General features: G+C 40.8%; 1 protein-coding gene and 1 non-coding gene across 2 annotated transcripts; one reads left to right on the top strand and one right to left on the bottom strand.

Annotated features, from left to right (window-relative positions):
• Nucleotides 1–12,939: 12,939 nt before the first annotated feature.
• LOC103187128 lies at nucleotides 12,940–115,918 on the bottom strand. The gene is made up of 4 exons (XM_007906496.2): nucleotides 115,883–115,918; nucleotides 113,682–113,819; nucleotides 62,801–62,887; nucleotides 12,940–14,720 (listed from the first exon to the last, which is right to left on the bottom strand). Exons 1-4 carry the CDS (start codon nucleotides 115,916–115,918, stop codon nucleotides 14,658–14,660), a joined length of 324 nt encoding a protein of 107 aa, XP_007904687.2. The 3' UTR covers nucleotides 12,940–14,657.
• A 749-nt stretch (nucleotides 115,919–116,667) lies between these two features.
• Nucleotides 116,668–116,739, top strand: trnag-ucc. Its single transcript has one exon. It is a non-coding gene; the product is annotated as a tRNA-Gly (tRNA).
• The last annotated feature ends 27,440 nt before the right edge of the window (nucleotides 116,740–144,179 follow it).

Genomic DNA, 144,179 nt, shown 5'->3' on the forward strand with positions numbered 1-144,179 from the left:
GGCACTGCCAGGCGACTGACTGTGCGGTGGCTGCTCCACATCCAGTGATTTTAGTCGATGAAGAGGGGATGAGTTGTGCAAGAGCTGCTAAGGAAGTTTCTGAACAATTCTCAGAACTAACCAGAGTGCTCAGGACACTACACAAAAAGCCATACTTATACAGTCAGGAATAATTGACTGAAAATGTATCCAGATGTGAATTGAAATGCACTACAACTCTGAAGATAGCATTTTATACCAGGCCTTCAAGTAGGAATTCCTTCCAGTACCTGGAGTTCTGTAGCATATTAGTTAGAGCACTTGCTTCACAAGAGTACCCAGGTTCAATCCCAGCAGGATGAAACATTGGGCAAGCTTCCTTACTTCAAAAGCCTCTGTTTACCTCGCAGTAAGTAGAAACCTGGTTGTTAGTCGATTGATGGATTGTTTTCCAGGAGTAATAAATCCTTCATAAAAAATTATTAATAAGAATTTGGTAACTCAATCCACAAGTGTTCGTGGGGCCCTGATGTGAACAATTGGCTGCCGCTTATCGTTCACAAAATATACAGTCAATTCAATATGGAGTCCTGTAGCTCAGTGGTTAGAGCACTCACTTTGCAAGCAAGAGACCTGAGTTCGATTCCGGGCAGGGTGAAACCTTGGGCAAGTTTCCTTACTCCACAAGCCTGATAATAATCCCTCAAAAAAAGCCAATAATAAATTGGTCATTTCAATCCACGACTGTTTGTGGGGCACTGCTGTACGCAATTGGCTGCCGTATTTCACCCACAAATATACAATCAATTCACTTTACAGTCCATTCTGTGAAGCGCTTTGAGACGTCTAGAAGATGTGAAAAGCGCTATATCAAATGCAAGGATTATTATTCTTATTATTACTTTATAGTATATTCTATGAAGTGATTTGAGACGTCTCAACAATGTGATGAGGTGGTATATCAAATGAAAAGATTATCATTATTATCTGGAAGGAATATCAGGCACATCCCATCAGCTAGTTGGAACTTTCCTTTGAAAGTAGGTTGATGCCCAATTGGAATTCCTTGCTTAAGAAATCCTGTTTGAATTTGTTGTATTTTAGACCCCAATATATTTTCTTCTTTAGTTTTTTTTGTTGAAAATCGTCAATGCAGAATTGGGTAAAAATTTCATTCAGAGTTACATACAATGCCTTTGGCATTCTCAGCCACTAATAGGAATTCCCTTTATAGTCCTTCATTGCCAAAGTCATCAGGCATAGCATTAAACAGAACCTTTACCCCAATGGCTTCACTAAGTGTTGGTACATCCTCTTAAATGCATGCTCGTTGTTTTGGGGGAAACAATTGCTGCTCACCACTCAAGTACCTTGTTTGTGCCAGTATTTAGGTGAAGAATGTGAATTGTGGTACTGTGACTCTCAGATTCCACACATTGCACTTCAGATGGCTATGCAGTGTGGAAACATTACTGAAAATTCATTAAAACTCCTTTAATGTGGAATTTTGTTACATTACTTTGTTCCATCATGAGTAAACCATGTGTAAACCATATGTAACTTGTGACATGGCTCCTGAATATGAAGCCACTTTAATGATATTAACAGCATTGACGCAATGTGACCTTATTATAGTCAATTCATTTTACAGTATATTCTGTGAAGCGCTTTGAGACATCTCAAAGTCGTGATAAGGCGCTATATCAAATGCAAGGATTATTGCTCTGTAGTGATGGATAGTCAACATGCAGGATCCATTGTAGATAGGATTTTAAATGGGATTGAAAAAGTAAACTCAGAACAATAGTTTTGGATGCACTGAATCAGCAGAACAAGAAGACTAAGTTTAGGGTTTCAAAAGGCAATTTTGGGGACAGACCAGGAAGTATTTCTTTACCCAGAGCACAACTAACAAATTGGACAGGTTACCAGGAAGGGTGATTGAAGCCAAGACACTGGACTGTTTAAAAAAAGGGTGGGAGGATAAGATAAGATGGGTCGAAGAAGGGCTTTCTTCATCGAAACCTCTCTTGTAATCTTGTGAGATCTTCTCTTTTAAAACGGTTCAGTAGTAAAGGGTGCTTTACTTAGATCCCAGCTAAATGGGCCGGTCACCTTTTTTGTGGCTGTTGATAATGAGTCTGAAATGCTAAGAAACAAATGGTATAAAATATACTATATCTTTAGCAGGAACTTCAGGAACCTTCCAAGGCAGGTGTTGAGCAGTCAACTCAGCCAGATTTAGGCTCAGCTTATGGTCACTGTTACGCGCTCTCTGATGCTGCCCCACGTGAAAGGCATTATATAAATGTAAATTGTTGTGGTTGTTGTTCTTATAGTTCTGTTCGAAGAGGCATCATCTGTGCTGATTTGGTCACCCACTTAACCCCTCACAGTCACAACCTAATACAGTACTATGTGGCTCTGGAGAAATATCAAAGGACTAGAAAGAAAATGTAAGGATTAAAACCATCCCTGCTGACACTTCCCTTTAAATTGTTCTGTGTTGGATTGTGCAGGAGTGAAGCTGGATCCAAACCTAGAATTACAGCATATTCCCATTCAGTCCCTGGATATAGAGATGGTAAATCAAACACAACATTCTCTGTTAAAATATATATATTTAACTTAGCCTTTGTGGTGCTTGAGACATCCTTCTGATATTAAAGACACTATATAAATATATATTGCATTGTAGTCTTTAGCAGTATCACAAAACACACTCTATGTTTCCCAAGACTTGACTCTTGTCAACCTGTGCCTAATACTCTCTGGAATTAGATAAGTGTATAGATTTTTGCATGGAGACATTTGGAGTTTGGTGCATAGAGGTGACAACATTAAATAATAAATTAATACGATAACAGAATTTGTCTAGCCTTTCCATTTTCTTTTGCTAGTTCGTTCCTATCCACAAGTGAGCATAAAGATTTTGATTCCCTAAAAACATAATTGTCCAAAAAAGGTCTGGTCTGGTAAATATTATATGGGCTTTCATTTCTCTTCCCTTAAAATTAATCCAAAATGTCTTTCTTTTACATCTTCCCCAAGCCATTCTGTAATTCAAGCAAAAATTTAAAAATCCCCACTTGCCCTGAACAATGAAACAGTAAAGCGAGATATATATGTACGACTCCTGTGGGAGGTGTGAAGTTGTCCTATCGGTACGAAAAGCTTTGCTCTGCACATGGCACGGTTTATTTGTGTAACATTATGGCAGTTAACTTTAAGTGCTAAGTGTGTCCATGTGTTAGAAAAGTGTGCATGAACTTGAAAGTCACGTTGCATTAACGGGATTGATCTTCACTAGAGATGTGTGATAAATGCTGAATGGGGTTAATGTAGTATGACAGACAGAAGCCAAATTCTCTTTAATGTAGTCTCATTAGGAAGCTCTGTTGCAGGCATCTCTCCTTACTTTGAGAATGTGTGTGCCAGAACTAGTGGGAGACCACATCACCAGCTGCCGAACATGACATTTCTGACTATGCTGCTGAACCCCAGCAGTGACATCTGTGCAGCAGCCTTTCATCCTTGCATATTTGGATGGCTGGATATCTGCATGGTATAAGAACCCTGGGAGGCTCAATGAATGCAGCCAGTCTGTTTTCCCAGCTGGGCTTTCATATCTACAGGCCATGGATCCCCACAACGCAGCTTTCAGTGTCAACACTTGCACTCAGTACTTCTTTGTCTGTCCCGTAGATATCTAGCGCCGACGGGCAGAACCCAGCCATTTAGAAACCATCTGATAACTCTGAAACAATAGCTATTACAGAGACTTTGTACAGTCAGTGAAGGTCATCAAATGTACAATTGTACTCAGTATAATTGTATAGCTTGTTTTCTATTCGTATAGATTCTATTATAAAATACCAAGCCCATGAAAATAGTCTTGGGCTCATTTTACCTGGACTATACTTTATGCAATTCAGTTAAGGAATGCAATAATAGAATTCATTACTCTCAGCAAAATACAGGAAAATGTTTAAATAACCTGATATTTGATGGCATCAAATTTGATCATGTTTGTCACAAACTGAAATCTGTTTTCGTTTGTTTTTCATTTATAATTTAACATTTTACTGGGTAAATTAAATTTCCGAATAATCTACAATACCCACACAGCATTCTACCACACATAAAAACAGTTGATGTTGGTTAAAAAATGCAATGAAGAAAATTACCCCCTTATTGTAGCCAAAGAGTTGCTTCATCTGCTGTTTCTCTGCCCTGGCTCAGTACAAATACAAAGAATGAACATGCATTTTTATAGTGTCTTACCACTTTAACATTATCACTCAGATAATGAGCAGAATGCTCTCCCTCGTGAAGTTATATAAATGCAAGTTGCTGTTGTTGAAATAACCTAAAAAATCACTCGCAAGTAATTACTGTCAAGTGTAGTTACTGTTTTAATATAATTACTGTATTAAATGCAATTTAATACAATTAGTTTAATACAATTACACAGCAGTCATTTGCCCTGGTCAGGTGAAACTGATATACAAAATACACAGTCAATTCACTTTACAGGACATTCTGTGAAGCCCTTTGAGATGACTCAAAGAAGTGATAAAGCATTATATAAAATGCAAGGATTATTATTATTAGTAGTAGCAGTAGTAGTATTATATATAAAACAATGGCAGAAAAAGAGCTGGATGAGCCTCCCCTACCCCCTCCACCTTCCTCTGGTAAGACTTTTTCACATTTCTTACTGTACCAGAAGAAATCCCTCTTTGTTAAGAACCTTGAGGAGGTGGGAGGGGGAGTCAGTGGAGGGGATGGACTCCAACAGTGAGTTCAGAACCTTTGGACAAATGTTGATTGACATTTGCTTACAAACAAATACCATACACAGTGCCTGGACCTTACAGGAAATCCTGTGACGTGCTTTGAGACACCCTAAAATTACAATGTCCAAACAATGGGTAGTGAGAAGACACTGGTGGGACAAGGCCAGAAACAGCCACAACAACTTGCATTTATATAGCGCCCTCCACGCCGGACGATGTCTCAGAGTGCTTTACAATGGCGGAGCCCGAGGCCGACGCATGGGGAAGGGGAAGGTGACCGTAGGTGCGGTCGAAGTGGAAGGTCTTCAGGCGTGACCTGAAGATGGGGAAGGAGGGAGCGAGGCGAAGGGTTTGAGGGAGGGAGCTCCAAAGTTTTGGGGAATAGTGGCTGAAGCCACAGCCGCCGATGGTGGAGCGGAGGATTCGGGGACACAGAGGATGCTGGACCCAGTAGAATGGAGGCAACGGGTACTGCTGTGGGGAGAAAGGAAGTTAGAGAGATAGGGGGGGTGCCAAGGAATGGAGGGATTTAAACATTACAGTGAGGATCTTGAAGTCGATCCGCTCTGTTACAGGGAGTCAGTGGAGTTTGGCAAGTACTGGAGTAATTGGGGTACAAAGTTTGGTCCGGGTGAGAATGCGGGAGGCGGAGTTTTGAATGAGCTGAATTTTGTGAATAGTGGAGGAGGGTAGACTGGCGAGGAGAGCATCAGAGTGGTCCAGCCGAGAGGTGACAAAGGCATGGACAAGGGTTTCGGCAGTTTTCGGAGTGAGGTATTGTAAGAGACGGGCAATGTGGCGGAGGTGGAAGAAAGGGTGGAGGAAGGATAACTGGGGATCGAACCTGATGCCCAAGTTGCGCACGGGTTCAGAGAGTTTTAAGGACAGGTCGGGTTGAAAGGTCAGAACCGTGGGACAGAAGAGATCGGCGGGAGCCAAAAAGTATGGCTTCCGTCTTGTTGACTTTTAACTGCAGGAAATTTGTTTCATCCAGCTCTTGATGTCCGACAGATCAGCTGTAAATATTTCAACACAAATTTCAATTCACAAATTGAAAGTCACAATTAATTTAAGTATCAGCCTGGATTAAGCAGCTCGTGCGGAGAAATCTAGTACCTGTCATTGGACTTGGACCTCGAGAACATCAAGGTGGCATTAGAAAACAAGTTGTCCTGTAAAGGTCCTCACATCACACTGAAGACAAGCTCTCCATTAGATAGGTGATGAGGAAACTCTGAAGCTTGGGGTGGCAATTACTGGAAGGTGTTAATTGAAGTTTGTCAACACACATTCGTACATCCAAGGCTTGGAATGCATCTTGATTGGCTTGCAGAGAGGCGAGCTACTTGAATGGTTTGCAGAGAGGTTGGCAACTGCTATTCAAGCTCTGTACCTCCAACTGGTGGAACCATTGCTCAATGGGCAGAGATGTGCGTCCAAGTTGTGGACAGGAAGATGGTGGCAATGCTCTCATCCATTTCATGCTGAGCTGGGTTGCCCACCAGGAAGCTCACTTGGTGTCTGCCATCCACCTCCTCAGGGCTCAAACCCTCGATGCACGATGTCAAATGACCAACTAATACTATCTTCCTTGTGAGAGAGGTACGCAGGTCTCTGGTGCTGAACTGGCTCCAAGGTGATATGTTTGGTATCGCATGTCAGAATTAAGTCAAGCCTCTGGGGCAGTCGGTAGTTCAGTTCCTGAGCCGGGCAGATCCCCAGTACACCAGCCACTGCTGATAACAGCCTAACCAGCCTGGCTCATCGGCAGGACTTGGAAGGATAGACGAGTCACTGCGGACAGGAAATCATAACACTCAGTTCCTGTTAACCCTGCAAGCCAAAGCCTTAATGGATAGGGTGGTCCTAGCTGGACAAGCAAATTCTGGGGTCTTCAAGCCTAATACTCTCCAGAATTAAGTAAGCAGAATGCATCCCTCCAGGGAGAGAGTGTGCATTCCATTCCAATAAATATCTCGGAAATTTCCATGTACAAGTGGGATGCCTGGAACTTTGTCTGGTTTGGATATTGTTAAGCATGGTGATGGATTTCCACATGTGTCAGACACATGGTTGACCAAAACAACAGTCTGGCACTTACTTCACTTTGTTTATGGCACATTGCTGTGCACAAATTCGCTGCGGTTACAAAATAAGCAGTCACTACACTTTACAGTATATAATGTGAAAGGCTTTGAGACATCCTCCCAATGTAAATATGCTACATAAAACGCAAGGATAATTATTATTTATAATCTAACCATTGTGGTTTGCGAACATTACATTTTAGACCCCATTGTAGGAAAACTGGTACTAGTTTTGTATGCATCTCTGCCTTTGTATTCTTCGGATTCTAATATAATACAAGTATAGCAACAGCTCACACTGACACCAGAGAAGAAAAGCACACTCATTCCGTAAACATCCCTGCACCTCCTGTCCTTAGCAGAGCAACACTGCAAGCACCAGCTCAGAGGTAGAACTGGGTCAAGCTCTGGGTGAGGCAGAAGGATTAAACACTAATCCTTGCATTTGACATAGCGCTTTTACGTTGGGAGGAGATCTCAGAGTTTGGTAGAGTGTGTGGCCCACTGACAGACATCAGAAGGATTGATAGTTTCTCTACCAGTGATATCCCGGAGAACAACATGTCCCGGACCTGTATAGGGAGCAAACTATAAATGCAATGAAAAGGAAACCTGTGCAACACTTTGCTTTGTGGAGCAAAGACGTTGGTGGTCAAGAGGTTGATGGACAGTACTGACTCATATATTTATTCCTCCAAATACACTTATCAATATTATCAGTCAGCTTCTTCACTTGTGCTTGAGAAAGCAAAAGTCCAGATCCAATATCTTCATTTCCTTCAGAGCTACATGGAAACACAGTTTTGTGAGCAGAGCAGTGTCGTCCCAATGAAGGCAGAACACAGTTGCATACAGGACTTTAAATAAGTTGAGAATTTAAATAAATAAATAATCCTTATATTTGGTGTAACACCTTACATATTGGGAGAACGTCTCAAAGTGCTTTGCAGAATACACTGTAAAGTGGAGTAGCGCTCTGGGACCCTGCCCTGCGGAGGGGCACTATATAAACACAAGTTGTTGTTGTTGTTGTCGGAGTGATTGTGTGTTTTGTGGGGAAAAATAGAGCTGTTTGTGGGTAAAGATATTTGTGGAACATTGCTGCTGCACATTAGCTGCCTAGTTTACCTACATAGCACATTCACAACACTTCAGAGTAAATCGTTATGTGACATGCATTGAGATATTGGGGCAAGTATTTTTTATTCATGGTTTAGTTTGTAATATGGGGGAAAACAATGGGCTTTGATGCTCTGAATAGTCCTCCCTCATCCTTCTATATGTGATGTACACGTCAGGCTCTAGCACCAACATTTTTTAAAAAAGAAATAGAATTATTGCATATTTATCAATAAAGTCAAGTTGTAATTTGAAGACATCATTCATTATATTATGATGTATAGAAGAGTTACAGGAACTGACATGGAAATTCTGGGATAAGATGGAGACCCCTTGATCCAATTAGCCCATTTTCATTTTGGTTCTATCATTGTAAAACAGAGTGCATTATTTATTTCCCTGTCAGCTGGCCACATTATCTCCCTGGTCATTGCACCCATATTCTATCACTCTCGAGAGCTCCTAACAATAAAGAGGATGGTTGTAGAGCAGAATTCAACAGCAATTTACACAGTGCTGGCTTGAAAGTCACTCTTGACTTGAACCGTGCGGAGGAGTTGATATGCCTCTAACAGATGATTCTGTAGTACAAAAAAAAACTCATGCAATTTATACAATGAAAGAAAAGGCACATTCGTTCTTTCCAGTAGATTTTCAGGAACTTTAAACGTGGCTAATTTCTCCCATGTTGTAAATGGGGTCAGTTGAGTGATGCCCGTTATGCTTTTGAAAGATTACAAAGTTCCAGCATTTCATTGTGAAGATCTTTATTTAGTGATAATTTTAAAGCCATTCTTTTAAATGGGAACTGGGAACTATTACTGTGAAGCATACGAGAACAGCAACAATTTAATAATTAAAAACACACCATGCATCTAAATTCATTGCTGCTGCTGTTTGTTATTTTATAGTACAGTACTGAGCTCTGCAACGTTTTACACCATATTATAAACCACCACCAAGTGAGTTCAAGGCAAGTATAAATTGGTTTATTAGTTGCTGAATTGTGGCCGCTGCTGTTTTCTTCACTTGTTTGTTTCGAAGCCGTTTGTATTTATCTGAGTGAATTCTATTCACGAACCATTGCGTTTTCAAATCAGCAGCTCGCCAGTTGATTGATTGAAAATTCAGTAAATTGAAAAATAAGCCTGTTTGAAAAATAGGTCTGTGTATGAAATAATAAATAATCGAAGAACAAAATAGGAATTCGGAGGTCTACAAGATAGTCTCGGGGGAAGGGGAGGAGGAGGGGAAAGCAAGCTTAGTAATTTATTTCAGCAACTGCTGGCTTGGTTCATTACTCAAAGAAAAAAATGCTAAGCCTCATAATTTTGAATAAAATGTACTTCGCTCGTCCTTCGCTCGTCACTAAATTCAGGCCTCTCCTCTTTTACAATACAAAATGTTTTGCTTGGAAACTTTTTGCCTGAAGAGGCTTCTAGTTTATTTGGCTATTTCTAAAAGGAAGCCCTACATTACTGTTTTATTTAATCTTTTCCTTCTGTTGTGCTGGACTGAAATAAATTGTTCTGTTAATCATGGCCTAGCCTCAACCCCCAGTAGCCAGCGACATCATGTTGACTGGAATATCAGCTCTTTCTTGATTTCATTAATGTTTAGTCATGCGGCATAGAAATGTGTTAAAGCTATGAGTGACTGCACTGAGGATCCCTGGCGTACTTCTTTTCATGGAATTAATGGAGCAAAGACTCACGGAAAGCCACAACATGAGAGCTGTGGTATGCCTCATGGTCAAAAGGTTCCATCTGGGCTTGAACCACAGCAGTAAGCATTTGTCAGTATTTTAAACCCTCCTAAAACTGTTTACTTAATTGAGAACATTCTGGCTGAACACTGTTTCTCTGCTGTTAAATTCAGATGGAATCCATTGGAGATGAATGTTGTCGACATGCAAACGCCCTTATATTTTATTCATTTAAAATCTGCAATAATGTCACCCACATACTCAAAAGTTTGAATGTCAATGACCAAGGAATGCATTTTGCATTAAGGTAGCTCAAGACAGAAATTAAAGTCGCTGCTAATGTATCAGTTTTTCATGCCAAAATGTTCAAATCTTTGGAGACATAGGTTAATGGAATTTGATGGCAGCGGCGTTCCAAGAATTCAAGTACACAGTGATTCAGATACACAGAAGGCATTACTGGTTATTGCATTGCGCTGAATTGGTTGGGAACAGTGGTGGCTGGTGACCTTATTGACAGGTGAGGCACACCTCCTTAGGCAATCTATGAGTTTGCCTACCCAAGATATATTGTTACCGTGGCGACATACCATCCTTTCGTGAATGCAGAATGGTTTGGCCTCTCTCCCAATGGCTTGTACTCTCATGCCATTCCCATTCGCTTGCTGGCTTTGCTCCCTCAGGGTTTCACCCATTTCACTCAGTTCCCATTCACTGGTCTCCCAAGTGCTCTGCTGGGATGCTACCCTGCATCAGGGGCGCTATATAAATGCAAGTTGTTGTTGTTGCTCACCTCAAGACATGGAAATTCCAGATGAAGCACCTGACAAGTCGCCACTAGTTGGGAGACTATTAGTATTAACATTTCATATCTTGTGTGGGTTCAGTGATAGCCCCTTACTAGGAAATCAGCCTTGATACATAGGTTCTTCCTGGGCTGAATTGGTTCCAAAGAGATATGCCACACAGGTCAATGCTAAATCCAAGGCACTCTTTGCGGTTGACTAATCTATTTGGTTCACAAAAAAGACACAGTCAATCCACTTATAGTATATTCTGTGAAGCACTTTGTAATGTCTCAAAGACATGAGAAGATGTTATAACAAATGCAAGGATTATGATTATTATTATTATCATTCTGAGCCTTGGAGCTGTAGACATTAAAGGTATTAAGGAGTATGGTGAAAAGACAAGGCATTGGTACAATACAATACAATACATAATGCAATACAATACAAAATTACATTTGTCAAGCACCTTTCACATCGGCAGGACGTCCCAAGGCGCTGAACAGTCAGGGATTAGGACTGGTATTAAAAGATCTATCAAGATCTAATAAACTGGTTGAAAAGACAATTCTGTAGCAGTTTTCCTATGAAACGCTGCAGGCCAAAGTCCTAATGTGTACAGTGGTTCATATGCACACACTAATACCCCACAAAAGGCCAAGAGGTGCATGACGAATTTTATGGGGCTATTGCTGACTAGGAACAAGCAGAAACTCCCTTCTCTTTCTGAAAAGTGCCATGGAATGTTTAACATCTCTCCTGAACAGGCAGATGGGATCTCGGTTAATGTCTCATCCAAAAAACAGATAATTGTTCCCAGCTACAAACAGGAAGGGATGTTTAAATTATAGCATCTCCATCTGTCCCACGAGAATTAATTGTAACTTTCACATCGGGAGAACATCTCAAAGCACTTCAAATCAGGAATTGTAATAAACCAACAACAACTACTTGCATTAATATAGCGCACTTCACATGGGGGTAGCATTTCTGAGCGCTTCACAGTGGCGAAGTCTGACAACGAGCCAGGGGACAAACTAGGGTGAGAGGGGGGGGGGATAATAATAATAATCCTGACATTTGATATAACCCCTTACAACAACAACAAATTACACTTGTTTAGCGCCCTTCAAGTCAGAAAAACATCCCAGGCCGCAAGACAATCAGGGGTTTTGGACCCAAACTGGGAGTTGGGGTCAGAAGGGGAGGAGGGCAGGGGGTGTGGGGGTGGTAGGGTGGCTGAAGGCATGGTCAAAGAGGAAGGTCTTTAGATGGGAGTTGAAGGAGGAAAGAGATGGGATGAGGTGGACTGATTGCGGGATAGAGTTCCAGAGTGTGGGGGCAGAGATGCTGAATGCCGAACCACCAATCTTGGGGCGGGTAGTGCGGGGTGTCTGAAGCAGATCCGCCAAGCAGATGGATCGGACAGGCTGATATGGGGTTAGAAGTTCGGAGAGGTAGGGGGGAGCCTTGAAGGTAAGAACGAGGGTTTTGTACTCGAATTGATGACACATCTCAAAGCATTTCACAGAATATATTGCAAAGTGGATTAAATGTGTATTTTGTAGGTGAAATGTGGCAGCATTATAGATTTTTTTCATTCTCAAAAATAATTTATCATATGTCAAGGAGAATACTGCACCTTAATTAATTACCACTCTTTGCAGCTTTCCTCCCTGGTCCGGGCACTGCAAAGTGACACTGTCATAGATTTGGCATTTAATACAAATAGAGTTCTGTGTTACAATACAATAGACAAATTCTATAGCCATTTCCAATAATTGTAACCCCTGCCTAGTCAGAGATTCTCTGAAATGCAAATATGAACATTATATTGGAATGTGTGGGTTCAAATCCGACCTTGACTGATGCAGTACAATTTGCTTCCTTAGCTGTTAGTGTCCTATGTGAAATTATGATCCTAGGGTGGGTATTAAAGGATGAAATCAAATTGGCCTAAACCTTGTGATCTTTTGAATTTGGGAAATATAGCAATCTCATTTGGAGTTGTACAGGCTCCTTCTTCCCTCTCACCCCCGACAAACTTTACATTTGGTGAAAACTATTATTATATTCATTGGTTTCATGCACTCACCAATCAGTCTGGCTCAGTCTGTAGCACTCTCACCTCTGAGTTAGAATATTATGGGTTCAACCGCCACATCAAGACTTTGAGCTCTCAGCCTCATCTAACACGCCAATACATTTCTGTGGGTGTACTGCACAGTCACAGGTGGCATCCTTCATTAAACCAAGGTTCTGGATGCCTGTTCAGGTGAATGTTAAAAATTCTATAGCATTATTTGAAAAGTAAAGGGAGTTCCTCCTGGTATCCTGGTCAACAATCCCCAAGATGAAATCAAGCAGTCACTTCATGGCTGTTTGTGGGACATTGCTATGCATAAATTGAATGCAACCTTATCTACAAATTCACACTTCATGGTAAAATGAAGTGCCTTGAAATATTTGGACAATGTCATAAGGTCCTGTATCGAATACAAGTTTTTTTTTATTATTCACAGAGTGCTCCTGAGACAGTTTAAATGTCGTATAACTAGTGCATTAGAAATAGTCTCCAACATTATGTATGATATTTGATATTATAATTATGCTACCATCCCCCTATTAGTTCTTCTGAACCTATCGCATTTATGAGGATGATGGTATCAATAGAACATCTGATTTCGACTCAACCGTATCACAGAGATAATTTCTAATTTAGGGCAATTTTTTAATGTATTCATGCACAGGCAAATTAATTTTAATGCCGATTAAAATGCAAACTCATTTCAGTGCACGCTGCGATAATTTGCAGCAATTTACATTATGTAAACAGTTGTCATCAGAACCTTCCTAATTGCAGCAGTGTAAAAACATGAATTTACACCACAGCTCCAGTAAAACGATCAATGAGAGAGAGAGAGAGAGAGAGAGAAATGCAGTGTTAAAGTGAGAGGAATCAGCCTGTTGAGTCATGCCAGTACTGGAGTCTGGACCAATTTATAGACTGGAGTGTCATTAACAACACTGGCAATACAATCTTATACAGTTACAACAAATGCTGGAGAAGGAGGCGATATCTGAAGAGGGAATGCAAACCGCTCGAATGTGGACAGATCGAGGTTTATTCAGACTTTTTGTCCACTTCACACTGCTTTGCATTTGAATGAGCCTATTTCCATTTGTTAAAATGGACAAAATATGGCATTGAATGCACACAACCTCATTTCTGTCTCTCGCCTGTGTAGGTGGCTGGCAGACAGCCAATAGAGTTCTTTTTTTATTCTGAAACCCATTGAGAGGCTAAAGGCCATAGCTCAAGACACCACCAACATTGAAAAGGCTTGTTTTTATTGTATCTTTTTGTGTGTGACTGTTTTTGAAAGGGGATTATTGAGTACACACACTAGTGTTCACTGGTAGTTTGATGCTGGTACTTGAGTTAGTGATATGTGTCTGGCCCCAGCCATTCCAGCCAATGCTGACTGTTTAATCCGAGGAAGGGGAGGTTAGCTCCCAGACTGGCAGACTGCCACTCTCTCCAGATCGCACAGACCTTACCCAGAGAGACAGTCAGTGTTTTATGCATTGAGTCTCCTCTCTTACATACTTGCCGTGTCCAACCACCAGAGAAAACATTGATGTGATATGGTCAACTCAAGACCAGATGTGTTATTGTTGCCAACATACTCATAAATACATTGAATATAATAAATCCTCATGCATCAACCCACTATTGTGATAAAGTCCGAGAGGGCAAGTTATCACACCAATCTTTACTTATCAAATAAACATTAGTTATTATTATTGTTAATTATCAATTGGCCTTGAGCGCATTTATAACTAATGTAAAGGTTATCACCGATGATGGTGATAATTAAGACATTAACAGATGAGAAATATAATGTGTGACAACATTGAATCTGTTGTAAAATGTTGCACTTTCTAAAACTGGCAATGGAACTGAACCATAGAAACACAGAAATGCACAAAACAATAGTCGGCTGTTCAGACCATTTTTTCATGTTGGTGTTATATCAAATGCTCCACTGAGAAGCCATCATCTGAAACCCAATTCCCTGCTCTTCCATGTACCCTCTAATACCCTTCCTTGGCAGGTGTTTGTCTGATTATCTTTCAAATGTTCCAAGTGATGGCTCCAATAAGCACCTCCAGCAAATCATTCCAAACCCTGACAAACTTCTGGGAGAACATGTTCTTCTGAACTTCTCCTTTTCCTCTCCTAGAAAATAAGAAAGTCTATAACAATTAAGTGGTAATATGCTTCATGTGTTTTCATTAACAAAGGGAACCAATGATGTGGTTATGGAGTGAGTAAGTGACTAATGCATAGGTCAGTTGGTAGCACTCTTGCCTCTGAATCAGAAGGTTATGCATTCAAGCCCCACGTCAGGACTTTATCTCACATATTCTGAGCTGACACTCCAGAACAGTGCTGGAGGTTTGTTGCAATGTCGGAGGTGTCATCCTTTGGATGAGAGGTTAAATTGATGCCCCATCTGCCTGTTCAAGTGGACGCTAAAGATTCCATGGCACTACTTGAAAAGAGAAGGGAGTTTCACTGGGTGTCCTGGCCAACAATCTCCCAAATAAAATTATTCATTTATCCCGTGGCTGTATCCCATGTATGACATTGCTGTGCACAAATAGCTGCCACGTTCACCCACAAAATACATGAAAGTCATACCACTTTACAGAATATCTTTTGAAGTTGCTTTGAACTGTTTCGACCATGTAATAAAGTGCTATATCAAAATGCAGGGATTACTATTATTATTATAGAGTCAAGAGGAGAGAATCAGAATTGCCTAAAGAAGCACAAACAAAGCATAATGAGCAACGGGGGTGGCAAGAACTTCCTTATATCGTCATAAATGGATATTGAGCCAGTTTATAGAGAAAGACAGAAAGAGTTAAGGTGAGAGACTGTCAGAGAGAGAGAGAGAAAGAGAAAGAGAGAAGAAAGAGATTAAACAATGAAGGAAAGAGTTTGAGAATGTGAGAGAGAGAGAGAGAAAAGGGCTGGAACAATGTGATGTCATGGCAGCCATAGACATTATCCTCTGTTTAGGGTAATTTTAATATGCTGTAATATAATTCTAAAATGATATGAAATGGGATTGTTTGACTGCTCTGTAATTACCTTATCAGACATTTTGCTCCCAAAATAACTGTGTAACGGGCTTTTAGTTGACATCAACTTATATTTGAAACAGTACAGTAACATCTACTTTTTTGCTATGTTGGTAGCATTTATTGATGACTGAGAGGAACCTCTTTAAATAGCTTGACAATGAAAACAATACATTTCAAAGCACTGAAGGTATTGATAAGATGCATTTGTCTCTGAATGGCAGAATGTCAAAATCGCAATGAGCATGCTTATGAGCACAAGCCGGTCAAGTCAGCCCTTGAACCAGAACTTTTGTGAAGGGAGATTAGCTCATTCCCTTCCGCCCAATAATACAAGCCCCATAATAATAATAATCCTTCCATTTGATATAGTGCCTTATCAGGTCGTTGAAATGGCTCAAAGCGCTTCACAGAATATGCTTTAATGTGAATTGACTGTATATTTTGTGGGCAAAAGAAGCTGATCTCCTGAGTAAATGCCCTATCTCAGTCTCAACTGTAGGAAGGTGAGGAAAAACTTCAGTAACTTGAAGTGAAGTGTTAAGGTGTACAGGATTAACAATGGTGAAAGAAAATCATAGTATTATTATATTATTAAAGTTGTCGTAAATGCGAGGAAGCTGTACTGACAGAGAAAATTGAGCAATAATTCATTGTACAAAGTAATTATAGTTTTAAAAAAGCAATGTTAAGCAATGTAAATTTAACAAGTGTTTGTGGGCAAATTAATATACATCATGAGTGATTTTTCATGGGTCAACTAATCTTGTCTCAGTCTTCACTGCATTGTTCAAAGCGTAGCTCATATTCAACAGCAGACCCACAAGGATTTGGGAGGTTGGCATCCAGAACTGAGATAAGAGGCAACAGCAAAACAAATCTCCATGAGATAACCCTGGGAATGTTGCTAACATCGTTGCAATGTAGTCACTTATTTAATCTATGACTACCAGGCTTCTGTGCATTTCAAGCCCTGCACATTCCTCCATTCACGTTCAGGACTCGCACATGAATAATGGTCACTTTGATAGGTACCAGAGGCCATGGAATCTCACCCCAAGAGAAAGAAAAACAAGATTCAAAAACGACTTCAGAGAGGAGCTGGGGAGGGGCAAAAATTGGTGGAAAGAAAGTAATGTAGGACTACAATTTGTCACTCATATTTGGGTATAAATTCAGATAAGAAAACCCAACAAACATAAAATAATATTGTTTTTAACGTACTCAATAATTTTTTGTTAAAACGAATACTAAGGACAAAATTGCACCAAGCAGCATGACTGGCTGCTTAATGCCGTCTCACAAAGTCAATTTCAACCAACAAAGAGAGTCACAGGGAAGCAATTCGTTTAACTTGAACTTCAGACTCGATGGAAATCAGCAGCTTGTGGTCCCATTATACAGATTATCTAATTACGAGAATTGTTTCATAGAGAGACTGGAATGAATTTTACAAACAAGACGCTTCCTTTACTACAGTAGCTTCTCTTTCTTGGTGAAGCCGTGAGGGAGATTGTTTCATTTTCTCCAGTAAAGATCTCAAAATCTGGCCACACTTTTCTCAAGGATCAGAGATCTGTATTTGCAGTGTTCCTCTGCTGAACATTCTGAAATTGTTATCTGAAAGAGTATAGTCTGAGATGGCTCTGTTCAAGCAGCTGCTACAATGCTCCATTCAACGTTTTCTGTGTTGCTCTTTAATGTTAATAATTTCACTGGCAATTTTCTTTACTGTGAGATAAGGTTGAATCAATTAATTAATAAATACATTCATTCATTAATTCATTGCTGTGCGCAATTGGCTGCCACGTTTCGCCAATCCACTTTCCAATCCACACAGCCAAACTCTCTTCTCTTTGCGAATAGTGCCATGGGATCTTTAACATCCACCTGAACAGGTAGCTGGGAGCTTGGTTTAACGTCTTATCCAAACAACGGCACCTCCGACAATGCAGCACCTCCCCAGCACTGCATTGGCATGTCAGCTTAGACAATGTGTTTCCAATTCCCAACGTGGGGCTCAAACCCATAACCTTCTGACTCAGAGGAAAGAGAGTGCTACCATTGCACCACCCAAACTAGATAAGATCCTCATATGTATGCCACCTACATATGGAATTTTTGTGTGTCTGGAATGGAATAAACACTCTCTCCCTGAAGGGACCCATCCTGTTTACCTAATTCCAGAGGTGCAAGTCTACATTTCCCTTTTTCATTGAGCACTTTTTCAACCACATTGATTTTAATAACAAGGTTCATAATGACCAAAGTGGATTTTAAAATTGAATTTATAGTTGAAACTGCTGTCCGGGGCATATTTTTAGAGAGTTGTGGTAAAAACTAGAAAGAATGTGTTTTCAGATACAGCCTTACAGCTCTCATTGCTATGGTGGCGAGACGGCTAGCCATGTTAGTCAGTCGCATCTAGGTAGTGGCCTGGAAGAAGGTGTGGGATGTTGTTAACGTGGTGGATTCAAGAAGATACCCTGGAATAATATAAGAAGATCATTGATGTAAATGTCTATTTGATAAGCCAAATGTCTGATACGTACAGGAACCATGAAGACCCTCAACGAAACTACTAAAAGAGACACTTATGCATGCATTTTGGTTGGCTGGTATGGATTGTGTATTCTCTATCCGCAGGGACTCACCCTGCTTACGTAGTTCTGGAGAGTTTAGGCTCAGCTTGGCAAGAGTCTCCAGAACGTGGATTGCTGGAGTTTAACCAGCTATAGCTGTCCAGTTTACCATTGTAAGCAATAAAATAAGAGCACCAGAGGAAGTGCTAAACCCCTCCAATATCTATTCAAATCATTTAATCACAGCAAAACGGAATGCAAACACAGTAGTTTTTTTTGACAGAACATTAATCGTAAAACATTTTTAAAAGTTATGTAGCATCCAAGTAAGCTTCTGCAACCATGCCCCATCTGTTAATTACACATGGTGCAAGCAAAAGCGATGTCATGTGCCAATGTTTCAGTTAAACAAATTGCAATGCACTTTCATCCTGTTGGCATGCAGTAATTACATCCATGTATACCGGGTGGTTTTGGAGAGAATGAATGGTACTATTGCACCACATGGAGTTTTATTGTCAGATTTCAAGAGCAAATCAGTCTTTTTTATTGGTGTTATTAAGAACAGTTTTCACATGGGTCTCAGCACAGCAAAAATCCAAAAAGACCATATAAAAGATTGGATTTCTACCCAAGTCAAAAACTTTTTTTGATCTGGCTGAAGAGGAGGCATCTGGTGTTGCAGTATGTTACCATGCTGTTCCTTCACCATTGGGATTTAGATTTGAATCTAGCCAATACCGAAGAGCTAACGATTTCTTGTCTGCTGATTGTTCTAGGAGAAATGTATTTGGACATTTCAGCACAGTGAACGTGGCCCACAAACCAAAATCTTTCCCTTTTTGGCATTAAATTGCTAATCTCACTCAGAGAAGCCACAAGGATGGAAATGCTCCATCAGTGCAACAGGGAATGTTTCACTGATATTGGCATTGACACACACTCCTTCCTGGGTCATCAAACATTCCATACTTGATGCTTAAGCTCTGGGAACGAAAGAGAGATTGGGTTCCAAGAACACAGTTGAAACATCACCAAAAATTAAGTCAACAAATTCAATATATTTGATTCTTATGGCTTTCTTCACAAATGAATTGGGGATGTTCTGTATTTCCTCAGTCTCTGCTTTGATGCTTTATCTGTTCTGTTTTTAGCTAACTCTCTGAGACATACCCCTCATGAAGGGCGCTATACAATTGTGAGGTGATGTTGTTGTTGTCAGCTAATCCTACTCACAGCAACAGTGAGAGCACAAACAATGGGCTCAGTATCTGGGATAAAGAAGCAACATTAGGCATAGTTACCACTTCCAAATCATCCCGCTGGAAAGGACAGATCTGTGGACAACGGATGCCTGAAATTCCTGCTGGTTTTCCATGGTTCTTGAAGTTGGTTATAAATATCCACTCTCTAGGCTAATGCATTAAGAATAGTTACTTGAATTAGGTACTATATGTGGAATAAATATAGGAGGCACAGATGATTATAGTTTACATTTACATGTAAATGGTGCCTTTAATGTTTATATAAATAGCAAATATTAGGAAACACAACCATTGAAATAGTCTTTAAGCATTTTGAAATGTCCTCCTGTCGTGAAAGGTGCTATATATGTGTTATTTGTATTGTAAAAGGTAAAGGGTATTCTGTGAAAGATTAAATCAAAGGGCCGACAGATCTTCTTCATTTGTTCTTCAACCAATCTTGGGATTTTGTAATGTATTCATTTCCAGCTATGTCTAATTAATGAAATTATGTTGATATTCGGGCACCGGCCATGATAAGTAACTCCTAACACTTCAGTATTAGCTTATTTGCGATATATGAGAGTTTTGCTTCTCACACAATTAGTTTGAGTAGCAAATCTCCACCTCCTCTAAACTGTGTTCACCTGTATCCAAGAACAGGGCCATCCCCTATACCATTGATTATAATTAGTTGCAGAGCTTTACATTGTGATGGGAGGTGAAGAGGAAACCGAGACTGCCAATAAGGTAGAAATGAGGATTCTCTCAATTCTAATTCCAAACCACCTTGTGATCTTGTGACAGCACATCCAGCATCGCAACACTCCCCCAGCATTGCACTTGGAGTGTTAGCCTAGACTATGAGCTCAAAGTCATGATGTGGAGCTTGTAACTCAAAAGGCAACAGCCAGGCTGAAATCATAATAATGTGCAGGCAATTCTCTCAATTCTGATGCAACAAATTCATATGCAGCAACTATAAAAATATCATCTGGATCAGCCTGAGATTTATGGTGTACATCTGGAAAAACAAGTTTACATGTTTACATGCCCACAAATATACGGTCAATTAACTTTACAGTATATTCTGTGAATCGCTTTGAGATGTCTAGAAGACGTGAAAAGCGCTATATCAAATCCAAGGATTATTATTATATTATTATGTATGTCCCCTACTCGTGGAAGTTTTATAATAAAGAATAATAATCCTTGATATAGTGCCTTGTCACATTGTTGAGACGTCTCAAAGCGCTTCACAGGATACACTGTAAAGTGTATATTTTGTGGGCAAAATGCGGCAGCCAGTTGTGCACAGCAGTGTCCCACCAACAGTCGTGGATTGATTGACCAATTTTTTACTCCTGGAAAACAATTCATTTGTTTGAAATGGTGTGCACACTGTCTCCTTGGAGGGACACACCCAACTTACCCAATTCCGGAGAGTATTTAGAAATCGACTGGTGAGAGCCAAGGCTTGGGAATCCCAGAGTATGTACTGGGGCACTGCTAGAGTTTAACCAGCTAAAACTGCTTACTTGCCATTGAGATCTTGCCTGGCAAGCTAGGACAACTCTACGCGCTAGGACTTTGGCTTGCGGCATGAACAATTGCTAAGTGGGTAAAAACAAGATGAAGGCAGGGAAACAACCAGTCTGAAATTTCTGTAGTCCTACAAGTGGGAGACTGCAGATGCTGACTGTCATTTGGATGTGAATTATGGTCGCAGAAACATAGAAATGTTCGGCACTGAAGGGGGGCATTCAGCCCGTTGTTGTCTGCCAATCACATAGTCAACAATTGTAACAATCTGGTCTGCGTACAACAGGGAGCCTGGGATCCACTGAGTAACATGATGGAAAGGCTCCCACGGCATTATGTACATTTGGTGGAACTGCTGCAAGACATTTGATCTGCCTAGAAGCACCAAAGCAAATCATTGTGTCTGTCAAGTCTCTCCAGATGTGCTTCCAGAAATGCCTGGTCTTCCCTGTCCCCTTTGCAAATAGAAGAGCCCTCACAAGTGCCCATGAGTCAAATCAGACTTGAGGCAGTAATGGCAAGCTGCCAGGAACACCTTCAGAAGAAAGGAAAAGTGGAGAACACAAAGAAAGATCAGCCACTGGGAAAGCCATTCTGTTCTTATGTGAAGAAAATCCAAGAAACATCCATTTTTTCTCAACATATAAAATCTCTTTAAAAATTGGAAATACTTTAGTCATGTGGATTCAATAAACAGACAGCCAAGTACATTAATATAGCTGAAGTATAGAGCAAAATGAATGTGCAATTCAGACATATTCTGGATAATGTTTCATCCTCCTACACGCGTTCCTTGTCCAATCTCTGGATCTCATCACAGAGACAAAATGCTGTCCTAGTTCCCTGTTGTTCAAAGTTCCACCAAATCTATGTATATTTTTCACACTTTAGCTTCCTGCTTCCAGTACCTTTATTGGATGGCGCTAGTGACTCTTACATGCATAAAGTCCAAATCATAAATATACGTATAAATGAATGAATCAATGCAAAAACATTTTGAGCACAGCTTGAAAACATGCACATGATATTATCTGCAAATAATGATTGCTCACTAAGTAAAATCCAGCCTTTACAAGCAGGAATTAAGAGAGAGGTTTGTTGCTCATTTGTGTCCCAAGACGGTATATCATTGATTAATTGAAATACTTGATAGCTTTTCCTCCTCTGTAATGAACTGATGGATCATTCCTCAAACTAGAAATGTTCTTATTTTCTTAAAAACCCTGAGAATTGCAGGCAGCATCTCCAATATCAGTTGAATTCAGTGCAAATAGAATTGATGTTCTTTCCTCCAATTGTCCCTGTCCAGAGAGACCTCTCTCTTTGGCCCTTCGCCTGATGGCATCCGGGATTTCTTGCTTGTGCTGTGTGAGACGTTGCATCGATCTTTTATTTCCACAATTTCCTTGTAGGTCTAGAATCCAACCTTAGAGACTTGCGTGTGGTTTTCTGCGTTTAGATTATTTTTATTATGTTTAGTATTTTCTTAATGATAAAGTGCATTGTTCGCCTTCCTTCGCAATTTCACAGCGTATTTGAATATGCATGTGCATTCTGACTGAGCAGAAGCAAAGATGCATGCATCACTGTAACATTGCAGCATGTGTTCCCTTTTGACCCAGGGCACAAGTCCAACACAGTCAGCTCCGAAGCAGATTTAGCACTGACGCCACACTATAATAAAGTCGGACCCTAGTTCTGTGAAAAGATTACTTCCGCAGGATTTGTTTCATTTTAGAAAGATTCTGTGACAATAAGAAAGCCGCAGGAGCCTGCAGTTTGTGAAGCGATACCTCAATATAGTGAACACAAACCACTTAAAAAAGCAAGAAGGGCGGTGACAGGAAATGTAACGTTAAATTTGGCCTGCTAAACTAAATTCTACTGGCGCCTTTAATGGATGATTCTAAATAAAATAAAGTAAATCAGTGTCCAACTCGGGTGCAGTGGGAATCTTTGTGGTAAAATAATAACTAGCAAGGAAGCATTTGAATTTTGAAAATGTAATCGGAGATGTAAAGAAAATCCAAGTCATCATCATTTTTCTTCAATAAAGAAATGCCTGTAATACACGGAATTCCTGAATCTTAATCATAATTATGTAATTCAGTGGAGCCCGCAACTATTTGCGGATCATTTTGTCGTGTTACGCTCAATCATTTGCGAACTTCATGTAACGCCCAATGTTTTAATTAAATAATTTTTTTAAAAAAATATTAAGCAGAAAATTGAACACAGAATCTGGTGTTTTGATTAACAAAAATAAAATCCAAGCAAGTCAAACTTACTCCTGAATATAATATTACAAAACAGGACTGTTGCGGCACAGTTACAATCTAACATGCTGTAAATGCACGGATGTATACATTTTATGGGCTTTTTTGTCTCAACTGCCCTCAACCCCTGTTGCCCGTCCTTAACAGATGGTGCAGGCCAGCAGCCCCCTCAGTGTCTCACCAAAAAGAAAGAGATCCGAGGGCCCGCGTGTGTTTGACAGTTGAAACAGATGATGCAGTACGCCACCTATGTAAACAGAAATAGTGCTGGGACTGATATAGCACAGAGATATGACCCTGACCATAGAGCCAGCCAGTCTAGACTCCAGATGTGATCATAGTGTTACCAGGACATTTCAAATCCAACTGGTAAATATTTCTAACAGTCGACAGTGGTTTGGTCAGAAGAAATGGGACAGAAGACAAAGGGAATGTTCTAAACACATTGCAGAGTGTTATGAGCAGCTTCCAAAAATACGCTGCGTCTACACTGATGAAAATAGCCGATATGTTTTAAAATAATATCCAGAGTCCCAACTGCTGTGAGTTGGAAAGCTTCCACAGAAAACCCAAGGCACTTTGGGGCTCACCAATAAATTACTTTTGAATAGAAACCAACCTGTACAATTAGTAAATTAAATGTGTTTCACTCGTAGATTTACTCGAGTGGCTTTCAAGAGAAAGTCAGAATCACTTGAGTTTTTACAAGAGGAGAAAAGCATTACTAAACCCATAGACAGCCCAGAAATACGTATGGAACCATTTATGGTGCAGTTCCTAAACTAACCCTTTTAGGGCTGAAATTCTGTGGCACTTTGCAGAATGTAAACCTGGTTTTAATGACGTTAGATAAGATGTCCTGCCGAGATATCCCTGTCTATTTCTCGTTGTTTCTGAGTGTGTTAATGTGTGTTCACACTTATGACCAGAGGGACAACAACAATAACAACTTGCATTTGTATAGTGCCTTTCACTAAGGATAGTATCTCAGAAAACTCAGATGGGGGAAAAAGCAACTCAAAAGTTCGGGTTCCCCCAAATTTCTAAAAGTTAAGACAAAAACAAAGATCTGCGGTTTCAAATGGAAGTGGCCCTGCAATACCCAAAGCTGCTGCTTCTGTGGAATTTAACTCATTTTGAACCTCAATCAAATGTATTCAGACCATGGTAACACATTTATTTAGGTGCAGTTTTCTCCAACTAACCAATAGTGACTTTGTTTCCTGCCTGCTGGATGCCCCGTGATCTCAAGGGAAGGTCCACACAGGTCAATGAGACATAGGAACATAGGAACAGGAGTAGGCCATTCAGCCCCTTGAGCCTGTTCCACCATTCTATTAGATCATGGCTGATCTGTACCTCAACTCCAATTACCCGCCTTTGCCTCAAATCCCTTGATAGCCTTACCTAACAGAAATCTATCCACCTCAGTCTTGAAAATTTGAACAGATCCAGCATCTACAGCCTTTTGGGGGGAGAGAGTTCCAGTTTTCCACAACTCATTGGGTGAAAAACTGCCTCCTGATTTCACTCCTGAATGGCCTAGCTCTAATTTTAAGACAATGCATTCTTCTTCTGGATTCTCCCACCAGAGGAAATAGTATTTATCTGTAGACAAGCAACCACATGGCAGGCCTGTGCAATAGTTAGAGTTTGGCCAGAATGAAACGTCGGGCAATTATGCTGAAGGCAGCACGTCCACCTGTTAACCTTGTCACCTTATAGGGGTACTGAGAGGGAACAAGTAAAGGCTTCTGAAGGCAGCAGCATTGTCTCGTTTTGGCTTATAGCACTGTTACTCACAGTAGTGCTGCTGTAACATAAATATGTCATAACACTGCAATTAAACCAATACCATCCACATTTAGGCAAGTCCGATTTGGATTGAACAGTTAAGAAATAAACTAATGGTGCACAAGGCTAAAATAGAAGTAGCCTCTTTAACAACTGGATGCTGTTCCCCACCCACATCAAGAATGAAGCAGACACTCACAAAGGCAGCTCCAAAATGGATGCTATAGACAAATATATATACAATAAATACTCCCCCCAATTTGCAAATGTAATACATCAGACGAGGATGAATTAACCCAGAAAGATTCTTCAGGACATCAAGAGCAAATTAATAATCATCCTAGCATATTGTTGCCTAGAATATCAAAACGTCCCAAAGTGCATTTCACTAAGTACTGTTAATTGTAGTGACTGTAGACTTGTCAGTAAAAGTGGCAGGCAGTTTACCCACAGTAATGTCTCACAAACAACCAGCCGGTGAACGACCAATTTTTCTGTAGATACTGTATTCCCTTTTCCTTTCAGCCAGTGCCATGGGTTCTTTAACATCCAATTTAACAGGCATAAAGTCAGTTTAACATTTTATCATCACCTCCCACCTCCCCATACACACGTAAACCCCATTCCACAGCATCTGTCCCTGCTGTAGTTGTAGTGTCAGCAAAGTCCTTCCCTACCCACACACAGATCAGCACCCATGGGCCCCGGCCAGCTCTTGTAAAATATTAATCCCGACTCAGGCTGGGGCCAGCAGGACTCGCGCTGCTCCTGCTGGGGCTCCCTGGCTCTAGACCAACAAGAAGTAGACCTTGTGATGAAATCTCTAGCTGTTTGTGGGACATTGTTGTGCACAACTGGGCTACATTCACCTACAAATACGTTAATTCCACTTCATAGTAAATCATATGAAGCACTTTGTGATGTCCTCCCAACAGGAAAAGAGCCATACCGCATACAAGGATCATCATCATTACTCTTATTATAAATATTAAAGCAGTAAATAGAAACCGATATATTAAACAGAAATGCAGAGGCTCATCGCTTTGGCTGCAGCTCAAGTCTTGCCGCTAATGGCAAATAGTTGTCATTCCCCAGTGTGATTATTTTGCCTTTCGACCTGAAAACGAATTAATTTTCATTTCTCTTCTGCCCCTGTCCCCCCGTCCTCCCGAGAACTGAGACTAGGATACAAGAGATGGAAGTGACGTGGGTCTGCAGAGGGGTATGAGCAGCAGCACAACAGACTTGTTTAATCCCACCCCAATTGCTAAATTAGAATCTTGCTCTACTGACAATCCAAGCCATGCTGACAGCGGAAAACAGTATTTTTGAAAAGAAAACTGTGCAAAAATGTTGGCTGATTTGAACCATTTTAATGGGTGTGGTGCTGTGGAGGGGAGGGGAGAAGGTGCAGGCAAGAATGTCCCAACAACATAGTCATCCTGTCTGCACAGGTTCAGGACACAGTTTAAAGTGGTTAAACTTGCAATTGTAAATCAGAATAGTAGTATTATTCCTCTCCCGCCCCGGGAATCCAAGCCATAATTACTCCATTAGCATGGAAATCAGATGGATCAGGAAGTCAGAACAACACGAATGATAAAAACAAGTCTAGACGTGAAAACGTTGATGCAGTGGAGCAGTGAGATGTGGGTTTTCAGCCGCATGCTGCACACTGGCTAATTTTAGTCAGGCTGACGGGAGGCTGCTGTACAGAGGTTAGGGACTTATCCATTGGGGGAGACAAACAAGATGAGGATGGAGAGTGTGGTCCAGGTCTGTTCTCACACGTCCCTCAACAACTGTAGTTTCAGAGCGGGGCAGGCAGAAAGCCTGGACACATTACCTGGTCACCCTCTCAGCTGAGAATGGTATCTCAGATGGAAAGGTCTAAGCAAAAGTAAAGGGAAAATAATTTTTGAGGGTGGCAAAATAAATCTCTGTCTGTCAGGATCGGTATCAGGGCTTGGAAAATTAACAGGAGCGCATGAAAATAATTCACTGAAATTCTATCCCCTCTCCAGCCTGGGAATTTAAACAACAACAACAATAATAACTTGTTTTATATAGCGGCCCTCATCCAAAGTAGCGTCCCAGAGCGCTTGAGTGGCAGTACAACATCGAGCCGGTGGGAGGTGGGCAGGTGACTATAGGAACGATCGAAGATGAATATCTTCAGATGAGACCTGAACAACAACAACAACAACAAGATTCCATTTATAAAGCGCCTTTCACGTCAGGAGGACGTCCCAAGGCGCTGAAGATGAGGAAGGAAGGGGCAAGGGACAAGGCAGCAGTACATATACACAATGTAGGGCACAGCCTGGGGATTCTTGGATGCTGGAGTCCATCCCAACCTCCTGGATGTGTTATGGATTAATTTCACCAGTAACCATAAAGTCACTGCTTAGTGTGAAACCAAGTCATGCTGACCTGGGAAAGATCCAGGTAAGATCCTTGGTCTGTGCTGAGTTTGTTAACCTACAAAATTCATTCTTGAGCCTGAAAGCTAACTGGTTCTCAGTCAATTCCCTTTGATACCTTATATTAAACCACAGACCAGGCTGCTCTTTTTTCTCAGGGGGCACCAGCCTGCTTCATGTCCTCCAGCCTATCCACTCACTTTCAGAAGGCGGATCTCCTCCCACACTAAACTTTGTGAGCTGATCACCCCCATCTTTGCCTTGCTTCACTGGCTCCTGATCCCCCAGAGAATTGAGTTCAAGATCCTTGTCCTCACGATCTTGCTCCTCCCAACCTCTGCGAGCTTTGAAAACTTCACCAGCATGTCCAGTCCCTTTGCTCTGCAGGTACTGGCCTGTTCCACATCCCCCGCTCTGCCTGCCCAACAATCATCAGTTGGGTCTTCAGCCTTTCTACACCACCCTCTGGAACCCCTTGCCTCCTTCAAGGACCGTCTCAAGACCTTCCTTTGCGATCATGCCTTCAGTCATCTTACCTCCAGCCCTTTCCCTTGCCCTACACCCCTCTCTGATCCCGACCCACAGCTCAGTTACAAACCTTTCATTGTCTCGCACCTTGGCCATCCTCCCGACATGAAAGTTATATAAATGCAATTTGTTGTTGTTTTCAGCCAGTCTGGCCCCGCAGTCTGGAATTCCAACCAGGAGTCCAACCCCTTCAACTTGCTCCCTGGCTCACTTCATTTAAGATCCGTCTGAAAACACACATCTTTGACCGTGCTTCCAGTCATCTCTCCTCTCCCCATCTCTACCTCGGCTCCCACCACCCAGCTCAGGTACACATCCCGCAGTGTCAAGCGCTTTGATACGCCCTCTCGATATTAAAGGCATTATCATAATTTCTTTAAGACTTATTAAACATTGTCATGGTGTCACGACTTTTTAGTCACCCTATATAAATGTAAATCGTATTGTATTGAAAATAAATCAATGTACCACAACGATTTACATTCCTATAGCCTCCTTCCTGCAGGGTAGCATCTCAGAGAGCTTGTAGTTGGAGGATTCTTAAAGATTCAAAGTTGAACATAATCTACTCCTCAGCAGTTAGTTGGGTGTTTTTCCAATCTTTTCGACAAGTCATTTATGATGCATCAGAGAGACCTGATGCATGGTCNAAAAAATTAAGATTGTGTAGAATTTAGGAAAATTCTGACATTCAATCTTAATTTGGAAACTGTTTTTCTTTCAGTTTTATTTTGCAAAGGTTTCAATAAAGGCATTTTGGGTTTCCTGCAGGACTCTTAAAGGGGATTACGCACACATTCCCAAAGCTTCAACACAGGCATAAATTTTCCGGGCCTCATTTCTGCAACCTCGAAGAGACGTTCGTATATAAAATAAGCTTTTTTTTTATTGCTTCTCGTTATGAACCTCTCACTGTAAACATCTGTGTAACAACCTCAGTAAATTTTCCATACGTTAAAAAAAATGTTTTTTTTTAATGGTTTTAATGACAAACTTTAATTCCCGCGCCTTTTTTTTGTTGCTTTTTACTGGTCCTACTGGAGGCATTTGGCATTGCCGCAGTCTGGCATTAAAGAACAGTATTGCAAAATGTGTGCGTATTTTTCTCTCAAGTTACAACTTGATTTGATGGGTTTAACAATATGAAGCTGTACTCAATTACATTAAAAAACAAGGAATTCTGCCATTTCAGAAAATTGTACATAAATCCAACAGCGCAAAAGCATTGTGAAGCTGCAGCAATAGAAACCTACTGTTAGTTAAGCCTTTGGAAACCACCCCAAGATATTAAAGGTTGCTTCTTTTGAAGGGCATTCACTGTCCNTTTTTTCTATTCAAAAATCACGCTGGAGGTTGTAGCTTAACGGTTAGAGTACTCAGCTCACAAGCGAGAGGACCCAGGTTCGATTCCTGGGCAGGGAGAAAAGTTAGGAACGTTTCCTTACTCCACACGCCTCTGTTTACCTAGCAGTAAGAAGCACCCGATTGATGGATTGGTTTTCTGAGGATAATAATCCCTTAAACAAAAATTTAGTCATTCAATCCACGACTGTTTGTGGGACACTGCTGTGCGCAATTGTCTGCCGCGTTCCACCCACAAAATATACAGTCAATTCACTTTACAGTATATTCTGTGAAGCGCTTTGAGACGTCTCGAAGATGTGATAAGGCACTATGTCAAATGCAAGGATTATTATATATCATTATTATAATTAAAGGAATTATTTATAGACGCGCTACAAAGAGTTGGTTAGTGACAAGCCAGCATTTGTTCCCGCCTTGATTTTGGTGCAGGTCGTTCCTTTTGAAGTGGCATCGTGACAGGCAGGAGCAAGTGGGTCTGTCGGTGGGGTCAGCGAGGCTGAGAAAAAGCTGTGGGTGGGAAGGTAGGGACCGCTTGTCACAGAGCAGAATGTTTGGATAAGGCCTGCGAGCGTGTGGAGGAATCAGCGTGAAGGAACACACCTGGAGGAAAAAACAGCTAATCCAACCACAGTTCCATAAGACTGGCTCCACAAAGTCTAGCCAACATCTGGAATGGATATCATGAGACACTGAGCAGCCCTGACTGCCTCACTATCCCTACCTTTGTACTTTCATTTAAAATGTAAAAGCAAACAGACATCAAGGATATATTTATGCTCAACTGTCTTCAAGTAGCATTTCTGCCTCCACCAGCTACACTTGAAAAGTTTTATGTTATTCAGAGATCATTACTGATAACAGAATGCATTCTGCAATCTTCCCTTTGGCCCCTTTTTGTCTGTCATGATTTAATGTCATTTGTGCGGAATTTGACAAAAAAAAAGACATTAAGGTTGCTTGGAATACCAAAACGGTTACCAGTGTATTGAGGTCCATTTTTTTTCCTTCTGCATCTATTAATTCTATGTCAGGTCGATTTGCAATGCTGTGCTGATCCTGATTAACTGAAGATTTAACCCAGTCTGCGCCAAGTTGCTGACGCGCTTTTAAGATTGTGTCCCTATAAGGCAACAAGAGCACTTCAGCTCCGATCAAGTGAAGATTTTCAGTTTATTGGATATGGAGAGAGCTTTATTTTAATGGGTGGAGGAGGGGGAGGGGTTGGGGACTGGGATAGAGTCACGTAAGTGTAGTTTTAAAGGAAATATCTTTGGGGGGAGGTTTGGATACTCTCCGCACATTCAGATATCAATGAACAAAGATATTTTTTAGTTGGAATAAAAATAAAAAATGCTTCCAGATTGGACTCCTATCAGAACCACAAGTTCAAAGAGCACCAATTGGCTTGGCCTGTCTTTCAAGCAATGAGTCAAGGGATGCTGATGCTGTTAACAAGATGAATAAAGTCACCTGAGCCCCAGGTTCTTGTCACATCCTCTGTCGCAGGTAACAGCTCCTGTCTCACATCACAGCCTCAGTCCCAGATCTGGCCCACATCACAGCAAGGTTTAAGCTATCCTGCTCTATACGAATGCAAATCCTTGCTGTTCGTGTTTTGTATGAAAAGTTAAATCGACCTCACTGTAAGCCGCAGTGTGACTATCCCCTGAGGTCATATCCTCTGGAGTTAGTTGCAGTTTCAGTTGTAATGACATTCCACAAGTATTCAGTATGCACAGTCAACGAGGCCATCTTTACAAAGTAACCCTTTTTTGCTCCAGACAGTATATTGGCTGAAGTAGGCTAAGATCTGTTCTGCTCTGTAAATTTAGCTAATTTATCCCCATGCTCTTCAATAGATTATAGTTTTAACAGATTTTAATGTGGATAATTTAATTTTACATTTAAAACAGAACATTTATCATTTAAACTTGCCTTGTGATTTTTTTTCTTAAGTGCAAAGCAGCCAATAAAGTGGTGAATGGAATAATTTAGTGCTAAGTCCACAGCAACCAAGTTGCAACTTTGAGTGAACAACAACAACAAAATTACATTTGTATAGCTCCTTTTACATCGGGTGGATGTCCCAAGGCGCTGGACAATCAGTGTTTTGGACTCGATTGGGGAAGATTTAGAGCAGGAGGGGAAGGAGGGTGACCGAAAGCACGGTCGAAGAGGAGGGTCTTGAGATGGGTCTTGAAGCAGGCAAGGGAGGGAACAGAGCTTAAAGCTCTCCTGGCCAACAATCCCATAGATAAAACTGGTCACTCACTTAATGGCTGATTGTGTGACATTGAAGTGGGTAAATTGTCTGCTGCGTTTGCCTACAAAATACACAGTCACTACACTTTACAATAAATTCTGTAAAGTGCTTTGAGATATCTCAATGACATGATACACATGCGCAAAGCAAGAAGTGATGTCGGCAATGACCTGTTACCCTGAAATTGTCCATTTTAATGTTAGAGCGGTGAACATCTCCCGCTCACAGGATTGAGTCAGTTTGCTGTGCGTGTGAGAAGTGAAACCGGCTATCAAGCTTCATTGTCACACAGGTTGGGATTCAATGGATCCCAAAGGCTGTGTTAGACTGAGGCTCAACGGTATGATTCCAGCACTCCCACAACCAGCATTGAAAAAGGCCTTTCAGGCCATTGTGCCTGTGCTGATGTTTGCTCCCTTCCCTCCCCTCCTACCATTCAGCTTTGACTCCCAGCCAGCTCTGTGGGGCACTTTGAGCCGTTTGCTGATGTGAAAGGCCCCATATAAATGTAAAATTATTGTTACTGTCGTTGTTGCAGGGGGAGCAGAGACAGAGCTTCAATCCTTAGAAGACATCGTGCAACTAAGTAACAATCCGAGAGTATCAGCTTTCAATAAAATTCTGACATGAAATACAGTACGTCAGTTTATAATAACCATTTGATGCGATAATTATCACAAGGACAGAATTTGCAGTTGCTGTGGTGTTCTCTACTGGAGACAGTTTTCACCACAAGGCACTTTTTCTGCCAGCGCACACAACAGGTAAGGAAGGAAGGCTACTGGTTTCCTGAGGAGCTCTAATCTGCCCCAGTAAGCGAGTACTGGCACTTTTGATGCAGGCGATGATTAATGCGTCATGTTACAACGTACGTACTTTCCATTGAAGCTCAATAAAGCACTGTTCGGAACTCACAACTGAACATAGGAATGCTGCTCGCAGGTTAAACACCCACATTAGAAACACAGGGTGCTCTCATGAGCACAGAGGTTACATTTAGACTTTTGTTATAACTGAAGTTCTATTTCATAAGACAATCCCCCCCACCCGCGAGCAACTGCAAAGTAAAAAACAGTGAAGCTTTTAATTAAAGCACAGAAAGGACTCCAGGCTGATAAATCTGTCGACATTGTAAGGTCACACTCTGAGGCATTAACTGTACTCCTTTGCATTCTTGCTGATAAGTTCTCCAGTATCCCTTTGTCCTTTTGCAGTGTGGGAGAACCATCCACTTTATACATTTCAGCAGCTCAAAGCATTATCACAAAACAGAGCAGGTCAAACAAGAGAGAGAGAGAGAAAAAAAACTGTTGCTTTGAAAAGTTGCTTCCTTTGGATTGCTGCTGAAAGAAAAATAGTCATGGTGTTATTTGTGGAATAATTAGTCACTCAATCCCCGATTGTTTGTGGGATATTGTTGTGCGCAATTGACTGCTGCGTTTCACCCACAAAATACACAGTTAATTCACTTTACAGTATATTCTGTGAATCTTTAAGACGTCTCAACAACGTGATAAGACACTATATCAAATGCAAGGATTATTATTAAACTTTGTAACAGGTAGCACTTGAAGTTGGTCAGAGTCTGACACAGACCATCTCACCTCAGCAACATGTATGATATACAAATGATATATGCACCCAATTACTAACTCCTTCCAAGCATGCCTCTAGAAATAAACAGCTTCACCTGTTATAGTTTATTTTATATGTTGAAATGTGTCGAAATGCTTCACATATAATTATTGTCAAATGTAGTGACTGTTTAACAAGAAAAAAAGTGATATCAATTTGCATCAGTGTGTCCCATTGCAGTGAATGACTAATAAAATAAGGTGCAATTATAATAAAGTACTGGAAGAAAAGTACACAGAAAGAAAATAAATATAAGGGAACGTTATATATCTCAACAGCTTGGAAAACACCCTTTTGTATATGTCAGTAATTTGGATAACTAATTGCCTGCCCATTTATTGTAATTCCAATACTTTACTATTCTGATGTTTTTAACTCTTTTTCTCACAGTCTGACTACAAGTGAAAGGTTGGATACCGGCAGGACTCTTTGCTCTCAGTAGCTAATCAAGATCTTGAGAGGCTTGGTAAAGAAGCCCTTTCAACCCATTTAATATCATCCTTCCAGTACAGAACACCTACCCTACTCTTCTACTGCATCAGAGCATAACACAAGAACATGAGAAATGCTCGACAAAAAAAGTTCAAGGTCCATCTAGTTCGCCGTCCACCTTCCTGGCAGTCGCATGCACATATGTCCCAAACTACCTTTGTACTAGATCCCATAATGTTATTTCCTAAAAGAAAACTATCTAATTTGCGTTTGAAAGAATCAACACTTCCTGCTTCAACTGTCTCCCTAGGGAGTCTGTTCCACAGGTTCACTATTCTCTCACTGAAATAGTGTTTGCGTAGATTCATTCTGAATTTACCCCCCCTTGAATCACAGGCCATGTCCTTTGATTTTACTATTCTGGACAAGTTGAAACAGCCTGTCATGATCCATATTGCCTTGCCCCTTTAGAATATTAAAGACAGCAATCATGTCGCCTCTCAATCTTCTCTTAATGAGATGATTCTTAATTGAATCCAGCATCCTGGCATCGACCACCCTTTTCCGGTAACCTGTTCCTGCTGTTCTCTAACCCTCTGTTTAAACTGTGCAATAACATAAAAAAGGTCAAAAGCAGATACAGAAAAACTTCCATAAATATGATCTGTATAAATTGCCTGAGTCATACATCTGCCCAATTCACATTCAAGAGTTTATATTCTATGTAAGTTTGCATAAGTTATGTTAAATGTATGGTCCCAACTGATATAATTTATGCAAGGTTAACTGTATTTTAAAAGGTGCAAAGAAAAAAAACTAATGAGGAATATGATCCTAGAAGGGTCAAATTAAAAAAACTCAATTAAAAAGTATATTGGAGGAAATAGGGGAAAATAACAACAGAAAAGTAGATACAGACATCAGCAAGTGGGATCAACTGAATTTATTCAGCTATATACTTGAGCATCAGATGGGATGCTAAAAGCAGAGAAGTCATTAAAGGACAGGCCAGGAAGGGAGATTCTAAAAACTTCAATAGGTTGCAGAATCTATAAATTATTTAAACAAGGAATTAGATAAATCCTTAAAAACAAATGATATTAAAAGGATACTAGGAGCGATCAGGGGAGTTGGATTAGATTGCATGACTCAAGTGAAGGAAAACACCAGAGCAAATTTTGATGAATCAAGTGGTCTGTTTCTGTGCTGTACCATTTGACTTCAATCAATGAGAGCAGTAATAAAGAGTGTAGGTTTAAATTCAAAATCTTCAAATAGGACAAGAAGAATAGGAAAAAAAAGGAACATAAAAATCCCATATAGTGGTGGACATTTGGATAGATTAACATGGTTGATACTTGAATTGTTAATTAACGGCCAGTTAATTTCACCCACAAAATACACAATCAATTCACTTTACAGTATATTCTGTGAAGTGGTTTGAGACATCTCAATGGTGTGATAAGGTGTTATATCAAATACAAGGATTATTATTATTATTAATAACTTGTTTCCAAGTTGTTACAGGTTCCCATTAGATACACATGGAATTTGTTTTTCAAGCAGTTGACTGGCAAAGGAGCTAATAATAATAAATGGAAAGATTATTAATAATAATTAACTACTTTGCCAGTCAACTTTCAAAAACAATTTGCATGCGAACTGTATTTGATGAGAACCAGTAACATACCTGGGCTTGACCAAGGAGTAACCATCTATGATGGGTTATTCCAGATTTCGCAAGTGGTTTATCCCAGAAACCACCAAACACATACACTACAACAAAAATATTCAGTTCCATTTTACCTGCCCTCTGTAGACCCGCACCTCCTGCATTTATACCCAGTCTCTCATTTAAAGCTTCCTCCCTGTAACCCAACCCAATGCTGCTTAAATAGCTCTGGGTTGGACCTGAATTGGCAGTTGCCTTTCTCATGGGTGAATAATTAGGCCCTTGTTCCGAAGAGTTTTCTTAAAAGAAAACGTACTGATTTATCAACCTCAGTAGGCTGTGTTCCCCTGGAGGGTGGGTGGGTTCCTTCCCCCAGGGACCCACCAGTCATGCTCACTCCGTCACAGAGCCCAACTGGTGGGGTTCCAATGTTAGGAATGGGTCCACACTGAGGAAAAGCAGAAAATGTTTCTTCACACGGCAGGTGAAAGTTAATCTTGTAGGAGTCCTGTAGCTCAATAGTTTGAGCACTCGCCTCGCAAGCGAGAGATCTGGGTTCGATTCCCAGCAGGGTGAAATGTTGGGCAAGTTTCCATTCTCCACACACCTCTGTTTACCTAGCAGTAAGTAGGAACTCGGTTGTTAGTTGATTGGCAGATCGCTTTTCCGGTGGCAATAATTCCTTAAAAAAAATTGGCCACTTCAATCCATGACTTCTTGTGGGACACTGCTGTGCACAATTGGCTGCCGCATTTCGCCCACAAAATAAGCAGTCAATTCACTTTACATCTATTCTGTAAAATGCTTTGAGACATCTTGAAGACGTGATAAAGTGCTCCCTTGAATGAAGAGAGGGTGGGAGCAAATCGCAGAGTGGAGTCAGAATGGCCGAATCCCCACCTACCAATGTTATAATAATAATAATCCTTGCATTTGATATAGCGCTTTTCACGTCGGGAGGACGTCCCAAAGCGCTTCACAGAACACACTGTAAAGTGAATTGACTGTATATTTATGGGCGAACGCGGCAGCCAATTGCGCACAGCAATGTCTCACAAACAGTCGTAGATTGAAAATGACCAATTTATTATTGTTTTTGGTTTTGGAGGGATTATTATTAGGCGTGTGGAGTAAGGAAACTTGTCCAAGGTTTCGCCCTCTGCCTGGGATTGAACTCAGATCTCTCGCTTGCAAAGCGAGTGCTCTAACCACTGAGCTACAGGACTCCACTGTTGGGGCAGATAGGGAAGGGAATACAAGGCAGGCCAATATACACTGGGCAAAGGGAGTGACTGGGTTGGCATGGTTGAAGGAGGTTGCAGAGGTATGGTGGAGCAAGACAGCGGAAGGATTTGAACATATATAAGTGCAAATTATTGTAGCTACACTTGTAGAAAAAGTCTAATTTTTTCTGCTGTGTATTGGTCTCTGAAGTCGCACATAGTATCAATGTTCTTGAAATGATATGAAAGCTGATAATGATACATTACTTAAAATATTGTTCCTCTTAGTAAAAAATATCAAACAGATCATTAATCTTAGATTGAACCCCCTCAGGTCATGATAACATTTCTGAAATTGGTTCCACTCCTACTGCGTGTAGTTTCCAACAGTGAAAACACCGAAGAAACATCAACATAGATATTGGCATTCTGATTTGAGACCTGGAGAGAGAAAGCTTGAAATTAATTTGAAATTCCTGTTGTTAAATTTATGAGTAATTACAAGACAGCAATTGGCAATCGCTTCCTTTGGTTTTAGAGTAGTTTTTAACGACAAGAGTAAAATAATCAACAAACGCCTTTGACAGTCGGTTTAATTAAGGGTGAAATTAGTCAGACACTACTCTTTTTTTCTGAGAAACTTAACTGTGGGTCTGCACTGCTTTCTATTTTCTCAGCTCAAACATTGTTGCAATACTGGAGCGCTTGGAGCTTAACATAATTAGCTAAATCCAGTTAAGATCTAAATACAAATTATTTCCATACCAGCTCCCAGCACAATTACCTCAGTGCCCATGTATGTGCTGCAAGGAAACCTGTACAGTATCTTCTATCTGTTCAGTCTTACATGTTGCAGCTATTCAAAAAAGACACCAGCGAAGTTCCACTGAATCAACACATTACGTTTGTGAAGCAATGAACAGACATGGAATCTTATAAATCTATATCCTCGCCTATCCATCATTCCACACATGCACCCATTCCAAGAAAAGATTACATCAGTGATTCTCTTGCATAAGTCAGGACCATTTCATAACATTCACTGTTCAGATATGAACAAGGTTGCATTAAGTGTCCAGTACTAGTTCCTTGTAGTGCTTACAAATAAATCTTTATAATATTTGCATTTCATGTAACACATTATCACGTCGTTGAAACGTCTCAGAATGCTTCACAGAATTTACTGTGAAGTGTAGTGTTTGCGCAATGGTAGGTGAATGAAACAATCAATTTGCAAAATTAATGACTAATTTCATCTGGGAGATTATTAGCCACGGGAAAAAGCTCTCTTCTTTATTCTGCAGTTGGGTTTTCAGCCTATCTGAAACTACACTCTAGAACTTCAACCTGGACTCGATCATCTTGTTCTCTCCCTCACCTCATTCAAAGTATGTCTCAAGACCTACCTCTCTGACTGCACTCTCAGTCATTTTTCCCCTTCCTATCCACTTCAGCTCCCACCCCAGCCTGGGTGCTAAGACTGTTCAGCGCCTTGGGACATTCTCCTGACATAAAAGGTGCTATATAATTTTTTTATTGTATTATACTGAATAACCTCAAAGGATCTTTAGCATCCAAATGAACAGGCAGATGGGACATCAAGGACACATCACAGGCACCTCCAACACTACAGCACTCTCCCAGCAAGGCACTGGAATGTCAGCCTAGACCAGTGTTGGCCAATCATTTTGGCCAGCAAACAAAATATACTTTCTTGATTGAATATTTCTTGATTTATGCCATAAAAAACAAGAAAAACTTGGAAACACACTACCAATCGAACATGGACTTTCCTAGACTAGTTCTATTCAGGGTTCTATTCTTTGTTCTATTCAGTTCTCTTCTCGATAGCCCCACGAGCCATAGTTTGACCAAGACCGTGAGCTCAAAGTCCAATGTAGGCCTGAAAATTGTAACACATTTTCATGGTTTATTTCTAATTTAAAAATGCTATAATTAATTCAACTTTGTTCCAATGTAAGACATAATCTTAATTTCATCCCAATAATGAGCTCTGAAAGGGGAGAAATAAAATGAACTCTAAGAATACATTTAACATTGCAAAAAAATTTATAATAATAATAATAATCCTTGCATTTGATATAGTGCTTTTCACGTCGGGAAGACGTCCCAAAGCGCTTCACAGAACACACTGTAGAGTGAATTGATTGTATATTTGTGGGCGAACGCGGCAACCAATTGCGCACAGCAGTGTCCCACAAACAGTCGTAGATTGAAAATGACCAATTTATTATTGTTTTTTGGTTTTTGGAGGCATTATTATTAGGCTCTGTGTGGAGTAAGGAAACTTGCCCAAGGTTTAGCCCTGACCTGCCTGGGATTGAACTCAGGTCTCTCGCTTGCAAAGCGAGTGCTCTAACCACTGAGCTACAGGACTCCACTATAACAAGGGAATCAGATTCAAGTACTTTAGAAGCAAGGTATACACAGTTCAGATTTAGCTTGTTTACCCAGGAAGATTGTATCAGGAGTTTCAAGAAGGAATTAGACTACTATAAAGCACCTAAATTGATTGATAAATCTGACTGATAGAACAATGACCGATTATGTTTTTTACTTTAGACCTTCTAAATGGACTGCAATGGTCCAATGAATGTTAACTGGGACATAGGGAGGCACTTTCTGCTCTTTCCAAATAGTACCATGGGATTTTTAACAACTACATGAACAGGCAGATGTTGGGATCTCAGTTTCATGTCTCATCCAATGGTCATAGACTGGAGCGAGGAAAATAGGAAAACAGTAACAGAAGAAGGCCATAAAGTCCATCTTGTCTGTTCCACCAGTTTATTGGATCTTGGCAGATCTTATCATTCTAAATCTTGCTTTTTCACCTTAGTCCTTCATACCTCTACTACCCAAATATCTGTCTGTCTAACTGTGTAGTCCTGTAGCTCAGTGGCTAGAGCACTCACTTTTCAAGTGAGAGTACCTGGGTTCGATTCCAGGGCAAGGAGAAATGTTGGGCAACTTTCCTTACTCCACGCACCTCTGTTTATCTAGCAGTAAGTCAGAACTGCGTTGTTAGTCGATTGGCAGATCACTTTTCCAGGGGTAATAATCCATTAAAAATATATAATAATAATTTGGTCAATCAATTCACGACTATTTATGGGACACTGCTTGTGTGCAACTGGCTGCCGCATTTTGCCCACAAAATATACAGTCAATTCACTTTACAGCATATTCTGTGATAAAGAGGTGATATGGCACTACATCAAATGCAAGGATTATAATCATATTATTATTTTAAACATGCCTTTTGATTCTGAGACAGAGCGTTCCACATCTTCTGTGTGAAGAAATAAAGAAATGGCATCAGTTCTCACTGTCTGGGTTCTTATTTTAAGGTTATTCCCCCTTGTAATTGATGGTTTGTCAGACTATTTACCTAATGTCATAATTATAATTGTGGATTTAACACAGGGTTTATTTTTCATATGGTTTCCTACGCTCAAGGAAATGCTTCAGTTTCTTAATGTCTCAGACTTGGCTTGGTTCATATAATTCAAAATAACAAAGATAAGATTAGAATGTTAGATCATCCACAAGAAATAGGCTGTTTGGTGGTTATTATACTGCCATTTTGTTGTGTCAAGGTTGATGAATTTGCCACTTTCTTTGACGTAGGTTAAGTGGTAAGCTAGTAATCCTGGTGAGGCACAGACAGACCCAAAATCAAATGTTTTTCAAGGAAGGGTCAGCCAAACCAATAAAAATGCCACATTACATACAAACAAATGTTACTTTTCTTTCTGTGTTTGACCTTCCTAAAATAGCTATTTTTGCAGGAGGTTGATATTTCTTCACCAGGTACTTTGTCAAGTCAAAATATTATTATTATTGTTATTAGAGTGGTAAGCTCCTGGGTTATAGCTGGTGGAACACAGTACCCGATGCATAATAATAATAATCCTTCCATTTGATATAGCGCTTTTCACGTCTTCTTGACGTCTCAAAGTGCTTCACAGAACATACTGTAAAGTGAATTAACTGTATATTTGTGGGAGAAATCCAGGAGCCAATTGCGCACAGCAGTGTCCAACAAACAGTCGTGGATTGAAAATGACCAATTTATTATTTTTGTTTTTGGAGGGATTGTTATTAGGCGTGTGGAGTAAGGAAACTTGCCCAAGGTTTCGCCCTGCCTGGAAATGAACCCAGGTCTCGCTTGCAAGGCAAGTGCTCTAACCGCTGAGCTACAGGACTTCCAGGTTCCCCAAGCCTTGGCTCTTGTCAACCTGCGTCTGACACTTTCTGGGATTACGTAAGAAGGTGTGCCCTTTCAGGAGGAGAACACCCACTTCATATATCAGACAATGAGAAATCTCCATATATATGTGGATCTTTCAGTCTGGTTTTGATATTCGTAAGCATGTTGATGGGCTTCTGCATGTGTCAAACACTGGCATACCAAAAAAAAATGAACTCCTTATTAAAGAATCCCATCAAGAAATACCACAAATTAGACCCCAAAATGTACTTAAAACCATAGAACCATAGAAATTTATATCACAAAAGGCCATTCGGCTCATCTTGTCTGTGTTGGATCTTTAAAAGAACAACCCTTTCAGTCTAATTTACTCATCTTTTCCCCATACCCCATACTCTGCCATTAATATTGGGTTTACTTCATGTTGATGTCTTTCAAGGCATCTTAAAGGAAGTGTTTTTCATTGCTTCTCCACATAAACTTGTCGGAATTGAAGTTTTTTTTGACATCTTGCGCAAAAAGTTCCTTTTGCAACATTTGTAAATTATCCTGGCACATGGTGATATATATTAATAACACTACCATATATGTGCATAAGAACAAAAAAAGTCCACAAATAGTATTTTTCACAAACTGCACATTAATATTTACATAATTGCATTCAACAATGTCGCTATCATGTGGGAGTCTTCAAGTAAAGTAAGCTTCCTGCATTCAGCTGTGAGTCTCACAATTAGTTAACCAGCAAATAAAAATCGATTCCATTTATTATTGCTTAAAATTCGACTCTTTAATCTTTAAAATGAAACCGAATGTTTCCCAAATGATTTTATTACAATGAAAACTCTGAAGTAAAAATGTAACAGTAGATCATGTGTCTGCAAAAAGTTGCCATAAAATATTCGTAGCAAGTTTCATTCCACGTTCATTATAGCACAATACAATCAAGCAAATCAGTGCATAATGGTTGGAGTGACTGAGATTTGCCAGACCTCCTGCCAGAAAGTCTGTCACTGTTGACTCTCTGGACTTGTTTTTTGTCTGCAGTCGTATCAATCTGTTGGTGATGTCTAGATGGTACTCTTCAGATTCACACTGTTGGTTACTGCACTGAACAGGAGGTTTCTGACAAACGTCTGTTCTGTAGGACGACTGAATCCTTCACCAACCCAACCAAGGTCATAAACTCTATACGTTTTGCTCATGCGTTTACAAGTGTAAATCCTCTGAAGCGCTTTAAGATATTTTGACGACATGATAAGGCTCTACATCAAATGCAAGGATATTATTCTTACAAGTGTCTGAAGTGTCTCCAATTAAGGCACATTTTGAGTTTACAAGCAAAAGTACCCACTGTTTCATGAATTGCATTTCGTGGATTTGGCCAACCTTGAATTTGGCAAACTGAAAATCACAAACCAGAAGTTACAATTAACATTCCTATAATCCTTGCAATTGATAGAGTGCCTTATCACATCATTGAGATGTTTCAAAGGCCTTCACAGGATATACTGTAAAGTGGATTGACTGTGTACTTTGCGAGCGAAACGTGGCAGCCAGTTTGCACACAGCAATGTTCCACAAACAGCTACGGAGTGAGTGTTCATTTTTTTATTTGGAGAATTGTTGGCCAGGATACTGGGAGAAACTCCCCTCTATTTTTGAATAGTGCCATGGCATCTTTAACATCCATCTGCACAGCCAGAAGGGACCTTGTATTAACATCTCATCTGAAGGACGACATCTCCGACAACACAACATCCCCCAGTACTGCTTTGGCGTGTTATCTTTCCCTCCAATATTTCGCTCAAAATTCTCCTGATTTATCGTCCCCATAAACCCTCCCCAACTTCATCTCTGACATCTCCACCCTCCTAGTTTCCCTCTGCCTCTGTTGTGAACGCCTCCTCATCTTAGGCAACTTCACCCCTCTTGCACTATCTCCACCAACTTCTCTCTCCTTTCCTTTCATATAATAATAAATAATCCTTGCATTTGATATAACGCTTTTCACATCTTCTAGACGTCTCAAAGCGCTTCACAGAATATGCTGTAAAGTGAATTGACCGTATATTTGTGGGCGAAATGCGGCAACCAATTGCACACAGAAGTGTCCCACAAACAGTCGTGGATTGAAAATGACCAATTTATTATTGGGTTTTTTGAGAGATTATTATTAGGCGTGTGGAGTAAGGAAACTTGCCCAAGGTTTCACCCTGTCTGGAATTGAACCCAGGTGTCTCGCTTGCAAGACGAGTGCTCTAACCACTGAGCTACAGGACTCCATATCCTTTCCCTCCACATCTACTCCACCACCCACGTTCATGGCCACCCACTCACCTGGTATATTACCCAGGGTCTCAGTGTCTCGGATTTCACAATCACCGACAAAGCCATCTCAGATCACCATTTCATTTCCCTTATCTCCTCAATCCCTCTCCCCACTGCCACCCAATCCACCTCCATCTCCTACCGCCCCGGAAAAGAATCTCCCCGCAATCCCTCTCCACTACCCTGGAGTTGTCTGAAGTTGTCGGAGTTGTCTCAAATCTGATTTAACGGTCCACCAGCAGATCTGGCTGGACCACATAAAAATTTTCCACTCTGCCCTTGCCTCCGCTAAATCATCCTTCTATTCCAAGATAATCTTGGAGGCCAAGGACAACCCCAGGCTCCTCTTCTCCACTACGAATCGGCTCCTCCGTTCACCCTCTCACGCCTCGCCCATCCTCTCCTGCAACTCCAACTGCGAGAAGATGCCGGATTTCCTTGTGATCCCAACCCTAACCCTAACCCTCTCTGTCCTCCACCCTCCCTGATCCTAATCCCCCGCTCGGGTCCTAATCCCTGACTATTCAGCACCTTGCGATGTCCAGCGCCTTGGGACGTCCTCCTGATGTGAAAGGCGCTCAATAAATGGAATCTTGTTGTTGTTGTTGTCCTCCCGGTGTAAAAGGTGCTTTACAAATGTAATTTTGTATTGTATTATATCTTAGCCTATGTGGTTCCCAATTCCAACGTGGAGATTGAACTCACAACCTTCTAACTCAGAGACAAGAGTGCTACTGCTGAGCCAAGCTGGCTGATAACAGTCGTTAAAAGTAGGATTCTTTGGAGGTGAGCATTAGCTGGATATGTTAATGCTAGGTGTTCGCTTTTAGTTAAAGCTTCAATGTTTTTAGCAGGAACAGATATAAGGATGGCATCAACGCTTTTTATATAGAGTAGCTAGGGTACTCTGGCTATACTACACTCCAGTTAGTGATAATAATAATAATCCTTCCAATTGATATAGCGCCTTATCAAACTTCTCAAAGCGCCTCACAGAATATACTCTAAAGTGGATTGACTTTTGTATATTTTGTGGGTGAAGTACAAAATTGTGGCACAGTCGTTTGGACCACATCAAACTTTTGAGCTTTTGGCATTTACTGCCATTGTCAAAAGTAGAGATGTCTCTGTCTGTAGTAACCCTACATGGTTATTCGAATTTTTCACTTATTACATAGCCTCCGGTTGATGCAGATCTCTTTACTTAAATTGCTATAGTTACACCTACAACAGAAATTATTACGTCCTTAAAGGGAAAAGTATCTCCTTTTGGCAACTAAAAGCTTCAACAAAAGTGAACAACTTCAACATAAAATGATGCCAAAAAAATATTATAGTTACTTAAACACCAAAAAGGGGGTTATTGGCCGGGTGACAGCTTAGGCCCAGACCCTTTTGAAGTAGTTGAGCCTCTGTTCTTTGTAAGAAAAACACAAGTCCCATCTGACTCCCCCATTGCCAGCCCCGTCTCTGGTTCTTTTAATTTACATTGCTGGCTGTGTCTGCTGCTTCTGCTCTGTGAACATCAAGAACGAAAATCCACTTACCACTTTGACTGTCCCAAACACTTTCACAGCAGGAATATCATCACCAGGCTCTTGTATTCACAGCCTAAAGGGACGATTCAGAACCAGCAGAATAGAAAAATGTTGAAGCGAGAAGTATTAATCTGCTTTAATCCATTCTGCACAAGACCTGAACAGGGACAATGGCTGCTCTAGGAGAGATGTTGCTATCAATGACAGACTTGTCAAGCCTCACTCATATAGAGTGAAGCTCGCTTTTTTTTGGTTTAAAAATTTTACAATTGCAAATTGCACTCTGAAAATGAAACATGGTTTTGTATCTCTTTTTGTTGATCACAGTGGCCTTTTGGTTCTTTCTTTTAAATGAAACCTCACTGCAATTCGTCTTGCTGACATTTTCCTGATGTTGACAGCTCTGGTCAGTGCTTGTCATAGCGTCACATTGTTGCTGCTAATACAATAAAACTTGCATAAGTCTGATCAGTATAAATCATATAATCACATAAGTCATATGTCTGACCAAATCCTATTGAAGAGTTTACACTATGCAAGTTTGACCTAACTCATACTTTGCATGTTATATTAAATAATAATAATCCTTGCATTTGATATAGCTCCTTATCACGTCTTTGAGACGTTCCCAAAGCGCTTCACCGAATATACTGTAAAGTGTAGTGACTGTGTATTTCATATGGTCCCAACTAATATGACTTATGTGAGATTTACTGCATTGCTACTATTGATCTTATGGGTTCCCACAGACTGTGGATCCTCAGGTTCAATGGTTAGGAGCAGAGCTTGGATTTGATGAGATTGAGTCAGCTCAGGTTAAAGGCATAAAGGCCAGTCATAAAGGCTCTGAAGAAAGGTCACATCTGAAATGTTAACCTCTCTCTCCTTGATTCAGACCAGAATGAACCTCTGTGCATTTTCCAATTTCTGTTTGATTTCCAATTTCTATTTGATTTCCAGCATTTCCCTGCTTTATACCTTAACCTCAGGCCCGATTGAACTCCTATTTGTCTCCATCACATATTTGTCATAGAGGCTTCATATTTAATTTACTGACATTTTGAATACCATGTGATATTTAATAACCTTTAGAGATCTTACCAAATAATGTCATGTTGTGACATTGTAACCTTTATTACCAGCTGTAAACACATTTTCAGTCAGTGTTGCGGGATCATAGGTTAGTTAATCATAGATTAGAGCAAAGGTTAAGATGATGCGTTTATTTCCATGGGATAAAAAAAGGGAGGAAAATGCAATGGGTGACTTGATAATTATTAGTAGTGCTAACTTCCGCCCACCTTACGTGAAAGATGCTCTATAAAGGTCAATTATATGGCATTATTGTTCAATTATTTTATATAAACAGTAAACGTAGGGTCAGGTAAATAAATATGCCAGTGGTTTAATTCATGACAACCATCACTTTTTCTAAGTTTTAATATACAGTATATCATAAACTGGAGGAGAGAAGTGGAGCAAGTAAGCCAAATGTGTAGAATTTGGGGGTTAATAATAATAAATAGTCAATAATAAATAGTGATTATTGGATAGGTCCCAGATAATCGCAGAATATCAACAGGATATCAACTCTTTTAGGTTATGTTCTCCGTAAGCTATGAAGACTCAATCATGCAATTAAAAGATGTAGAATGATCAACTGGTGACCTTCGTCCTCGGGGAGAGGTAAGCAGGATCTCCTTGGGGTTGACTTTGCTCCCAGATGGCACAGCAAGAGGCGTCAGAGAAGTTACTACAGGGACATCCAGCTCGAGGTGATCAAGTCTTCAAAGTGATGTCGCTGTTTGATAATTCAATGTTGGCTCTTCCTATCATTGTGAAGCAGAATTCCCCAAGCGTTGGATTATTCACCCACTGAACTGGGTTTAGTCTGTTGTGGGACAGGTTCATTTTCACCCAACTAATGATGGAGAGGAACGATTCGATTCCGGTTTTCAGGATTTCTTTCACAACACCACTTCATCAGTATCTCAGAATCTCTTTGGTTCAGTTCCTGGGATAGGCAGCTCTGCAGTACTCCAAAGCACTGTTGACAATGGACTAGCCAGCCTGGCTCTCTCGCAGCACTGCTTAGGATTCTGCATAATTGCCATTAAGTTGGCAATGCTGCTCAGAGAGGCCAGAAGAATGTCATGTATGAAATACAACAACAACATGCATTTATGTAGCATCCCTCATACATAGTAGTGCCCAGAGCACCTGACAGTGGCAGGGGGAGACGACAACGATCTAGGGGAAGGGGAGAGGTGACCATAGGTTTTCAGGCACAACCTGAAGATGGAGAAATCGGGGGCAAGGCGGAGGGATTGAGGGAGAGAGTTACAGAAATTGAGGGCATAATGGCTAAAAGAGTGCCAATGATAATGGAACAGAGGGCATGAGGGACAAGCAGGAGGCCAGAGGCAGTCGAGCGGAGGCAACAGGTAGTAAACAGAAACATTCAGGTATGTTATATATGCAATCAATATGTCATAAATGCAATCAATGTCATAAATGCAATCTTGTTGTTATAGGGTAAGTATTATTTCATATGTGTGAAAGAATCATATTCTGATTTTGAACTGTGTGTCTTATCAGGCCTGTGACAATGACCTACCTCATTTTACTCTGCACATTTTGTTATTTTCACAATGTTTTACAACTACAGAAATAAGACTGAGAATCCAGTGTGTGCAAACATCAGCTACAAAACAGAAGCTCCACAAGGTCAATCTTGCAACAGGTTGGGAGAGCAGATGTATCTAGTGCGTCAGCTCCCGAAGCTGACTTTTGCTTTCCTGATTACAAATACTGGGGTGAAAATTGCAATGTGTGATGTGTTAACTATTGCTGGTGTCCGCAGCATCCGTTGCACTTTTGGCCTGTGAAGTGAGGCAATCACTTTGCACCAGAGCAACTCAACAAAACAATAGAATTACGGTAGTTGTGCACAAACCACCACTTCAAATGCAATGGCTGCAATAAGTGGCTTCCTTCAGGTGATGGAGGCAAGTAGGGAGATCACACAAGCATGGTAGCAAACTTCACCTGACTGTTGTTATCTGGACACTTGCTTTCAGTAAGTTTTTTCTACTGTATTCACTCATTAACATCTATATAAGAGGTAGAATATTGTGCTGATTTGGGGAGTAAAGCAGTAGTGGATTTATTTTCTTGCACAAAGTCTTTCAGATAAGACATTAAACCAAAGTCCCATCTGCCTGTTCAGGTGGACATTAAAGATTCCCATGGCACTATTGAAAAAGAGAAGGGAGTTTATTCAGGGGTTTGGTCAACAATCCCTCAAATAAAATTGGTCATTCATTTTGTGGCTGTTTGTGGGACATTGCTGTGCACAATTGTGCTGCCACGTTTGCCTACAAATATACAGTCAATGTTGTTTGGAGACCTAAATTCAGACTATTGCACACATAGTTACTGTGACTCTATTCTGTTCTGTTAAATCTATTTTCATAGTAAATCCTGTGCAGCGGTTTGAGACATCCTTCCAACATAATAAGGCGCCTTATCAAAAGCAAAGATTATTATTATTCCCCCCTCCACCCTTGACATAGTCATTTTTAATTCTGATGTAACTGTTTCAGGGATTCACAGTAACTATGCATGCAATAGTCTGAATTTAGGCATCCGTTAAACGAAAAATATCACACACTCACTTCCATTGCTATGTTATGTTCCAGTATGATAGCCCTTATTGAATATTCATCCAGTATTCAGGAGCATTTTCACATCTGCATCTAATCCATCGTCTGATTTGTATGTAGTGATTTTCCAGGATCAGGAGTGATACCGCCGAGAACTTTCACTATAACATAGCCATTAAAGTTTTTCTCTAATTAGAGGAAACATTCATCCCATTACGCATCAGCTCACTGGATCGATAAAAAGCCATTAATTCTCCCCCAAAGCACCTCTGCTTATCGATCTTAGCGGTGAGTGATGCAAATGCAAACTGAAAATGAGGACAGTAAGAAAGGAAGCATCCCACAGGGGTGAATCAATACACAGCAACAGATAATGGAACTCGTGTTCAGACGGATGTGCACAGCTCAGTGAGTATTAGCACCTGCCTGGAGCACTCAGTGCTAGCCACTGGCTGGCTGAATTCATTAAAAAATAAAACACATCAAATCTCCATTGCCTCAATAGTAGTAGCAGTGCTTTCTTAAGTACTTTTTTCCTTTATACTGAAATATTCTGTGAAGCGCTTGGAGACATCTCAACGATGTGATAAGCCGCTACATCAAATGCAAGGATTATTATTATCCTGCTTTGCCCTTCTCTCTCCCCCCTTCCCTCTCTTCCCCATATAGGCTCTCCTTTCCACACATCCCTCTCCAGGAGGGGGAGGGGTGAATGCCCCCCCATTTCGCCACAACGATTGAGCCTGAAGAACAATCTGCTCCATTTTTGCTCCTGGTCATGCAATAGGAGCTTGAGCGCAGCTATAAATAGGATACTGACTGACTTCACTCAATCAGGATTCTGGGAGGCAGTACTCACACCCTGGCTCCGGAGGGGAAAAAAATCAACAACTTGCATTTACATAGTATATAATTGTCTCTGTATGAAAGACACAATATAAATATAAATTTGTTGTTGTTGTTGCAGTACCCTTCATGTAGGGTAACATCTCAGAGTGCTTCACAGGGATGGCATCAGACAATGAGCAAGTGAGAAGGTGGAGGGGGCCATTGGTACAGTCGAAAGGTTGGCTTTAGAATTGGATGTAAAGACTGATAGAGAGGGGTGATTTGGAGGGATAATAGAGGGAGTTCCAAAGGTTAGAGACATAGTTACCAAAGGCTCAGCCAAATAGTGGGGCGGAGGAGGTGAGGGATGTGATACCTGCATGTATTTGCCAAACAGCAGAAGCGAAAGGTAGGAGAAGATCACAATAATAAGGAGTTTCTTGGAAATTTATAGAAGAGGGTGAGGACCTTGAAATCAATTCACTGAGAGTCAGGAACTAGTGGAGCCTGTAAGGACTGGGGTAATGATTTGGTCACCAGAGTTTGGTGACAGTGCGAATGTGTGCAGCAGAGTTATTTAAGGAGTCTGGAGTGTCTTGAGAAATCAAGTCAGGAGGTAAAAAGGCATGCATGAGAGTTTCAGAGGCATTTTATGTGAGATGGAAGGGAGGTAGACAATGAAAGGTGAAGAAAAGCGAATGTGTGGAAGGTTTGGAAGAGCTGAAGGTTGAACTGAATGACAAGTTTAGTACTGAATCAATGAGTTTGAGAGAGTGAAAAGGAGATTCAGGATGTTAAAGCTAGAAGTGAAGTGACACTAGCCAGAGCTGAGGAGAATGGCTTCCATCTTGTCCATGTAGAGCTGCATAGTATTGCAAAATTGAGGCTCATCCAAACCTTGTTGTCTGACAGGCGGACAGACAACAGTGGACTGGAGATTTGGGTGTTGTCCACATATATGTGGAAGCTAACCCCGTGTTTGCAGATTACATCATCAAAAGGGAGTATGTAGATAAGATAAGGAGGAGACGGAAGATAGAGCCCCGAGGTGCTCTGCAGGTGATCGCGCAATAGCAGTAGGAGAATTGTCGGAGGAGATAAAGTGGAAGTGGGCAAAGGAATAGAATAGGACTACTGTAATTTGAGGAGTTTACTTCTGAAATATAGAGTGATGGAGCACAAAGGCAGAGCATTCAGCCCAACTAGTCCATGCCAGAAAAATTCAGTCATCAACGGATTTTGATGAACCCCATTAGAATACTGGCCTGTGAGCCTGATTGCCAAGAGCTGCTAAGCTGCAGTCGACTACACCAGCTTTATTGTAGAAGGACACCATTGATTTTGGTTTAACATCCTGCTGAAGCAGCAGGTTTCAGCTGCTTCAATAATTTCAAAAGATGTGAACTCAAATTCCTTCATCTCAGTTATTTATACCGTAAAGGTCTGAAGAGAACATGGAGTGATAAAAAAAATCAATTCACTTCAAAACCTGTTCAAGGACCTATGACATATAAAATTAGTCAACAGCCAGCTGAAGGAGCACGGTCCAGCTTTTTATTTTTAAAGTTGATACAGGTTAATTTACTGTGAAACCTGACTCACTCATTCTGCCACTCATCCGTTCAGTTTGTCTGCATCTGTGTGATTGTCTCTCATTTATTTACTGACAGTAATTTTCTATATCTATCTTGTTGTCTCTCCCTCCGTCTCTTTCACTGGTCTAGCAGGTCTGTATTTTAATTTCTTTGCAGGTCTGATTTCTGAAAATGACATTTAGTCACTTCACCAAACTATGCTCAGGTACATTTATTCACTCTTTATGTTAGGGTTCACTGCTTCTCTCACCATTGCTGCAGTAACCTCTAAATGTATTTCACACTGAGAAGCACCCAAATAATTACTCATATATTGCTTTACTTGCACTGAGGTTCAATTTACTTCTTTATTATAATCTGCATTTTTTTAGGGTGAGACTAAGCCTTACTGAAGAATATTTTTCTACCAGCATATAGCACCATTGGTTAATGAAAGGACAGGGGCAGTGAACCAGAGGGTAATTAACGACTGGAGCAGGTAGGGGGGTTGACTCATTTTAATTGGCGGATTGCTTTTCTGGGAGTAATAATCCCTTCCAAAAAAAAATGTGGTTACTCAATCCACGAGTGTTTGTAGTACACCACTGTGCACAATTGGCTGCCGCATTTCACCCAAAAAATACAGTCAATTCACTTCACAGTATATTCTGTGAAGCGCTTTGACGGGTCTCAAAGACGTGATAAAACACTTAATCGAATTCAAGCATTATTATTAGTTTTCTTTGATTGTATACTGTTCGCTATTATTTTTCCTGATAACTCATTCCAGTTGTTCATTATCTTCTGTGCAAATAAATCCTGCGACTAAAATTGGGATATCTATTTCGTAACAGATTTGACTATTACCACATTAAATCGATTTTGAAACAGCAATTTTAACCTCATCTGTCCAAAACTTGCCCTCCACATCCTTGATTCTGTACCCTCTTGTCCCATGTTGGCTTGGAGTCTCCACAATGTGATACAGGATATTGCTGTTCCTATGCAATGCCTTTCATGTCAGGACGATGTCTCAAAACATTTCACACAGCTCATTGGGCATCAGCGTGGGGTGGGGGGTGAGAATCTGAAAGGGGTGTGGAGGGAACAGAAGGAGGTGGGGGGACTAAATATGATTGAATGTACGGTCAAAGAGGCAAATCTTGAGGCAGGTTTTAAACATGGGGAGGGAGGAGGTGACCTTAATATCAAAGCCAATCCTTTAAAATTTAAAGTCCCACAGATGCATTGGCCCAGTTTACCTGAAGTCTGTAACAGAAATATCTCAGCTGGCTGAACAAAAGTAGTAAACAAAATAAGGAACGTTACTGTTTACCACACTTATTAGTCAGTTTTCTGTTGACTAATCTGAGAATACAGTACTGACTATTTCAGGAATTTGTACTCATTGTATGAAGCCATAGACTTCATGAATAATTTCTGCTACAAATAAAATGATTAATTTAGCAAATAATTTTCAGGTCACACTACACAGAACACTGCCCTACACAAATCGGTCAGTACAGAACCAAAAAACACAGTAACAATAGATTTATAAATTTACAAAGCTCCTTCAAGCCTCAGGCAATCCCACATCCTCACGCCAGGGAGCTGACTAATTCAGGCTATTGTTTTGCCTCCAGGACTTAGGTTCAAATCCACCCTCAAAGACACGTCCAGTATAAAATAGATTTGAGTCACAGTCAGTTCCTAGTATCCGTTGTCCACCTAGCGAGGGCTCATCTTGTGCTTGGCGTTTGTGAAATCTTCGGTGGGTGGGGAGCGGGGGGTGGAGGCAGGGAGATAAATGGATCTTCTTGGAGTTGAGCAGGCTCCAAGTTTAATGTTTGGCAATGGAATGTCTGGAATCAAGTCAACCCTCTGTGGTAAACCAGTTCCTAAGCCAGGCAGGCCTACATTTATCAATAACAACAACTTGCATTTATAAAGCACTCTTCACTCATGGTAGTGGCAGGCTACTCAACTCTAGTTGGGTGTCAGGGCCGAGCCTGACTTCTCCCCGCTCGATTGCCACACACCCACATAAGCAGCAGGAACCCTGGCTGTTTCTCTCCCTCCCTAATGCTGGTAAAACTGGAGTCAATTTAGCCTCCCCGTGCAACCCCAACTGTCTGCAACATTTCTAGTTCCTATTGTGATGTATAAAGTTGTCAATGCTGTTTCCATTTTAATGGAAACTTTTCATTTTCACAACATAGTCATTGATGTAGCTCTCCTGACAAAACTCACAGTCAGTACAAGGTTAGAGGGGCATGATCACTAACCATGATGCAGTTGGTCAAGAATAACACTATTCACAGTGTAAATGTTGGATTGAAAATGTTTGCGCGGAGTATCAAAAGCAAGCATTTGGTAACCGAGCCAATCATTTAAAGCAACATTTACAAAAGTGGAACTTCAGTCAAATTAATTCAAGAAATATTAACTGTACAAATTGGCCCCTGTGAACTACAAAGAACAGGTGTGTACATGAGATGGACTGTCCCTATTGTTTTGTAACAAGCTCTTCACATTTTCTCACTCCAGCACAAGACCATTAAATGCAATTTCATAGGATCAGCAGAGCTTGCAAGAGCAGATCAAACACTCTCTAAAACCCCAGCTGTGCAAGTGCAATTCAACCCTAGCACAAACTGCAGGCTCATGGCTAATTTATTCCATTCGTGACATGAAGACGTCATCCTTCCTCCACCCTTTGTTATGTCTTCCCCCCCTCTTTAGTCCTACACAGGGTTTATAGGAATATTGAATTTAGCTCTTAATATAAGACATTATTTATCAACCTTAAAATATTTTGAATTCCTGGTATTCCTAGGAATAAAATACCTAACGGCGATTACATTTGTGAGTGGATAATATGCAAATTGACCAGCCTAGGAAGGTAGACTTTTTTTAACCAAGTGGCATATTGGCAATGTTGGTCTTTAATCCTGCACTCCTGAAATTAATGTGTTGTGTCTTGGTCGTACTTCAAAGAGGTTTGCTAAGCAAAACATACTATCCTGTTACATTCATCTTTGAGAACCAGGGTATTTTTTTCTATGAAAATTGGCTGGAGCATTAAGTCACCCTTTATTACTATTCATGTTTCGGGTCTAGTCCCTTCCTGCACATGAGGCAAGTGTTGAGTACATTACAGTTCAAATCCCCAAAGGAGGATTGTAACTTTTGTTTGTTCCTTTAACTATTCCCCAAAAGTTGGGTGAAATAGCCTGCGGGAAATAACTTGTATATTCAGATCTGAGAAACCTGCAAGAAGACAAAGGTCATTTTAGGTGCTTATAGATTGGTAGAAGACGAACCGAACAAGTAGAAAAGTAACTATACAGTTTAATATCAGCTGTGGGAGAATTGCTAGAATCCATCATCAAGGACAGAATAACTGAGCACTTCTATACTAATAAACCGACAATGTCTGTCTGTGTGCATTTCAAGAAGGATCTCAATAACCGATTGATGTAGAGACATGACTTACACCTCCACGGAAAGGTCTTGCATCTAGGAGTGACATGGGCATATTTGTTTTTGGGTATCTCCCATCATTCATAAGTTGTGGCCTAAAATGTATTTTTGTTTTGCATTTTTTGAGGTAATTGCAGCTAGTGGCCATCAAGTCAAAGTGACGCTGTGGTATTGTGCAGTTACATCTGGTGGCCATGCCAGCTGACTGTGATGCTGTGACATCCTGCGTCACAGAGCATGCACGTAGCCAAGCAGCGGCGGGAACAAAATAAAGAACACAGACAAAGCTAAGCCATGGCAACAACAACAATATTACATTTTTAAACTGCCTTTCACATCGGAAGGATGTCCCAGTGATTATAAATCATATATTTATGTTTATAATTATAAAAATGTCTAAGTGAAAATCAACCTTTCAAGGATAAGTAAGTGTGTCTGTCTGTGTGTCAATTTATATTCTATATTGGATCCTTTGGTTGCAAGCGTAGCTGCAATGGGTACAGCTAGTAGATAAATAAAGCTGATCCATGGTAAGGGAGCACCTAGGGAATCATGGTCATAATATGATTGAATACAGTATCAGGCTTAAAAAGGACAAAGAGTGTCATAGGTAAAGATTATGGACTTTAACAAGGTCAAATTTGAAGGGATGAGGAAGGAATTGATTGCAATAGGATTTATGAATTATTGGTTCATAAATCAATAGACTAACAGAGCACCCTAATGACTACTGCAATTTCAAAATAGTGCATTACTATCCAGGTTTATCACCAACCTTGCCAAGCTCCATTGGCTCCCCATCCATCAGAGGATCAAGTTCAAGATCCTTGTCCTCACTTTTAAATCCCTACATGGTCTTGCCCACTTTGGTCACTTTCTAAAAGCCTCCTGGATAGGGGATGACCATGGGGTGTGTGGAGGGGGAGAGAGGGAGAGAGAGAGACTGTGTGGAGTGACCGTAGGAATGTGGGGGATGTTACCCTGATCCCAGGTGTTGAGGTCTAATACCCCAGATATGCTGAGGTCTCCATCTTTCACTCCATTATACAAATATAATAACTTGCATTTATGAACTCCTATAGCTTATTGGTTAGAGCACTTGCCTCGCAAACAAGAGGTTTGATTTGATTCTGGCTTCGATTACTGGGCAGGGCGAAACCTTAGGCAAGTTTCCTTACTCCATACATTTCTATTTACCGAGCACTAAGTAGGAACCCGGTTGTTAGTCGATTGCCGGATACATAATAATAATAATTTGGTCATTCAATCCATAATAATGATAATTCTTGCATTTTATATAGCGCTTTACCACCTCTTCAAGATGTCTCAAAGCACTTCACAGAATATACTGTAAAGCAAATTGAGTGTATATTTCCGGGGCAAAAATATACAGTCAATTGTATTTTGGGGGGCGAATCCATGACAATTTGTGGGACACGGCTATGCGCAATTGGCTGCTGTGTTTTGCTATCAAAATATATAGTCAATTAACTTTACAATATATTCTGTGAAGGCTTTGAGATATCTCAATATGTGATAAGGCTCTATATCAAATGCAAGGATTATTATTTATATAGCACCCTTCCAATGGGTAGCATTTTGGAGCTCTAATAATCTGAATTTGAGAATAAAGGGGAGGACATCAGTTTGGACTTGACCCTAAGATAGGAGCATTTAGTGTATGTTGAATGAGAGCAGAAGGATGGAGGACATAAGACATAGATCAATCAAATGAATGAATGAACAAGGACAGGTGCAGTTCAATATAGAAAAATATGAGGTGGTTACACCTTGAATGTAAAAATGGTGAATGGGAATGCAATCCTAATGAAAAAGCAGTCAGGTTGGAGGAAGGGGTTGATAAAGAGTCCAGGTGTATAAGTCATTAAAGGCTACTTAAAGCTGCAGAAATAATTAAACTGGTAAATATGATGCTGGTATTTATCAAAATAGGTATAGGATATAAAAACAAGTAACTGCCATTGCAATTATACAGAAGACTTGTCAGGCATCATCTATGGTATTGCTTTTAATGTTGGGTGTGTTGCTTCAGAAAATGTTGGCAGGCATAAACAAAACTTGCACAACAGTTTCAGCAATTTTTTAATTTAAAAAAGGCTATTTTGTAAAGGAAGTTCTACCTTTTCACATCTGTCTTTTCCAGCCTCCCCTCACTTCTCACCAGCCCCCAGCTCTATACTTGTGCTCAATTATCACTTAAGTCTGGAACCTAATTGTCACTTTCTGCTGGAATGCCATACAAGCCTGATTGGATTATAGCCCTTTTTACCTCCTTTAATTGTGGCACCCTTTTACAGAGTCACACATACAAAACAATACGCTCCTTTCCTATACCGGTAGATTGAGCACCAATAATCATAAAACACAATGTCAGGGCTTATCCCTGTGTCATGGAAAGATATACTATTCTTGGAGCAAATCCAGGGACATCCACTAGGATGATAGATGAAGGGGCTTAGCTAAAATGAGAAGCTGGGCAAATCTCATTATAGTCTCTGGATCCGAGGCAGGTAACCAATAATCTAAGATCTATAAAATAATAAAGGGAGCTGACAAGGTAGATGGGGAACAACTGTTTCCCTTGTAAAACAAATCCATAACAAGAGGGCAACATTTGAAAACTAAAGCTAACCCCTTTAAAAGTGAATCCAATGTGGCGGAGGCAGGTGGTCCTGGTCAGGGACTGAAAGTGGGGGAAGAAGGACAGCTGGGGGTGAACTGGACACCTAGATTGTGCACTGGTTCGGTGAGTCTGACGGAGAGCCCAGGAAGGTAGAGGAGGTTAGAAGATTAGATCTGCAGAAGTGAAGACATTGACAGGAGCCAAAGTGTATGGCTTCCGTCTTGTCCACATTCAGATGCAGGAAGTTTGCACTCATCCAGGTCTTGATGTCTGCCAGACAAGCTGATAGATACATAAGATCCCAGGATGGGGGTCATTAGTCTTGACCAAATTGGAGTATTGCCCCACCTCCTCTTCCGACTCTGCACCTGGTCCTGATTATAAGGCCGAAATTCCTCAATAATATCAAACTAACTTTCAAAAATAGAAAATAACAGTAAGTGTTCATTAAAGTGACATCTGGCTGATATAAAAATTATTGACAAATAGCCATAGCTGCAATTATTTTCTTACAGCAGTTGCACTCACAGCATGTCTTGTCTGTCCATGGTGCATTAATATAAACATTTATTAAAGAGATAGCATTGATTTTTCAATTACGTCTGATTTAATGGTAAGATGGAGGAAAATTAAATCTCCTTAATAAATCTTGCTCAAATGTACCAATCTTGAACATGTCATTAAGTCCTGTAATTGATGAATGAGGAGGATTCCAAGCTGGACCAATTGGTAACATTCCTAAAGATGCTATCATTCAATTTACCAATCAACCTTTTCCTAGAAGAGATGAGGGAAAGAAGGTCAGATATTTGTTCTTCGGAAAAAGGCTGTAAGAAGAAAGGAGGTCCCACTGACGTAAGTAATCTACTCAGGTCCTGGACTATATCAGCAAAGAGCAAAATACTGCAGATACTGGAAATCTGAAATAAAAGCAGAAGTCACTGGGAACACTCAGGATGTCAGACAGCATCTATGGAGAGAGGAAAGTAAGTAAACATTGCAAGTCGATGACCTTTCGTCAGAACCAGCAGAGCCATCTGTAACAGCAGTTGTGTTTGACACAACCATCTCCTCCATTCTTAAGAAAATTTCTCTTCTCATTTGTTTTCAAGCAAAAACGCTTCTGGTTAATTTTGACTTGGATGGCTCTAAAGCATTGAATTTTGCAAGAAGGTCCACTAACTAAACCAACTTTCTGGATTCTTTCACCAACACTTCAATGAACATCAAAATTTTAGACATATTAAGAAAGTACTGTATTATTAGATAAACCGCAGACAAAAAGCAAGACCTGCCAGGCTAAAGTAAGAAGATTGATGCATCCCACTTCATTGCTGCATTACAAGCAATGAATAAGAAAACATTGTACTGTGATATTTATTGATGGAGAATTTGAACCAGCTCAAAATAAATTGGGAACAATCAAGTGGAAAGGACTCAAAGATTTTCATTATAATACTTCAGTCTCTCCTGACTCACTGTGTCAAGAAGTCTCACTCTTTGTCCTGGACTTAGTTCCTGTCAGTGATCAAGCAATATTCAGGGAGTAGAAGTATTTGAAGCACTGGGTGTGATGGTGACTAGAGAGTAACAATATACAATACGAGTTGGGAAACAGTACAAGCATGCAACAAAATCCCAGTGGACCACTTTAGAGAGGTAAACTTCAAGTGTATGAGGATTGAGTTTAGTGAAATAAACTCTTGCCTCTGATTCAAAAGACTGTGGGTTCAAACCCCATGTCGGGACCTGGTACTCATCATCCAGACTGATACTCCTCTGCAGTGCTCGGGGAGCGCTGCATTGTTGGAAGTGCCATTTTTTGAAGCATTAACAACAACAACAACAAGATTCCATTTATAAAGCGCCTTTCACGTCAGGAGGACGTCCCAAGGCGCTGCACAGTTGGGTCATGATCCGAGCAGGGGGGAAATGGTCAGGGTGAGGGGAGGGAAGGGAGGGAGCGAGGAGGGGGGAAATGGTCAGGGTGAGGGGAGGGAAGGGAGGGAGCGAGGAGGGGGAAGAGAGTCGAGAGGGGAGCTGAAGGCTCGGTCAAAGAGAAAGGTTTTGAGACCGGCCTTGAAGGAGGAGAGGGAGGAAGCAAGGCGAAGGCACTGGGGGATAGAGTTCCAGAGCCTAGGGGCTGAGAGGCTGAAGGCCCGACCACCGATGGTAGGGCGGTTGGGGCGGGGGACGTGGAGCAGACCGGAGCCAGAGGAACGGAGGGTACGGGCAGGTAGGTAGGGGGATAGTAGGTTGGAGAGGTAGGAGGGAGCAAGGCCGTGAATGGCCTTGTAGGTGAGGATGAGGATCTTGAAATCAATCCTCTGGGGGATGGGGAGCCAGTGGAGGCGAGCGAGGGTGGGAGTGATGTGGTCCCGAAGCCTGGTGCGGGACAGTACACGAGCTGCAGAGTTCTGAATGACCTGCAGCTTGTGGAGGGAGGTGGCGGGAAGGCCGGCGAGGAGAGAGTTCCCATAGTCCAGCCTTGAGGTGACAAAGGCGTGAACCAGGGTTTCAGCAGCGTGAGGGGTGAGGTAATGCCGTAGTCTGGCGATGTTCCGGAGGTGATGGAAGGCGGTGCCAGTTGTGGTGCGGATGTGAGGGAGAAAGGACAGCTCAGGGTCGAACAAAACGCCGAGGTTCCTGACTGGCTTTGAGAGGTGGAGAGTGCAGCCTTGGATGCTGATGGTGTCAGCGCCTGAGGTGCGGAGGCGCTGACGTGAGCCAATCAGGAGGGCCTCGGTTTTTCGCACGTTGAGCTGAAGAAAGTTGTCTCTCGTCCAGGACTCGATGTCGGACAGGCAGGCTGTCAGGACATCGGTGGTCGTGGAGTTGAGAGTAGAGGAGGAAAGGTAGAGTTGGGTGTCATCCGCATACATGTGGAAGTTAACTCCATGTCTGCGGATGATGTCACCAAGGGGGAGCATATAGAGGGTGAAGAGGAGGGGACCGAGGACAGAGCCCTGAGGGACACCACATGAGACAGTACGGGGGTGGAGGAGAAGCCATTCGTCGAGACAAAGTGAAGACGGTGAGAAAGGTACGACCTAAACCATTCAAGGACAGTGCCTTGAAGGTTGAGGTGGGAGGACAAGCGGTGGAGTAGGATAGCGTGGTCGACCGTATCGAATGCTGCCGATAGGTCGAGGAGGACGAGGAGGCAGAGGGAGCCCTGGTCACAGATGGTCAGGATATCATTGGTGACCTTGACCAGGGCAGTTTCTGTGCTATGGGCAGCACGGAAACCTGACTGAAGGGGTTCGAAAAGAGAATGGGTGGAAAGGAAAGAGCGCAGTTGGGAGGCGACAACTCTTTCCAAGACCTTGGAGAGAAAGGGGAGGTTGGAGATGGGCCGGTAGCTTGATAGCTGCGACGCATCAAGGGAGGGTTTTTTCAGGGTGGGCGTGATGGTGGCAGTTTTTAATGGAATGGGGACAGAGCCAGAGGAGAGGGACAGGTTGATGATGTCAGTGATATGTGGGGCAAGAAAGTGGAGCTGGGAGATAAGGAGTGGAGTGGGGATGGGGTCAAGGGAGCAGGTGGTTGGTTTTAGGGATAGGATGAGTTCAGTGACAGAGGGTGGGGAAACGGGTACGAAAGTGTGTAGGGGAGGATGGGTAGGAGTCGGAGTGTGGGAGGGAGGGGGTGGGGGGTTGGTGGAAGTTGGAGGGGAAGTGACCGCGGAGCGGATTCCCTTGATCTTGGATTCAAGGAAATCCAGCATCTCCTCGCAGTGAAGGTTGGAGGAGATGACCTGCGCGGGGTGGCGGGGGGGACGGAGGAGTCGGGTTGTGGTGGAAAACAGTAGCCTGGGGTTGTTCTTCGCCTCCAGGATTATCCTGGAGTAGAAGGACGACTTGGCCGAGGCTAGAGTGGAGCGGTAAATTTTGAGGAGGTCCAGCCAGATTTGTCGGTGGACCGTTAGGCCAGATTTGACACAGGTGCGTTCAGCAGCCCGCACCTGGCTTTTCAGTGAGCGGAGGTGGGTGGTGTACCAGGGGGAGGAGCGGGAGTAGGAGACAGTGCGGGAAGTGATGGGGGCAAGAGTATCGAGTGTGGAGGAGAGGGTATTGTGGAGGAGGGAGAGAGGAGAAGAGGGGTCGGTGAGGGTTGAAGGCCAGAGGGAGAGGAGTTCAGAGGACTCCAAGGCATCGGTTAGGGATTGTGGGGGTAACTTCTTCCAAGGGCGGTAGAAGATGGTGGTGGGTCTGGTGGAGGTGGGGAGGGGGTGGAGGTGGTGAAGGAGATGAAGTAGTGGTCAGAGATGGCCTTGTCGGTAATAGTGACATCCGAGACACTGAGGCCCCGGGTGATCACCAAATCGAGTGGGTGGCCGTGACTGTGAGTGGGGGAGTTTATGTGTAAGGAGAGGTTGAGTGAGGAGAGCAGGGAAGAGAAGTCTGTGGAGATGGAGCAGGAGGGGGTGAAGTGTAGGTTAAAGTCGCCCAGGATGATGAGGCGATCAGAGCAGAGGCAAAGAGATGTGAGGAGTGTTGAAATGTCAGAGATGAAGGTGGGAGAGGTTTTAGGGGGCCGGTAGAGGAGGAGGATTTTAAGGGAGAGGAATGAGGGGTGGGAGAGGGTGAGGTGCTCAAAGGAGGGGAAAGAGCCAGTGGAGTAAGGGGATAGGGCAAGTGGTGTCCTTGAGATAAGGGCAACACCACCGCCACGGCGGTTGGGGCGGGGGATGTGGTGGGAGGTGTAGCCGGGTGGTGTGGCCTCCGTGAGGGGGAAGGTGTCGCCTGGGGTGAGCCAGGTTTCCGTTAAGGCCATGATATCAACGTTCTCATCAAGGATGAGATCGTTGATGACCAGGGCCTTGTTGCAGAGGGAGCGGACATTTTGCAGTCCGATGTGGAGGGAGCGGTTGATAGAAGGGTGTGTGGGAGGGGAGGGGGGTCCAGGTTGTGAGGCAGGGGTGGGGGGATGGGGATAAGGGAGGAGAGGTTGACTCCCCGGGTCTGTGTCCGGGGTGGGTGGCGAGTGTGGTGGGGAATGGGGCAGTCGGTGTGGCTGCTGCTGGACAGCCAACGCCGAGTGCCACGGTGAGCCCAGCGGAGGATTCCCAGGCTGGAGCAGAGGGAGGTTGTGGGAGGGTCAAGTGGGGATAGAAGACGAGAGGGATGGAGAGAGAGGAGGAGAGATTAAACCAAGGTCCCACCTGTTTTTTTTTACCGAGGAGGACACTAAAAGCAAGCTGTACAATATTCAATACGCGTCATGCAAGCTCCAAAAATATAATGTTAGCAAATCAAAAATTGACTCAAAGTGCTGAAAATAATATTCGTTGGCTTACTATGGCCCATTGTATTTGTATTACATGCACTAGAAAATAGCATAAATTAAATGTTTGTTTTATTATTGTATTCAAATTCATTTATTCTGGTCTCTTGTCAACATAAATGTTGCTTCCCAGGATTTTGTGTGTGGTGGCTTTCACTTCTGGTCTGAATTCTATTTGCCAGTAAGTCAGAATGATTGAGGTTAACAGAAGCAGTGTTATAAATTATTAAAATATATTATTTTTGGAGCATTAATTGAAGTTGTGGAGACTAACTGCAGAGGAAAGTTAATCCCAGCTGACACAATAAATTACACAAATAAAAAATATTATTCAATAACAATAATATACTCAACAGCCAGTTCTTCACATGAATTGCATAAATAGGATTTTCCGTCAAGACACCTTTACGGTAGAATGTGAGTGGGTACATAGTGTATCCTCTCTATATCGGAATCAAGTCAATCCTCTGTGGTGATCTCACCCCTCTGATTCCTGAGCCAAAGCTCTAATAATTAATGGGAACAGTGGTCCAATTGGACAAGTAGTGGGAATTCTCAAATCAACATATTTTGGGGAGCAAGTAACTGGAATTATTATACAGCTTACCTCTTTTACTGCACTTTCGGTTATCCACACATCAACACCCCAGCTCAGATGCCAATCCAGCATTGTCAAGCTCTTTGAGACAAACTCCTGACGTGAAAGGCACAATATAAATGTAAGTTGTATTGTAAAATATAAGCTTATAAGGAAAATCTTAATAACTATAAAAAATACTAAATCAATTCACCTGGTCTACAGTCACTGAATAAATGTTTAAAGTTTTCTGAATTTATGAATGTTTACCAAGAGTATTTCAGCTTCTTGTTGATGTTATACCTTCACTATTTGAATCCTGTTGACAGCTAGAGCTCTGACAGATAAATTAATGTCCTATTTTACAGTGCAGTGATGCATACTTGAGCTTATTTTTGTATTCCTATCTGGTTAAGTGGATATAAAGCACCTATTTTGGTTTGTACCCAAATCCAAGTTATAACATGCACTGGCTAGTTTAATTATCTTTACATAAAGCAGAACTGTTCTTTAAATAATATTTTTCTTGTACGGACTTTGAAATCATAGAAAACAGAGCACAATTAAACAAGATGTCATGTATTTGCTGTAAATATTTCATATTAGTTTAAAATTGGCAAAAATTAAATGAATGTTCACGTAATGTAAGTTCTGACGTTTTGCAGATCACAAGAACACAAGAATCACAAGATTGATTCAGATGAAGAAAGCCCTACGGCCCATAAGATCTCCTCCTTTCAGAATACCCACTGTCGTCCCATTACAGCATCAAACCATTTTTTAAATGAGTCCAGGGTTCCTCCTCAACTGCTCTTCCTGGCAACTTGTTCCAGTCATTCATGTTGTGTCCATTTATATAGCACCCCTCACATGAGGTGGCATCTCAGAGCTCTAAGTTTACCCTCTGGGTAAAAAAATACTTCCTCGTGTCTCCACTGAAATTGCCCATGGCAACTCTAAACTATGTCCTGGTGCAAACTGTACAGCGCCTTTCTGTGAAAGGCACAATATAATTGTAATTTGTTGCTGGTGGTGTTACATATAAGAACGTAAGAACATAAGAAATGCTAGATGAAAAAAGACCAAGTTCACCTTCCACCTTCCTGGCAGTCGCATTCACATACGTCCCAAAACTACCTATGTACTATATCCCATAATGTTATTTCCTAACAGAAAACTATCTAACCTGTGTTTGAAAGAATCAACACTTCCTACTTCAACCATTTCCCTAGGGAGCCTGTTCCACAGGTTCACTATTCGCTCACTGAAATAGTGCTTGCGTAGATTCGTTCTGAATTTACCCCCCTTCAATTGCAGGGCATTTCCTTGGATTCTACTATTCTGGACAAGTTGAAACAGCCTTTCATTATCTATACTGTCACCTCTCAATCTTCTCTTTTCCAGCGTGAACTTGCCCAATTTACTTAGTCACTTCTCATAGTCCAGTGCTTACATTTCCTCAATCATTTTGGTTGCCCTCCTCTGTATCTTCTCGATTTCTCCAATATCCTTTTGGTACATACTTAAAGTACACAGTACTCTAAATATGGTCTCACCAACGATTTATAGTGGCAGGACTACCCCACTATTTCGGCTTGCTATTGATCTTTTGATACATCTCAACATCTGGTTTGCTTTGCACACTGACACAGAGCATTGTTGCGAGAGCTTCAATTTATTGTCAATCAGGACCCTCAGGTCCTTTTCATTTTCCATACATATTATTTTCCGTCCGTTCAAATAATAGTCCCATCCAGGATTTTTTGTCTCCATGTGACATACTTTACATTTCTCCACATTGAATTTCAGCTGCCACCGATCTGCCCAATTCCTAAGTATGTTCAAATCCTCCTGTAACCTATCTTGTTCAGCGTCACAATCTACCACCTTCATTAGCTTGGTGTCATCTGCAAACTTAGCCACTGTGCTTGCGACTTCTAGTTTCACATCATTTATAAAAATATTAAACAAAAGAGGTCCCAAAACAGATCCTTGTGGAACTCCACTGGTAACATTTTCCCAGTCTGATAACATTCCCTGTACCACCACCCTTTGGGTTCTTCTGGTCAACCATTTGCATACTAGTGGCTCTAAAGTATTATTCCGGGTTTACTTTTCCAATCCCATTTAAAATGTTGGACACTCTATAAAATCCCCTCTGAGACTAATACAAGAAGCACTGTTACATATTTCCTTGCTGAATTCATCAGGAATCATGTCTGATGTCTGGGCAAATACTTGTTCAAGACGTTTATGATATTCAGTTCCTGTACCTCTGCCTTTCCACCATATGATACAACCTTGTTGGATTTTGGATGATTTGTATCACAGAAATGATGTATTCGCATGGAACCTCTTGGCATAAATTACATTTTTGTGCTTTTTCAGGATTTTATTTACTGGAAACAGATGCTGCAATTTAAGCTTTTAGCTGCCGACATGTGTAACTTATTTTAAAAAGCAAATATAGCTATCACTTTGTATGCCTGTATAGGGTAGATATTAAAACGTGTAGGAATCTATCACATATTCTCCTTCGCTCGAGTCATGTAGTCAAAAGTATTGTTTTACAGTTAGTCAAAACAGATTAAAACCATATTGATGAAATCATCAACCATGACAACGAGAGAGGGATTTCGGAAAAATTACCTGCCATTAAACTGATTTTTTTCAGAATGAATGACTTTTCTCCTAGACTGGGCAGCCATAGAGATAGCATTAAAGCATTGTTCTTTCAAAAGAACCTTGTTCCTCAACACAGGATTGAAACCATCTGAATAGATACAACTAGTCACCTCTCTCTGTTCAATCTGAATCAATCTCACTGGCTACTCAATCCATCTTACAGAGCCAGTGTGCAATCTCTGTGTTTTGTTTGCCTCTCAGCTCTGCTTTAAGCCTTTCATTCGATCATTTAATTTGATCAACATTGCCTGGCTGTGTCCCTGTCTCACTCCCACATATCCCACATCCACGATACAATCATTCTTGTTTTCTTCACCTCCAAACTTGAATTCACCAATGATCTCCTATTCTCTGCAAATAATATAGCAATAATAATAATAATCCTTACATTTGATAAAGTGCCTCTCACATCAGCAATACATCCCAAAGCACTTCACATGATATATTGTAAAGTGCAGTGACTGTGTGTTTTGTGAGCGAAAGCAACAGCCAATTTGTACACAACAACATCCCACATAAAGTGAATGATCAGTTTATTTGGTGGATTGTTGGTCAGGACACTGGGAGAAATTTCCTTTTCTCTTCTCCATGAACTGCAGATCATCCAAATCTCTGCACCCTCTATACTTTCCCATACCAGGCTCCACAAGCCCATCAGTATCATTCTCACCAGGCTCCACTGGCTACAATTTTCCCAGTGAAATGACTTGATCCTAATTATAACTTTCAAATTCCTCCACACCTTTGCCGCACTCTACCTCTGATCTCCCACGGTCCGACTCCCACATCCACTACATCTACTTAGCCAACTCAGGCCTGCTCCATATCCTCCTCACTCTGAGATTCTCTATGCCCTCCCTCTCTGTTTTCAAAATCCTTCTAAAAACATATCTCTTTGACTGGGCCTTCAGTTATCTCCTTTTTAATCCACTCCCAATCTCCCATCCGGCTTGGGCTCCCATCTGTCTATATGAAGGGTGCTTTGAGATGTTTAACTGTGTGAAAAGCACTATTTATAGAGCTTTCGTGGTATAATGAGTTTACTACAGCACAAATTTGCTTATAATATTATTGCATTATGGACCCCGTTCTCAACACAATCACATTACAAGTCTGCTCACTTTCTGCACACCAGCTGACTTTTCAATAACAATAATTTGCATTCATATAGCACCCTTTAGGCAGGAAGTACCTTGGAGTGCTTAAAATTAAGGGCAAAAAATAATCACATTGTCTTCCCTTGTGATAATTACCACACACAAGAACGATTATTTATTGTAGTGTCCTACGCTGTAACTCACAAAACATGACTTAAAACTGAAATTATTCCCACTACAATAAAAAAAAGACCCGCTTTCGGGTCACTTCCGTCAACGTCACATCCTTCATCAAATTGAACAAGCCAGATGAACACGAGCCATATCCAAACTCAGTAGAGAAATGGAACAGAGGAACTTCTATCCACATTGTCAAGTGAATGTAAGGTTGAGTTAGAACGGGGAGTTCAGTTGAGTTTAAAGTTACTGCCCTTTCATCTCTGGGTCCAATATTTATTTTCAGACCAGACAGACTGAATGAAACTGCCTCTCCCTCTGATGACTGTTACGTTTCCTAAGTAAAACAAGATGGGATGGACTCAATGTCTTTCATATATCCACAACACAAAGTTGTTTTTCTTTATGCACAACTGCCACACAAAGAAATTGGAATGCAGCTAAATTCATGTTCTCTGCATCTGTTTTCTTTATCCAATGCTCATGGCCCTAGATATATCTCAAGATACATATAGACAAAAAGCCTAATGTGCGTTTTCATTGCAGTTTGGCAAGGTTTGGTACAGCGCATGTGGGTACATTACTGTAAATATGTATGTGCACCTTCTGAGAGTGGTGTCGTTCCAACCACATGATAACTTGCCTTTTAACATTTTTAACATTTGGTGATTCACTTTACAGCTGTTTGTGGGACAATGCTATGCACAAATTAGCTGACATGTTTTCCCACAAAATACAAAATCACTGCAATTTACAGTATATCCAGCAAAGTACTTTGAGAAGTACTCCCAACGTGAAAGGTGCTATACAACAACCAACAACTTGCATTTATATAGCACACTTCCCTCTGGGCAGCGGCTTGGAGCGATAAGCAGTGGCGGAGCCTGAAGCTATACCAAATTTAAGGATTATTATTGTTGCTTTTACTACTATTTGAAGCAAATACTACAATTTGCAAAGTAGGAGCCTTTGGAGAGCACAATATTGAGTATGAAGCAAAATCTCAATGAGCTCAAAAGCCCTCCTCAATATATAAATGGTGGACATTGATGGCAAAGCGCTGCATAGTGCGTAAATTTCAAATGAAGATGGCGGAGCAAGACCCAAGGCGGTTGATTTCCACTGGCAATAAATTTACATCACACCAGTAGGTAAACAGTGGCATATCTCACAAGGTGGTTCCGTTTGGAGGTGGTGGACATATTCTACACATGTAAGTGAGAAAAAGTGTATGATCAATGCAAGGACAGAAGATGGATTCTAGTGACACAGAGTCAGGAAAAGGATTGTATCGATATATAAAAGCAAAGATAATGGTGAATCAGGTTTACAAGGGCTAGCAGGAGTTGGTTTTCAATCCTAAGCTTCTTCATTCCCAAATTGTTAAGAACACAAATCGACCATATATTCTGTCTTTGCAATCATTATCACATACAAGAATCATTATTTATTACTGTGTCCTGCACCGTCACTCAAACAACATGACGTAAAACTGACATGAAAGGTATTTGGTGATAACAATTAAGACATTTCTGTGGCTAACGTCACTGTTTCTCTTAATATGGAATATTGATTGTTTGAGCTTCAGAGTCATGATTTTTGTTTTAATATGCGCCCAGGCTGGCGTGAAATGAATACACATTCACTAAGTTCAGTGCCCATGGATTTTCAGCCAAAAAGACAATTACTGTATGAAATTAATTGGTTCCATGACCTATCGTTAATTTCATCGCCTGCTTGAAATTACAGGGCACAAGAAACATGAATTAAATTAAAAATAACATTTTTAGAGGCAAAATTAAAAATTCCGCACATTTTAACATGCCGTGGCAAAGCTGTTAAGTTAAATATCAAGTGGAATTTTACTCCCCCACGTTTTCTACCATTTGCTAGTTTCAGACTGAAACAAATCAGACGACTACAGACAGATCAATATTTCAATGCCCATGAGGTTGATAGTTGCTGTGTACATGATGAGCGGATGCAGAAAGCAATCTAAAAGGCTAATGAGATGCTGGGCTTTATAATGAGAGGTCTGGAATATAAAAGCAAGGAAGCGCTGTACTGCTATTATTGGAGAGAGCATTGTTCGGTCCTCATTTGGGTAAAATGTTCATTTTTTTTATCCTGTTCCTTAACTTAATTAACATTAGAATTTTTAGTGTAGACACAGACAGAAACCCATTCCAATGAAACTACCGAGTTCCACTTAGGTATGAAAATTTCCATTTGTCTATTATGGATTATCTATTCTATCTATCCATAAAAAACACAGCCTTTTTCTCTAGAATTTAAGTGCAGATTCTAATAATAATAATCCTTACATTTGATATAGCACCTTTCATATCTGGAAGTCATCTCAAACGTTCACGGGACATACTGTAACCTATAGTAACTGTGTATTTTTTAGGTGAATGATTGGCTTGGTTCAGTTGACAGCACTCTTACATTTGAAGTAAGAAGTTGTGGATTCAGGACTTTGAAATCATGTAGTCTAGGTTGACACTCCAGAGCAGTCCCAGGGTGTACTGTATTGTTGGAGGTAGCAACCCTTGAATTAGATATTAAACCAAGGTCCCATCTGTCTGTTCAGGTGCACACTAAAGATACCATAGCATTAATTGAAAAAGAAAGGAGTTTCTCCCAGTGTCTTGGCAACAGTCTTCCAGATAAAGTTGGCTATTCATCTTATGACTGATTGTGAAACATTGCTGCCCACAAATTAGCTGCTGTGCTCGTCTACAAATGCACAGTCACGGCACTCTGCAATACATTCTGTGAGGTGCTTTAACAAGAGATAAGGTACTGTATCAAATGTAAGGGCTTTTATTTACTTCCGCTTTGGCACAGTGTAAACATCATGAAAATTACCAACATTTAAATTCCTTACTTTTCTGTGCAAAACATACAAACAGGAAAATGAATGTTATTTTCTTCAAAGTACCTTTTGTGAACATTGGTGAAAAAATGAATGACTACCAATATTAGCAACAAAACCATCATGCGATTAAGCTGTCACTGGTCTTAATCACAGCCCTTCATCTCTAGGGATTTGTATTGAATCCAGTCCAGCGATGGGTGGTATAAATATAGTCTCGTTATGGTGAGGTTAACAGGTGAAATGATTTTTGACAGTCATTCTAGTTTCCAGTTGACCCTTTACTCAGCACGTGACAAGACAATTTAGAAGGCTCTGCTCTGTTAATTCCACTGAAGGTATCTAACCCAGAAAAGGATTCTCTTCTAACATTATGGCTTTAACGTATATTGGGCTATGCCTAGCAGCTCCCTCAAATGCATTGTACTGTAAGTTATCTGACTCAGGAGCAAGCACGTCTACTATCAACAAGAAGAATGTAAAAAAAATCAAAGGCTGTTCAGATGAATGCCTACAGTTGCCAACAAATCCATAAAAATAAGAAAATGAAAATCTCCCTATTGGCTATTAATACTAAAAGTGAAAGTATTTGTGCGCCCAAATTTGATATGAGCTAAAGAGGTAATAGGGTGATAAAAAGGCTTACAAAACAATCTCGATCCAAAGACCTTTGTGATTCCAAGTTAAAGCTGTAGGATCCTATCATTTGATTTGCTTTCTTCTGTACCGAGGTCCTTTTATCGAAACGACTTGCACAAAAAATTGCTTCGCAAATGTAATCTATTTTAAAAATAATGTATTCTTCCCACAGGGATTCCAATCAGGAAACACATGAGGCGTTGTATTGGACCTCTGCTTTCAGGAATCAGGTGTGAGGGTCAGAGATCAACACCAGTGGAATACAAATAGCTTGGTCTCCATTTCAATCTCTACTACAAATTCTTTTGAAATGTATCTTATTCGGATTTCATTCATTAGCAGGTAAAGTTGCTGGAGTTCCATCCTAGAAAAAGATGCACTGCATATTAGACTATCATCTTAGATCATGAGCTCAAAATAGATGAACACACAAAAACTTACATTTATATAGCGCCTTTCATGTTTGGGGTAGCGTCTCAGAGTGCTTAACAGTGGCAGAGCTTGATGCCGACTAGGGAGAGAAGGGAAGTGACCATAGGTACAGTTGAAGGGGAAGGTCTTCAAATAGCTTGAAACACAGACACATCGGAAGCTTGTCACTGTTTTGTTGCACGTGAAGTGTTAAGACACATATTGTCTCCTGGTGAATCTTCACATGCTGAACTCCTGTTCTCAACCAAGTCCTTGGAGTGGGGATGGGGGGATGAGTCGGGGTGGGGGGTGGCGGGTCCGCACAATGCTTCCCTGAAGCAATGTTAATGGTGGTGTTCTACACAGATAGAGTGACAAACAGTCTATCTGAGTTATTGTTTTGCACTCTGCCAACCACCACCATTTCAGAGCTGATTAGTATGAGATTTGAAAACAAGTAACCTGACCGTCACCTCCCCAGTAGAATCATCAGTAACAATAGGAAAACTTTGACAATAAATAACTCAAAAACTAGTCATTTATATTTTTATATTAGATTTAGGTATTCAATTTTTTTCCCCTAATTTTCCCCAGAGTGGCACATGCCTTTCTGAGCCTGGTCTGGCCTCTGTTTGCTGGAGTGCAGTTCATTGAGCACTGGTTTGCCTCCAGTTTCCTATCCAAGTGGCCACTGTACATGTGTGAGCATTGGCAGTGAGTGTCGGCAGGCCACTCGACTATAGAGGGCATCACAACCCAGCCTGACCTCTCCCCATACAGCTGCCACATCAATCACTAAAAGGTACTATAGAAGGACCAGGAGCAGGGACCCTGGCTGATTTCCCTTTACCCAGGAAAGCCAATGCTAAATTAGCCTTCTCAAGCAACCTAGGTTCAGACCAACAAACTCAGCATGACAAACCAGTGAGCTCCTGATATACAAACTGCAGCTCTATCCATTACACCATCAGGGCTGCCAAATTAAGTTTATTTAATGTTTGAAAAAAGGCCAGTAAATCACTCATCCATCACAAAACGTTAAGCAGCAGCGAGTGTCATAAGTGCCTTTGCATTTTGCAACATCTGCACACATGCAAGCGCAATATAGCCAGGAGAGTTAAACAACCTCCAAAGTCTATTGAAGTAAGTTTCCAACCAGCTGTTTCAAAAAGAATCAAGTTTTTTCTAAAACAGGAGTTTTACAGTAAACAGAATACATATATGTCTTGAAAATCATGAGCAAACAGCAATGATAATAATAGGTCTAGCTATACAAGTCAATATTGTTACTAATTTCTCCAGATGAACAATCAAAGTAGGATCTAATATGTGCTGTTTGTAGAGGGGAATCCTCACTAAGGAATTCAAGTTAATTGATCCACAACGAGGCAATCTAACAGGATTCTGTGTTATGAAATCACATTAAAAAATACCAGAAAATAGTCCCAACTGTGCTGAACAAATCAGTGGAACAAATGATCATTAATGTTCTCTTCTTAACATGAAAAGTATTATTACAATCTACAAAAACATTACAACAAGGTTAAACAGAAAAGTAACAATAACTTGCATTTATTTGAAGAGAAATGAAGGAGGGAAAGGAAGGAGTTTCAGAGAGTGGGCCATAGTGGCTGAAGGCACAGCTGGTGACGGTGGGACAGAGGGCAGGGTACATGCTTTGGGCCAGCAGCCAATTTACAACAACATCAAAATTACACTTATATAGCGCCTTTACGTTGGGAGGACATCCCAAGGCGCTGAACAGATAGAGTTACGGACCCGAGCTGAGGGTCGGGGTGGGGGAGGTGGGGGAAGCAAACTGTAATTACCTACAAACTGTAGTGATCTACAAACAGACAAAGCCAATTTTATCTGGGGACTTGTTGGCCAGGACACCAGGAGAAACTCCCTACTCTCTTCAAGTAGTGTTATGGGATCTTTATTGTTCACTTGAATGGGCGGATGGGACCTCGGATTAACACCTCATCTGGAGAATAGCAATTCCAACAAAGCAGCACTTTTTCTCTTTGACCGTGCCTTCAGCTCCCTCTCGACTCTCTACCCCCTCCTCTCTCCCTCCCTTCCCTCCCCTCACCCTGACCATTTTCCCCCGCTCGGTCCTGACCCAACTGTACAGCGCCTTGGGACGTCCTCCCGACGTGAAAGGCGCTCTATAAATGGAATCTTGTTGTTGTTGTTGTTGTGTTTTTCAGTATTGCAGCAGATTACGACCTAGATTATGAGCTCAAATCCTGATGTGGGGCTCGAATTTACAACTTTCTAACTGAAAGGCAACAAACTACAAACTGAGCCAGGCTGACTCAGGCTGACTTATTGTTCTGAAGTTGGGGGAATGCAAAACATATTTTAACAGCTTTCCTTAAGTAAGAATCAGAATGTGTTTTGGGGATAATCCATTTTAGCCCCCAAATAATTTAAATGGAGACATTGTGAAAGAAAAAAAATCCAGGACGCTATTATAGGAACAAAACCTCAGCTCCTGCTCAGAATATTCCAGGATGGCCTGGCAGATGGTTGCGGAATAAAGCAATAGTAAAACCATGCAAAATTCATGCGTAACCAGCTGGTTATATTCACAAAGTTGTGCTAAACTGTAATTAGAAAGTTATTGATGAGTAATTACACTACTGCACATAGAGCAACAGCACAGCAATAATATGACAATGATATCATTGTGCATTGATTATTCCAGGGCAAATGTATTGGGGTTGGGCAGAGTTATTAATGAAGCCTGAAGTAATGCATTATTACACTTTGTCAACATTTAGTGGTAGCCTGGCTCAGTTGGTAGTATTCTCACCTTTGAGTCAGAAGGCTGTGGGTTCAAGTCAGAAGGTTGAAGGTTCAACACATACATTGGGACTATGACCTTAATCTAGTTTGTTAATCTAGGCGCCGACACCATCAGCATCCAAGGCTGCATTCTCCACCTCTCAAAGCCAGTCAGGAACCTCTGGGTTCTGTTCGACCCAAAGCTGTCCTTTCTCCCTCACATCCGCACCACAACTGGCACCGCCTTCCATCACCTCCGGAACATCGCCAGACTACGCCATTACCTCACCCCTCACGCTGCTGAAACCCTGGTTCACGCCTTTGTCACCTCAAGGCTGGACTATGGGAACTCTCTCCTCGCCGGCCTTCCCGCCACCTCCCTCCACACTGCAGGTCATTCAGAACTCTGCAGCTCGTGTACTGTCCCGCACCAGGCTTCGGGACCACATCACTCCCACCCTCGCTCGCCTCCACTGGCTCCCCATCCCCCAGAGGATTGATTTCAAGATCCTCATCCTCACCTACAAGGCCATTCACGGCCTTGCTCCCTCCTACCTCTCCAACCTACTATCCCCCTACCTACCTGCCCGTACCCTCCGTTCCTCCGGCTCCAGTCTGCTCCACGTCCCCCGCCCCAATCGCCCTACCATTGGTGGTCGGGCCTTCAGCCTCTCAGCCCCGAGGCTCTGGAACTCTATATCCCAGTGCCTTCGCCGCCTCCTCCCTTTCCTCCTTCAAGGCCGGTCTCAAAACCTTTCTCTTTGACCGAGCCTTCAGCTCCCCTCTCGACTCTCTTCCCCCTTCTCGCTCCCTCCCATCCCTCCCCTCACCCTGACCATTTCCCCCCTGCTCGGGTCATGACCCAACTGTGCAGCGCCTTGGGACGTCCTCCTGACGTGAAAGGCGCTTTATAAATGGAATCTTGTTGTTGTTGTTGTTGTTGTCACTCCAATACACTGCTGGAGGAATGCTGCATTCTCACTCCTTCAGATGAGTCAATAATCTGCATGTTCATGTAAGGGTTAAGCACCCATGGCAAGATTCAAAAACAGAAGGGAGTTTTTCCCAGTGTCCTGGCCAACAATGGCTCTGGATTAAATCCATCATTCACTTGATAACTATTGGTGGGACTCTGCTCTGTGAAATTAGCTGCCGCGTTTCACCGATAAAATATAGAATGTATCCACTCTACAGTAAATCCTGTGAATTGCTTTGAGACATTTTGATGAAGTGATAAGTTGTATCAAATGCAAGAAAGATTATTAATCACAAATGGAAACAAGGACATTATTTAGTACTATCAGTAGTTAGATTACCTGAACAAAATATCCCAACTGCTCTTGTTTCTGGAATTGTTACAATGAATAGTCATTTCAGATGTTTCTGCAGAGGAAGCCTGGATTTTATCTGTTTTCTTAGAAAAACTTAAAATAGGAATGAACAGTTGTCAGTTGCATACATATATCTGTTTCATAAGAGTTGAGAAGGTTAGGGAGTGACCTGATAGTGGTTATGATGCTGTGAAAGGTGCTAAACAAATTTAATTTGTTGTTGTTGTGTACTGGTCAGCAAGTTAAAAACAAGAGAGGACAAATTTAAAGTAATCACAAATAAAGCTGAGGTTGTAAAGAACATCTTTATGCATAGGTTGGTTGGAATGCAGAATTCTCTGACATAAACCATTGCTGAAGCAGAGCCCATACATTTTTTTCAAAAGGCAATTAGATTGGATGTTTGAAAAGAAGATTATTAAAAACAACTTGCATTTATATTGTGCCCTTCTCACGGAGTTGTGCCACAGAGGGCTCCAGTAAGTGAACAGGAGAGTAGGATTTTAGATTAGAGGGATCTTGTGGAGAAAAACACCTTGATATATAAGAGAAAAAGTATAGAGAAACTCATACTGTGCAACCATTGCTGGAAGCTGTGCTTGAAGCAAAAAGCATCAGTGAATTCAAGAGGAAATTTAGTGCCAGGAATCAAGAGGGAGAAGGGAATAGAGAGGTTTGGGATATGGGACAAGGAAGGGCGGCAGGCACAAGTTGGGCCAATATGTCCTGTTTCCATCATGTGTTATTCTAAGTAATTCTATGAAATGGATATAAATGTTCTATCAACACTGAGTACTGACAAATGCAATCTTAATTACTGACACCCACACCCCCACAGTCCATCACACCCCACCCTAGCCTGGACGCTGATTACATCCACAAAAAGATGTAATTCAGTCACAATCAAAGTGTGAAAAAGGAAGTACAGATAAAATGCATAAAACATCAGAGATATTGTTACTTGTGCACTTTCGATTCACATTCGCACTTTATTTTTTAAATGAGGACTTTTTTCACAAAGAACTCTAGGCCTTATTGGAACATAAGATCAGAAATCCATGTATATTTATAGTGTTTTATGACAAAAAATCTAAATATTGTATGAAAATGATAAAACTGAAGGAAATGCAATTCAGCATTCATATAGTGCCTCATGGTCTTAAATGTATCCACTGCAATTACTAGCACTCAGATCAATACAAACAATAGCAGCTACTCTAACCACCGATAAAAAGATCAAATCAGTGCTTGGATATGTCGAGACGCTAAATACTGAGGGTGAGATCAATAATGAAAGAAATGTAACTATTGTAAGTACTGCATTTTCACTGGGATCAATACTGGTACATGTGGACACTGCGAGCATAGCCTAATACAGACATAAGAGGATTGCCCGGGCCTTAGGAGTAATACAGAGAAGGGAACGTCAGGGGAATATCTCAAAAGGCTTCACAGGATATAATGTAAAGTGCAGTAACTGTGTTTCGTAAGTAAACAGGGCAGCCAATTTACACAAGGCAATGTCCCACAATGAAGAGAATGATCAATTTTATCTGGGGAATTGTTGGCCAAGACATCAGGAGTAACTCCCTACTCTTTTCAAAATAGTGCCATGGGATCTTTTACATCCATTTGAATAGGCAGAAAAGGCTTTAGTTTAACATCTCAGTGTTTGACCATTCAGCAAACTCCCACAATTGCATTGGAGTATCAATCTGGACTGTCTGAGTCAAAGTCCCAAAGTGGGGCCTGAACTCACAACCCCGACTCTAAATCCCCCAGATAAAATTAATGATTCACCTCACAGCTGTTTGTGGGACACTGCTGTGTGCAAGTTGGTTGGCATGTTTGTCTAAAAAATACAAGGCACTACATTTTACAGTAAATCCCGTGAAGTCGTTTGAGACATCATTCTACCAACGTGAATGGAAACATTATTGTTATTAATATATATAGGGCCAATTCCATACAGGAAATATTTCTTTACTGTGAGGTTAATTAATGCTGATAAAGGTGGTTGAAGCCAGAAGGCTGGACTTCATTTTAAAAAATAGCTTAATGCTGTGATGGGAAGAGGGTAGATAGAATAGGTATTTGGAGGGATGAAATGAAATGGGCCAAAGGACCTTTTTCATCCGAACTAAACTTGTGATCTTATTTAGACATTTCAGGTCTAAGATTTTGACTTGTGAACCTTAATCTACACTAATATAGACAAAATGTCTGTCTGTCTGTCTGTCTGCCAATAAAGCAATAACCGATTGACGTAGAGACATGATTTATACCTCATCGGAAAGGTCTTGCATGGGGCAGTGTCATGGCCTATATTTTTTCGGGGATCCCCTATCGTTGATGAGCTATGACCTAAACAAGCTCAGGAGTCCTCCCACAGGATTCCTACCAACAGCAGTCCTCCCAAAGAAATCCTACCACTGAGGCCTCTCACTGAGTCCTCCCAACAGGAGTCCTCCCACAGGTGTCCTACCAATAGCACATTTTCTTAATCTTAAGGGATAAAGATGCCTGAGAAGCAAAGATCAAACTTTTCAAGGACAAATAAAAATGCTAGGCGAAAGAAAGAAGACCAATTAAACGAAACTGAAGAATAGCACGGTTGGACTTTGACGCAGAATGGCACGCAAGAATACGGCAAAATTAATTGCCCACTCAAAAAACAGCCCAGCTGGACTTTGATGCTGAAAGGACTTCAAGAGCATAGCAAAATGAGTTTCCTGCTCAAAGAACAGTTTGGCTGGATTTGGATGCAGAAAGGCATGCAAGAACACGTCAAAATTACACTCAGCAACAGAGGTCACTGCATTTAATTGCACTCAACTATGATCCAGGCAGAGACTACGAATCAGATGGGGCCTATCATCACTGAAATCTACATTCCATATTGGATCTTTTTGCTGCTAGCGAAGCTGCAACGGGTACAGCTAATAATAAATAATAATAATCCTTGCATTTGATATAGCACCTTATCACGTCTTCAAGACATCTCAAAGCACTTCACAGAATATACTGTAAAGTGAATATACTGTAAAGTGATTATTTTGTGAAATGTTTTGTGAAATGCGACAGCCATTTGCACACAGCAGTATCCCACAAACAGTCATGGATTGAAGTGACCAATTTATTATTTTTTTTAAGGAATTATTACTCCTGGAAAAGCAATCCACCACTCTAAAAACTGGGTTCCTACTTACTGCTAGGTAAACATAGGCATGTGGAGTAAGGAAACTTGCCCAACATTTTGCCCTGCTGGGAATCGAACCCAGGTCTCTCTCGTTTGTGAAGCAAGTGCTCTTAGGCCCATGAGACAAGTATTGGGCAGCCATTTATTTCACAACCGTTCAAGCAGCCAAGTGGGAATTGCTGATAAACAGGTTGATTTGCCATCAGCAGCAATGCCACACTAGGAAATTATTGCCTCCGGCTAGACACAGTAGTTACCATCAAATTCCATAGTCGGTCTTACAATGACTTGCATTAATAACACCTTTCATGCAAGGTAGGATCTCAGAGCATTTAACAGCGGTGGGGCTTGGCACCTGCCACGGAGTGGGGAAAGGTGACCATAGGTAAGGTCGAAGAGAACATCTTCATCCTATGGTCCATTTTCACAACTAGTGGTGCATTGGCTGCCATGTTTTACTGAGCAGACTGAACAGTTCTTCAGGCCCTACACTTCATAAACATTATGTTTGGCAATGCTGGTCTGTGAGGACTTTTCCCAGAGAGGGGACAACATTTTCTGCCAGAAAATCAAAACAACAATTTGCAAGTTTGAACAGATGCACATGTGGTAGATCTGGAAGTGTGCAGTAATATTGCTACAAGTGCTTTGGATTTTATCTCCAAAATAAAATGGATGGAATCTAGGGCATTTCAAAGTCATGTTATTTTTAATATGAAAGACTTAGGTAAAGGCCCAAACCACATTTACAGCACCACCAGCAGCAACAGCAAACAGGGAGGGATCAGTGAATGAACATGCCAGACTGTTAAAGAAAGCTATTGCTAGATCTAACTAGTGTGGCACACCATAAACATAAGGCATATATGTCATGATAGAAAACTAAACGTGATCTGCATAATCTAAAAGGCATATCCAAAGACGGTGTCACAGAAACTATTTAGGAATGATCATCATTGCAATAACCGACTCATATTTCTTTCCAGATTGCACCAAATCATCGTTCCAACTTAATGAATATAATTGCCGACAGTTGGAAAATTAGCTCAAAAGGTTATATGTGTCCAGCTGCAACTAATTCTTGTCCAATCCACTTACACAGGAGGGTGCTGAACGTCGCTGGCCAGCAAATTCAGATTGCATCATGTCAACCTCAGCAGATTGTGAGGGGAGGGGCAAAGCCTTTCACTAAAGTACAGCTGCAGGATAACACAAGCAAATGTGTTCATCTGCAGCTTATGATCAATGCAAAAATGCCCAAACAGGAAAAACACATTTGGTGCCTCAACCTGGAAAAAAGGACATTGGTGATTAAAAGTGTGTCTTCTGCAGGGAACCCTATGTGCATTATAGCAACTCACAAGATCTCAACTCAGAACCTCATTGAGTGTGGGCCTGACTCAATCGGTATCAGTCTTTTCCCTGAATAAGAGGGATGTGGGTTCAACCCCACGTCGGGCCATTGACCTTATGCAGCCTAGACTGACACTACATTGTTGAAGGTGCCGTCCTTCTGTTGAGATGTTCAGCTGGATGTTAACGATCCCATGGCATTATTCAAAAAAGAAAAGGGAGTTTATCCTAGTGTCCTAGCCAACAATCTCCCCAGATAAAATTGACCATTCATGTCATGTGAATTGTGAGAGGGTGCTATTATTATTATTATTATATTATTGTTATCTCTTCTGTTGTACTCAAATGCTGCCTCCAAGACATCAGAATCGCCTAATCCAACTTGAAAGTTTCAAGATAACCCCTTACTGTGGCTAAATCATGGTCACGATAGTCATTCTCAATGCAGGTAAGACAAGGGGTGAGGGGAGAGAACATTTACTGAGCCTGCTGATAATTATACACACAGTAAGAAATTGTCAGCATTCAATACAATTCGATGTGATAAATGTCATATAAACATGCTATGAAGTGACACTAATTTCACCCCTAAATTGGAAAATATAATTCACCTTTAACAGCCATTCCTCTCAGAGACATGGATATAAATATTGTTATATATATAAATTTGTTAGACCTTCATCATTCACTCTTAGCCTTAAAAATACTATACGGATGGTGACTTTGTTGACCACTGTACGGTCTTAGCTTGGTGTTTACTTAGAATTCCTAGTCCCTGTATTAAGTATGATTGAAACATGAAATGTAATTTACATCAACTACAAAAGATTGATATGATCTGATTAGGATCCAGAAGATTGAATTAAACTTGCGCAGAATTGGACAGGCCCAGTTTGTCATGGCATTCCCCAAAACAGTAAATATTGACAGAAAAATATAGGCATGTGATAGGAAAGGATTCTTGGCTTAGGTCTAGATGTTTATTGAGCACAGCTAATCCAAAGGTCACAAAGTTTAGTGGTGGTGGGGGGGTACTAAAAGTCGAGCCAGTGTTTAAACAGCAAGCTGAATTCCAACACAATTTTAAATCTTTTAATAGGTAATAGCTGCATGCTTTCTGCTATGTAATAGTCATGTCTTATTGCACCCTTATTATTTCACCCACAAAATATACACTATATTCACTTTACAGTATATTCTTTAAGCGCTTTGAGATGTCTCAAATGCAAGGACTATTGTTATGTTATTATACAATGTTTTGCTTTTCTGCTATTAAACTGCAGAATTCAAAAGTTTAGGGGCACAATGTCACCAACCAAACACCACATAGGTCCAGGGTGAGACAAGGAAGATGCTGGAGCTGAAGTCAAAACAGGTATTGGATCTTTTTCCACACAGAAGATCCATCTCAAAACTTTCTTCTTTGACCTCACCTTCAGTCATCTTTCCCTTCCCCGTGCCCATCAGCTCCCACCCCCAGCAAGAGTGTCAAGCCAGGATTGTCAAGTGCCTTGGGACGACCTCCCAATGTGGAAGGCACTATATAAATGTAAATTAATATATTCTTTTGAAGGTGCTGGTGTACCAGTGATACATATATAACCCTAAGGTCACCACATCCTCCAGGTGATTTGTTGCAATCAATAATCAATCCTTGAACTGAGGCTCAAACAGAAGTACTAGTCGGTGAATGTTGTATCTGAATTCAAATAGGAAGCGTTGTTGAATCTATGAGCAATGATTAGACAAGTTAGGACTCTGGTCTTGAGAAAAGACATCTCATAGAGATGTAGAAAATTTAAATTGGGATTCAAAATGTAATTCCAGATCAATACTTGAGAATACACCAAGACAATAGGACAAGAGGACACAGAGGCATCAGTCCACGTTGGGTCTACACTTTCTGATTCAAAGATATTATAAATACCACATGCCAGATGTATCATTTCTTGTTCTCTAGAACAAAATTTCTGTATTGCAGAATTTATGTTTTTAATATAGTGATGGGCCTTGCTGGCAAAAATGGCTGTCTTGTTTACCTACAAAAACAATCAGTACACTTAGCACTTATTACTTGAGAAGTGCTTTAATATTTCAGTATGATCAGAAGAATCACAAAAGAAGTTCAGACGAAGAAAGTCTTTTATCCCATTTGATCTCACCCTTCCCGAACACCCACACTATTGTCCTAATGCAGCATCAAACTGTTTCTTAAATATGTTCAGTGTCCTGGCCTCAGCCACACCTTCCTTGTAACATGTTCCAACCCTCTGGATAAAGAAATAATCCCTGGTGTCTGTGCTGAATTGCCCTTTGCAAATCTTAACCTCTGTCTGATTATTCTGCTGTTTCAGTACATTTGCAAATATCTTTTTGAGTTAAGTTCTCAGTCCCATTCAAAATAAGGCACTGTGAAAATGAAGGCTCTTCAATGCTGTGCCAAACTTTTCGAAAATATCAACCTCATTTTGATGTATACAATACCTCTAAAAATATCATGCATTTGAACAGAACGTGCATCAATTGCAGAAATACTTAAACCTAGGAAACACTTTAAATTCAGATCAAACTCATCCTGAGCACAGCCATTTTGTGATAACTCTGAAAGTATAATTCTCTCTTATCCCATATAAATCCCTTCAAGTGTTGCTTTTCCTCATAAAAGCAGAATTTTTGGTGGCGACCAAAATCTGCTAAATTATAAATTGTTTAAAATTAATAATTAATAAGTGTTGATATAAAAAGTGAATAATAAATCCTGAACACGACATATTTCAAAAAGGTGGTTCAGGAAATTCATCACCAATAAAATAATAATAATAATCTTTGCATTTGATATTGCATCTTTCATATTTGGAGGATGACTCAAAGAACTTCACAAGTTTTATTGTAAAGCATTGCAACTGTATATTTTGCAGGCAAATGTGGCAGCCAATTTGCGCACAGAAATAGCTATGAGACAATGTTGGCCAAGAAAAGGGGAGAAACTTCCCTTCTCTTTTTTGGATGGTTGCCATGGGATCTTTACCGTCCGTCTGCACAAACAGATGGGACTTTGGTTTAATGTCTCATTGAGAGAACGGCACCTCTGACAATGCAGCATATCCCCAGCACTCTATTGGAATGTCAACCTAGACTATGGTACATGACTTCAAAGCTTGACCCCACAAACGTCTGACTTAGAGGCAAGACCAACTAAGCCCCTTACTAACTGAGACAAGCTGGACACCATAATGAAATGCAGTAAATAATCATTTAAACAAAACATCCACTTTCAAGAAATATCACTAAAGCACTTCACAGAATATACTGTAAAGTGAATTGACTATATATTTTGTAATAATAATCCTTGCATTTGATATAGCGCTTTTCATGTCGGGAGGATGTCCCAAAGCGCTTCACAGAACACACTGTAAAGTGAATTGACTCTATATTTGTGGGCAAACATGGCAGCCAATTGCGCACAGAAATGTCCCACAAACAGTCGTAGATTGAAAATGACCAATTTATTATTGTTTTGGGTTTTTTGGAGGGATTATTATCAGGCGTGTGGAGTAAGGAAACTTGCCCAAGGTTTCGCCCTGCCTGGAATTGAACTCAGGTCTCTCGCTTGCAAAGCGAGTGCTCTAACCACTGAGCTACAAGACTCCACAAAGGACTTTGTAGGCAAAGCGTGGCAGGGAATTGCGCACCGTAGTGTCCCACATATTGAAATAGCCATGTATGTATTTTTCAGCTTCCTGTCCTATGGATGTTAAAGATCCCATAGAACTATTCAAAATGAGAAGTGAGTATCTCCTAGAGTCAGAAGTTATTGGTTCAAGCCTACATTTGGACCTTGAACTTGACTAGCCAAGGCTGCCAGTCCAATGCAGTGCTGGGACTGTGCTGAATTGTTTGAAGTGCAGTCCTTCAGGTGAGATGTTAAACCATCAGCCTATTCACATAGACATCAAAGATTACATTAATGGCACTATTGTGCCATTGATCCCCTAGATAAAATTGATCAGTCATTTCCTGGCAGTTTATGGGACTTTACTGTGCACAACTTGGCTGTTGTGTTCACCTCTAAATATACACTCACTACATTTGGAGTCACCAATCTCCGTGACCCCATCTCCCCCATTCTCGCCTGACTCCATTGGCTCCCGTTCAAAATCCTAGTCCTCACCTACAAAGCCCTCAATGGTCTCACCCCACCCTACCTCTGCGACCGCCTAACCCCCTACCAACCCGCCCGTTCCCTCCACTCAGCCAGCTCCGGCCTGCTCCACATCCCCCATCCCACCCACCTCACCATTGGCAGAAGATTAATTTGTTATCTCATAACAACTACTACTACTTTCATTTATATAATAATAATAATAATAACCCTTGCATTTGATATAGCGCCTTACCACGTCTTCTAGACGTCTCAAAGCGCTTCACAGAATAAATGTACTGTAAAGTGATTTGACTGTATATTTGGTGGGCAAAACACGCAGCCAATTGCACACAGCAGTGTCCCACAAACAGTTGTGGATTGAGTGACCAAATTATTATTTTTTTTTTGCAGGAATTATTCCCCCCAGAAAAGCAATCCGCCAATCAACTAACAACCGGATTCCTACTTACTGCTAGGTAAACAGAAGCATGTGGAGTAAGGAAACTTGCTCAACTTTTTGCCCTGCCGGAAATCGAACCCTGGTCCTCTCGTTTGCGAGGCGAGTGCTCTAACCACTAAGCTACAGGAATCCACTTCCCACAGATTAGTGTATCAGAGTGTAAAAGGTGCGATATCAACTGCAAGAATTATTATTATTATTTATTATTTAATTTGCTTGGTTTTCAAAAAAAGTAAGTCGCATCTGCTTAGTGTCATATGAAAATGGCACCTGATCTGCTCCACGTAGTTTAACTGAACACCAAATAGCATCAGTATGAAATAGTTTCTAAATCCTCTGCTTCGAAGATTAACCATTATATAAAATGTAGCTGCTATAAAACTGTTTCTATAATTCTATAATATTTATATCTGTGATATACACTTGTCTCCTTCCAATTATCAGACAAGATTAAAGGAAGAATGGGTTCATATTACTAATAACAATACGCAGCTAATATAATAAAAATAATAATTCTTGCATTTGATATAGTGCCTTTCATGTCCTTGAGACATCTGAAAGCGCTTCACAGAATATACTGGAAAGTGAATTGACTGAATATTTTGTTGGCGAAATGTGCAGCCAATTGCGCACAGCAGTGTCCCATAAACAGTCATGGGTTAGTGACCAAATAATTTTATTTTTTGAAGGAATTATTACCCGCGGAAAAGCAATCCACGAATTGACTAATAACCAGGTTCCTACTTACTGCTGGGTAAACAGAGGCGTGTGGAGGAAGAAGACATGCCTAAGCTTTTGCCCAGGTCCTCCCGCTTGAGAAGCGAGTGCTCTATCCATTAAGCTACAGGACACTGGATATTGTCAGTGTTATCTTCTCAGCAGGTCTGTGCATTTTGGATGTAGACATTACTAAGGCAATAATGATGGCTAGTTCAAGGAGCTGGAATTTTCTTGCTCTCAAGGTAAAAGGTAACAAACATGTGAATCAAATTGCAAGAACGCTTCCTTGGTGTAATCCCAAAGCAAAGAGTAATAAAGGCAGACAAGAACCCTTTCCTCTACTTGTTTAAACTTGTAATCATTTTCTTGCACTGGGAGCAAGAACATTGTCCCCAATAGAAGATTTTAAACAATAAACTGCTAATTATTTAACTGAACCAAGGTAGCATGGAATTCAGAGGCCTGAAATTTCTTGTGATCTTAGCCTTAAGATCATTGTCTTAAAATGTAAGATTGTGCAAATTTTAATAAAAGTTTTCAATTCAGCATTCATTTCGAAGTTGCTTTAAGAAGAACCAGCTTCAAATTTAAGACTGAATTTAAGAATTTTCCACAATTTTGTATAATTTAAAATTTTGAGATATTGCTCCCAAGGTAAAAGACATTTCAGGCCTTTGTCATGTAACTGGCTTAAGGATTATTTTATTCCTCATATCTATGATCCTGATCCAGATTCCCACCTCCCATCTTGGCGTGGCTGGAGTCTATGCATTAACTATGTTCATTTGGCTGTACCCTTGTTCAGTTCTTGTGGTCTGGTGTTTAAGAGCAACAGCTGATTAATAAACACAACCCAAGAGACCTCTCCCCATCCCATCCTAATGAGTCCAGTAAGTACAGCCAGACCAACTTGAAAGGTTTACCGCCGACTACAGTTGTCCATCCCCAAGTTTAAGAGTATCTGAACCAAACTGAGCGTGCCACTTGTGTATGCTACCTACACATGGAAACTTTTCCTGTGCCTGGAATGGAATGCGCACCTTCCTTATCTAATTTCAGAGAGTATTGGGTGCAGGTTTGCAAGAGTCAAAGTTTGGAGACCACAGAATATGCTGTGGGGTATTGCTAGAGCCTAACCAGCTAAAGTCTGCCATTGAGAGCACTGTCTGACAAGCTATCCACTTCTTGTCTGGCTAGAACTACCCTACCAATTATGGGTTTGGCTTGCAGCATTAACTGGAGCTGAGTGGGAAGACTTGTCTGCCCCTCCAAATCCTGCCAATCAGCCAACCTGGCTGGGACATCATCAGCCATGCTCTGGAGTACTGCGGACCTTCCTGACTCAGGAACCAGATTACCGAGGGCTGGTGTGATTCTGACATTTATATAGTGTCTTTCGTGTCAGGAGGATATCTCAAAGTGCCTTATCCATGGATAGGAAGTGATTGTTCTTTAATCCAGTTTATTTAGGGTTTTGACATTTCCTAATATAAATTGTTCAGGAGGGATATTTAGATATGTGTATGGTTTAATGATCCAACTCATAGAATTATCTCCATTGTTTATAAAATTACATAGATCAATTTCTGAATGAAGGATCACAAACACAATAAAACATAAGCATATTATCAGTAGTTATAGTTTAATTTATCATTATCTTAGAGAGTCTTATTTTAGATGATTATCAAATCATATAAAATGGAATAATAATTGATTTATGTTGTGGTGAAATTTGCTTCTGCTATTTAATTATATAAATGTTTGTTCCAAATTTCCTAAATATTCCTTTTAGGAATTCTCTCAACGGTCATTAAAATAGGTTCACTATTGATATCTTCAAAGATAAAAGTATAATACTTTACCATAGATAACAATAATCCTTAATAATCCTTGCATTTGATATCACACCTGTAATTTATGAAACATGCAACGTTTAGTGACTGGGTGTTTTGTAGCCAAACACAGCAGCCAATTTTGCACACAGCAATGTCTTATGGACGGCCATGAAATGAATGATCAATTTTATCTGGAGGATTGTTGGCCAGGATAGAAACTCTCTTCTAATTTCAAATAGATAATATAAATTAAAAACTAATAATATAAATAGCATCATCTGAAAATACTGCCAATAAATAAAAATAAGAAATAACCATAAAACTTTATTGTCATCCTTTAAATATCTGATACAAGCTTCTCATGGAAGAGTGAACAGTGAAAATGGAACACAGTCCCTGGAATACTACACTTGACAGTGATTATCTATAAAATGGTTTGAGATCCTTTGATGTTACAGGTGCAATCTGAGATACAAGGTTTATTTATTGTAATGAGGCTGAGACAGTACAACACAGGCAAAATCTAGGCCAAATGAATGAGTGGAACGTATCAGAAATTTATCCTAGTGATATGTGATTTCAGCTCTCGACATCACACACCATGCCAAACATCACAGAAGATATTTTTTTTTAGAGTGCATGGAATAACATATATGGTATTCCTTAAGTGTTCCTTAAATTGGTGCCGACATTAATTCAGGGAAAACTTTAAAGATACCACATATGTCACTCCTGGATCTTCATTCCGAAACGTACACATTTCATTTCTTCTCCAAATTTCTCCCCTTCTACTTTTACTAAATAATAATGAATTGCAACCTTTTTGTTTGGCCAACAAAATAAATGTTTCTTGATTGAATATTTATTGATTTATAGCATAATTCTATGCTGTTATGTTACTTCTATGATTAATTTGTTGGCCAATCCAAAAAAGTTGGCCACCACTGCTGCAAGGAGTAGTGACTGTATTTTCTAGGTGAGCATAGCCTTCTCTTTCTGCTGAAAGTGATAAGTTTTGCAAGGTTAGGGTTTTTCAAGCACCAGCACCTCAATTAAATCATTCACCTGCCTGGAGAATGAGCAATGGTGACTCTCAGCAGCACTGAGGCTGAGATCAGAGCTAGACATCAGATTTACCTTACATCAGATTTCTTATCTACCCCCCCACAACAATCAATCTCTGGGTTTGCGACAGTTATTATTGATAAAATTATACACTTAATTTCAAACAACAACAAATAAGATTGTTGTAATAACATTGATTGCAAAGGAAGAAACCTAGGTAGCCATTCTTGAATAAGGACTGAATTTGACCATGAGAGACTTGCTGTCAGAGTAGATTATTCAAGGCACAGCAGAGTAAGTGACAATAAATAATAGAGCAATTGTAAGCAGTAGGTGAATTTCAAACCAATTTATAAAACCTAGCAACAACCTTCCTGTATACTGAATATTTGTAAGCAAAACACAGGTGCCCAAGTATAATAGAGGCTATTGAGGCTGCAGCACATTGTATTGCACAGATTTCCTGAGGATCACAAATGCAGCTGATCACAAACAAATGTCACAGATTTAGCGAGCTGGCAGATTGAGGTGTCCAGTAGAATATAAACGCTTGCTGCTGGCATTTAAATCCAAACTCTTTGTGTAATTCCTCTGTATCTTTACAGCAGAGAGGGAGCACTCGTGTGGTGTCAAGAGAGGGTGCAAGCTCATTTTGTGCAACTGTAGAGGTTCTTTTATCAACATTGTTCGAAAAGTAGACATTGGAAGTGCCATCCTTAGAAAGGGGACTATTGTTCTGCAAAACAAGGAGTAGTGACTCCTCTCAGTAAAATGTAACCACAAAGATAAAAGATGGGAACAGTGAATGTTCTTAACATACCATTTTCTATGTTCTGTGGTATTTTTAACTGAGCCAATGTAATTATTCTGGTGAATAATAGGTTTGAAACATAGGGGATTTGATTTGGAGTATTTCAAAATGGTATTCCTTAACTTGGAATCAGAAGTACATCACTCTGACTGTTCTGTTAGACCCGACGAGATCTACTTCTTGAGTAATGCCTGCTTTGGGTTGATTAAAATTCTAATGGAATTCCATTGAAATCAACAACAACAACAACTACTACTACAAAAATTACATTTGTAAAGCGCCTTTCACGTCAGGAGGACATCCCAAGACGCTGGACAGACAGAGTTACGGACTCGAGCTGGGAGTCGGGGTGGGGGAGGGTGGAGGGCAGGGGAGAAGTAGGGAGATCAAAAGCACGGTCGAAGAGGAGGGTCTTGAGGTGGGTCTTGAAAGTGGCAAAGGGGGCGCGAGACGGAGGGACTGCGGGCTGGAGTTCCAGAGGGTGAGTGCAAGTGGTAGAAGGCCCGCCCACCGATAAAGGGGCGAGCAATTGGGGGAACGTGAAGCAGGCCAGAGCCCGCTGAGCGAAGGGAGCGAATAGGGTGGTAGGGGATTAGGAGATTGAAGAGGTAGGGGTGAGCAAGACCGTTGAGGGCTTTGAAGGTGAGGTCCAGGATCTTGAACTGTATCCTCTGTATGATGGGAGCTAGTGGAGTTGGCAAGGATGGGAGTGATAGGGTCATGGAGCCTAGTGGGGGAGAGGACACACAGTAAGAAATACCGCAAACTATAAGAATAATAAACCTTGTATTTGATGATTGACGTTTGGAGGACATCTTAAAGCACTCCACAGGATATACTGTAAAGTGTAGTTAGTGATTTAGTATTTTGTAGGCAAACATATTCCCATACATAAATTACCACACAGGGAGGAGGGGAGGAGTAGGGAGAAGAGGAGTTATTTATATCAGGATTTAACTAGTTAAGAAACAGATTAAAATTCTGGACTAGAGATTAGAGATTTACACAACAACAACTTGTATTTACATAGAATCTTCACATCTCGGGAGCACTTAACAAAGTCCTATTCAGAAATGAGCCGGATTTCCAAATAGAGTCCTAACTCATGAAGATGACATAACACAATAACAAATCTCACACTTTCCAAGCTTGTTTTAATTTAATTGTTCTTCGAAATCACATCTGCTTTGCAGCAGTTTGTGTTTCTCCAGCAGAGCCTGCATTTTACAAATGGGCTTGACCTCCATTCTCCATCACCGGTTTTGTTCTCTGTGACTGGCAAGTAACAGGAGGTCAGGGCAAAGGTTCGGCAGCGTTTTAACTAAAATGCACTTCTATTCTCCCTCCCCGAGCTCCGTAGGAAAATAATTGCAAATGTATTTCCACAGCAGTACCCATCCTCATTCAAGCACAATGTACCAAGAAATCTTTTGTATTTGAATGCTCAGCCCCTCTAAAGCAAAGCAATCGACTGTTACATTCACCTGGAGGCAGCAATGCTCCTTCAAGATAAAATGATCTTCATATAATGCATCCATGGTGTGAAGTGTTTTTGAGATTGAATGATTGGGTTGCGGAATAAAGGTTTACAAATGTGCTGCTGTTATCTGTTGTTTATCAAAATGCGGAGACAACCTAAACATACAGCAAGCTGGTTAAGTACACAAAATATACAGTTAATTCATTTGAAACATCTCATATCACTTCACAAGATTTTAATGGAAAGTTAAGTGATTGCGTATTTCTCAGAAAAAATGGCAAGCAATGTTGGGCAAAAAGGACCTCAGTAGAAACTCCCCTTCTTTTCAAATAGTCCCATGAAATCTTTAAGATCACCTGAACAGGCAAATATAACATCAATTCAATATGTTATCCGAAGGACAGCACCTCGACAATGCAGCGTTCCCCCAGTACTAAAAAAGTTAGAAAAACATCTAATTTATTACTGAACCCCTTACTTATTCTCCAAAAATTCTAGTTTAAAGGGCTACAAAATAGGAATTAACTCCATTAACTCAAATGTCATCTTCAAGTTCTGATTCACTGGGATTGGGCCCATTTAGATCTTTCTGAATTCTGCTTCCTCAGATGCAGTTCTTCAGCTGATACATTTTACAAGATCACAAGGTTAAAGGAGAGGTACAGAAGAAAATTACATAATAATCCTAGCATTTGATATAACCTCTTATCACGTCTTCGAGACGTCTCAAAGCACTTCACGGAATATATCGTAAAGTGAATTCACTGTATATTTTGTGGGCCAAACGAGACAGCCAATTATTGTCTCATCCGAAGAATGGGATGAGATGGAATGGGCCAAAAAGCCTTCTTCACCCAAGTTAATCTTGTGATCTTTTGCAGATCACTGACAAGCCTGCACCGGAATGTCAATTTAATTGTGAGTTCAAAGTCCTGGTGTGGGACTTGACTAATACCAGCAAGCCCTATAAGAAGAAGAGGAATGCGAGTCATCTTGTGGTAAAATGGTACATTACCACCACAGAAGATCACAGCAACAAGGCAGAGGATTAGAGTGATTATTTAATAAAAAGACTAGTGTCGTTTTTGAAGAATCTATTCAGTTTCGAAAAAGAGCTTCACATGTGACAATATAATACACAATGCAAATTTTGATGGAGCCTTTCCAAGGCACTTAACAATATTGTTACAGGAGTCCTGTAGCTCAGTGGTTAGAGCACTCGCCTCGCAAGCGAGAGACCTGGGTTCAATTTCTGGCGGAGAGAAATGTTGGGCAAGTTTCCTTACTCCACACACCTCTATTTACCTAGCAGTAAGTAGGAACCCAGTTGTTAGTCGATTGGTGAATTGCTTTTCCGGGGGGAATAATTCCTTCAAAAAAAATAAATGTATTAATAAATTGGTCACTTCAATCCATGACTGTTTGTGGGACACTGCTGTGCGCAATTGGCTGCTGCGTTTTGCCCACAAAATATACAGTCAATTCACGTTACAGTATATTCTGTGAAGCATTTTGTGACAGCTCGAAGATGTCTGAGACGCTGAGACGAACATGATAAGACGCTATATCAAATGCAAGGGGATTATTATTATTTTTATTGGCTTAGCACCTGAGTTGGAGGGGTAGGAGCTGAGTGGAGTTGGAGGGGAAAGATGACCGAAAGTGCAGTCCAAGAGGTAGATCTTGAACAAGGTGAGGGAAGGAGTGAGATGGAGGAATTCCGGGATAGTGTTCCAGAGAGTGGAGATCTGTGATGTTATAAAAGGTGTTTATATACTGGTATATAAACACACTCGCTTCATGAAAAAGGCTTTCCAGAATATTTAGCTTTCCAGGGAGAGAAACACAAAAACTTTGCATTATATTGTCATGCTGGCGTCATAACTGTGCCAGGATTTACATCACAAACAAAGAATAACAGTTTCATAAAAATACTTTTCCGAGCACTCTTCCAAGCAGTTTTTTTAACACAGAGACAAACTATAGTGGTGGTGCTTTGGAGTTCTGCACAGACATCAGAAGACAGCTTATGTAAAACAACAAAGAGGAAATTATTCCGTTTTAAATTAACAAAAAAATTGTAAGATCCTTTGTGTAGTACCAATCAAATCCAGAAATGTGCAGGAGCTTATTTTCAGGATTTTTTTTTTCTTAAATGACTACAGATTATTTTTTTCTCATATCTGAACAAACAGACTCCTGGCAGAATCAGCTGTAAATTGAGGTTGTCATGGAGTCTCACACAGCCCCAATCATTCTGGACATTCACATCACTGGTGAAAAATTAGTTTGGTATCAGCCTCTTCCCAGGTGGCTGGGGGGTCTGCCTGCATGAAATGCGATAGGTTTAATCCCATTTACACTAATTGCAACTGGGGGGAATGAGGCCCGAGTTTCATCAGTAGCTTTATAAACATGAAATTGGTAGAATATTGCCTCGCTGCTGTCTTTGTTCAGTGACAATTACAACAGTGTAATTTAACCAGCCTACCTAGCTCCGGCTATTCTACAAGGTATGAAGCAAATTGCTATTTCCTACCAGAATCCTCATAAAGAATTGATGCATTTTATATCTAATAAATCAAAGTAGCCGCAAGCAGATGCTTCTACGATGCAATATTATTGCATTTGATCTGCCTATTTACAGTCACTTTGACCTACTGTATTCTAATCTATTAAACCCTATTTGCACAAGGAGGGATGTACTGAACTGAATGCTTTTAAAGTAGCTGTGTGCCTCAACTGGTGTTGCTTGCAATAGAATTACAGTTCGTGTTTGCTATTCTACCAACAGATTAACAAATAAAATAAATAAGGCATCTAGTTTGCAGCATTTTTTAACAGGATTCATCAATAAAGAATCCAAGTGGGAAATCAGAATCGGATTTAAATTGTGCCAATCTGCTTAGATGGGATCCCCTAAATCTAATGGGCTTCCTTATTGGATAAATTTTATCTAATAATAATAATAATCCTTGTATTTAATATAGCTCCTTATCACGTTGATGAGAGGTCTCAGCACCTTGGGACGTCCTCCTGACGTGAAAGGCGCTCTATAAATGGAATCTTGTTGTTGTTGTTATTGTCTCAAAGCGTTTCACAGAATATGGAGTCCTGTAGCTTAGTGGATAAAGCACTCACCTCGCAAGCAAAAGGACCTGGGTTAAAACATTGGGCAAGCTTCTTTACCTCTGTTTACCTAGCAGTAAGGAACCCAGTTGTTAAGTCAATTGGTAGACCGCTCTTCTTGTGGTAATAATCCCTTCAAAATATATAAGAAGAATTTGATTAAGAAATACCATGATTGTTATCCCATAGTTGAGTATTGAAAGGACACACTGGTTATCACTTCCGGGCTAGAAGGATAAAGGCTGGATTGTGGTTGTCTGTTTGAGACCTTGTACTAGGTTGATCTAGGAAAGTGACACTGAAATGCTAAGCATTCAACAACTTTAGAAAGTGTAAACATGCATTCAGAAAATCAGAGAGAGCATCTTCAATATACTTTAATTGTGAACATTTGATTTCTTCTGAAACTCAGGCAGATCGCACTGTTGGAAGAGAGCTCAAAGACTGAAATGAGCTCAAGAGAGCTGAATGATATGTCTTCATATATGTTCCTCATTGTTATTCAATAATCCTTACATTTGATTCCCGGCATGGTGAAATGTTAGGCAAGTTTCCTTACTTCATACGCCTCTGTTTACCTAGCAGTAAGTAGGAACCCGGTTGTTAGTCGATTGACAGATCACTTTTCCGGGGGCAATCTTTCGTTCAAAAAAATAAAAATAATAAACTGGTCAGTTCAATCCACGACTGTTTGTGGGACACTGCTGTGCACAATTGGCTGCTGCGTTTCGCCCACAAAATATACAGTCAATTCACTTTACAGTATATTCTGTTACAGCACTTTGAGATGACTCGAAGTCGTGATAAGGCGCTATATCAAATGCAAGGATTATTATTATTATTAATTAGCACCTTATCGCATCATCGAAACATCTCAAAACACTTTGTAGGATTTACTATAATGTGTGATGATAAATAATGCAGAATTTTGTTCAAGAAAGATCAAATATTCTAGCAGTTTAGGCTGAGGCCCAGGGATATTGATGATGTTCTTTTATAAAATGTCTGAAAAATACAGCCATCTGTTTTGGAGTATGTTGTTTAGCACAAGTGGCAATTCCTTTGGGTTCCTCTACTGCAGTTTAGTCTCGAGTAGATCACTGAATCTCTACCAATTATGCAGCGTAGGCACTTAAAAGAAGTTCCATAAAGTGTGCTCCAGTATAAAAGGTTTATTTCTCAAAATGTTCCCTTTCAATCGCTTTCTAAAAGGACCATTGAAGGTACTTTATTAATGAGTTTAAAGTAGGAAATTTACACAGCTAGACTGGTAGTTAGTGAATGATGGGGTGTTAAACGGACCCATTTAGATAAACAGTTAGTGGATTAGCATTTGTAAAAGATAATAAAAGATAATAAGACAAGATAATTAAGATAAGATCAAAAAGATAATTTTGATAATAAGAATTATTAATCTCCCAATGTAAGTGTATTTTGTGCATAGACTCGGAAAATACAGGAATTACTATAAGGATTATTATTAGTGCATTTGATTTATTTTCACATTAGCAGAACATCTCAAAGTCCTGCACAGGATTTACTGTAAAATGTAATGAAAAGGTGTTTTGTGCATACACTTACCACTCCTGCAACTCAGACTGTGTGTTTTCACCACTTATTTAAATGTTACACTGAACAAGAGTTCAGTACATTCACTTTGACTCCAGGACTCCAACAATTTGTTTGATGTAACAACAACTCGCATTTATATAGCATGTTTTACATAGGATAAAGTCTCTGTGCGCTGTTCATTCACAGGGTCAGACGCTGAGCATTGAAGAATGGAAAGGGGGTGGTGACCATTGATTCAGTCAAAGAGGTAGTTTTTAAGGTGGGATTTAATGACAGTTAAAGAGGGGGCAAGGTGGAGGGATAGAGACAGAGAATTCCAGAGGTTAGAGGTATAGTAAATTGAAGTCTCAGTCACAAGTTGTGGTGCAGAGGGAGAGGGAGTGGGGATGACCTGCAGTACCCACGTGGAGTCCTGTAGCTCAGTGGTTAGAGCACTCGTCTCACAAGCGAGAGATCTGGGTTCGATTCGTGGGTGGGGCGAAATGTTGGGCAGGTTTCCTCACGCTACACGCCTCTGTTTACCTAGCAGTAAGTAGGAACCCAGTTGTTTCTTTCAAAAAGATAATAATAAATTGGTTGCTTCACTCTACAACTAGCTTGAGGGACACTGCTGTGCACAATTGGCTGCCGCATTTCCCCCATAAAATATACAGTCACAGTGTATTCTGTGAAGCGCTTTGAGGCGTCTCGAAGACGTGATAAGAAGCCATATCAAATGCAAGGATTATTATTATTGTTATTAGCTGAGCATAGCTAACTCACCTCAAGTTCATCAGTATCCTTCTTTATGAGAATTTGTAGTCGTTAAAATCTTAGATATCTTCATTCACTGAGAGAATGAATGATTCACCTGCATTGTTCACTCATCTCACTGTGGAGACAACAAGAGACGTGCACCAAAACTAGTCCAGGGTAGTCCGCTGGCAGAAGAATCTTTTTTTCCATTACCGGCCTGACATTGCTGGCAAACCTCTTCCATACCTGGCAGCTCTGCTTTTGGTGGCACCGCGTTTGAGAATCATAGAAAGTACAGCTCAGAAACAAGCCATTTGGCCCATCATGTCTGACTGGTGTCTGTACCTCACATGTGACCATCCTATATCTTGGTCTGTTCCTTCACCTTTATTTTCCCTTAGCCATGTGTCCATGGTTGCTGCCCCAACAACTGACTGTGGGAGAGAATTCCACACTCCCATCCACTCTCTGTATGAAAAGGTTTTTTCTAATCTCTGTTCTGGACCTCCCAGCTCTGATTCGAAAACTTTGGCCTCTAGTTCTGGATCCCTAGAGATACACCTGCTGATCCTGGTGCATCTGCATTTATTGCCTCTTAACAACAACAACAAGATTGCATTTATAGAGTGCCTTTCACGTCGGGAGGATGTCCCAAGGCGCTGGACAGTTGGGTCGTGACCCGAGCAGGGGGGAGATGGTCAGGGTGAGGGGAGGGAAGGGAGGGAGCGAGGAGGGGGTAGAGAGTTGAGAGGGGAGGTGAAGGCACAGTTGAAGAGAAAGGTCTTGAGACCGGCCTTGAAGGAGGAAAGGGAGGAAGCAAGGCGAAGGCACTGGGGGATGGAGTTCCAGAGCCTCGGGGCTGAGAGGCTGAAGGCCCGGCCACCGATGGTAGGGCGGTTGGGGCGGGGGATGTGGAGCAGACCAGAGCCAGAGGAACAGAGGGTACGGGCAGGTAAGTAGGGGGATAGTAGGTCGGAGAGGTAGGAGGGAGCAAGGCCGTGAATGGCCTTGTAGGTGAGGATAAGGATCTTGAATTCGATCCTCTGGGGATGGGGAGCCAGTGGAGGCGAGCGAGGGTGGGAGTGATGTGGTCCCGAAGCCTGGTGCGGGACAGTACACGAGCTGCAGAGTTCTGAATGACCTGCAGCTTGTGGAGGGAGGTGGCCGGGAAGGCCGACGAGGAGAGAGTTCCCATAGTCCAGCCTTGAGGTGGTAAAGGCGTGGATCAGTGTTTCAGCAGCGTGAGGGGTGAGGTAGTGCCGTAGTCTGGCGATGTTAAAGAGGTGAGAAACATTGGCTGAAAATTACTAACAGGAAAAATACAAAAAATCGGTTCCGGGTTTGTGGAATTGATTAATACAACAACAGCAACAACAACAACAACTTGTCTTTATATAACGTCCTACATGCAAGGCAGCATCTTGGAATGCTGAACAGCGGCGGAGCCCGACAACTTAATAGATTTAAAACAACAACAACGTATATGGGTATAGAAATACAAAAGAATAATGCAAATGAAAGGATTCTGAATTAAAAATAATAGTTGCTGGAAATCCATAGTAGTTTGATCAGTATCTAGAAGAGAAAGCTAGTTTAATGTCACCTGGTTTACCTTTCACCTGAGCCTGGCATTTTCTGTCTTTTTCTTAATGAATCCAGTTGTGTGATGCAGGCCACGTGTGTTCCTTGACTATGTCACGAATCAAACTGATGGTCTTTCAGTTCTTTGATTGGGTTCCTTTTCATTATGTTGACACTGTTTGAGATGTTGGACTTTGACCCATAGCAAAACTATTTAATCTAAATTCTACACTGCAAATAAGTGCCTGATTGCTAATGAGGGAGAGGCAGAATCTCCTGAGGAATCAATAGACAATCAGAGGAGAGAAGATAGCTACACATTAAAAATTAGCCATCTTCTTCACTGTGAAATTAAGGGGTTGCAGTCTCACTGCTGGCCATGTGGTTGGTCACTGTTGCCAGAACTTCAAAACGTCCACAATAAGTATTGGAACCAAATAGGAATGTTAGTTAAGTGACAACACATGCAAACAGAATGGCAAACTCTGACACAGTTGCATTAAGTTGCATTAAGCACACTTTATTAACGTGTGCCTGCACGCAGTGGGCCGCTAGATTGAATTTCAGGCTATAATCCGCACTTGACATATTTTCATTTTTTTCCCCTCCAGTACTTCAATTTAACTAAACTGGATAGGATGAGGGTCAACAGGATTCAATTCTTTAACTCGATCCCTTATGTGTCCCAATGGGGCTGGATAGTAAATGAGTCTATTGCTGCTACTATTTGTCTTTGGCACATGCGTTACAACCTGGAAAGACAATTGGGACATAGGAGCCCAATCCACATGGATTCATTTTAGGAGAGACATGTGTGGGTTATCTTTCTTTAGTAATCAGCTCCGTGCATGGACACCAATGACCAACCTGTACCCAGTTCACCAAGTTCACCTAAACTCTCTTTGTTTGGCTATTATTAAGAGTAGTAAGTAGGAACCCGGTTATTAGTCAATTGGCAAATGGGTAATCATCCCTTTGAAATAAATAAATTATTAATAATAATAATAAGTTGGTCACTCAATCCTTGAGTGTTTGTGGGACACTGCTGTGCGCAATTGGCTGCTGTGTTTCGCCCACAAAATATAGACAATTCACTTTACAGTATATTCTGTGAAGCGCTTTGGGACATTTCAATGACGTGATAAAGCTCTATATCAAATGCAAAGATCATTATCATCATTATTGTTTGCACCATTGTACCAGGAGAAAAAGCAATTTCTGTAAAATGCGATACAGCAGACTACCTACATCAGAAATTTTTTAGCATAAAACTACTTTAGATTTAGGGCATTAATATTTTAAGAGCTAATAAAATTATGTTTTGTGTAATTAACTCTATTCTGTGACATGTAATTTTATCTATGGACAAGTTCAGAACCAGCTGAATTCTGACTGTCTTGCATCAATATTGGAATCTAATTTTCGGTACTTCCTAACGGAATTTCTTAATAAGGAATCCAGTTACCGATGTCATCGACTTATGTGCTTCGGAAACATTGTCACTGAGCCAAAATCCTTCAATAACCAATGCCGTCATTGGGAAAGCCATTGGCACTAGGACTGCAACTGTTTAAAGAGAAGACCCCACCACCATCCTCTTAGGGAAGGACCACAAGAGATGGGAACTACATCCTGGCCTGACCAGTGTCTCCCACATCCTGAGATAGCCCCAGAATAAGAATAGAGCAGCCAGGTGCAACATCATTCTGTTTGTCGGAGGGAACCTCCATTCAGGCCTTATTAAGGAATTCCATTTAAGAAATATCACAAATTAGATCCCATTATTTGCTAACTTGTCCTGGGACGTGCGGAAAGGATGTTTAACTCTAAACAGAAATGTTGTTTTAACTTTATACACAGCTCATTAGTGAGGACACATTTTAAATCATGAGGTTTAACATATACTCTGCCTGTTAACACAAGCATACTTCTCATCACTTGGTTGGCACTCTGCCTTGCAAACTACACTGAGGCATTGGATATGGTTCAGAAAAAGGGTGTCAAGGATGTTTTTGATACGAAACACTCCAAATTATGAGAAGAGGCTTAAAGAGCTGAACTTGTTCTCATAAGGGGAAAGAAAATGGAGATAATCCATATTTTGTTTACAACTCAGAGAGAAATGGACAATATAGATGGAAATGGTTTAGATGAGCATAAAATTAAGAAATCTTTAAGCAGCTTCTAATTCTATCAGCAGAGGTTCGTTATCTCACTTCACCAGCAGAAACATACCTACTGATTTGGGCACAGAGCACTCTGCAATAAAACGGAAACGTGTATAGGTTTGAATGGCAACTTGGTGACACAGAAAAATAAAGGACTTTATGCATCAATTGCCTAAACTCATCAGGCTGTTTACAATCTTGCAAACAAAATGGACTCCACCAAAATTTGGTATTATAATGAATAGAAATGAAAGGACATTCTGAGATTAGTGTCTGTTTCGAATACTATAAGGGTTTATGTTTATTCCGTATTAGGAGCTGCGCGCTGCATATTTTTGTATATTTTAATCGCAAGCTGTCAGTTTTCATCCCGAAATGAAGGTACAGCCACGAACGCAACTTTAACAATGAAAGGATAGCCTCTAACTGCACAAGTGCCACTTACTCCTGGGAATTGAATGGCTGCTTGTTATTAATGTGTCCTCTGCTCACCTGCTGCATCCAAATCAAAACACTTGGAGCTGAGTTTACACTCATAAAGTAGCACTGTATTTGCATTAGGCAGCTGAATTCCTCAGAGGTATCTCTTCCTCGTCAAAAATGAATCAATCATCCACAAGGATGTCAGCATCTGCCTGAGCAATTTTATTTGGAAGAAAGGGCAGATGGTGGTGTTTTTCTGTTTAATCAGTTCCACCAAATGTGGACAGAGCACTCACAAAACCGAACCATCTGCAATATGCTGTTGTTTCGCTGTGGCAAGGGAACCATAGGACAAGGGGAAGGATGCAACTTTGAAATGTCTGTTTTCATCGAAATTCTTCAATAGGAATATGGAAGTGTCTGTTTGGTATTCATTCCCAGGCTTTGGTTCATTTGGTCAACCCTCTCTTGTCCCATCAAAAAACAAAGCAAAAAAGTCATTTAAAATTCATAAACTTTCCGTCAGACACCTCTAAGTTCTTGAACATCTATATTCAGTAAACTACCACAGATGGTGTCTGTGGAACATCAAGAGAATCATGTGCTTTTGTTTCTGGGTAGATTTTAAGAATGGAAACTCAGCTCGTTTTTTAATGGGGGATTTTGAGGGGTGGAACTTTTGGTTTCAAATACTAACTACTTGTGGCAATAGAAACGAACAAATCTGCTTAGCAAATGGTATTTCAATCAGCCGGAAACCCTATCATTTTGAATCAGGCGGCACTCATTCTCTTAAACAAATAACGTAGCAATAATGTATTTCTCACTCTATTAAATCCTGACTGCCCACAAAGAGCAATTAATCAGATAGATGCTTAGGTTACTGCGTGTTCAAAGTGAAACGTTCCTCAGTCACAGGATGCCTTTGTTATTGCAGTAACAGTTAGAATGAAGATCAGGCCCCATTTTTCATTTGGTTATTTTTGTAGCAACAGACACAGATAGCTCTGGCGTCAATGAGAGTTTGACGGGGGAGGTTCTGAGAAGAATGTAATGCTTCTATCACTTCGAGTAAGTGCTTTTATGATGCTTTGGGACTGTCTGATAACTCTCCCCCAATAGCTTATAAATAAATGCACTCTGTGGTGTACCAATAAGCAATAGACACAAGGAAGGTCGCAGGTTCAAATCCTGATCTGAAGTGAGTCATTTAAAAAACTGCTTGATACTAGACTGGCATTGTAGAGCGAGTATTCTGCGAGGATGAGATCCAATAGGGCTGATGGGCCTTCTGCCTCTGTATGGATCTTCTGAGTTATCCAAAGTCAGGTTGTGGAGATAATAATAATAATAATGATAATAATACTAATCCTTGTATTTGATATAGCACCTTATCACATCTTTGAGATGTTTCAAAGCTCTTCACAGTATATACTGTAAAGTGAATTGACTGTATTGAGATACTACAATTGGCATTGTTATCTCCAGGCAATGGAGGGGGGAAATTGGCTAGTGTTCATATTCCAGATTGTTGACCTTTCCAGGAAGCATATATGATAGGCACTGAGTAAGAACTAAGCTTGCTTAAGCTATGATGGTGCAATGTCTGACCAACACTCCCTATACATGGGCACAACTAAGGACTGACATTGGTCAAAGAACCCAAGCAAAGCACCCAGCCTTCAACAGAGGAGAAATCATCATGAAAAAATACTCAGTATATTGCAGCTTTGCAGGAAAGACATTTAGCTGTATTTATTTCTCTAAAGTATACTTTTATTTGTAATATATATTCTGCGTGCAATATGCAATATTCAGAAAAGAATAAACAGCTACTGTTTATTAATAATAGTTAATAATAATCGTTGCTTTTGATATAGTGCCTTTCACATTAGGAGGACATCTCAAAGCACTTCATGGGTTTTATTCTAACGTGTAGTGACTGTGAATTTTGTAGGCGAACTCAGATTTCTCGCAGTAATTTGCTCACAGCTTTTATCTGCTACATTCATGCTACATCTTTGTTTCACTCTTAGGTTCTCAAGGAATGATAAAGGCTCAAAACCATTCGTTAATCAACATTTATTTCTATGAAAACAAGATGTTGAGTACTATCACATGACTAGTTAAATGTGGCTGCATCACAGCTGAGATTGTGATGACGTATCAGACAATGGAGCCAATTAATTCCACGTTAAAGCTCAACCTTCACAATCTCCCACTTCGTCTTGTAAAATAGTTAAATAAATTAATGCAAAATATTCAACTTGCTTTATGTTGGTGCCTGGAACCAGCACTAAAGGCAGAGTATGATCAACTCTCTGTCTGTATCAGACTGTGTATCTTTCCCCTCCCCACCCCCTCGGCTCCCACCCCCAGCCACTACTGTTGAGCACTTTGAGATGTCCTGCCAACGAGAAAGGCACTATACAAATGTAAATTTTTTTGTATTGTATTGTAATGTATTTTACCACTGGGAATCTGTGCTGGCACAGCTCTGCAGAGCCTTGCAAGTCATTTTCAGGATGGATCAGGACTAACCTGTTTTTCTCTGATTAATTTGAGCAAAAGTAACCAATACATCCCATTGCCGATACGAAACAATTCACAAGTGGGGGGTGGGGGGGGGGAGAGGATGGGGGGGGGAATGCAGCGTGGTGAATGCTGGTACCAGCTTTGTAAATGTTTGAATCCCGCAAACAGAAGACAGCAAATAAGCTATTTTCTATGTATCTCACGGAATTCAAACAATCTGAGTCAAAGTCAATATCTCTGGCCACTGTGAAGGCTAGCAAGGTGAGGTTGTTCAGTGCAGTTTTGGGAGACCCAGTCCACGAGGTTCAAATTCCGTATACCCGGAATCTAGTAAACTGGGGGTTTACTGTAATATCACCAGTGATAATTTCACACGGCCAAAAAATGTTGTCCAAAGTAGTCACTGGTCAAAGGAGAAAGGTTCATCTCTGAGGCGAATGATAACTATTGACAGCTTTTGACCACATTCTTTTGTTGATGTGATAATCCTCATCAAGATTAATAATCCTTACATTTGATTCAGCACCTTATCACATGATCAAAATGTCTCCAAGTGCTGCACAGGATTTACTGTAAAGTGTAGTGACTGTAAAGTGCATTTGTAAGTGAATCTAGCAGCCAATTTGTGCACAGCAATGTCCTACAAACAGCCATGAATTGAATGCCCAATGTTATCAAATTCAAGTTAACACTCAGGCATGAATCCATCAGTTTGCATTGGAACCAAGAAGGAAGAGAATCGAGGCCACATTGCTCATGTCTAGAAAATGCTCCTCACAGCATTAGACTTGGCAAATATAGAACAGACTCACATTGTTTCCTTCAACGTGGACCAGAAAACAACTTACAGATTGTCTCGATTCATCTTCTTTTATCTTGTTATGCTTGAAAATCAATTTGAGGAGAAAAAAGAAAAAACAACAAGATTCCATTTATAGAGCGCCTTTCACGTCGGGAGGACGTCCCAAGGCGCTGTACAGTTGGGTCAGGACCCGAGCAGGGGGGAAATGGTCAGGGTGAGGGGAGGGAAGGGAGGGAGCAAGGAGGGGGTAGAGAGTCGAGAGGGAAGCTGAAGGCACGGTCAAAGAGAAAGGTCTTGAGACCGGCCTTGAAGGAGGAAAGGGAGGAGGAAGGCGAAGGCACTGGGGGATGGAGTTCCAGAGCCGAGTGGCTGAGAGGCTGAAGGCCCGGCCACCGATGGTAGGGCGGTTGGGGCGGGGGATGTGGAGCAGACCGGAGCCAGAGGAACGGAGGGTACGGGCAGGTAGGTAGGGGGATAGTAGGTCGGAGAGGTAGGAGGGAGCAAGGCCGCCTAATAATAATCCCTCCAAAAAAACAAAACAATAATAAATTGGTCATTTTCAATCCATGACTGTTAGTGGGACATTGCTGTGCGCAATTGGCTGCCGCGTTCGCCCACAAATATACAGTCAATTCACTTTACAGTGTATTCTGTGAAGCGCTTTGGGACGTCCTCCTGACGTGAAAAGCGCTATATCAAATGCAAGGATTATTATTATTATTATTGTAGGCGAGGATGAGGATCTTGAAATCTTATTATAGTTTACCTTATTATTAATAATTAATATTAATAATTAATAATAAATAATCATAAATAATGATTATTAATGAGGATTATTATTATTGCTTCGAGGTACTACTTTCAAAATATTTTTTCCTGCAAATCACTTTCCTGTATGTCCCAACATTGTTGGAAGCGTAAATGAAGAACAAAACTTTGCAGATCTTGGATGCTCCCAAGTCATGGTGTTTCCCTACGTGTATTGGCAATCACATGTGCAATGTTATAGAGGTATGATTTGTACTGTTGTTGTAATCTTCAGTGAGTCTGAGAGTTTTTTCTCTACTCTCCTATGACTGATATTTCTTTGTATCTGATGAGAGTCAGTCTGCCAATATGTAACGTTAGAATTTTTGTTTGTATAGATGGTGGTGTGATTCTGAGATATTGGATAAAGTCTTTGAAGTAGGTCAGAGAGGTAGGAGGGAGCGAGGCCATGAATGGCCTTGTAGGTGAGGATGAGGATATTGAATTCAATCCTCTGGGGATCGAAAAAACATTTGATGCTCAAGATATGCTTTGATTTGCGGAGAAACCATATTTTCAGATCCATTCTTTGAAAGTAATTTACTATGTTACTTGGCAGTAATGTATAATACATTTCCACTAACTGGATAGAATTTGCAAGTGATCATCAATTGGGCGAAGGAGTGGTTCTTCAGATGCTCCTGACTCTATTAATTAACTTGGTCATGTGTTATAAAAACTTCTGGGTCAACTACTGAAACAACAAAGGCCCTGAAAAAACATGGCAGTAATCAGACGGGTTACGGCGCATATTACAGAAATTATGCCATGTGAATTTTGTTTCTGTTTGTTGTTTGTTAGTTTTTTTTCTAGTTAATAATGCTAAGGATTGTATATTGCAAGATTGTTTTCAGTTACATTTATTACATTTTATTTTTAATCAGGAACTAAATGTTCCTGATTAAGACAGAAACAACCTTACATAATTATAATCCTTGCCTTAGATAAGTCGAGAGGTTGCCTCAAAGTGCTTCACAAAATTTATTGTGAAAATGTAGTGACTGTGTATTTTGTAAATGACCGTGACTTTGCACATAGCAATGTCCCATAAACAGCCATGAAGTGATTGACTAATTTTATCTGGGAGACTGTTGGCCCAGACAGCAGGAGAAATTCTTTTCACTTTTCGAACAGTGAAATGAAATTTACTGGAGAGATTCAATGATGGCTCAAGACCTGATATAATAATCGGTAACCATCATAAATCCGTATTCGATCATAAGAGCAACAAGTGCTGAAAAAATACTTTCTTTTAAAATTGTAATTCCGTTTGCTTCTTATTTCTGTATATTTGTTGTTTATTCAGTACTCTTAAAAACTTTCACATAACAAAATGAAATATTTGATCACTTGTTTTTCACCTTGTCAAAGATGCTGTTTCCATTGAAAACTTCATATCAAGCTATCTTTGTCGTGGCAGAACTGTGAGTCCTTCATCAGGGAACAAAGCCCATCACTTCATGGATTGACAAAACCGCAAACATGTTTCTGTGGGACAAGGTGGAAGATGTGTCTCACTAAGCCCTTAACCACTTCCTCTTTTGATTTGTATTCTACCACACAGCAAATTAAATCCAGTCGCCTCTTTAAATGCAGCCATGCATTGAGCTGATGAATTTTATTTACCGTTTCACATAATTCCCTCTGTAAGCTGTACCTATCTTGGTACAGTTACAATACAATTCACACTTATATAGCATCTTTCACATCAGGATATCCCAAAGATCATTCCCGGGCAGGGAAAAACCTTAGGCAGGTTTTCTTACTCCACTTTTCTGAGCCTACAGTAAGTAGGAACCCGGTTGTTAGTTGATTGGCAGATGGCTTTTCCGACGATAATAATCCCTTTAAAATAATAATAATTTGGCCACTTCAATCCACGACTACTTGTGGGACACTGCTGTGCACAATTGGCTGCCACATCTCTCTCACAAATATACAGATAATTCAATTTACAGTATAATCTGTGAAGCGCTTTGAGATGTCTCAACAGCATGCTAAGGCACAATATCAAATGCAAGGCTTATTATCATAAACTGCTTGACAAGTATGCCTGGGCACTGGAGCATAGGAACATAGGACAGGAGTAGGCCATTCAGCCTCTCGACCTGTTCCACCATTCTATTAGATCATGGCTGATCAGCACCTCAACTCCAATTACCTGAGGGAGTGAAGAGGGAAAAGATGACCGAATGATCAACGAGGTCATAAAATTCCTTCCCATATTATCTTTGTTCTGGCAGAACTGTGAAGGAAATGAATGAATTTTATTTACCGTTTCACAAAACTCCCTCTTTAGATCTCACAAACAGCCATACCTTAGGATCTCTTAAAATCATTTTGAAGTTGTCCCTACAGCTGAAGTTCAATTGCAAGCTGTGGCTAGGGAGAGAGGTGGAATTCTGGCAAATAGACTTTGCTGGCAGGTCTTATAATAGACATTGCAAAAGAAAAAACAAGTGCATATGCTCAGCCCATAACTGCCAACCAGGGCAAAAGTGCACCATCTAGTTTCCACGCAGTCTTGCTTAAACCTCTTCTAAATAATGAGGTTGTGTTCGCTACTTTCTAATCTCTCCTAAATCTACTAAACTTTTGAAAAGTCAGTTAAAACCTTACTGATTTCTGAGCCCACTTCATTCTATGTGTCAGCCTGGCTCAGTTGATAGCATTCAATCCTCAGCTAACTCAAAGCCCGGTGGTGGGGGTGGGTTAGGGAGCTGAGAAGAGAGGAAGGTGGGGGGGGAGGGAATAAACTGACCTAAAATACAATTTTAATATGAGCTTTGAAGGTGGGGAGAGAGGGGCAAGGCAATGGGACTTCAGATTGAAGTTATAAAATAATAATATTATCCCCCTCGCAGGTAAAACTGGTTATTCACTTCATGGCTGTTTGTAAGACATTGCTGGGCAATGCATTGGCTGCCACATTTGCCAACAAAATATGTAGTTATCACATTTTATAGTAAATCCTGTGAAGAGTTTTGAGACGTCTTCCTGACATGAAAGGCGCTGTATAAAATTCAAGAATTATTAGGATTATGGTCAGCAATATTTAATTGGTCATGTCCTCCCACCCCCACACACACCACTTTGGCTCCCAACCCCAGCTTGGGTACCCAGCCAGAAGTGACAAGTACTTTGAGACGTCCTCCTGACGTGAAAGGTTCTATATAAATGTAAATTGTGTTGTATAATTATATGCTTTGAAATGTACTCCTGACGTGAAAGGCTCTATATCAAATGCAAAGCCTGCCTTTTTATTTATTTGTAGGTAATTTTCCAAGTGAGCAGCTAACAGAGTGGAAGGGAAGACTTTTTTTAAAAACTGCATTGAAAGAATAATTTCTGCAAATGGGTGCATGATGTTGGATGATGCTGGACTCATCTAAGATGCTAGGATTGAAGGGTGGGTATTCTGGAAGGATGAAATCTAAGGCTAAAGGGCTTTATCTTGATCTGAACCTCTTTTGTGACCTTGGGAGTTTGAGCTCAGACTTTAGTATCAGCACAAACTGAGCAGCTCAGTAAAGTTACCTGGAGATAGCTGACTATTCTAACAGGCTGTATGCTTTGTTCTAGTTTGAGAGAAATGATTGAAAGAAAACCTAGTGGAGTTTTTTAAAAATTATGAGGGATTTTGATAACTTGAACAGTGAGAAATTATTCCACTGGTTGCTGAGTCAGTATCTGTAGGGCATAAGTTTAAGGTAATTACCATAAGAACGAAGGAAGAGGTTTGGAGAATTAATTTTATTAAATATTCAATCATAATGCAAAACATATGATTTTTTTTGCACAAAAGGTTGTTAAGAGTGCTCACTATCTAGAGTTATACAGGTGCAAACTTATATCAAAAGGCATGCTAATACGGAAGTAAAAGCACAAATATGGAAACAACAATGAGATCAGCTGGTGGAAATCCGTGTCCATTGTGTTTTTAATTTACTGTTATAAGCACACAATCCATGATGGAGCGATCTATAATATATGAAACGGAGCATTCATACAAAGTATATTTTGCATTTAGCACAAAACCTCAATGATATACCAACACACAGAACTACTGAGTCATATGCAAACATCTAAGCCTTGCACAAAGCTCTATTTGAGCTAGATTGTGGAATTTACCATTCTTCATGTTGCTGTATTCACGTAAACTGATATATCATGTTTAAACAATACTGTTAGGAACACACAGCTTGATTTATGATCAGTTTAGTGTCTCATAAATCACACCTGCAGCCTAGTGCACTGAACCCCATTTTATGACAGGATTTACCGTTTATAAATGATTTTGCTTTACCTCCCATTGTGATCCTGCTCCATGCAATCATTTTGTTTCCTCTCCCTGTCGCTATACAGGGAGTTTGCTAACTCCGCATGAAATTTCAGCGCCAGCATTTTTAGGTTTAACAAGAATGATATATTTGGATGTCTGCAATTTCTGGGAGGTTAATTTAAATTAATAAAAAATAATCCTTGCAATTGGTGTAGTGCTTTTCTCATTAGGAGGACATTCTCAAAGCGCTTCACCCGATATATTGTAAAGTATGGTGACTGTGAATTTGGCAGCAAATGTGGCAGCCAATTTGCACACTGCAATGTCTCACATACAACAATACATGTACAATGTACATGTATATAAATGTACATTTATACAGCACCTTTCACATCGTGAGGATGACCCATAGCGCTCAACATTCCTGTCTAGGCACCCAAGCTGGGGGTAGTAGCCGAGAGTGGGGGAGGAGATAGATGACCAAAGGCCTAATCAAAGAGGTAGGTCTTGAGATGGATCTTGAAAAAGGTGAGGAAGGAAACGAGTTAGAGGAATTATGCCATGGGACAAATAGGCTGAAACCCCGACTGCCGATTGTGAAGCAGGCGAGCAGGACACGAAGGGAGCAACCACGTCAGTACAGTTTGGGCAGGTCACAGAGGCATGGTGGGGCAAGACCATGGAGGGACTCAATAATAATAATAATAATCCTTGCATTTGATATAGCGCTTTTCACGTCGGGAGGACGTCCCAAAGCGCTTCACAGAACACACTGTAAAGTGAATTGACTGTATATTTGTGGGCAAACGCGGCAGCCAATTGCGCACAGCAATGTCCCACAAACAGTCATGGATTGAAAATGACCAATTTATTATTGTTTTTGTTTTTTTGGAGGGATTATTATTAGGCGTGTGGAGTAAGGAAACTTGCCCAAGGTTTCGCCGTGACCTGCCTGGAATTGAACTCAGGTCTCTCACTTGCAAAGCGAGTGCTCTAACCACTGAGCTACAGGACTCCATTTAAAGGGATTTAAATTTATTTTTTTGGACAGCTGGATATCTGATACATGCAGAATCCCATCACCATGCTTAACAGTCCAAACCAAGATGAGATTTCCATGCATCCTATCTACACATGGAAATCCCAAAGATAGATTGTTGGAATAGAATGTGCACTCTCTCCCTGGAGGGACCCATCCTGCTTATCTAATCCCGGAAAGTATTAGGTGCAGGTTGACAACAGCCAAGGCTTGAGGACCCCAGACTGTGTGTTGGGGTACTGCTGGAGTCTAAGCAGCTAAAACTGCATAGTTTGCCATTGATATTGCTGTCCAGCAAGTTTTGCCGTTGCTTGTCCAGCTGGGACCACCCTACCTGTTAGGGCTTTGGCTTGCAGGGTTAATGGGAGCTGAGTAAGATGACTCCCTGCCCCCAGTAACTGGTCTGTCCTTCCAGTTTCTGCCAATGAGCCAGGCTCGTTGTGCTGTCGTCAGCAGTGCCCTGGAATACTACGGACCTGCCTGGCTCAGGATCTGGACTACCGAGACAGGGCTGGCTCAATTCCAACATACCATTGCCAGGCATATCACCGTGGAGCCAATTCAGCTCCAAGGAGACCCCACTTAGCTCCTCTCCCCTCCCCAAGGAGAATTTAAAACCCATGAAGTGAATAACTAATTTTATCTGGTGAGGTTGGCCAGGACACTGGGAGAAACTGCTTTCCCTTGAGGCTCTCTTCAAGATTTATCTTTTTCATTTGTTGTTATTAGGCGTTAACAGTTAAAGGCGGAACAATTAAACAAATAGAGATATCTAATTTATCTTTTTCTCTACTGTCACAGATAGCGCCTTATCACATCGTTATCCAAATTTTTTTTAAAAAAGGAACTATTATTCCCACAAAGTGATCTGCCAATAGACTAAAAAACGGGTTTCTACTGTGTTGGTATCACAAAACTATTATCCATCACAGCCTGGCTTTCTAACAAACACATCGCAAAGTCAGAAGACTTTGCCATGTTTGAGCCCAGCGTTGAGACTTCAGCTCATAGTCTAAGCTGAAACTCCAGTACGGTGTTGGGGGAACAGAGAGCACTGCATTATCAGAACTGGTGTCTTTCAAATGACATGTAAACCTAAGGTTTTTTCTGGTCAGGAGGACGTTAAAGATCGCATGGCACAATTTGAAAAGAGAAAGGAATTTCTTCTTGTGTCGTGGATAGCAATCTTCCCAGCCATCTTATAGCTGTTTGTGGGACCTTGTAAATAGCTCCTATTTACCCACACTTGCTACAGTTGACAATAATAACAATAATGGCATATCTACCTTATCAATTCACTTCATTACTCATGTTTATTCACATTCTCTCAGGTAGTAGATAGAAACATCAGTACAGGCCTGATTTTATAATAATAATAAACCTTGCAGTTGATAGAGCACCTTTCACATGGGAGGATATCTCAAAGCTCTTCACAGGATTCACTATAACTTGTAGTGACCATGTATTTTGTAAGCAAATGCAACAGTCCACTCACACAAACCAATGTCTCACAAACAGCCATGAAATGAATGTTCAGTATTATCTGGGGGATTATTTGCCAGGATATTGGAAATAACTCCCTTTTCTTTGAGCAGTGCCACAGGGTCTTTAACGTCCAACTGACAAATTAGACAGGACCTCGGTTTAACATCTCATCTAAAATACGGAAATATAATAAGGAAGGAAAAGGCAAGCCTGTAACTTTAGCTCTGCCTCCTCCTTCACCATCTGTGGTTGGTTTTGTACTTAAATAAGCCATACCATTGTTTCTCAGCAGAGAATTATTAACATTTTTCCAAAAATATATAACAATTTCTAAAAGTAGGAAGTTCCTTAACCCTTATTTTTACAATCTGATCCCTGTCCTCTTGTTAAGAATTGATAATAATAAATAATAATAATCCTTGCATTTGATATAGTGCTTTTCAAGTCTTCTAGATGTCTCAAAGCGCTTCACAGAATATACTGTAAAGTTAATTGATTGTATATTTGTGGGTGAAACACGGCAGCTAATTGTGCACAGCAGTCTCCCACAAGCAGTCGTGGCTTGAGTGACCATATTATTATTTTTTTTCTTGAAGGGTTACTATCAGGCTTGTGGAGTAAGAAAACTTGCCCAAGGTTTCGCCCTGCCAGGAATCATATGCTCACAGCACCAAGTTTCACCCACCAAATACACAGTCAATCCACTTTGTTTTTCTGTCAAGTCCTTTGAGACATCTCAATGACTTGATAAGGGGCTATATCAAATGCAAGGATTATTATTATTATAAGTTTACTGGCTTGATACCAGGGTGAGTGGAAGCTGGAGGAACTGAACGTTTTCAATTGGAACAAAGAATGTTGAGGGGTGGTATGATAGAGGTCTTACAAGGGGTCTTGGTAGAATCAATAGGGAGAAATTATTTCCACTGGTTGGTATCAGTAAGCAGAGGATATCAATTTAAGATATTAAATGAGCAAATGGAGTTAGGAGAAATGTTTTGATTCACTGAGTAGTTACAATAAGGAAATATCCTGCAGTGGTTGAAGCAGAATCCATATTAGCTTTCAAAGGGGAACTAGATAAATACCTAAAATGGAGACAGTTATAGGGGTATGGGGAATGGCAGGTAAATAGGCCTGAAAGGATTGCTCTTAAAGGAACCAACACAGACACGATGGGCTGAATGGCCTTCTAAGTTTCTACGATTCTAAAGAAATAATCGTCAGAGTATATTCAGTGGAAAGTGCAGTTCCCGTTCAGTTACTACACCAACATCAATCAAAAAGCCTCCTACCAGATGGGAGAAATAACACTCTATTGCAGGTTCACGGCAATGGGACATTTTCTCATGATGAGTGATAGGCACAGTTAGTGAGTGCTGCTGACATGTTTATAGTGCAAGGTCTTTCAGAGCAGATGCAAGCAGAACCAGAGCTCAGAAGTCACGGAGGTTACTGGTGATTGCATCCTGCCTCACAGAATTAAATTCAAAGCAGTGGTAGCAACATAGAACTATTCACAGATCGGCGGTGAAATGGATATAACTGGAAGATCATCAACAAAGGAATAATAATAATCCTTGCATTTCATATAGTGTATGATCACATCCTTGAGATGTCTCAAAGCGCTTCACAGAATATACTGTAAAGTGAATTGACTCTATATATTGTGGGTGAAACGTAGCAGTCAATTGTGTAGAGCAGTGTCCCACAAAGTCGTGGATTGAGTGACCACATTATTATTATTATTATTATTATCATTATCATACACATACACACTAGAATATAGTGTGTATTTGATATAACACCTATCCGAAGCACCTCATGATATGCTATAAGTTCTGTGACTGTGTGTTTTGGGAGCAAACAAGACAGCTAATTTGCACATAGTAATGTTCCACAAACCACCATGAAGTGAATGACGAATTTTATTGGGAGAGTGTTGTCTAGGACACCAGGAGAAGCTCCCTTCTCTTTTCAAATAGTGGGATCTTTAACGTCCACCTGGACTGGCCGACGGGGCTTCGGTTTAACATCTCATCTGAAAGACGGGACCTCTGACAATACAGCACATCCCCAGCATTGCATTGAAGTGTTGGCTTAGGCCATATAAATTCCAAGTCCCAAAGCAATGCTTGAACCCATAAGCTTCTGACTCAGAGGCAAGAGTACTGCCAACTAAGCCAAACCTACACACCATTTTAAAGGATTTGGACAACAACAACAACTTGCATTTGTATAGCGCCCTTCACGCAGGATTGCGTCCCAGAGCGCTTGACTGTAGTGGACCGAGCCTTTGACCGAGCCTTCAGCTCCACTCTCGACTCTCTTCCCCCTTCTCGCTCCCTCCCATCCCTCCCCTCACCCTGACCATTTCCCCCCTCCTCGCTCCCTCCCCTCCCCTCACCCTGACCATTTCCCCCCTGCTCGGGTCATGACCCAACTGTGCAGCGCCTTGGGACGTCCTCCTGACGTGAAAGGCGCTTTATAAATGGAATCTTGTTGTTGTTGTTGTAGTGGAGTCTGATCTCGAGCCAGCGGGAGAAGGAGGGCTGAGGTGATTATAAGCATAATCAAATAGGAAGGTCTTTAGGCCAGATTTGAAAGTGGGGAGGGAGGGAGGGAGGGGGCAAGGTGGAGGGGAGAAAAAGGAGAAAGGAATGGGATTACAGTAGTTAGTTCCAGTGGGAGAGCAAGCACAGAAAACAATAGTGGATTCACACTGATATAATTTTGAAGACATTGGGGTTGGAAAGGTAACACTCATGATTGATAAGTCACTGCTAGTTTGCAATCACAGTCATTTTGTTTTGGAGAAATGTATTTGCCAAGAAAAGAGCTATAAATTCAAAAGATTTGGACAAAAAGTTTAGTAGGAAACATAGGCTGCAAATTTGCTTCTCAAAAGTTCCAATGAATATGATAATGAATGCTGATTTCCGGTTTGCTAATGCTTGCTTATCCGCTCCATTACAATGTTACTGTATACTTTAGAGCTAAGGTAGGATTACAGTACTTGTAAATAAATTACATTTTTATCGTATCTTATCAACATGTCTCAAATGTAATTACTGTCACCTTTTAGATGCCAGCCAAGCCTAATAAACAGCCATGAAGTGAATGACCAATTATTCTGGAGAGTTTTAGACAGAACAAACTCTTTTCTCTTTGTGTTATGGGAATTTTAACATTTACCCGAACCGTCAAACAGAAGCTCAGATTATCATCTCATTCAAAAGAGAGCAGCTCTGATAATATAGTGTTCCCCCACTTACCACATCAGCCGAACTCTCATTGTGCGGGTTTGAACCCACAATCTGCTTATCCAGAAGTAGGAGTGCTAACAACAGAGCCAGACTCACACCGGTGATAGAGTCTGCTGAGCTGTGCAGTGTGAATGCTGCACCTCCACTCTAACCTTGGAATTGCAAATCCAAGTTTCATATAACCACAGTTTCATATAAATAGAAATGTTAATGTTCAGCTATTTAATCCGTTAATCCATTAAAAGGAACCAGAGGTCAGTGGTTGTGAAGAATTATTAGCATGACTGGAAATAATATATTTGTTAGTTGCGTTTTGCATCAACTCTATTTACTGTGCTTCCTGATTTCAGTGTAACCTGGTTCAGGTGGCAGCACTCTCACGTCAGAGTCAGAAGGTGGTGAATCATGTCAGGACTTTGAACTCATAAAGCCAAGGCTGACACTTCACTGCAGTGATGTGAAGTGCTCCATTGTCGGAGGTGCCATCATTTGGATGAGATGTTAAGATAAGATACCATATGCCTTTTCAGGTGGACGTTAATGATCCCATTGCACTCTTCGAAAAGAAAAGGGAAGTTCTCATGGTGTCCTGGCCAACAATCCTTCAAATAAAATTAGTCATTCAGTCCATGGCTGATTGTGGGATATTGCTGTATGCAAATTGTCTGCTGCTTTTACCTACAAAATATCTACATTTTAGAGTGAATCCTGTGAAATTCTTTGAGTTGCCTTCACGATCTGAAAGGTGTTATATTTATTTCAAATTTAGTATTATTGTATTATTATTGCTGACCTTGTTGAAAGTAACACCCTAGGCAAGGAATCTTAGGCCCCAATGCAATTTCAGGTCTCTGGTGGGTTAATCTATCATTGTTCAAAAATTGGGAGGATTTATAAACTTCTCAGTCTTCAACATCAAGTGGGAGAAGGATTTCTGTTGGCTTTTCATCCCTTTCCCTTACAATCATTAGAACTGCCGGTTCAGTGATGAACAGAAAGGGCTGAATATTTGGAAATAAATATCTCCTGACTTTGGTGAGCTCATTCAAAATAATTTGTTCCTTCTATTTACTCAAACTGAGCCAGACGGTCAAAGTTTCCATTAGCTCCGTGGGGGGGTAAGACTGATATAACAAAAATGTCTGATGTGCCTAAGATGAATCATTTATTTTCAATGCTTCCCATATGAATCCCGGTTATCTCTCTCAAGAAATTTCAACCATCTTCTAAGAAACGTCTCCAGGGTTTTGGAAACCGAGGCTCAGTTTGCGGAAGCTGTGAAGAATGGATTGAGGGTTGGATTGTTGAGGGACTCTCACTTGTTCTGATACATCATTTATGATTTTAAATATGACAACTGCTGCTCCAGTTTCACCCACCAGTGGGGCTTAAACCCAGCCGTCTGGAGGCCAAGGAAATGGTAGCCAAACCCCTGGTGTTGATTTCATACATATTTCATAAATACTCATTGGGGGTAAAGAGGTAAATCACTTCAGAACCCATGATTGCTCTCCCTGGATAATCCATTTTAGGAAAGAAAAGAAATAAAATGTTAAAAAAAATTGCTGTCTCTTCCAATGCTCAATTTAAAATGTGCATAATTATGCACATTGGAGCGATATGTGCAGGATAGATATTAAGCCCTGGGACGTCTTTCCGCTGTGAAGGGTGCTATACTTGTTTATTTGTTGTTGTTGTTGCAGGAATCTTCCAGTATCTGACAAAAAAGTGCACATCATTTAACACTGCAGTGTTTTTGTGACCGAGTTGATCATTATTTTAAACATGACAATTGCTGCTTTGGTTTCACCCACAAGTAGGGCTTAAACCCAGACTTCTGGAGGCCGAGGAAAAAGGTAGCCAAACCCCTGGTGTGGATTTCATAAATATTTCATAAATACTCATTGAGGGGAAAGAGGTAAATCACTGTGGAACTCTCAGTCTGTTTGAATACCAGACTTTCGTCCCACTCAAAACAACCCTGATCAAAGACACAAATTACATTACATCCCTTCTGCCTGTTACAGTTCTCCCTGTGAATCCTGGTCCTCTTCAATCATTCCGCCTCAACAACACCTTTCACCTCTCCATCTCTACAGTTCTGTGCTTTTCTGGTTTCAATCCTACCTGTGCCAGTGTTGCTACTGTGTCTCCTCTAACAGTTTTACCTCCTTATCTTCAAAAGCTTCCATGGCCATGCCACATCTTACCTTTGAGATCTCCTGCAATCCTATTCCCACAGCCATTCCCTTTATTCAACCTTTTCTAAACTGCTTCCTACCATCTCCACCCCATCATCAGTGGATCAGCTTTCTGCCACTTTGCAACTACTCTCAGAAACTTTCTTCCCTCTGCCTCCCCCACCCACTTCCTCTCTACTTTCACAACTCATCTAAAGATCTATGTCTTTAACTCTCACCTTCCCCTACGCCTCCTATCTCCCTTCCAGTTCAGGGTCCCAGTCAATTTTTGTAAAACCCTTTGGGACATTCTCCCTAGGTGAGAGGCACTATATAAGTATGAATTGTTATTGATTTAATATTTCAGATCAGGTGATTGGACTCCATGAGTGAAAGTGTTAACCATCTGTTTATATAAATCATCTCTCCAGGTTGAAGGCCATGTAATTGAATTCAAATCAGGCCTATGTGTACGTTATTCAAATGTTGCACACCTCCTGCCAGGTGCTGTATTACTCTGTGCACATAACGATGAGAAAAAACTATTCCGTTCACACCCTGGATTTAGTTGATCTGAACCAACCCTATTAAACAAAACCAGAAACAATAAGACCATTGATGCCTTTGGCAACACACAAAAAAAATCACAGCCAACAGAAGGTTATATTACGCTTTTCATCAAGAGGTTAAAGTTTCTGCAAGCCTGAACAAAAAGCTCAGTTTTAGCCCTGCCTTATATGTTCGTGAACCAACTGGATTCAAATGAACTTGCATTCCTGGCCTGGGTGTGAGTTCTCTCCTCATCTGATTTGTGGAGTCCTGTAGCTCAGTGGTAAGAGCGCTCGCTTTCCAAGCGAGAGACCTGGGTTTGATTCCCGGCAGGGTGAAACCTTGGGCAAGTTTCCTTACTCCACACACCAGATAATAATCCCTCAAGAAAATAAAACAATAATAAATTGGTAACTTCAAACCACAACTGTTTGTGGGACACTGCTGTGTCAAATTGGCTGCCGCATTTCGCTCTCAAATATACAGTCAATTCACTTTCCAGTCTATTCTGTGAAGCACTTTGAGATATCTAGAAGACGTGAAAAGCTCTATATCAAATGCAAGGATTATTATTATTATTATCTACATACTGTACTTGTAATCCCTGCCTCTGTCCAATGCATGGCCCATTTCCAGGAATCGCTTGTTTAATCAGAAGTGTCTGAGTCATGTCCATAGAAAACAATGGTACTTGAGATCCAGAAATACAGGATAGCAGTAGTGCACATAACTTGAGCGGTTTGTGATACAGAACAAGGAGCTGTTATAAATAACACACGACATACGTCTTGTGTCTAATACTGTCCAGAATTACTCCACTGCTGCAGAATTCAAGAATCTGGCTGAAAAATGAATACAGGCGATACAGTCCTCACGTCTGCATTCATTTTTCAGACAGATTGAGGCTCCAGGAACAGAGAAACGAGCAACTTGATACGCAATCTCTACCAAAGCTGCTCTACGCCTAACTTCTAGGGAGGAATTTTATGGTAATTTATCTTAGTCAACAATCACCTAAATAAAATTGGTCTTTCAGTTCGTGGCCGTTTGTGGGACATTGTTGTATGCAACTGACTACTACGTTCGCCTACAAATACACATTCAATAACCTTCACAGTAAAACCCAGGAAAGCGCTTTGAGACATTGTGATAATGTGATGAGACACTATATCAAATACAAGGATTATTATTATGATTTGGCTGAACTCCTCATGGAGAACCAGCTAACTTACATTTGGTGGCTCCCTGTGCCAATAAAACTGAGATCAGGAACTCAGAACAGGATGGGAAAAGACTGTTGAGATGTATCTGAAGGGTCCCAAAGTAAAAACAAATTAACACACTGCTCCATCTCTCATTGTTCTCAATCAATTTGTTCACTAAATCACTATCTTAATTTCCCGTGGAATTTAGGGACACTTGAAGGGGTGTAAGGGATGGTGTGGGGATAGGCCAGGACAGTGGGATTGAAAGTACGTCTTGCATTGAGAGCCAGTGCAGACTTGATGTGCCAAATGGCCTCTTTCTGTCCTGTAAATTTCTATGAATGTGACTTAACTGCATCCGAGATACTAATCCACCCAGTAAACATTCTGGCGCATGCATGCAAAGTTAAGTTAACTGGTCACCTTGCCTTTTCTAAGCTTGACTCTGTGTCACCCTTGTAGAATTGTTTTTTAAAAATGTGTTGCAACCTCACAACTACTTTCACGACATAAAGAGGCTGAGTGTCGGGTAGCTGTTAAGCACTGTAATGCTGAAACACATCACATATTCCGTGACTTGTTCACATAACCCCTGAATGACAAAGTTGCAAGTAAGCTATTTTGTGATCACATGATCAGGGAGTAATTTCTGTACTTCCACACTTACCTGTCACACATTGTCTATAATAACTCACAAAGGGCATAAGCCACAAACTAATTGACAGAGAGTTGTGCAACTGCATTTATGCACCTGTTCGCAATGTTCCACATACCTGTTCTAACATGTACAGTATCCTAAATCATTTATAAAGCAATACGTATTTTTGTTTTTCCTTATTATTTTCTCCCTTTTCATCCTGTTAGTCTCCGGTACTATGCTCCTATGAACTGGAAGGGACTTGCTATATAATCTCTATCAAAGTTGCATGACTGCTGGCTGCTATGGGGGAATCGTAACCTAATTTTGTTGCACTCCTTATAGAGACAAGCTGAACCTCCTCTCAAAGGCTCCTTGTGTCCAAATGACTTTGATGAGGAACACATCATATTTGTTTGAAGAGCAGTAACAGGTGGGAGCTTGTTCTATGTCACTCCACGGCATTGATGCAAGTCTTACCAGGCAGGCAAGTTTGAAACTCAGAAGCCTGTTGAACAGCATTATTCCATCCAGGCAGGTGTCAGCTTGGCTCACTTGATAACACTCTCATCACTGAGTCAGAAGAATATGGGTTCAAGACCCATGTCAGCATTTTTAACTCACAAGTCAAGGCGAACATTCCAATTCAACTCCTTGGGACATCCTCCTGCTATACAAATGCAATTTGTTGTATTTGTTGTTGTAGGGGCGCGCTGCATTGTCGAAGGTGCCATCGTTTGGATGAAAAATTAAACCAAGATTCTTGTTCAAGTGGATGTCAAAGATCTAGTGGCACTGTTTGAAAAGAGAAGGAATTTTCTCACCTTATCCTAGCCAGCAATGCTCCAAATAAAATTGGTCATTCACTTCCTGCTGTTTCTGGCTGTGCACACACTGACTGGCATATTTGGTCTACAAATACACAGTCACTAGACTTTAAAGTATATCTTGTGAAGTGATTCAAGACATCCTTATAATGTGATAAGGTGCTATATTGAATGCAAGGATTTTTATCACCATATTCCATGTTGTTAGTTCAATACAGCACCGTCACCTTGGTAACATGAACAAGAGAAATGAATACTGATTATTATCTTATTCTTTAGTAGTTCAACCAATTAAATCACTTCTGTATGGTTGAATCAGTGGCAACGGAAGAAAGTAACAGAGCAGCTCATAAACTTAATAAAATTAATAAAATTAAATGCTAGAGGAAATATACGATATATGATCACATATTGTATAGTTGCCCTATACATATATATATATGTTTTTATACTCACCCAATTTACAATTCTTCAGTTCTAAAGTTGCTTTGCATCTGATGCTTAATAATAATAATTAATCCTTGCAATTACTGCGTATATTAATTTTAAAATCATACAGAATAATCTAGAAGACATGAAAAGCGCTATATCAAATGCAAGGATTATTATTATTATGTTTATTATCTATTACCTGCTCAGCATCTGGGCTCTTCAGCCTTCTTTAGATTCAGCAGTGTAATCAGCTGAAAAGCTAGGCTCTTGTCTATATTTAGGCTTTAGGCTATCTGGAGTAACAGCAAATCTCATCACTTCATTTTTATGATGTGAAAAGAGCAAAGCTTAGTTCTTTGTACCTGCAATAAACTGTCCATTGGAAGCCAGTGATTAGGTAATAACCTGTACCAAATGGTTATTATCAATCTTCTATGTCTTGTGTTTTCTTTTCTTTGTAACTCTTAGGTTTTGATGGGCATTACAAAGCAGCAGCCCAAAACTAACAACCACTGACAACCAATGGCCAGGATCTCAGTACATCACCAGAAATGGATACAGATCCTCAAGAGACTGGTTGAATGTACACAAATTGTACCCACTGCAGGGCTGAATATTTCTGAACTTAGGTTCAGCGATCACTGTGTTTGCCGTTACATCTACCCATTTGTTACCTAAGGAACCAGCTTCTGGTCTTTGCCTTATGACCATTATCTGAAAATTTACAAGAAATGTTTAATTCAGATTATTTGAAATTTGATTATTTTAAATTTCTGCAGAAAAAGACTTCTAAATTACAACAGAATTCAAGATTTTTGCAAACTTTAAACTTTAAGACAATGGTCTTCAGAGTAAAATCATGAGACTTTTCAAACTTCTGTGTGTTTTATAGAGGAACTTCTCCAATGCTTTATCCTGACAGTCTTGTAATCAGTACCTCCTTCACCTAATAGAGAAACCATACCTCAGCTAATAGGTATTCATCTCCATCCTACAACAAGAAATGCGTGGATAGAACTTCTGAAACAGAAAAGGCCAGCGAGCAAGGCATTTAGAGAAGTCAAGTCAGGAGGAGACAAAGACATGAATGAAGGTTTTGGTTACGTTGGGGCTGAGGTACGTTGGAGACAGGCATAATGTTGCATTCATCTTATTTGTGTACAAAAGTGTCTTCATCAATCACAATGGCAAACTGGAACTGAATCCAACCCATAAAGAGAAAGAATAGTGACTTAAGGGTGGTCCTGAAATGTTACATTCCTAAAGTATCCATACTTTTACAACCCGTCTGTTGTTACTATTGGAGCAATACTAGTTAACACTTTTTCTGATGTAAAGATGTTCTTATTTGGAAGTTGCAGGTGTAGCAGACAAATTGCAAGGCTTATTTGAAGTAGATTAAAATGAGCTAACGTTATTGTGCCTGTAATCTCTAGGTGCAGTATCCGACCAGTATATTTACTAATGACTGTGATATTTTATCATAGCAGTAACCTAATATGTAGAGGATTTACCATTACTCCATATTTTAGAGATATTTCATTGAGCATTAATCGGCATTACATTAATTAAGCCAGTTCTAGTATTATTTGTATTTCTCTGGGATATGTGCTATCCTGGTGTGCTATATTAGTAGCACTCCTGCCTCTCAGTCAGACAGATGTGCAAGGGATACAGTCACGCCAGGAGCCATGTGGTTATGGGGGCCGGAGTATCCATAGTATCAATTGACGATAGAATGGCTCATGTTCTTTCCAGTTCGATAGAACCACATCACGCATGCTCTTTCAAGATTAATCTTCTTCATCCAAACCAATCTCGTGATCTTGTGAAATAGTCTATTCCACCTGCTGAATTTGAGACTATGACACCTTGTTATTGACCTCTTGACTGTTGAATAAAATATTGGAGTCCAACTTATCTTTTCCCTTTGGAACCCAGAACACTGCAATAAGATCATCCTACAATTGGCTCTAATTCAATACNAAAAATACAATACAAAATTACATTTGTAAATCGGCTTTCATGTCGGGAGGATGTCCCAAGGTGCTGTCCCAAGCCAATGTAAACATTCTCAACTTCAGGATCAGATGGAGATTGTGGGACATGTGAGGTTAGAAGGAATGAGGAAAAAGGAGTAAAATGCAGCACTGTGTAAAAGCACGAAGGATGAAAAACAATTTCAGAATAGAGATGGTCACAAGAGGAACTATCACCTGATCAATACCTAACACTGTTATAGTAGTAGCATCAGCATAAACATTTATTTCCTGCTAAATACACAATTATCTGCTTGCAAAGTACACATTAACTACACTTTACAGTAAATCCCATAGAATCATAGAATATTACAGCACTGAAGGAGGCCATTCTTCCCATTGTGCCTGTGCTGGCTCTTTGAAAGAGCTACCCAATCAGTCCCACTCCCCTGCTCCTTCCCATACTCCTGAAAATTTTTCCTTTTCAGGTACCTATTTAATTCCCTTTTGAAAGTTGTTATTGAATCTGTTTCCATCAACCTTTCAGACAGTGAATTCCAGACCATAACAACTCTCTGTGTAAAAATCTTGAAGCACTTTGAGGCATTGTCTCGATGTGAAAGGTGCTATATCAAATGCAAAAATTATTTCAAGCATTGCCCCTACAGATATAACCTTCAAAGTGCTGTTTCAATCCATGGGTGGATATATTAAAAGACAGGTTACCTACCTGCTTGCAGTGCAGGTTTAGAAAATGTGTACAGTTTCTAAATGTCTATTCTAGGCTAATTCTCAATTGTATTAAAACTAGCTGCTGGCTGCTAACACGCTGCGACTCCCTGATTAAATTGATTCGGTTTCAACATTGCCCTCCCACCTTGCCTTAGTTTCTGCTGCTAGCTTACTCGGGCTTCCCTGCTGTGAACATCTCTTGGTCTCTCTATTTCCAATTAGTTTTTATTCTGTCACTAATCTGTTGCCAGTTTGATTTTGTTTTGTTTTCTATGTCACTGGTTCTCATAGGAACGTAGGAGTAACACGACTCCTCCAGTTGAAGGTGTACTTGGTTCACAATGGTTCAGCTCACCACCTGAGGTAGCCATTGCATCCTGGATTAAGCGCTCATGCTCATCAACCTAAAGTCTGAGTAACAGCTTCCAGCAGCCTTCCCAAGCCTCTGAGCGCTCTCATTAGTTGATTTTAATAACATCACCCTTCGACATTTTTCAGAGAAAGTGACATTCAGAGAGCTGCTCTGGAGACTTTGCAGAGCAGAGCAACATGGATGATCTCCAGGGTTAAAGGAATTAACAATTAGATAAGCCTTGAAAAGAGACCTCTCAGAGGAGATTTTAAAGAGATCTTTAAGATTTTAAATGGGTTTGGAAAAGAAAACTGGAACAATATTTCAGACACATCAAGGCAGCACAGGTTCAGGATTGCAAAGCGCAATTGGTGGATAGACACCACAATGTACAGTAGAATCCAATTATAATGCATAATGCACTTTGTTATGATGCAAGTTCACATATAATGCTTTTGGAGTGTGGACCCCAACATTTGCTTACTACAAGACAGGGGATGATGGTAGGCCGGGTATTCTGGAAGGATGAGATCAAATGGGCCAAAGGGTTTTCTTCATCTGAACCTCTCTTGTGATCTTATGAAGCCAGATTGCACATATCAAGACTTGAAATTCCTCATGCTTAAAAAATATTCCTCATGCACTCTGGAAGCTAATTTTCCATGGTTCTTTTTCAGTGGAGCAAATCTGCTTCCAAATTAAGATTGGATTTAGGAGTTTTTTTAACAAAATTCCACACAATCTTAAATTTTGAAACAGCAACTTTCTTATACCTAAGAATGTGAGGAGTTTCAGGCCGCCAACAACTGAGTCCATCACAGAAGGGTGACTCTATTCCCATATTCCATTGCCAATCATGTCATCTTGGATCCAGGCCCAATGAGACCCTGTTTACCATTCCCCCCTCACCCTCTCCAGAGGATAATATTTGTTGTGGAAAATGTTTCAGTAAAAATAAACTCTTCAGCGCTCTGCATTTCTTCCTATTGCTACGTGTTATAAGGAATAATACCAACAACTTGGTTTTATATAGCACCCTTCACATAAGGTAGGGTCTCGAAGCACTTAACATTGGCGGAGCCTGACTTCGAGCTGGGGGGAGGTAGGAGGTGACCATAGGCATGGTTGAAGAGGAAGGTTTTAAGGCGTAATCTAAAAATGGGAAAGGAAGAGGCAAGGCACAGAGATTAAGGGAGAGAGTTCCAGAGCAGGCCCATAAGACTGTTTGAGAGCATATTGTACCTCTGCTTTCTGACTTCTACTCTAAAAGCATTGCAGCTTCCCTTAGGCACTTCCTGCAGCTACTATTGGGACTGAATTTAGCCCAGAAACCTCAGATGTTCAGTGCTATGCCAATACTGAACATTGAACACAAATTTCATCCTTCTCCTCCACTGATGAAAAGAAGTACATCTAAACAGCACACCTCAAGCAGCATCTAAACTCCAAAGCTCTATTTATCATTGAACTGCTTGGACTCAGGTCTTGTGGTAGCAAATGTTGGGGGGAAGGGTCAGAACATGATTGCATAAAGTTTCTAATTCGCAACATAAATGTATTGTGTAAATTAGATGGTACATTTTTTTGAAATAAAAGTGCTGGAAAGCCTTACTGGCATCCATCACCTTAATGGGGATCTGAACAAGCTTGTTAATTGTTTCAGTTTAGATAAACATTCCACCCTGTGAATTGAATTAGGCTGTTTATCCCCACACAAAAGTACTAGGGAAAGTAAGTCTACAGATCTAGGTTACCCTTTACAAAAAACAGGAGTTCCAGAGTTCTGTTGATACTGTTGCAGAGCCTTCATATTTAAGTGTGAAAGGGGGAACTTCCTCCTCTATATTGACAGACCTGAAGTGATACAGCTGGATTTCCTTTGGTTTGTTGGCTCTCCAATATAAGTGGGTTACCTACAAAATAATGAGTGGTTCTTCTGCTTATCTGCCTGTAAGAACAAGGCATTCCCTTGTTCACATGCCAGCTGTACAAAGGTACTGTACAGCGCCCTGCACCCCATTTATCCTAAACTGACCCATGATAACCGGAAAGGCAAAACAAAATAATAATAATAATAATAAATAATAATCCTTGCATTTGATATAGCGCTTTTCACGTCGGGAGGACGTCCCAAAGCGCTTCACAGAACACACTGTAAAGTGAATTGACTGTATATTTGTGGGCGAACGCGGCAGCCAATTGCGCACAGCAATGTCCCACAAACAGTCATGGATTGAAAATGACCAATTTATTATTGTTTTTGGTTTTGGAGGGATTATTATTAGGTGTGTGGAGTAAGGAAACTTGCCCAAGGTTTCGCCCTGCCTGGAATTGAACTCAGGTCTCTCGCTTGCAAAGCGAGTGCTCAACCACTGAGCTACAGGACTCCACAACACTTTCACTTTCATTGACAAATTTTGGAGTTGTCTGCCTCATCTTTAGACAGAATTACCAAGGATGTGTAGGTCAGACTGGATCTGTGTCTAGAGTGAGATATGGGAAGACTTCACCATCTCAAAGAATGAGATTAGGCAGGAAGTTTATACGTATATATCCATTGCTTTAGAAGTATGAAACACAAACAGCTACTAATCACTGTCAAAGATTGCAGTAAACTAAATACCATATCATGAATGCAGAGCCTTGGAAGGACATCTTGTTAAAATACTCTAGGAACTTGTGCTATGCAATAAGAATCTTAGCGTTCGTCCAGATTACCTGATGACTACTGTAAGGAATATGTTAAGCGCATTTGTGAAATCTTTCACAGGATTTTACCACAAAGTGTATTCTCTATGTATTTGTAGGTGAATGCGGCAGCCAATTTGCAGATAGCAATGTCCCACAGCCATTAAGTGACTGGTTTTATTTGGGGACTTGTAGTTCTCAATGGAGCAACAACTCTACGGTGACATCGCCTTTAGGCTCTGGTTCGCCTGACAACCATGTCTCTACTCAGCTTGAAAATTGGGGCCTGGATCCATGGAAAGAGCTCCAAGAACCGCTAAGCCAATAAAGTGCAGGGTTTCCCCTCCCATTCTATACAATCAGTGGATGTGCATTACCTTCAAGATGCCAATCTGTCTCCTCACACTTTCACTTTGATGGAAGAATGGGCCTTCCAGTGTTTATGTAAGGTTTATAATTTTAAAACTACTGATATATTCTCAGCCTTACTCTATCTTCAGTTGCTCTGAAGAACGTGATCAATGCACTGCTGAATTTTTCTGAGAACAAGACTGAATTTAGCCTTTCACCCTTTCTCCATTGTTAGGCTTCAGGAGGTGGTTGAGCAGTTTGATGACATGCTAAGCAGCCTCTGCTCTCTGAACTTTTACAATGATTGACCTTCTAGGCTTTTTGGCCTTTGGTACGCTCTGTTCCATAAAGTTTATGGAATTCGGCACCGCTGACAACATTCAGAGTCCAAAAATTCTCTACACTGCAGCTCCTGCTAACACACCAGCACTGTAATTTCAACCCTATGATTCTTCTTGTAATGTACAAGGCAAATGGTCTTCTTTAGTGCTGAAAGAATCAGTGATGAGCTGCAGTGTGCTTTGCATATGCACATACCAGGAACTGTGGAGTCCTGTAGCTCAGTGGTTAGCGCACTCGCCTCGCAGGTGAGAGGACCTGGGTTTGATTCCCGAGCAGTTTCCTTACTCCACACGCCTCTGTTTATCTGTCAGTAAGTAGGAACCCGGTTGTTAGTTGATTGACGGATCACTCTTCCGGGGCTAATAATCCTTTCAAAAAATATATATATATAATAAATAAATAATAATTTGGTCACTCAATCCACAACTGTTTGTGGGATACTGTTGTTCACACTTGGCTGCCACCCACAAAGTATACATTCAATTCCTTTCCAGTATAGTCTGTGAAGCACTTTGAGACATCTCAAAGACATGATAAGGCGCTATATCAAATGTAAGGATTATTACTATTATAGCTGGTGTGACATCAGTACTAAATGCACTGCTGGTTACAAGAATTATATATCCAGATTGCACAAAATCATCACATCACATCAGCCAAGATTTTCAAAATAGTACACTAAAATCACACGTCTTTGCTGTGCTCTAGTAACCATGTTGGAGTCTGCGCTTGTGGAAAGCAAAACATCAAAAGAAAACAGATTTATTTCAAAGCTTAAAAAGGAAATGGATTTGATGGCCCATTGGACTAGAACATTGTCATTTCACCTCTGGGGTTTAGGAGGGAATCTAGCTAAATCAGCTGCAACTAAAATCTTTGCTCCGACTAGCTGAAAAAAATGTAATGTTTCACCACAGAAACAACAACAATTTGCACTTATTTAGTGCTTTTCAACTAGGAGAATATCCCAAAATGCTTTACTGGGATGATCTTGGTGACTGAGCAAGGTGGAAAATGTAGGGGAGGGAAAGGGACCGACGGCACAGTCAAAGAAGTGTTTTTTAAAGGGATTTTGAAGACATGGAAGGAAGGTGTGGAGGGATTTAGGGAGAGAATTCCAGAAAGCAGGGGCATATTGGCTACTGATGGTGAAAGCTCAGCTGTTGGCGGGACAGCGATGTAAAAAGCACTATATCAAATGCAAGAATTATTGTGATTATTAATTACAATCTCACCAGTGTTTTTGCAGAAGGGAATATCTGAACACTAGTCACCCACAGTGTTCTTCATACAGAGATGCTTTGGCAGATACTCAGAGGCGGGGCACCCACCCTCTCAGTGGAGGCAGGTGTGACACAGCAAGAGACCAGATAATAAGGAGAGAAAACAAGAGAAAACAAAATAACCCAAATAAAAATCATTTGTTTTATAATAATACACCAACCTCCTTTGCATTTGTAGCCTATACACGTAGGCACTTAGGTCCATATATATTTTATATTGGAAATAGTTTGAAGTAACTGCTTAATTCAACTTGCTGAGCTTTGTGGGTCGTTGCAAATTTAACAGCCCAAATAAACATGTGAGAACAATGTAGCTTAGTCAAGGCCACGCCACGGCCTTTGTCTATGGTTAACTGTCCAGGCAAGTTGTTTTCTGTGTTGAAATCTGAAGGAGAAACATTGATTTCTGGGAATTATGGATGCAAGCCTGTTCTGAAGTACTGAGAGACTCATGCGAGGACAATTAAAATAACCCAGACAGAGAAACCACTGGACCATTGCTTCTTAGACCAGATGTGCGGTATAAAAGCTGCATTTCAAATCTTAGCAAGGCTGCATGACTGAAATTCAGAAGCAATGGAGGGACTACAGCGCAGTGTAATGGCTTCTGTAATGACTATCAGCACCACCAGAATTCACATATGGAAGACGAATGGAAGGTTTAACTTTGCAGTGTCACGCGACCATCTGTGCGGGCAGGATTGCTAACATTATATGTTCCACCAGACAGCAACTTTTGGCTGCTGCAGTCCAGTTCTTCAAAAGTATTTCTTCTGTATGGGACAGATATTTATTGGAGCTGAACTGGCTCCGTGGTAACATGTTTGGCAATGATATGTCAGAATAGAACCAGTCCTCTGTGGTGGTCTTGGTAGTCCGGTGCCTGAGCCGGCGGGGGTCACAGTATTCCAGGACACTGCTGATGACAACACAGCCAGTCTGGCTCATTGGCAGCACTTGGAAGGGCTGACTAGTCACTGGGGGCAGGGAGTTATCCCACTCAGCTCCTGCTAACCCTGTAAGCCAAGGCTCTAACAGATAGAGTGGTCCTAGCTGGACAAACAGTGGGAAAGCTTGCCAGACAGTGCTATCAATGGCAAGCAATACGGTTTTAGCTGGTTAGATTCTAGAAGTTCTCCAGCGCATACTCTGGGATCCTCAAGCAGTGGCTCTTGCCAATTTGTGCCTAATACTTTCTGGAATTAGGTAAGCAGGATGCATCTCTCCAGGGAGAGAGTACGCATTCCATTCCAATAATCTATCTCTGGAATTTCCATGTGTAGATGGGAAATATGGAATAGGCATGCAAAATACAAAACACAGTCTGCAAATGATATTAAAAGCAGATAATACAGGTGAATGCATGAGAGTAACAATATTACTGCCAGTTTTAGAACCTGTTGTGGATGAGTTACAATTCAAATAAGAACACATTTTTAAAATGTTGTAAAACTGAAATGTCTCAAAGTGTTTAACAGTAAGTATTGTCATACACAATGACTTTTTGAGAACAAAAGCAGGAGTCATTTTGCATACAGCAAAGTCCCATCAATAGCCATCAGGTGAATATACAAATAGTCTGGATAATCATTGGCTAGAACTCTAGGACATTCACTTCTCTTGTTGGATAGTGTTAGAGGGATCTTCAGTCCACCTAAAATCAGGCAGACTGGACTTTAGTTTAACATCTCATTCGAAGCACAGCATCTTCATTAATTCAGCACACCTCCATTGCTACACTGGAATGTTAGTCTACATCATGAGCTCAAATCCTTGATATGGGGTTTGATCCCACAAATTTCTGACCCAGAGATGACAGTTATTTTGCATTATTTGGAATTTTTTTCCATTTGAGTATTTAGTTTCGCCTACTGCTTTGAAGCGCTACTTTCAAAATAAATTTTCCTGCAAATCATGAAATTGGACACATTAAAATTTCACCACTTTGCATTGGATCCTAACATTGTTGGTAGTGTAAATGAAGAACAAAACTTTGCAGATCTCAAAACATAAAACATAAAAAATTCCTAAAAAATAGGCGTCTGAAATATATTAAATATTATTCAGTTGGAAATTTTTATTACACTGTTTGACACAGAAAAATCCTAAGAATAATATTTCTGGTACACTTTGGTCTTACAGAAGGTCATTGCACATTACTTCAAAGACTTTATCCAATATTTCAGAATCACACCACCATCTATACAAACAAAAATTCTAACGTTACATATTGGCAGACTGACTCTCATCAGATACAAAGAAATATCAGTCATAGGAGAGTAGAGAAAAAACTCTCAGACTCACTGAAGATTACAACAACAGTACAAATCATACCTCTATAACATTGCACATGTGATTGCCAATACACGTAGGGAAACACCATGACTTGGGAGCATCCAAGATCTGCAAAGTTTTGTTCTTCATTTACGCTTCCAACAATGTTGGGACATACAGGAAAGTGATTTGCAGGAAAAAATATTTTGAAAGTAGTACCTCGAAGCAATAATAATAATCCTCATTAATAATCATTATTTATGATTATTTATTATTAATTATTAATATTAATTATTAATAATAAGGTAAACTATAATAAGATTTCAAGATCCTCATCCTCGCCTACAATAATAATAATAATAATAATCCTTGCATTTGATATAGCGCTTTTCACGTCAGGAGGACGTCCCAAAGCGCTTCACAGAACACACTGTAAAGTGAATTGACTGTATATTTGTGGGCGAACGCGGCAGCCAATTGCGCACAGCAATGTCCCACTAACAGTCATGGATTGAAAATGACCAATTTATTATTGTTTTGTTTTTTTGGAGGGATTATTATTAGGCGGCCTTGCTCCCTCCTACCTCTCCGACCTACTATCCCCCTACCTACCTGCCCGTACCCTCCGTTCCTCTGGCTCCGGTCTGCTCCACATCCCCGCCCCAACCGCCCTACCATCGGTGGCCGGGCCTTCAGCCTCTCAGCCACTCGGCTCTGGAACTCCATCCCCCAGTGCCTTCGCCTTCCTCCTCCCTTTCCTCCTTCAAGGCCGGTCTCAAGACCTTTCTCTTTGACCGTGCCTTCAGCTCCCCTCTCGACTCTCTACCCCCTCCTCGCTCCCTCCCTTCCCTCCCCTCACCCTGACCATCTCCCCTCTGCTCGGGTCCTGACCCAACTGTACAGCGCCTTGGGACGTCCTCCCGACGTGAAAGGCGCTCTATAAATGGAATCTTGTTGTTGTTGTTGTTGTTGTACTCCAATGAAATGTTTCCAAATTAGACAAGAATAGAAATGTGTTGGTACACGGTGACATGCAATGCGGTTGTGGCCTGAGAGCTCCAGGCAGATGCCTTCTAATCCACTGGAGTGATTTCCAACAGGGAGAAGAAGGAACATTAGCAGGAGACTCTCATCGGGCTGCTCTTGCATACCTGGTGACACATGGCAATCATTTCCCTTCAGCTGGGCCTTTTACTTAGTTTCCAAACAAAAAAAATTGGATGTTTTTCTCTGAATTTATGAGCATTTAGATGCAAATTCAGTTATCATTGGTACAGAAGCTAACAATATCTAAAGCAATATGTTTTGAACACGTTTTCACAAACATCTGGACATTACAGTGTTCTAAATATAATAATTTTTGAAATTGATATAGCGCCTCAGGACTCCATTCAAACATTCCAAAGCATTTCACAGGATTGACCATAAAGTGTAGCGACTATGTATTTGTAGGTAAAATCAGAAGCCAAGATGCGTAGTGATGTCCCACAATCAGCTGTGACCTGAGAACTGATCAGTTTTATCTGGAGGATTGTTCACCAGGAAAAACTTCCTTTTCATTTTGAATAGTGCCATTGGCTCTTTAATATCCACATAAACAGGCAAACGGGACCTCGACGTAACAGCTCGTTTGAAGAACGGCACTTTGACAATGCACACATCCCCAGTATGGCACTGGAGTTTCAGCATATTGAATGACAACATGGTGCGTGAACTCACAACCTTTTGACACAGAAGCAAAAGTGTTACCAACCGAGCTTGGCTGACACTTGACAAATAAATAGGAGGCACAAAATCAGTTAACAGATAAAAATCATGAAATGTTTAAAGAAGAAAGAGATATTTAATTTATGTTCACATTAAAATATTTAAATATTAAAGTATAGCAATCTGCTTCAGCCTATGCTGATTATTGGAGGTAACTTGATGGGTAACTTGATCTTAATTATTACTGGCTGGATTATCCTCTGTGTAGGTGTAAAGGCTACTTTTGTGGTGATTGTGACTAATCTGTCTAATCATCAAACTGCAACATGCAAGTTTCTATTATCACATAGTCGTTTACCACCAGAGGTCAGTTAAGCCATCCATGGAAACATTCAAGGGGAAAAATGTACTTTGAAAAGCCGGAAATGACCTACTTGACATCAATACTAAGGGTGTCCTAGTTTCTGTTGATGGTAACTGCAAGGAAATGGTGTCCAAACCGAACTTAACATGCAAACCACATTTAACAGTAGTGTTAAGCAATTTATTTCAATAAAATAAGAAATCAGAGGACTGAACTTCCACCTTGTCTTATCTGTAGGACCATTTTTTTCTCAAAAAATACACAGAATTGTGGCTCTCTCTGTACCTCACCATACAGTTCCAGAACATTGTTTGCAGTTTCCCTGTTCTGTGGTAAATCGATTGCCCTTATTTTATTTTCATTCCAAATATTTTCCTTGTGCGCATGAGCTTCTACCATAATTTTTGTCAGTGGCACTGAGACCGGATCAGATAAAACGTAGGTTTATCAGCAATGGTTGATTCATTCTGTAGAGTTGCAGATCGTGTGGCGTAAGATTTATTTGTAATATTAAATTGAAATAGTGGGGTAATCTGCCACTTTACAATTCATTGGTGCAACCACACTTGGAATACTATGTGCAGTTCTGGTCACTGCAATATAAAAAAGGATATTGCATCAATTGAGAGGATACAGAGGAGGGCAACCAAAATGATTGAGGGTTTGAAGGGACTAGACTACGAGGAGCAATTAGATAAACTGGGCATGTTCACCCTGGAGAAGGTAAGATTGAGAGGCGATATGATTGCAGTCTTTAAGATTCTGAAGGGAATAGTTAATGTAGACCATGACAAGCTGTTTCATCTTGTATTGAACAGTAGAACCAGAGGACACGGCCTATGACTGTAAATTCAGAACAAATCTGCGGAAACACTACTTCAGTGATAGTAAACTTATGAAACATAAATTTTATGGAAATTCTGCTTTTAGGGGGTTAATAATCCCACCCAAAAAATACTCCTCATAATTTGGTCACTCAATCTACGACTGTTTGTGGGACACTGCTGTGTGCAATTGGCTGCCGCATTTCACCCACACAGCATACAGTCTTAACAGTTAACAGTATATTTTGTGAAGCACTTTGAGACATCTCAACGATGTGATAAGGCACTATATCAAATGCAAGGGTTATTATTAATATTGTGGAGGTGAGTGCATCTATACAATACAGTGCAGTAATACAATATAATACAAAATTACATTTGTATAGCACCTTTCACATCGGGAATACATCCCAAGTCGCTGGACAGTCAGGGATTTGGACGAGAGCGGCAGGGGTAAGGGAGGGTGGAGAGACCCGGTCAAAGAGGAGGGTATTGAGACATGCCTTGAAGGAGGCAAGGGAGGGAACGAGGCAAAGGGAATGTGGGCTGGAGTTCCAAAGGGTGGAGGCTGAGAGGCTGAAGGCCCAACTGTCGATGGTGAGGCGGGCCAGGCAGGCGACATGGAGTAAGCCAGAGCCTACTGAGCAGAGGGAGCGGACAGGTTGATATGGGGTTAACAAGTCACAGAGGTGGGAGGGAGCAAACCCCTGGAGGTTGCTTGAAGGTGAGGATGAGGATTTTCAACTCTATCCTCTGAGGGATGGGGAATCAGTGGAGCCGGGTGAGGGTGGGATTTATGGGATCACGGAGCCTGGTGTACGAGAGGACACAAGCTGCAGAGTTCTGGATGATCTGCAGTTTGTGGAGCGAAGAGTTGGGAAGGTCAACAAGCAGGGAGTTGGCGAAGTCGAGCCTAGATGTGATGAATCCGTGGATGAGTGTTTCGGCATCCTGAGGGGTGAGGCAGTGGCGGAGCCGAGCGATGTTGCAGAGATGGGGGAAGGCAGAGTGGGTCATAGCATAGATGTGGGGTAGAAAGGACAGTTGAAAGTCAAACAACATGCCTCGGTTCCGTACTGGCTCAATGAGGTGGAGTAAGAGCAAGAAAGAGCCACCAACCTCTCTGTAGACCACAGCATGTCCTTGTTTACATCATTGCAGTCACAGAGGGACAAAAGCAAAGGACACTGGGGTCTGTTATGTGCTGTGTGTAAACACATGTGTACAGATGAAATTACCGGTGCCCTAATTATTTAATTAAATAAATTAAATTGGATATTAATTGCATAATTAAGGCCAATTGCAATTCCCTCTGCACACTAAGTTTACACATAGCTCATAACAGCACTCTCCTCACTTGTTACTGATGTACCTCATATAGGTCAGTGTTCTGAGACACTATCCTGTGTGGCAGGTGCTACATAAATGGAAGTTGTTGTTGTTGATGCAATACCTCCATTTTGCTCTTGCTTTGCACCAATGAAAACATCCTGAATTCCTCCAGTTACCCTGTAAAGTCATTCCAGTTTACTTCAGTCACCATAGTGAGGTGCACTAGTATTTATTTATAATTACCAGAATCAAATGTTATTAAAGAAATTGGAAGAAATCTCATTGATACTTATAAAAATATTTATAAAATATCCAGCAACCTTTGGATGTCCTCCCGACGTGAACGGCGCTATATAAATGCAATTTATTTTTGTTGTAAAAATTTAAATTATTAAGTATATGTGGAACCTGCTTCATACTTAGTATGTGGAAATTTCAAACAAAATTTGTCTAAACTTAAAGATCAGAGTTCAGCTAATGTAGAAGTTACAATCGGTTAATTTTATCACTACCATCAGATGATCTAATGCTACATTCATTGTTAATCTCCAGTCTTATAAATGAAGACTTTCCAACATTTTATGATTTTTGCATCAATAAACAGCAAAACGCTTATCACTCTGATGCCCCAAGGGAAATAAAAATGACTACTTATCAGAGTTATCCAGTTATCCAAAGTACAGCATCTAGAAAGTACAAGGCACTAGAATAGCTGGGATATTGAGCGAGTGACTAGTAATATGGGATTGATGACTTATTATTAAGTTAAGTAAGCAACAACCTGACAAGCCAGAAGTTATCCATTGTTTTACATTTTGCTTATAACTCAGCCACTTAGATATTACACCCAGACAACTGCGCTAAAAAAGCAGGTGAAAAATGCAACATGTTGTATAATACTTTCCAGTGATAATTAATAACTATGGTTCGTTATTCTGGAAGGCTGACATCAAATGAGCCAAAGGGCTTTCTTCCTCCTTATGTCTCATAAGCTTCAAGAGATCACCTTACTGAGATAATGCAATGGTAAAATTTCCATCAATGTACTGTGTACTGGCTCCAAACCAAAGAAGTTCTATGGTCTGATTTAATATCCAGCATCCAGGACTGTTACACTGTCGGAGGATTGCCAGTGAGGATTTCAAGAAGCATTATAAACAGGGAAAGTCTGAAACTCTGGGATACCCAAGATCTGCCTTGGTGTGAAAGCTTTGTCGTTACCATTTAAATGGATTTAACTATCTGGGTATAACAGAATGCTTTCTTCCTTCACAGAATTGGACTGAATTTAACCATACAATTCGATCTTCCCTTATCTCTGTGTAAATGACTGTGCAATAAAAATGTAGATTATTCAAATTACCTAGTTCAAATACTGCCTTTTAAAAAAAACAAGTTGTTTGTGTTTGAAGTCCAAGTTTATTTTGAAAGAAGAATTTCTGTGTAGCTACAAGGGGAAGAGCTGGAACGGATTGCATTCTGTGTTCGAGGCAGATAGTCTTCTTTCAGAAGATGTGGTGCGCTCTGTTCACAGGATTAATGAGATCTTCTCTTGCAGCTGGTAACTAGCTAACTCACCAGCTCTGAACATAGACATTAACGTCTCAATCTCTTTATTTCCTTCTCTCAGAAGCTTCTGCCTCTCACCTGATAAAGTCTACATTTGCCGGAAAGGAATTCCACTAGGATCTACATTTACGTATGTAGCATTTCAGAATTTGTCCAGAATTTGGCAAATTGCTGAACTCAGTCCTAACTTTGAAGCCGGTTTTGTGAAGCTCTTAAAATAACTCACAGGAAACAGCCTTCAAGAAATAAGAATTTGTCAAATTCTGGAAGCTCTGAAATGCTAAGAAAATAGAGTAAATCTAGACCCAGGTGAAATTTCGACTCTTCCCCAAATGTTTTGCCCAGTCTTGTTCCCTTTCTTAACTGGTAGCTAAATAAACATGTTTATCCAAAAATATATTTTTTATATATTTATTGTGAATATGAGTCTTCAGTCATTCAGTTACACCCTAACCTCCAGAAACCCCACCTACACCTTGGCTCCTTTCTCAGATTTTAAATTCCACTTTAAAACCTACCTTTTTGACTACACCTATGCCATCTCCCCCTCCCCCTTATCCCTTTCTCAGTGTTTCACTGCCACTGTGTAGTGTTCCGAGACCCTTTCCAACATAATAATAATAATCTTTGCATTTGATATAGTACCTTATCACATCATTGCGATGTCTCAAAGTGCTTCACAGAATATATTGTGAAGTGGATTGACTCTATATCTTGTGGGCGAAACGTGACAGCCAATTGTGCACAGACAACTTCGCTATAAAGGTGGGTGAAAAATGCAACATGTTGCATTTACATAGAATGTTGCTGTTGTTGCTTCGATAGATTACATATTTAATTAGAAACAAGTTGAATTAAATTTTGTATCTTCGGAATAACATTTAAGGGAACTCAATACCTTTAGAAACAATATAAAAAGGAATGGAGCAAGAACAATGATTTGGATTAGGGTATATCAGGTAGAAATTTATGGTATGTAATGTGATAATCATAATTTATTATAATAATCATTACATTTGATGTAGCGCTTTATTACGTTATCGAGATGTCTCAAAGCACTTCTCAGGATATACTGTAAAGTGGCGTGGATTGTATTTTGTGGGTGTTAGCTTACAAAATACAATCACTACACTTTACAATAAAATCCTGCATAGCACTCTGAAATGTCCTAAGGACATGAAATGCAAAGATTATTATTAATAGTTGTAATTATCTCATGGTACAGAATTTGTAGGCGTTTTAGAAGAGTACTTAATGAATGGTTTGGCTGAACACCCTGTGATACAGTAACTGAAGAATATTTTTTTCTCAACACCTGGTTCAGCATTATATATCATTAAATATTTCACCCACATATATACAGTCATTTCACTTTACAGCATATTCTGTGAAGCGCTTTGAGACGTCTAGAAGACGTGAAAAGCGGTATATCAAATGCAAGGATTATTATTATTATGTTGTATATGAGCGCCTATATTTCATTCTCCTCACTAGAAGCCAGAATATTCTTCTAGTCTTTGCATGTAAGACAATTTTGTCTTCAAATTTAAGATTGCACAACAATTGTGGAAAATCCTTATATTCAGTGTTAATTTGGAAGTTGGTTCTGTTTAAGAGCTGCAGAAAACTGGCTTCCAAGTTAAGATTGAATTTAGCAATCTTCCAAAATTTAGCTGAACCCTGAAATTCAACAGAAAAGGTCTAAAAGATTAAGATTAGGTGGAAATTTGGGCCTTAGAATACCTTTTTAACTTCATTTTTTAGTTGTGTAACTATTCTTAAGACATTAACCAGCAAAAAAGGATTCAAGCCATGCTCCCCCTTGGCCTTGATTCAAGGTTTAGCAATTGGAGACAAAGTGCCTCAAACAGCAACAGGGTGAATGACTAATCTGAAGCTGTCCGTTACAACATCAGGAGAAACTTCCTGCTCTTTCAAGTAATATTACTATGCGAACTGTGAAGTCCACCTGAAGACATGGAGACAGGACCTTGGTTTTAAGTCACATCTGAAGGATGGCAACTTTGACAATGCAGCATTCTGAAGGACTGTGGTGAGTTGCCAGTCTGCAAGACAAACTCAAATCCCCAAATGAGGTTGTGTATTAGCCATAGCATTATGACGCAGAAGAGAAAGTGCTACCAGTGTGCTGAGATGAGACCACATTCAAGCTCACTGTTTCATCAATTTATCTCTATATTGATAAATATATTGCAAAGGAATTTAGGAACAAAGGATCAGAAGGAGTCCTTTCAGCTTGTTTACATCATGGGAGGTTGTTAAATCCCAATTCTCTTCAAATCCCAATTCCCAGAAAGCCAGACGCAATATGGGCTGTTGACTCAGGCCCACCTCATTGCTTTTTTATTAATTTATATATCACCATTTTCTATTCAGTAAAAATAAAAAAACTCAAGAAAAAAAAGATAGAGCTAATCCAGAACATTCTAGTTAGTTTAATGTCTGTGGTGAGCAAGGTATTGGAGTCTGCAATAAAGGATAAAATAATTAAATAACAAAGTATGATTAAAAACAACAAAAAGAATTTATAATCTGGATTTTATGCTTGACAAAACTTATTGATTTTTTTTGAAGATGTAACAGATACAACAACAACAAGATTACATTTGTATAGTGCCTTTCACGTCGGGAGGACGTCCCAAGGCGCTGGACAGAGTACAGCATTTCAGACCCGAGCTGGGGTTGGGGAGTAAGGGAGGAGAGGGGAAGGGGGGTGGTCAATGGCATGGTCGAAGAGGAGGGTCTTGAGGAGGGACTTGAAGGAGGCTAAGGAGGGGGCGAGGCGGAGTGATTGGGGGATGGAATTCCAGAGGTTGGGGGAAGAGTGGCTGAAGGCTCTCCTGCCAATGGTGAGGCGGGTGGGTCGGGGGACTTGAAGCAGGGCAGAGCCGGCTGAGCGGAGGGAACGGGCAAGTTAGTAGGGGGTTAGGAGATCGCAGAGGTAGGGTGGGGTGAGGCCATGGATGGTTTTGTAGGTGAGGACGAGGATCTTGAACTGGATCCTCTGAAGGATAGGGAGCCAGTGGAGTCGACAAGTAGACAAGTGAAATGTAGTATATGGGCTTCCAGGAGGACTTTAATAAGACAACATATTACAAAATTAAGGGCTAAAAACAGAGCAAGTGGAGTCATGGGAGAAGGAGCAATGGATTGAGCGATGACTGAAAAGTAGAAAGCAAAGAAGTAGAAGTAAAGAGCAGTTTCTCAGATTGGTGAGACATAGGAGCTACTGTACCATATCTACATTAGGACCATTATTGGTCCTGGAACAAGTCGTCGCATCCCAGCTCCACTCCTTTCTTTCTCCCCATTCCCTCTTTGAACCCCTCCAACCCGGATCCCGTGCTACCCACAGCACGGAAACAGCCCTGGGCAAAGTCACTAATGACATTATGAACATCTGTGATCAGGGCTTCCTCTGCCTCCTTGTCCTCCTCGACCCTTCTGCCGCCTTCGACACTGTCCACCACTCCATCCTCATACATCGCCTCTCCTCTTTACTTAATCTTCGCGGACTGTCGTTGCCTGGATCAAATCCTATCTCTCTCACAGTCTCCACTTTGTTGCTTCTAATGGTTTCTCCTCCAGTCCCCGCACTGTCATGTCTTGCGTCTCCCAGGGCTCTGTCCTTGGCCCTCTCCTCTTTAATATCTACACGCTTCCCTTTGGTGACATCATCCGCAAACATGGGGTCAACTTCCATATGTATGCGGATGACACCCAACTCGATCCTTCTGCCTCCACCCTCAACTCCAGGACCACTGTTGTCCTAACAGACTGTCTGTCGGACATCAAGTCCTGGATGAGGGCAAATTTCCTATAGCTGAATGTAAACAAGACTGAGGCCCTCCTGATTGGCTCGGGCCAGCACCTCAGCACCTCAGGCTCTGGCAGCATCAACCTCCATAATTGCACACTTCAATTGACCAAGCCAGTCAGGAACCTCGGTGTCTTGTTCAACCCTCAACTGTCTTTTCTTCCCTGCATCCAAACCATGACCTGCTCTGCCTTCCCTCACCTCCATAACATCGCCTGACTCCGCCACTACCTCACTCCTCAAGTTGCTGAAACTCTTGTTCATGCCTTCATCACCTCCAGGCTCGACTATACAAACGCCCTGCTTGTTGTCCTTCCCAACTCCTCCCTACACAGGCTGCAGATAATCCAGAACTCTGCAGCCCGTGTCCTCTCCCGCACCAAACTCCGTGACCCCATCTCACCCATTCTCTCCCGACTCGATTGGCTCCCTATCCTTCAGAGGATCCAGTTCAAGAACCTGGTCCTCACCTACAAAGCCCTCCATGGCCTCACCTCACTCTACCTCTGCAACCTCCAAACCCCTTATGCATCCGCCCGCTCCCTCCGCTCAGCCGGCTCTGGCTTGCTCCACGTCCCCCGACCCACCCGCACCATTGGCAGGAGAGCCTTCAGCCACTCTGCCCCCAACCCATGGAATTCCATCCCCCAATCACTTCGCCTCTCTCCCTCCTTAGCCTCCTTCAAGTCCAGCCTCAAGACCCTCCTCTTTCACCCTGCCATCGGTTACCCCCTTCCCCTCCCCTCCCTGACCCCAGCTCGGGTCTGAAATGCTGTACACTGTCCAGCGCCTTGAGACATCCTCCCGATGTGAAAGGCGCTATACAAATGTAATCTTGTTGTTGTATTGTTCACCATGTACATAAATGATTTAGACTCAGGTGTCAGAGATTTGGTGTTGAAAGTCTCACATAATACCAAACTCGGGGGCGGTGGGGGTGGTGGTAAATAATGAAGGGGACTAAGATCTGAAATATAAACTGAAGTGTTTCACCTTGTTTGGGGGTTAAAATGAAGTCAGTTATACACTAGGAGGGGTAGGGTAGAAGAGCAAAAGGGATATGGGGTTTCAGATTCCCAAGACACTAATAGAAACAGCACATAGACAAGGCTAGATGGGCGGAATGGCCTGTTTCCATGCTCTACAAACTTTATAATTCTATGTAAGAAACTGTTTTCTTTCACACTTCAGGATCAAAGTACATAACAGGAAACCACAGTCAAAGAGCACAAGAAGATTGTATTTGGCACGAGAGTTATACTGAAATCTTTGGCACGAAATTTTTGACAGAAAGCTGCAGTCTGGGGCCTCCTTTCAGGGTTACTAAACCAATTTCTTTACATAGACCTTGGATTTACAACTTTACAACACAGAAAAAGGTTATTTGGCCCATTGTATCTGTGCTAGCTCTTTAAAAGAGCAATCCATTCAGTTCCAATTATTGCCTGAATTACTCCTTTTTTGATATATATCTAGGCTCCTCTTGAAGGCTATGGAAAGATCCATATTTTGGTTCTGTAATAATAATCCTTACATTTGATATACAATGAACTCCTGATATCCCATCACTCCAGGAGAAAACAACAACTTGCACTTATATTGTGCCCTTCACACAGGATAGGGACCCGGAGCGCTTTGTGACAACCTGTCCAGAGTGGTGAGTTAGACATACGTATAAATACATAAATAAATGCGGCCGGAATATTGACAGCAATGATGACTTAAGTGGCAGCGACAAGTTAACGCAGGATCCAGTTATCAGGAGTTTGCTGTTGTGCCTTTCACATGGAGAGGGCATCTCACAGTGCTTCAAAGGATATAATAATAATACTTGCATTTGATATAGCACCTTATCACATTGGCAAGACATCTCAAACACTTCACAGGATATAGTGGAAAGTGAAGTGACTGTGTATGTCACGGGCAGCCCATTTGCACACATCAGAGTCCCACAAACAGCGATGAAGTGAGTGACCAATTTTATTTGGGGGATTGTTGGCCAGTACACTCCCATTTCTTTTCGAATAGTGCCACTATTTAACCTGAACAGGCAGATGTGACCTTGGTTTAACATTTCATCCAAAGGACATTACCTCCAACAAAGCACCAGAAGTTCAAGCTGTACATCAAAATCAAGAAATATTCAATCAAGAAACATTTATTTTGTTGACCGACCAAAAGGCTGACGCTTTAAAATAAATCCTGTGAGGCACTTTGAGACTTTCTTCTGATATGAAAGGTGTAATATCAAATGCGAGGATTATTATTATATAAGTAATCGTTGTTGTATTTACAGTTTGAACCCTTCAGAAACCACATACTGCTACTCCTCGATATCCTGTTCCATAAATGTCACTGTTGTCAGTGGTTTTAGCTGTGGTAAATGTGCAGAGGAAGAAGTATAAGCTTTTTCTAAATGTATTTAAAGAAATATGGCGTTCAGGAGAACAGAAGAAAAAAAACAAGGTTATAGCAGTTGTAAACCATTTTTAAAACTCTTGTTGGCATTTGGTATGACTTAAAGGTATTTTAATTTATTCCTAAAATACTAACACTTGTAAAATGTGAGCTTCTCAATTACTAAATCACAAATTTGCATCGCAGGGCTTGTAAGCTTGCAAGACAAATATCTCTCTGGGAAAATGGAACTATCCTTAAACCCAAATGCTGCACAAAAGGGATTTCTGGAGCACTTTCGTCTTGTAAAATAATTTACAGCTGCACATAGTTATTTGTGGGGACAGAACAGTTCCAAGTCAAAATTCAACTCACTTGTTCCCAATGTTTCCTCGTTATTTTTGTGTGATATAAGGTTAAAAAACGCAATTCAGTTTTTACAATACTGTATTGTTCTTCAGTAGTAGCTGTGCCTTATTACAAATGCAAGACAAAGAAAAGATAGTAAATCCAGTGTGTCTGTACATGCTGTGCCAGGGAGCAGTAGGAAGCCAAGCCATGCCTGCGATTCCCCATATGGTAGGTTCCTGAGCTCAGTCGGGTGCATCAGTGAAGGCACTGAGAAGTGACTTGGCTTCTTCAGAGAGAGAAAAAAAAGGAAAGTCAGACAACAAGTCACTCAGGAACCTGGTTTGGGGGAAAGGATTGGAAAAGGCTGAGGCAGAGGGGGCGAATGGTGGGTCATGTATCTGGACACTCATCCAGTAAATGATGCAAAGCACCATGTAGGGGGGTAGAAAAATGCATTGTTGTTCTTGTGGATTGTTTCTTCTTTATCAGCAAATTATATATTTAAATATTTCCATTACAAAACTGCCACTGGGTTGCAGACTTTCCATCCTCTGTATGCAAGGCTAAAATAAACAAATAAACCTTGAGTTTCATGTATCATATTTGCCGAGACATCTCATAGGGTATACTGGAAAGTGGATTGACTGTGTAGTTTGTGGGTGAAACAGCAAAGAGCCAAAAAATGAGTCTGAGCTTTTCAATGGTCATCCTTTCCCAGAAATGTGCCAATTACACTGTTTTCCTCTCCTTTGTTTCTCTGTCCCAGTTTTTCTTCCTGACTCTCTTTTTCCATGAAGGTGGCAACTCTCTTCTTTCCTCATTCACCCACTGAAGCCATTGTCAACAAGGTTGATCATCCCTACATCCACACATAGTAGTCATTGTATTGTAATGCTGTGGTTGTGGAATCAGTAAGAACATTGTATTGGGGTTGGACCAGGGCAAAGCAAAGCAAATCCCACTGGAGCTCTGCTGCCGAGATCCCCTGGCATCTGGCAACAATCAACAGTACTGGCAACAATCTTCCAGATAAAATTGGTCATTCACTTCATGGTTGTTTAAGGAACATTTTTGTGCACAAAATGATTGCTGTGCTTGTCTACAAAATACATAGTCACTACCCACCAGGAGGTAAGAGGGATCTCCCTGGAGCTGAACTGGCTCTAAGGTGACATGTTTGGCAACGGAGTGTCAGAATCGAGCCAATTCTCTGTGGCACTCTCGGTTGTCCAGTTCTGAGCCAGGCAGGTCTGCAGTATTCCAGGGCACTGCTGATGACAACACAGCAGTGGCTCATCGGCAGGAACTGGAATGGCAGACGAGTCATTGGGGCAATGGAATCATCCCACTCAGCTCTTGTCAACCCTGCAAGCCAAAGCACCAGGGGTCAGTGGTCCAAGCTGGACAAGCAACACGAAAGCCTGCCAGGCATTCTCTCAATGTTAAGATGTGGGGGTTTAGCTGGTTAGACTCCAACAGTACCGGAATGCACACGCTGGGGTCCCCAAGCCTAGGCTCTTGCCAACCTGCACCTAATATTTTCTGGAATGAGGTAAGCCGAATGCATCTCTCCAGGAAGAGCTTACATATTCCATTCCAATAAACATCTCTGATCCATGGAATGCTCAGTTTGGTTTGGATACTCTTAAGCATGGTTATGTGTCAGACACCCAGGTGAGCAAAAAACACAATTACTACATTTTATAGTAAATTCTGTGAAGTTTTAATGTTGTGATAAGGTGCTTTATCACCTAATCACACCATCGCCCACAAAATATAGTCAATCTACTTTACAGTATATTCTGTGAAGCGCTTTGAGATGTCTCGAAGACATGATGAGGCGCTGTATCAAAAGCAAGGATTATTATTACTACATTGTTATAAATGCAAGGAATCTTATTTAACCCTAATAGCCCTGAGCCAATGGGAATAATTCTCTTTAATAAATAAATGAAAGGGATACATCTATATCTTCTGATTGCAGGTTCCAAAATAAAGGCTATGTTCTTAAAATTACAGCAAATTACAGAAGTGATGCTTTGCATTTCTTCAGATAAATAGTTGTGAAAATGTGGAATGCACTGCTTCAGAAGGCCATTGGGAAAAAATAATTGTGATGTTATAAAAGGGAGATTTTTTGGGGGGGAATTAATAATAATCCTTACATTTGATATAGAGTTTTCACATCAGGAGGACAAACCAAAACAGGATAAAAGGGTATGGAGAAAAGGTGGATAAATGGATTAAAAGATTAGAGATGATCTAATAAACTGGTGTAACAGGCTGAATGGACC

Source organism: Callorhinchus milii, unplaced genomic scaffold (genome assembly GCF_018977255.1).
Source record: "Callorhinchus milii isolate IMCB2004 unplaced genomic scaffold, IMCB_Cmil_1.0 Scaffold3, whole genome shotgun sequence".
In the NCBI taxonomy this organism is placed as follows: Eukaryota; Metazoa; Chordata; class Chondrichthyes; order Chimaeriformes; family Callorhinchidae; genus Callorhinchus; species Callorhinchus milii.

What these genes read in the sequence shown, in the direction of transcription:
- LOC103187128 (XM_007906496.2), bottom strand. Translation starts at nt 115,918, where the DNA reads ATGGCTGTGGGAATAGGATTGCAGGAGATCTCAAAG. An exon ending in GATTGCAGGAGATCTCAAAG is followed by an intron (nt 113,820 to 115,882) that starts GTAAGATGTGGC and finishes TTCCAAGGTTAG; the next exon opens with AGTGGAGGTGCAGCATTCAC. An exon ending in CCGAAAGTGCAGTAAAAGAG is followed by an intron (nt 14,721 to 62,800) that starts GTAAGCTGTATA and finishes CTTATTTTCTAG; the next exon opens with GAGAGGAAAAGGAGAAGTTC.